The sequence below is a fragment of the Dipodomys spectabilis genome, unplaced genomic scaffold, assembly GCF_019054845.1.
Source record: "Dipodomys spectabilis isolate Male_0828 unplaced genomic scaffold, ASM1905484v1 ptg000061l, whole genome shotgun sequence".
NCBI classification, from domain to species: domain Eukaryota; kingdom Metazoa; phylum Chordata; class Mammalia; order Rodentia; family Heteromyidae; genus Dipodomys; species Dipodomys spectabilis.
Genome location: NW_024870738.1, coordinates 4,357,599 through 4,463,818, shown reverse-complemented (window position 1 = coordinate 4,463,818; position 106,220 = coordinate 4,357,599). Strand labels below are relative to the sequence as shown.

At 39.1% G+C, this 106,220-nt stretch overlaps 2 protein-coding genes across 3 annotated transcripts; both read left to right on the top strand.

Annotated features, from left to right (window-relative positions):
- The first annotated feature begins 3,241 nt into the window (after positions 1 to 3,241).
- On the top strand, positions 3,242 to 74,628 carry Pir (pirin). Of its 2 annotated transcripts, none has more exons than XM_042680472.1 (10): positions 3,242 to 3,318; positions 5,532 to 5,643; positions 9,395 to 9,487; positions 22,967 to 23,050; positions 25,928 to 26,134; positions 45,401 to 45,485; positions 54,552 to 54,596; positions 62,449 to 62,531; positions 71,765 to 71,831; positions 74,313 to 74,628. In XM_042680472.1, the coding sequence occupies exons 2-10, from the start codon at positions 5,548 to 5,550 to the stop codon at positions 74,423 to 74,425; spliced, it is 873 nt and encodes a 290-aa protein (XP_042536406.1). In that variant the 5' UTR covers positions 3,242 to 3,318; positions 5,532 to 5,547; the 3' UTR covers positions 74,426 to 74,628. The 2 variants fall into 2 exon arrangements, with proteins under 2 accessions (XP_042536406.1, XP_042536408.1); XM_042680474.1 differs by having other exon boundaries at positions 3,262 to 3,322.
- Positions 74,629 to 75,374: 746 nt separating this feature from the next.
- Positions 75,375 to 101,888, top strand: Vegfd (vascular endothelial growth factor D). The gene is made up of 7 exons (XM_042680471.1): positions 75,375 to 75,623; positions 85,034 to 85,244; positions 88,692 to 88,882; positions 92,916 to 93,064; positions 94,757 to 94,857; positions 100,239 to 100,434; positions 101,236 to 101,888. Exons 1-7 carry the CDS (start codon positions 75,513 to 75,515, stop codon positions 101,360 to 101,362), a joined length of 1,086 nt encoding a protein of 361 aa, XP_042536405.1. The 5' UTR covers positions 75,375 to 75,512; the 3' UTR covers positions 101,363 to 101,888.
- Positions 101,889 to 106,220: the final 4,332 nt, after the last annotated feature.

Sequence of the window (106,220 nt, the reverse complement as noted above, 5' to 3'; positions counted from 1 at the left end):
TGGCCCAAAACAATCTCCCATTAACCCTCCTATAACTCTCCTCTTTGCAGCTAATAGCAACTCCATCCTTGTTCAGGTCAAACAAGGTGAATGGTAGACTACTAACCCTTTGAACTCAGGGCCTTAGACTCACTCAGTTTTTCCACTCATGGCTGGCATTCTCCCACTTGAGACAAGTCTCCAGTACAGATTTTATTGTTTGGTTAAGTGAAGAAGAACAGTCTCACCAACTTTCCTGCCCAGACTGATTTTGAACTTAGATCTTCAGATCTCAGCTACTTGATTAAAGTGTTCAGTCCTTTATAGTTCTATTTTCAAAAGATGTGTCACCAAATGTGGCCAATTTTCACTACCTCTACTTCTACCTACTGGTCTAAATGATCACAAACCCTCTCCCAGAGTTTTGCACTAAACCACTTGACTCTTTCCCTTCATTCTGTCCTGATCCTCCTCAGTCTATTTCTACTGAGTGGCCAGAGTGGTTCTTTTCAATGAAGTCAAGCTGGGCATGGTGGCACAGACCTAAAACCCCAGCACTTGAAAGTCTGAGGCCGAAAGCTCTCAAAAAATCCAAGGACTAGACTGGTAGTATGCTCAATGGTCTGTCCAAATCCCCTTGGTTCCATTCCTAACACTGGAAAATGAAGGAAGGAAGGGAGGGTGGGAGGGAGGAAGGAAGAGAGGGAGGGAGGGAGGGAGGAAGGGAGGGAGGGAGGGAGGGAAGAAAATATGTAAGTTAAATCTGACCAATTCTGCACTCTGAATTCTCCAGTGGTCTCTCCTGATTCCCTAGTCCAGTAGGAAAATTTTCTCATGATCACTTCATATTATCACTCCTAAAACTGGATTCTTGCTATGTCTTCAATATTCTGAGGGCCTTTGCACTGGTAACATCCTTGTTTTAACTGTGCCAGAAATCTGCCTAGCTCATTTACTGATCTCCAGGCTTCAAATAGACTACCCAGACCATTTGATTAAGTACTACAACCTCACCCCTAGCCAGTACACCCAATCTTCCTTCCCCCTCTACTTTATCTTTTTACCATAGTAACTATCATCTTATAACACAATGGGTGCTATACTTACTTTTTATTGCCTACGTCTTCTTGCTAAAGAGCCTACAAGAGCTCCAATAGCTTCTCTACAGCCGGAGCCTTTTGTTTTCTGTAGGGTTCTCTTCTTTGGGGGTGTTGGTCTATCGCCTCCTGTACTCACACTCCTTCTGGTGCTAAAATCATCTGCTTGAAGGTTAGGATCTGATGTGAATCATGCACACTTACTGGTTAATGTATCAACTGTCCTGAGTATGCTTGCTTATCAAACCTTAGGTTCAGCAGTGGCCTTCATCTTAGGAAGAGAAAGTGGTAAGCAGGGATGGGGTGGTGGAAGTGTACCCCAAAAGGTTTGTTGGTTCATTTTGTTCTGACCTTCCCTGACATCTATAAAATCTCTGCATAGACTGTTGACATTTAGTAAGTCCTACTCCCAGATTTTAGTGGGAGGTAAAGATTTAGGGTCTAGAAGGGATTGGAAAACTGTTATCAACTGTTTTTTAAATTAAAGTTATTGGAATGGATCCACCATTTGTTTATGCATTATCTGGCTGTCTTCATTCTACAGTGGCAGAATTGAGGAGCTATGATAGAGACTGTATGCCTGTGAAGACTCAAATATTTACTGTCTGATCTTAACAGAAAAAAATAGCTGCTAATTGGCAGTTAAGGGGGATGGAAAGTATCTGTCTGGGCTGTGAGCCATATAAGGTTCACAAAATCACTCAGTACATGATGAAACAGATATTTATGTCTTGTTAGCTTCCCACAGCCTATCTTCCTGTATTGACTATGTTGACTGGGTTGTGAATTACGTTATAGTATTCAAATGGCCCATGGCAGAAAAAGAATGCCCCAGGGCAAGAATTCTCCCAGCTGTGGAAGTGACCTAGTAACTTGGAATTTAGTTCAACAGTTGAATTCCATAGGCATTCATTGAATTGTACTGTGTACAACGTACCAGAATTGGAAGCAAAAACATAGCAAAGTACTATCTGTATAGATGTTTTCTAGCCCTGATCCCTACTTGATTTAAATTATTTTTCACTTAATTTTAATGTGGAAACTCAGCATATAGAAAAACTAAAAAGAAGTTGGACTCATATACCACTATGTAAATTATATGATTAACATTTTACTGTATTTTGTTTGTCATATACCTATTTATCAGTTCACTTAACTGGGAAGAAATCTTCATGCTGCTATGATAATGAATCAAGTCTTTCTTTAAAGATTCTCAATAACACCATTATATTCTTTAAAGCTACCTACATAGTTAATCAACTGCCAAAAAGATTAGCTTAGGGGCCCAGTGGTAGATGTAAGGCTAGCAAGTATGAAGCCTTCAGTTGAAACTCCAGTACTGCCCAAATCAATAAAAATTGAAAACAATGCTATCAATAATAGTAACAGTTAAGTGAGGTAGAGTTGGGGCTCAAGTGGTAAATTGCCCACCTTGAGTGGAAAATGTCAAGGGACAAGGCCCTGAGTTCAATCCCTAGTACCACCATTAAAAAGAAGGGGTGTGGGGGGGTATTTATTATCTAATCCTTTAGAGACACCCTTTGCCTGCTTTGTTTTAGAGGCACGATTTTCTTTCCTTTCTTTAGACAATGAGCCTTCTACTGTTTATAAAGCTGGAACTACAGCCATGCCTGCCACTCTGATGTAGCTCTAACAATGAACCAGATAGCCTCAGTCACTGGCGGAAATTCTCCAATATCTGCTCACTGTATTGCATGTCAACAAAATCCAAGGTCTTACTTAACCAGTTGTCTCTCGTTGGCTTCAGCCAGGAACAAAGATGGCTTGGCTCTTGGCTCATACTCCTCCCTCATTCTGACTGGGAAGCAGGAGGGAACTGTTTTTTTAATGTAAGAAACCATTGTGTACAGCCTAGGACAAGCCAGGCTCCCTTAATTATCATTGCAACCCTAGGAGGTAGGTATTATTGTCCTCCCCATCCTCATTTCACCAGGTAGGAACAAGGAGACACCTGGAGCCCGAGTCACCTGCTTCAGATCCTCGTAGCCAAGCTCCTGGCGGGTGTGGGTGATAAAATTCCAGCAAAGGGCAGGTTTCTAACGAAGTAGACATGCGGACTTCGGAGCTCATCAGCACAGTCCCGGGGAACAGCGCGCCCCCAAGCGGCCGGGGCGCGCACCACTTCCGCGCGGTGAGGCCAGAGGTGCAAAGACCCAAAGGCAGCAAGAGCCGGTGCAGGAGAGGTGGAGGGCCCAGCAGGAGAATCCACGCGGCTCCAAGGGTAGGTAAGGGGAGGGTCGCTCCTGCCCAATCCCCTCTTCACCCCCTCGGGACTCCTGCCTCTCCGAGGCCACCGTAGTGAAGCGCTGAGTCACGGTGAGAAGCCCGCGCCTTCCTACCCCTCCCTTCCCGGCGCCTCGTGCGGCTCCCTGTGTCCCCCACCGCGGCTGAGGCTCTTGTGAGTGCTCTGATCCCTCACACAGGGCCTGGGGAGGGGGGGGGGGGCGTGCTGGAGAGAGGTTTGCAAGATCGTGCCTTCCTAGGGGAGATGACCCCCCAGTGGTTTAATTAGGATTGAGTGGTTTGGTGAAAGTGCTCGGATGGGTTGTTTTCTTTTTGCAAAGCACTGAGATCTGCACCTCCTCTGCGGTTCACAAGCATACACTTTAATTGTGGGAGTCCAGAAGCACCCCGAATCGTTTAGCTGCGGGAGCGAAGGTGGGGGGAGGTGTAAAAATACTTTCTAGTTGCTTCTTGCCTGTGAGTGATGACAGGTCCCTACGGTTTTGAGTTTATTAAGCCTGTTTTCCCTCCCCTGCAGTTCATTGCCAGGAGCTGTTGTTGATTATCTGCCAGAGAATGGGCATTAGTTTTAGGATGAGCCTTGAGTGACTGCAGGGTTTGGCTGGTTATGGCCCTTCGGATGAACAGCAGTCAAGTTTTCCTAGCACTATCTGTACCCCTTGAGGAAGGAACTCATTCCCATTTTACAGATGGGGAAACTGAGGCATAGAGAGTCTCAGGTGGAGCAGCTGGTATGTGGTGAAGCTGCAATAGAAACAGAGTATATTAGACTTTGCCTGAAAACCACACAGACATCCAGGTACAAGGAACAAAGAAAAGATTTATTGTCAGTAAAGGGAATGCAAGACCTCTTCTCACAGGAGAGGAGAAGCTGGCTTTTGTGTCTGATGATCAGGGCCAGGGGCTTCATCATGGCAGACTAGGATTTATGGCTGCTGCCCAAATAGTAGATAAGGCCCCTGCAGCTGCCCAGACCTGAAGGTCACTCTAATGGGTTCTTGCTGCCTTCTATGGTGGTAGCTGCCCCGGAGAAGTGCCATCCCAAGGTAAGGGGGGGGGCGAGGTGGGGGTTGGAGGCTGATTATTTACTGCCTTTACTACATGAGCCTAGTGTTGCCTAGGAAGGGAGCGTGCTAAGCTATGGGAAGGGAACTTGTTCGGCTAACATAAACACAGGGCATCTGGCTCCAGAATCTGCTTCTTGCTAGAGCACTTTCCTTGGAGTTGGTAGGAATCTTTGAAGGGTTGGTTATATTCTATTTGCAAAAGAAATCTGTTCTGTGATAGTATATTGCTTAGAACTTAGATCCTCTCAAAGATGAAGCATTTTTTGGAATAAACAACAATATATAGTGTTGCTCCTGAAACATGGGATACATTGTCAAGGGCATCTCATGCCAGGCTTAGCAGCCTTGTGCTTTATTTTGTTTTATTTTTTCAGTTGTGGGGCTTGAACTCAGGAACTGGATGCTGTCTCTGAGCTCTTTTGCTCAAGGCTAGGAATAATAATCTCATGGACTTAACTGCCTGGGCTGGCTTTAAACTTCAGTCCTCAGATCTCGACCTCCTGAGTAGCTAGGATTACAGGTGCGAGCCATCAGCACTCTGCAGAGCCTTGTGCTTTTCGAAAGGCTTCATGACAAGATTCAAAGCTCTCTTACCTAAGACATTGGTCCTGAACTTCAGAGATGGATGCATCTTGGAATTCCATGGTCCTTAAAGACTCTATTGAATGCCAGCATGTCACAGACCTCTCGATTTTTCTGTGTTCCTACTGTTGCCACAAACATCTCCCCTGCCATCTGTTACCCTACTTTATGAGTAGCACTGAGAGACTCTGTGGTATGGGATGGTTAAAAGAGGTCATTGACGTAAAAAGAAGCTAACGTGCTTGTTAAGAAATTCGTAGTAAGTGGCCAAGAGAGCCTTTGGACAAGATGACTATAGGTTTAGATGAGATCATTCTTAGTAACTAGTGAGGTCCTGTACACCTAGAAAGTATTTATGAACAGTCACCATCATGCCTGTTATTCTAAATCACCTAATCCAGGCCCTCCACATAGTAGATGCACACTAAATTACAGGTGTTACTATTTTAGCTAAGTCCAAAGTGACTCCCTTTGTTTTGTAGTGTTTGGGTATTCCCCCCGCCCCACCTTTATGGCTTCTTTTGCCCTCCATCTTCCACAGCTCAACATCCTGTGGCATGGGATCCTCCAAGAAGGTTACCCTGTCTGTGCTCAGTCGGGAGCAGTCGGAAGGGGTTGGAGCACGGGTCCGCAGAAGCATCGGCCGGCCGGAGGTAGGGTGGCTACCCCTTGCTTCCCCGCTCATTCCAAGTGAATGGAGGGGTTCTGGAGTGTGATTTGGGGATGAGCTTCCCTGTGGGGTGCGAAGTCTTATGCTTCAAAATGAGGACCCCCCCACATGCTTGACCCTTCAATGATATTCCCCCGTTCCATTGCAACTTTGCGTTCTCTGACAACCATGTCTCCATCCCTTCACCTGAGCCCAGTGGTATTCGCTGCTTCTCTGTGGAGGTGAGGCTGTGGGGGTTTATTTCACTGGGCACACTGTGCACTAGCCATGGAGACAGGAAAACTGTCCACCCAATGCCATCCGTTCCATCAAGCCGCCCTCAAGCCGCGCCTTCACCGTTTCCCCTTTCAACATTAACTTCCTGATGACTCACATTTCAACATTATTTTATTAAGGATTCAAACTTCAATGTATGCCCCAATTGATGGAAATGTTAACTCTTGAAAATTCGATTTTTATAAGTAAAAGCAATGGCAATTGATACAAAGAAGATAGTTTCCATCACTATGAAGAAAAATGGTAGAGTTAGAGCGAGAGGTTACGTATATCAAAGAAATGGATTGGTTTAAGGTACACTGTGCTGCTTTAGGACTCTGTATTCACAAAGCACCAAACACCCTATTTTCCTTCTAAAACAGCTTTACTGGCTCCTTAAATATCATTGAAATCTCTTTTTGAATATTATTAGATTTTTAAAAAGAATTAAAACTATTTTCTCCCTATTAGAGTTAGAAATGTACTCATTGCAAGATCTCCATCTGTAGTTCAGCTTCTGAAAGGAAAAATAAAGGACAGATAATGATGGGATTTCCGTCCTTCAGGAACACTGGCCATCTTGATGATCATCTCAGGGAAGTGAGAGGCAATGTCTGTCATTGATGGAAGGTCATCATCAAGGTCAACATTGAGCTTCACAGTTCTCATAGGCTTTCCTGTATTCAGTTAAATTAATCACACTGAGGTTAGCTGAGTTCAGTGGGGGCTTTTATCACAACAAAAGTGGTTTGTGTCTGAAGCTCTCTGCTTTACTCACAAAATTTTTGAGAACCCAAACAATACAGTGTGCCAAAGGAAACATGTTGGCTGAGTTTATTCATTGTCTTGTACAGAGGCAGATGGAGATGGTGTCATATTCTACCAAACTCCATTTTCAATAGAGCAATTGGAAAGAATTCTGAGACTACTCTAAAGACACCTGTCAGCAAACCATTATTGTTTGTTAAGGGTAGCTAATGCTTTAATTAGTCCATCTGTCAGAAGCATGTCTACTGAGGATTTTTAATTTATTCCCCTGTATACCTCTTTGATCAAACCTATCAATTCATTAGTAAATTAATTGCTTACCACATAAAGTAAAATATATAGGATTGCCAAAGAAAACATTTATACTTCAAGAGTGTTAAAAATTGAAAAAAATTGTTTTGCCTAGTAATTTTGCATTCACCAGCAAGATGTAGGGGCAGTTTTAATAACGCCCTAATGTCAAAGCCATGAAGAGTATAAACAAAATCTCACCACTGTTATATGATATGAAAATAGTTTTGTTTTCTATTGCTGTCAGAGTCACCACATTTATTGTAGTTGATTCATAATTTTTAAAAGCATTAAAATTCAATCTGGAGATGGTGGTAACAGTGAAACAACAATGTAAATGTACTTAATGCCAGTAAACTATATGCTTAAGTGATTTAATGCTCCATTTTATTTCATTTATATTTTACAATGAAATAAATCCAGGAGAAAACGAGGTTAGGTGAAAATAAGGTCACAATTCTTTCCTTTCCTTTTCTTTTTTCTTTTCTTGTCAGTTACGGGGCTTGAACTCAGGGCCTGAGTGCTGTCCCTGAGCCTCTTTGTGCTCAAGGCTATCACTCTACCACTTGAGCCACAGCACCACTTCTGGAACCATTCTTTTCTAATCCAAACTTACAGCATCATTGAATTCTATCCCAGACCCAGATAAGAATTCCTGTTAGAGAACCTAGATTTAAGAAATCCCCCAAATCTTTTATTTTGGGTCTCTTGTGTCCCAGTCATGTTTCTTCCCTAAGGAAAAAGCAAATGATAGGGGTAATTTCAAAGCTCACAGGTCTGGTTTAATCACAACTAAGAAGCTGCTTCATTTTGTTTCCATATAATTGTACATTCTCGGTCATTGGGATTGCATACAATAAGCAGTTTTGTATCCTGATTATTTTTATTTAACATGGTAGCATAAGGACTAATCATGTCATTACAAAAACTTCACTCAGATCATCTTAATAGCCATGAAATATTCCATTGTATGATCCTAATGTTATTCTCTAACTCATAACCCATGATTCCTTGACTAATCTTGGTCTTCATTGATTTAGTCTCTGTGCATTGTGCTCCCCGATATCAAAGTCTCAGTTAAGATATTGAGTCAAGGTACAGAGGATGAGTTATAGATTAAGAACATTCAAGGGTATGTGTCAGTCTCAATCTGGGATCCATGTTGCCAGCTAGTTTCCTTCTACTTTCTCCTTGCTACCTTCAAGACCCAGTATATAGACAGGCTGAGGAAGCCTAGTATGCAGCTGTTGGAGTCTTAAGGGCTTCTCTTCTCTTCTGCTGCCATATTGTGATGTAGGCTGGCCTACTTGGCTGGTACTATAGGCATAATTACCCCCCTGTGTTAGTTATGATTCAGTTCAACTATATGTAGCAGAGAGCATCTTCCAAAACCATTGGATACTATACATAAACGTATGTTTCTTTTTAGGTGAAGCCCAAAATAGGCAGTCTAGGGGGAACCTGAAAGCTTGCCTTTTATCAGAGACCTGAGCTCATTTTATCTTAGGTCCAAGACAACTAGTAGAACAGTAGTAACCATTTCCCTTCTGGCACAGAAAGGAGGAAGAAGAGAAAAGTAAAAAGACAAACACCAGCTGGCCATTCTCCTCTTATAAGGTATTTCCCTAACCGTCCCACCCTGTAATTTCCACATTGTAGAAATATGACTCTACCTAGCTTTACAAGAAAGGCTAAGGAATATAACAAAGGACCATTCCGAATGTCTGGAGGGTACCTTCTATATACACTGGATTACTTTAGGTTCCATAGACCACCATTTGAAAAGTAGAGCATTTATGATTACATTGTGGTAATTGATTTTTTTTTTCAGCTTCTTCCCACTTGATATCCCTAGTCTGGTTATGATACAAATTGATCTTGTTCATACCCGATTATTTGTATTTTAGATGATTATGAAGCAGTTCTCATTAAATATCAACTTGCTGACATAATTGGTCAATCTGTGTGTGTATGTGTGTGTGTGTGCGTCTGTGTGTGTATGTGTGTGTGTGTTATGAGGGGTTCTGCCTGAAAGCAATTTTTTGGTGTCTTTCTTGATGCTTGAACTCAGGGCCTCTGGGTGCTGTTGCTGAGCTTTTTGGTTTAAGTATAGCACTCTACTACTTGAGCCACCACACAGCTCCACTCCCTACTTTTTTGGTAGTCAGTCGGAGATAAGAGTCTCCCAGACATTTTTGCCCAGGCTGGCTTTAAATCACAATCAGATCTCAGACTACTGAGTAGCAAGGATTACAGGTATGAGCTACTGGTACCCGGCCTGAAAGCAATTTTTATTGCAAAAGATTTCTCATTGGCTATGGAGTTCTCAGTGACTTTTCCTAGGTCTGTTTATATACATAGCCACTGGTGATATGGCTTTCAAAAAGACTTGTCTAATCTGTTAAATTTTATTATTTCAGTTAAAAAATCTGGACCCATTTTTACTGTTTGATGAATTTAAAGGCGGGAGACCAGGTGGATTTCCTGATCACCCACATAGAGGTTTTGAAACAGTAAGTATAATGATTTCATTGTGAACGTGTGTGTTTTAACACTTGCTTCTTTTTGTTGTTGTTGTTGGCTGTGGGACCTGAACTCTGGGTCTGAACTTTGGGTCTGGGTGCTGTTCCTCAGCTCTTCAGCTCAAGGCTAGCGCTCTACCACTTGAGCCACAGTGTCACTTCCAGCTTTTTCTGCTTATGTGGTGCTGAGGAATCGAACCCAGGGCCTCATGCATGCAAGGCAAGCACTCTACCACTGAGCCACCTTCCCCACCCTGCTTCTTTTTCTAATAGAAAATTCAATTTTGAAAGCATTAGCTAATAAACTAACAGTAATTTATAAATTTCTAGTTAAAAGTCTCTACCGTCTATTTGATATGAAATATGCTCAAATTAAAATATTAACTGTTTTCAATAGCTCTTAATTTGTGCCACTGGTGTCACTCTAATTTGAGCAATTAAAAGAGCAAGACCTGGCTTTTTGAAATAATTTATAATTAAGATAGTTTATCAGAGATAAAAGAAACTAAAGTATGATTACATAATTGTATATAGAAAATCTTTTGTATGCAAGAATGTTTAGAAAAACTTAACCTTATATAATGTAATGATATGAACCCCCTAAAACAATCTTAAGCACTCAAAGAGCATTTATGCTGAGTTCTAATAAATCATAGAATCAAGGGGCCAAAATATAACATAACCTAAAACTGAGGACATACTTATGTATTTACAAGTTTAATTACAAAATGGGAAATTCTGTTGGACACTAATTTTTCTTTTCAGTAGACACAGAAATTCAAATGTGGAATATTATATTGTGACACTTCCAGTAGTTTCCACCGTTCATGTCTAGATTCTGGGAAAGCTCAGGAATGGTTGCTTTCTGATACAAATTTAATGAGAACAGCTTTGCATTCTTAGTAAACAAACCAGGACTTGTTAAATGTTGAGGGTGTTTGTAAAGCCAATTTGAGAATGAGTAAGTATTTACTCAAAGCTTGAAACATGCCAGCATTGGTGTAGGGGCAGATTTTATGTGGTAGGGTGTTGTTTTGTGTTGGGGACTATTGATGGAAGGCAGAAGAGGTGAGACTGGAGAAGTATGAGGCCTGTCCCATCACGTAGTCTAGTTAAGGAGATGAAAGATACACAGGAAAGGAGTTAATTACCATAATGTAAAGGCAGACTAAACCAAGAAGCTTCTAGAAACAGGTAATCTTTCTTCCTCATCTAGCTATTTGCCCTCCAGTCCTCTTCTCTGCTTCCATATTGGAGCCACTGTGTCTTACTCAGCACTACGGGAGCAATGCTTCTTATAAGTATACCTCCTGTATAGTTATGCTGAATTTGGACCCTCTTCCCAGAGCAAGTCTTTCCATAGCTCCACATGCTATCTTATTAATCCTTGAAGATATTTTTGGGTAGCATTATCTCCATCAACTTTTCCAAATAATCTCCAAGTAATTTCCAAGTAATCTCCAAAGGATACTTTTGTTCCTTTCATCTGCTTCCCATAACAGTATATTATTTTTTTATCAGTCTCCCATACATAATACCTTTGTGTTAACTTGACCATCTGTCTTGCATTAGACTTAGGAATTGCCTCAACTTCCCCTCACTACACTCAAGAAAACTACAAATTGCTTCATCTGACATCATGTTTCCCATGTGTGGCTACTCAGCAACTACTGGCTGAAAGTAATTGGATAATAGACATGTTTTCTTGTTCATGTCAATGAATATATTAAATAAAAGGAATGCTGACACATACTGCTTTCATTTCTGTTTTGCAAACTGCTGTCTAGGGGGATTGTTTTGTCAAGTTTAAGGGTCTCAACTTTAACTCTGTGGAGTTCAGTTGCAGAATATTGATATCTTGGCATTTCTTTTATTTATTTATTTATTTTTCAGTGTGGCCTGGGGCTTGAGCTCTGGGCCTGGGCCTGGGCACTGTCGCTGAGCTCTTTTTGCTCAAGGCTAGCACCCTACCACTTGAGCCACAGCGCCACTTCTGGGATTTTCTGTGATTAATTGGAGAGAAGAGTCTCATTGACTTGGCTGCCCAGGCTGGCTTCGAACCACAGTCCTCAAATCTCAGCCTCCTGCTTAGCTAGCATTACAGACAGGAGCCACTAGCATCCAGCTGGCCATTTCTTTTTGATGAGGGATTTTCCAAAAAATTGTAGCTGTAAATACAGTTGATTCTCTTCATGAATTTGCTTACTTGAAAAATGTATTGGCATTCCTCAAATCAATATTGGTGGAGGGCTGGGAAGTTGGTTCAGTGGTAGAGTGCTTGCCTTGCACGCATGAGGCCCTGGGTTTGATTCCTCAGCACCACATAAGCAGAAAAAAAAGCCGGCAGTGGCGCTATGGCTCAAGTGGTAGAGTGCTAGCCTTGAGCTGAAGAGCTGAGGGACAGTGCCCAGGCCCAGAGTTCAGGCCCCACGACCCGGACCAAAAAAAAAAAAAAAAATATATATATATATATATATATATATATATATATGTGGAGTTTTTGTGGTAACTCATGGATATGAACAGAGTGGTAAAAATTTTGAGTTGCCTGATGTATATGTTTCCAGCCAAAGCTAAATGAGGTGAGGCTCTGCTTTCTTGCTTCAACTCTTTTAATGTAAGCACGTGTCATTTTCACAGTCTTAGTGCCATGTTTCTTACATTATTATGCTTTTTGGTGGTAATTTCACTATTTTAAATGGTTCCCAAACATAGTACGGCAGTTCTGTTTGGTATTTCTTAGCCCAAAAAGGTTATGAATGTGCCTTTTCCACAGAGAAAGTATATATGGCAGCCTTCAGGTACCGGTTGTACTGCTACTGGTTCAGAGTTCAGTGGTAATTAATTAACAATATACCATTTTCTTTATTTTTTTTTAAATCTTTAAGTAGTTGAACAGAGGGGTTTCAATTCAGCTCATCACTTTGTGATGTCACCCCTTCCCTCATTCTCCCATAATTTAAGGTGTCTTTAAACAGAAACACACAGAAAAAAGAGTCATATGTTGGCTGATTGACAAAATTATGATGACCAGAGGCTGCAAGGAGCCAAATCATATTTGTCCTTTGGAATCAGTGGTTCACTGTTTGTTAATTTAGTTATATGGCAATTTTGTAGAGGATAACTATCTCAAATTACAAGAAATAACAGTTTTCTCCAGCAGTACAGGTAAGCCAGGAGTCAATTCTCTCTTTTTGCAATTTGTTCTAAATGTACACCTTAAAACTCTGCAGTTTAGAACCAAGATCACTTGTAGGCCCTTAATATCTATTCTCTGAAGCATTACCTGATGTATACAGGCTTCTAAATTTTCAACATGTAGACTAGTATAAAGAGCAAAATTAGTAAGATTATGCTAGTTTGCTATCCAGGAGTAGCCATTATAGTAGATGTATTTTCTTCTAGTACTTTTTCTGGTATTTTGCACCCTTTTTTATTGTGAAAATGCTGTACAGAGGGGTTACAATTACATGGGCAAGATAATTAGTACATTTCTTATCAAGCATTGTAGCCTCCTCCTTTGTTTTCCCTTCCCATCCCATCCTCCTCCCCCAACCCATCCCCCCCACCACCAAAGTTGTAAAGCTCATTTTCGATATAACGACTTGTACATCTCATTGTTGCAATGGGTCCACCTGTATCCCTATTTAAACCATTTGTTTTTTCCCTTCCCCTCCACAAATTATACCAACATCAAATACAGTGAAAGCAGGGGTTATACCGTGGGGGAGGGACATCCAAAGCAACAAAGAAATAATCTTATAAATGTGTTAGAAACAATCACATGAAAGAAAAAAAAACATTTGAATAAATATCTTAGGGTTCATTTCCCTAACATCAACTTATCTGACTTTTTCTGCTTGACTCAGACATATACTAGTTATTGCAAATAAGGGAAACCATGGGACCTATGTTTCTTTGGGCCTGGCTTACTTCACTTAATATAATTTTTTCCAAGTCTTTCCATTTCCTAACAAATGGGACACCCTTTTGAACTTGATTATTATACGGTTAGCATTTCCCCAGTGTTGTTCAAATAGCTCATTTTTAATGGCATTATTATGCATCTGCTATGACGATTGTATCAGTTGACATCACAGTGATGTATACAGGTACCTGTTTTTCTTCAACTTCATCAATATTTATGTAACATTAAATCATTGCTCTTTACAAGTGAAAAATAAAACTATTACAGTTTTAGTTTATTTCTCTTATATGATCAAGGGTTTTGTGTGTGTGTGTGTGTGTGTGTGTGTGTGTGTGTGCCTGTCAACATCACTGTTAAATGATAGCATCTAGGTTTTCCAAGTTCTAACACTAAGAGCCCTATATTGTTGGCCAGCCAAAATGGTTTACCTAAAGAGCTGTTAGGGTTCAACCCATCCTTCACAGACGCAGCTCATGATGGTCTCGTCCAGTGGGTTCTTAGTCAGGTTGAGAAGGAAGTTTCCAAGTTTTCTCTACAAGCCTCAGCAGGTTGTTTAGTTTTCATCAGCAGAACAAAAACGATGTTGTTTCCAAGGGTGTGCCAAGCAGAAAAGCCACACTCACAATTACTGGTTGGTAGCCAGCAGCATTTGCAGGCACTGCCTGAACAATGTCCTGGAGAGGAAGGGAATGGCCCTAGTGATTCACACCTCAAATGTTTGACCCAATTCAGACCTCCCATCTCCTACCCAGCCTGCTGCTTTTAGCTTCCTGTGCATCAAGGTTAGGTCAAAGCTGAAACAAGTAGTTTGATTCAATTCAGTGTGCCTATTCCTTTCCTTTCCTTTCCTTTCCTTTCCTTTCCTTTCCATTCCTTTTTTTTGTCAGTCTTAGGACCTGAACTCTGGGCCTGGGCACTGTCCCTGAGCTTCTTTTGCGCAAGGCTAGCACTCTACCACTTGGGCCACAGTGCCACTTGTGGCTTTTTCTGCTTCTGTGGTGCTGAGGAATGGAACCCAGGGTATCATGCATGAGCCACCTTCCCAGCCCCATGGTAGCTAATCTCTTGATGACTAGATCACAATCTACTCCTCAGGAAGTCCATAAGTACAGATATTGTGCAAATTCTAGAAAAAAATGGATTTACCAGTGGATCTATTCACATAGCATATACCTGGTTGGATGAAGCCAGATTGCAGAAAAAACAGCACACAACCTTTGGGTCAGCAGAGGGCTCTCTTAAGCAACAATCATTCTATCTACCTATTTTCTCCACTGAGTGCACACAACAGTATTGTATGTGGGAAATTTGTGTCATCATAGATATTGGTACATCATTCCTTTGAAGCCTCTTCACTATAACATGGAGGATAAAAGGATGGAAAGGAGCACTTTTTCCAGTTTCACAGGGAGTGGGTGGTGCCAGTTAAGCCAGAAGAACCAGCAGTAACTTGTTTAAGAAAAGATTCTCCTAAAGGTTGAATTCAGATCTGGGAAGATCATGCTAAACCCTAGGGTTCTAAAAGCCCATTGGAAGGTTCTCAGGGTGTTTGTAACTCAGTCTGTCTGAGTAGTCCGGTTTGTGAATACAGTTGTCACTGAAGCTTGTGTATGTATGTCAGAACTGTTGATCAGAATGAAAGGGAACCGGGTAAATTTTGGAGACTTTGGAGAACTGGAACAACAGAAAAATATGAAAGCAAAATAAGTCTGTTGTTCTTTTCATGGTAGCTAGATGTTAGTGTATAGAATTCACTCTTCAATATTTATGCCAATGAAGGGCCCCCATGAGCACTTCATTTCAGGAGCCTGTGGCTCTGGGTCTCCTCAGTGTATCTATTTCTTTCAGAAATTATGAGGTCTCTTTTCAGCTTCGTATCCAGCAACACTAGGGTTTTATTTGTGTGAGATAATCAATCCAGCCAAAGCTGTAGACATTGGCCAAATCTTTTGGTTATCTCTGTGAAACCCCTCCAGTCAAGGCCTTTGTAACTTCTGTGAGATTTCTCCTCTTCCGAGGCAGCCTCTGTGCTGTGTGGTATCAACATTTGTGAGGCAACATGGGAGGATGAGAAACTTCCTTTTTTTGTTTTGTTTTGTTTTGTTTTTGCTGGTCCTGGGCCTTGAATTCAGGGCCTGGTCGCTGTCCCTGGGCCTCTTTGTGATCAGTTATCACTCTACCACTTGAGCTACAGTGCCACTTCTGGCTTTTTGTGAGTAGTTTATTTAAGATAAATCTCACGGACTTTTCCTGCTCAGGCTGGCTTCAAACGTGATCCCCCGATCTCAGCCTCCTAAGTAGCTAGGATTACAGGCATGAGCCATTGGCACTGGCTGAAAATAGTTTTATTCTCACAGACAGAAAATATTGATTTAGGTCCTTGCTCTGCTATTATTTAGAATGTAATCTTAATCATATCGGGTCATAATGTCACCATCAATAATAGAATGCCATATATTCAGGATCAGATGCTTTGCAAATGCTGACAGGTTATGCGAATATAAGACTTATTTTTTTCATCCATTCATTCAACAAATCTCCAGTGCCTCTTGTGTGCTGATCATTTGGCATATGAGCCAAAAATTCCGTGCCTTCAGAGGTCATATATGATCTTACATATGATAGTCAATAAATCAATAACCAAATTATTGTATAATTTAGTGTGCCATGTTGAGAAAGCTAGAAAGAAGAACCCAGAGTAGGAAGATAGAGAATAATGCACTTGGACTTGTCCATTGGCTGAACACCTGACCTGTGTACCTTTTAGGTAGGTCATGGGGCTTGAACTCTGGGTCTGGGTGCTGTCCCTCAGCTCTTCAGCTCAAGGCTAGCACCCTACCACTTGAGCCACAGAGCCACTTCCTGTTTTCTGGTGGTTCATTGGAGATAAGAGTCCCATGGACTTTCCTGCCCAGGCTGGCTTTGAACCACAATCCTCAGATCTCAGCCTCCTGAGTAGCTAGGATTACAGGCATAAGGGCTCTCTGCTCTGTGTACTTTTTTTTTTTTAAGCTACCTTGTGGTACTTGTGAAGGTGCCTATGTGGGGTTAGGATCGAACAATTCAATTTAGTGGAGTGATTTTCAGGTTCCTAAGTGATTGCTTAAGTCATTAAAATGTTTTGGTAAAATAACGGGTCCTTGAGGACCTGTTACAGCTTCCATTATGCAATATGTTCCTTTCTGGCATCTCTCATCATCCATGAGCTCAACTCATGTTTCTGTTTTGTTTTTCTATTTTTTTTTTCTACTCAGCTACCAATAGGGGGAAAAAAGGTCACCATTTTAGGCAATTAAAGGCAAACATAGTTTCCCCTATAATATAAATGTTTTTCTTTAAAGGACAAGTGTATCTTATTACCAAACATTGGATGCGGTCCTCCATACTCTTCTTTCTGAACACCCAGACTAAAGGAAGACACCAAACTATATTTTCTCTTTTGTTGTTAGTTTTCAAGATTAATTTCTAGTTCCTTGAGGGACAACCGACCTAAATTTCACATAGCAAGTGACACTTTTCTCTCATTACTGCTGTGAGTTTACGTCTTTCTCCCTCCAAACAACAGCACACATGGAAATATGAACTGACAAGGAAGCAAAAATATTTAGTAAAGACTGATAGAGAGGACCAGAAGAGGAAAGAAGAAAGCAGAACCAAAAAGTAGATTGAAGTGTCTTGAGAAAACACCTGGTTTGGATTACAAATTTCTTCCTTAATTAGATACACAAGACTCTTGAGCATAAACATAACACTCACAATTCATCAACCACCCATGGCAATTCTCCAGGTGTTTGAGATTATGCAATGCCCTAAAAAAATCATCTGGATTGTGTCAACTCTCAGCAGTACTTACTGTGTTGAGTGCTTTTTGAAAGATCTTCCACAGACATGAATTCATACACAAGCTCTCAGTCTAGCATTTACAGCACTTAGTAAAAATATAAATAAAATAAACGATTATAGTGTCAGTGGTTCCCTTGGGTCCTGAGACTTCTACTTTGATTAATAAAAGGTAGGAATTATGCACTCAGTACAACTTCATTGACCAGACTTCTCTAATTGAGATTTTATAATGTTTAGGATGGGAGAAATGATGTTTACTTTTCTATTACTAGGAGGGAAAAAGGAGGTCCACACTGGGAAAGTATAGCAAAAGGGGGGGCTGTCTTCTTGATCTCTGGGAACAGTTTGAAATTTCTCTATAAAATCAGATTTGAGAGAAAACCTTCTTTGATTTCCACTTATTTTTTTTTATTTAAATGAGGCATGCTTGTCACCTTGTATTTCTTAAGTTGCCTGACATGTTTTTGATGACTAGCAACTTGAAAGCCCTTAGACTTGGATAATTGAAAATATTCAGAGATGGAAATGCATATAATTTGGAATGGACTCCTTTGAAAACCCAAAGGGGAACTCAGTCCCGACAGATTGGAAATTGCCTTTCTTACATAATTATTTTAATTAAAAATCCATGTGTAGCAGGAGCAGGAAAGCGATTCTAGACACTGCTCATTATAGTGTGGCTATTTTTTTTAAATTACACTTTCTATGTGCCCCTTTAAAGTTTTAAGCTTTGTATTGGATCCTAAGTGCTTTATTTCTATTCTGACCATAACTACCCTCAATAAAATTACTTCTTTTTTACTACCTGTCTTTCCCAAGAGATTATAAGCTTTATGAAGACTTTTTTTTTTGTCAGTCATGGGGCTTGAACTCTGGGCTTGATCACTGTCACTCAGCTCTTCAGCTCAAGGCAAGTGCGCTACCGCTTGAACCACAGCGCCACTCCAGTTTTCTGGTGGTTTATTGGAGATAAGAGTCTCACGGACTTTGCTGCCCTGGCTGGCTTTGAACCATGATCCTCAGATCTCAGCCTCCTGAGTAGCTAAGACTATAGGCGTGAGTTACCAGCGCCCGGCTATAAAGACTTTTTTATTTTTAATCACCAAGTGTGGTACTTAGGACATTGTAGGACCTTGATGAATATTTGTTCAGCAATTTTATAAGATGATATTATTGATGCAACTATCTTCTAATTATTTGACATTATTATAATAGGGTTTATATCTTTGAATTGATTAGTTATTGTTTATTTGTTTATTTATCATTATTATTTGATTATTATGATTATTTTCCCCAAACACTAATACATAGAAAAATAAGACACATTGCCATTTAATTAGTTATAAGATAACCTTTTGAATTCTCATATAAAGACTAGTTCTATTTTTTCCCCAATACTAGGGGTTGAATTCAGGACCTTGGACTGGCTAAGCAAGCACTCTACCATTTGAGCCACTTCACTAGCCTTTTTGTGTTGATTGCTTTTGAGATAGAGTGTTGCTTTATTCTTGGGCTGGCCAAAACTGCAGTCCTTTTATTTGTGCTTTTCTGTGTTGTTGGGATAATAGGCACATGCTACTGCATCCAGCCATTGGTTGAGATGGAGTCTCACAAAATCTTTTTGCTCAGATTGGCCTCTAATCGAGAGTCTGTAATCTCTGCCTCCCAAGTACCTTGAATTACAGGCTTGGGTCACCACACTTGGCTAATTCTAACTTTTTTTAATTTGTTAAATTTTTTAATAAGTTTTTTATTGTAAAAATACTATACAGAGGGGTTACAATTACATGGGCAAGATAATGAGTACATTTCTTATCAAGCATTGTTGCCTCCTCCTTTGATTTTCCCCTACCATTCCTTCCCTTCCACAATTACACTCCCCCCCCCCCCCCCCGGTCTAAGTTGTAAAGTTCATTGTTCAACAGTGTCTTGTACAACTCATTGTTACAATGGGTCAGCCTATATCCCTATTTAAACATTTTGTTTTTTTCCCTTCCCCTCCCCAAATTAGACTAACATCAAATACAGTGAAAACAGGGGTTATACAATGGGGGAGGAACATAAAAAGCAACTTCAGGATAAAGCAAAAGCAGGTACAATCTGGCCTGGATATAGTTGAAGGATTCTTCTGTAGAGGAGAAAATGATTATGGGTGCAAAATAGTATCTAATATATATGCTAAGAACTTCATATTTTCTCTTATATCTGGGACATACTTTTTTTCCTTTTTAATTAAAAAAATTATCGTAAAGGTGCTATATAGAGTGGTTACAGTTATGTAAGACAGGTAATGAGTACATTTCCTTTTGAACAGTGTCATCCACTCCTTCATTCTCTCCCAATCCCCCTTCACCCCAAGTTGTATAGTTCATTTCCAACATAGTGTCTAGTGTATATCGCTGCTTAATTGGTTCACCCTGGCCACACCTTTTCTGTCTTCCTCTCCTGTCCCCAAATCTGATAGACTGATGTACAAGACAAAGGGTACAGAAATCTTACTCTTTTATGGTTTAGACAGTTGTGATTTAGGGAATTTGAAAAAGTTGTTAGCTTAGGAAGCTGATAAAAAGCATTGTACATTCTTTTAAAATAATTACTGATTTAAAATGTTACATTTAATTTAATGTATTTTAGTGAAAATTAAGCTTGGCTGCCTAATAATAGATGCTGGGATCTTAATCATAGATTGTATTTTCTGGTTCACTCATTTAATGTTGCATTAAATTCTGAAGTAGAAGCTCTTAAGATTAAGAAAGATAGGCACATTCAACTTTAAAGAAAACATTGTGATAGCCGAAGTATGCAAAAAATTCATGCAATAATGAAAACATTAGAAATTGGCACCCTTAAGCATAAGGTGAAGAGCCACACGTGGTTTGGAGATAAACATCGTTTTGTATATGCCTCTCAGAACTGTTTAGGCTGATTGATAATTCTTGTAGAGGTAACAGATGAATTTTGCAAATTTATACAAAACTGAAAGAAACCTGAATAGATTGAATAAAGAAAGGTTCTTATCCTGATGCACAAGCATTTTAAGCTTCTAGTGGCAAATTACATATTTCACATAATAAGCTTATGAGCTCAATGAGGTAATTAAACTTTCTGTGATTTGGTATTTCTTTCTTCTTTCTTTTCTTCCTTTTTTTTTTTTTTTTTTTTTTTTTGTCGGACTTGGCGCTTCAACTCAAGGCTTAGGTGCTGTCCTAAGGTTTTTTGTTCAGAGCTACCACTCTACCACTTCCAGTTTTCTGGTGGTTAATTGGAAATGAATCTTGTGCACTTTCCTGCCCTGGCTGGCTTCAGACCCCGATTCTCAGATCTCAGCCTCTTGAGTAGCTAGGATTACAGGTGCAAGCCATCACTGCCTGGCTCAGATTTGATGTTTCTTTTATTCTTGTCTTCTATGATAATCATAATAGTCTTAAATGTTGAGTCACTTGATTTTTTCTCTGAGAGGATGGATTTTTCCTCTGCATTTTAAAGTTTTCTACTCATTTCTACCATCACTAACTGCCCACTTTCAGTTTCATTTATGCAGACCACACTGTCAAAAAGCAGTTTCTCTAAAGAAAGAAAATTTTCTATAATCTGTGCTCTCCATTATGGTAGTCATTATTTACATGGGGCTACTGAATCCCCTAAATATGCTTGATGTGTGGCTGGGGACTACTGGTGTCGCTCATGCCTATAATCCTGGCTTCTCAGGAGGCTGAGATTCAAGGATTGTGGTTTAAAGCTACTGTGGGCAGGAAAGTCTGTGAGACTCTTATCTCCAATTAACAACCAAAACTCAAAAGTGGAGCTATGGCTCAAGTGGTACAGTGTTAGCCTTGAGCAAAAAAAAAAAAAACACTCAGGGACAGTGCCCAGGCCATGAGTTCAAACCCCAAGACTGACATAAAAAAATGTGGTTGATGCACCTGAGAAGCTGAAGTTAACTTCTATTTAATTGTAATTAAAAGTTGAGCAGCTTCATATGGCTAGTGTCAAGTGGATTGGACAGCATGAAACTTCATTCAGTTTTAGATTTAGTATGGACATACATTTGGAAAAGTTAACTTTAATTTCTATGAATTCATCTGCCATATATCATCAACATGCCTCCAGCCTAGCATTTTACTGATTACTTTGGAGTCTTGAGAATATTTTCTGCCTCTTCTGGCTTTGTATCATGATCCTATGGACCTCAGTTTCCTAAGTAGTTTGAGCCACCAGCATCAAGTTGTATTTGTCTTTTTGTTGTTGCATTATTTCATTTAACACGTGTCCTCTAGCTTTATTCATACTCATAACAATGGCAAGATATACTGCTTTTAATTTCTTTTTTTTTTTTTTTTGTCGGTCGTGGGGCTTGAACTCTGGGCCTGGGCGCTGTCCCTCAGCTCTTCAGCTCAAGGCGAGCGCTCTACCACTTGAGCTACAGCGCCACTTCCGATATACTGCTTTTAAAAAAAAAAGACATCTAAGCCAGGTACTGGTGGCTCATGCCTATAATCCTAGCTACTCAGGAGACTGGGATATGTTTGATGCCAGCCCAGGCAGGAAAATCCGTAAGAGTCATCTCCAATAGACTACTTAGAAAAAGCCAGAAATGGTTCTGCATCTCAAATGGTAGAGTGCTAGTCTTGAGCACAATGAGGATCAGGAACAGCACCCAGGTTCTGAGTTCAAGCCCTAGGACTGGCAAATAAAAGACATAGTGTAGCTTTTGTTACTAGCACATCTATAAATGTGTGTGAAGGCTGGGAAGGTGGCTCAGTGGTAGAGCGCTTGCCTTGCACGCATGAGGCCCTGGGTTCAATTCCTCAGAACCACATAAGCAGAAAAAGCCGGAAGTGGCGCTGTGGCTCAAGAGGTAGAGCGCTAGCCTTGAGCTGAAGAGCTGAGGGACAGCGCCCAGGCCCAGAGTTCAGGCCCCACAGCCGATAAAAAGAAAAAATATGTGTGTACAGGTATCTCTGTTGTATGTTGACTTTTAGGTGTTTGTTTTTTTTTGAGAAAACTCCATACTAATTTCCATGGTGGCTATATTAATTTACATTCCCACCATGGTGTATAAGGATTCTTTTTCCTCTATGTCCTCATAAATATTTGTTGTATTTGACTTTTTGATAAGATTCATCCTAACAAGAGTGAGGGGATTATTACATTACTTTTTTTTGCAGGGGGGGGGTGGGGGGGTTGGGAGGGGGAGGTCGGTCATGGGGCTTGACCTCAAGGCTGTCTCTGAGCTCTTTTGCTCAAGGCTAGCACTCTACCACTTTGAACCACAGCTCCAGTCACAGTTTTCTGGTGGTTCATTGGAGATGAGTTTTACAGGACTTTCCTGCTAGGGCTGGCTTTGAACTGCGATCCTCAGATGTCAGTTTCCTAAGTAGCTAGGATTACAGCTGTGAGCTGCCAGCACTCAGCTACAGTGTCGTTTTGATTTGCATTTATCTGAGATTAGTGAGGTTAGCATTTATTCCTGCAACCATTGGTCATTTGTTTGTCTGTTTTTCGGGAAAAAAATGTCTGTTTCTGTCTTTTGCCTATTTTGGCAAAGCAACCTGAAATGAAAGAAAATATGTCACAAACCATGAAAAGAGGTCATACTCAAATTCGAAGAAATACATATAAATCTTCAGTTTAAAAATCCTAAATAATCTGAGTCTATGGACAAAGGGCCAACTTTTTCTTTGGTTTGTTTTGTAAAGGTATCTTACCTTCTGGAAGGAGGGAGTATGGCCCACGAAGACTTCTGTGGACATGTTGGTAAAATGAACCCAGGAGACCTACAGGTATGGCCTTGGACAGGGAAAGGTTGATGAGTTAATAGTCTTTGGGTGTGTGTGTGCTTGACCCCATCCATTTCTAGTGCATTCACCCTTTCCCCCTCTCTATATTATATCTTCGACTTCTCCTTTCTGTGGAATTTTGTACTCAGCCTGGAAATTGGTTCAGGCCAGGTGTACTCCTTATCTTTCTTGCTTTCTATGACATTTCTATCATTTCTTAGCTTCCACCTATTTTTTTCCTATCTTTCTTAAAACAATGATCACAAATGACTGTCTCACCTCTTTTTTTCTATTTTTTTTTCTACTCAGTCCCTTAGCATGCCTCCTTCTCTTCTTCTTTCTTTTTTTTTTTTTTTTTTTTTTGTGTGTGTGTGTGCTGGTCCTGGGGCTTGAACTCAGGGTCTGAGTGCTGACCCTGGTGCTGTTCCTCCCGGGTACTCAAGGATAGTGCTCTACCACTTGAGTCACAGCTCCACATCTGGCTTTTTGGTAGTCAATTGGAGATAAGAATCTTGTGGTCTCTCCTGCCCAGGCTGGCTTTGAACCTCCATCCTCAAATCTCAGCTTCCTGAGTCACTAGGATTAGAGTCATGAGCCACTGGTACTCAACTAGCACTCTTCCTCTAAACCTTTCCTGAAACTGTCCAGGTAATGACCATTTTTGATTTCCCAATTGCCAAATTCAGGGACTATTTCAGTCTTAATCTTTCTAGCCCTCTCAGCTACATTTAAGCTAATTAACTACTTATTATCTTGCACCCAGGAGGCTGAGGCAGGAGGATTTTGAGTTAGAGGCCGTCCTGGCTGCATAACAAACCCTATTTCAAAACACACAACAAACAAAAATTCACTCACATTTGATTAGGACAATGAAGGTTTAATATTGTTCAGTTTTTGTAGCATTATATGTGATGTTTTTGAGGTAACTATTATTTTTACATCATTTTTAAAATGAAGAGATAGTGATTTAAAAAAATAAAAAGATACCCATGACTTCGGAATTCGTAAATGGTAAGGATGAAAAGATAACCCTACTACCACCCCCAAATTAAATTTATAGGTCATTTTAAGACAGGCATTCACAAACTGTATTGTATCTACAAGGTTAACTAGACATTGACAATACAGAGTGATGAACTGTTAATGAAACCAAACAATGCTTTAAAATGTCAGAATGTGTTTGAGGAACACAGGACAGAAAAACCATAGACCCAGACTTCGACATTTGAAGGTTTAATCAACCTTATTGAATGAAATGAGCCATCGATTTATATTTCATGAAGGAAAGAAACCTCTAAAAATCTGTACTAGTTTTCTTTTAGGTTCTTGACTCCTTTTTCGCATGCTGCTGCAGCCTTTGGGTGGATCCTTTCCCCTTTCCTCTTCTCCTAGTCAGTTCTTACTCTCTCTGGGTCTCAACTTTAGATCACCTCATGCAAGGTGACTTGGTCCCTTCAGTGCCATCATAGAATCCTTTGCAGCCTTCACAGCACCAAGCACAATGGAATGCCAGTAACTCAATGGTACAATTTTTCCATTCGCAAGTTTTCTCTCCACAAGGGCAGGCTAGAAGATGATGTGGATAGCTTGCTTCCTAGCCCCTTTGCCAACTTCTGAGTTCAGATGGTGACAGGTTCCATGTGCGTACAGGATCCCCATCTCCAGATCTGCTCCCCTCCCTGACAATGCTCTTTCTCCAGCCCAAGTACTAAGCACCTGGATGTGCCCGGCATTTAACATCTCTATGGGAACTTTTTGAATTGGAATCAAAAATGCGTTCTCTTCTGTGCGATCATTTCCAAATGTATCTCCAGGGTTCCCAGTGGGACTAGACCTCAGGTGTCCACAGATGTAAACTGCTCATTAACACAGCAGTCTTTGGCTTTCTTCCTTGCCTATCTCATTTTCCCCACTCACTCACTTTTGCTTTCTGAATCCCATTCCAAACAAAGTACCATCAATAGGTCTTTACTTGAGGATCTTCTGTGGGCGAACTCAAGCTAAGTCGGAAATGTGTCTACCATATCCGACCCTTCATCCCCAGATTTGGAGGTTAGTATCTGGAGCTAGCCCCTAATATGCTCAAAAATTTAAAAAAAAAAAAAAGATAAACACTTGAAAGCTCGTCTTAACAGTGAAGGCAGCAACTATGTCTCTAAGCTGAGAAGGCTTCATTACTGGAATTAAGCAACCAGAGGCCTAAGTCATTCAGGTACAGTGTGGCGGATGCTGAGAGCTTCCACATGTGTATTTAGATCCACACATGTATGCTCCAGCTGTTGGGCAAACTGGATGGTGCTGGCTCACTGCTGCATCCATAGGGAACTGCTCCCTTTGTCAGAAAATAATTTTTCCCAAAGTGTGGTTCAGGGGTGGCCTGTGGTTAATATCTTGCTGATGTCAGGATATAAAAACTCAGCCACCTTGCTTCAACTCTGGAAATTCTGAGAAGTTCATCCCAATTCTAAAGCTCCCTGTTGGATTGACTTAGGCCTATATTGTAACTACATTATCAGTTAGCTTCTTTCTTCCCCAGTTCTGCTTTCTTTCACTTCAATACTATCTCTAAAGAGCACCCTGCAACATACCATCTACTTGCAACTGCCCATCTTGGAGCTCCATCTGAGACAGGAATATCACAGAGAAGAGTTCTGCACTTGTATGAATATCAGTTGTGATGCATTGATTCCAAATGAAGAAGTATTTGGGAAACTGGGAAGGGCCCCAGTTATTGTCAGTGATGTTTACCATTTCTTACAATGTCTGACAGGAGCACACGCCCAGAAGATGCCTTATTTAGTGATGGTGTTGTAATTGTTCCAGCACAGGCTTGGTAGGGGCGAGGCTGCATTGTTCTTCATGTTGGTTTGGTGTTTTTAGTGGATGACTGCAGGCCGGGGCATTCTCCATGCAGAAATGCCTTGTTCAGAGGAGCCAGCCCATGGCTTACAACTGTGGGTTAATTTGAGAAGCTCAGAGAAGATGGTGGCACCTCAGTACCAGGAATTGAAGAGTGAAGAAATCCCTAAACCTAGTAAGGATGGGGTAACAATTGCTGTCATTTCTGGAGAAGCACTGGGAATAAAGGTAAGTCATGCTCTCATGTGTCTGTGAATAGTGAATTGGGCTGGGACGTAAGGCTGGTCCCATTTGCCTAGTTAGTTCTTACTGAGTTTATCATATTTTGTGTCTAAAGGATAGACACAGAGTAAGGCCATCCTAAGAGAAGCTAGAATTTGTTTGCTACACAAAATAGGACAATTAGAAGAAATCATACTTCTATAAAGAGTCAGCTTGAAAAGCAGTTTTTAGGGTATCTTAATATATATGCCTTCATTTAGCCCTCATTTCTTTCACTTACAGTTTGTTTGCTTGCTTGCTACTGCACTACCTTTAAGAAGCAAACACAAGACAAAGATGAATTCTGTTCCATAAATATTTATGCCCCAGTTAGTAAGGAAAGCACACAACTACATTAGAGAAAAGTATCTTTTAAAAAATATTAACTGGATCACTGGGTATTGGCAGTTCATGCCTATGATCCTAGCTGCTTGGAAGCTGAGAATGGGAGGATCATAGTTTGAGGCTAATGCAGGCAGGAAAACTTATGAGTATGTGTAGCTACTTTGCTGTTTTCCCAGTGGACTGCCAGCCCTTGAAACTACTTTAAATACTGCCAAGTAAAGTTTTATTTTTAATGCACACTCCTAAGTATAATGACCTCTCAATTCATTGCATGGTTAAAAGATTAGTTATGAGTATTGGTTTGAATTAAGCAGTTTTTTCTTTTTTAAATATTTATTTATTTGTTTATTTTTGTTAGTTGTGGGGCTTGAACTCTGGGCCTCAATTCTTTGGCTCAAGGCTAGCACTCTACCACTTCATCCACAGCGCCACCTCCAGTTTTCTGGTGGTTCATTGGAGATAAGAATCTCACAGTTTTCTAACTGGGCTATCTTTGAACCATGACCCTCGGATCTCAGCCTCCTGAGTAGCTAGGATTCCAAGAGTGAGCCACAAGTACCCAGCTAAGTAGTTTTTCTTTACCCTACGTTATTACCACAATTTTTTACCACACATAGGTGTGTGTATGTGTTATTTTGCTTTCTTTCTAGTATGCACAGAAATAAGAAAAAAAGTCAGTTTACTCCCTCTTAACATGTCTGATGGTAGTGTACCTCTCAACAGTGCTTTTTCAATTGGAAATGACATTGTTGTGTGTTTGTGTGACCTTTTTTATTTTGTCAAGCCTTGAACATGCCCTTTCCAGCTGTTTGTGAAGTTTCCTCCCCTTCCGCCTGCAGAATACAGTTTTAAGATCCCATGATGCCAATCTTTCCGTGTAAGACCAAAAGACATCATTGGCTGTGCTATCAGGCAAAGAGGTGTAAGGGACACCGAATTAATGCAGATGCCAAGCTGCCCCTCCTTACCTAATGCTTTTTTCATTACATTCCTAGGACTTTAGGGTTCTAGAGACATGTCTTCTGGGTATGAAATACAGAGGTGGGTGGTAGAGGGCAAGAAGTTCTCCTGTCAATCAAAGCACAGACTTCATCCAGTTGTATAGATTGGAATTGTCTATAAGATTTCATTTAGAAAAAGAATTTCTCTGACTACAGCAGAAAAAAAAAAGAAATCAGACCAGTGATTTAATCATAGATAAGCATAGCAAGCTCTCTCACAAATCTTTTAGAGTTTACAACCGCTTTCCATTTCTAGAAAACACAAGGCATTTTTAAGGCTTAAGCAATTCCACTTATAGGCAGAAGGATATTTTAAAGGACTTTTTTTTATGTCAATCATGGCGCCTGAATCCTGGGCCTGGGCGCTGTCCTTGAGCTCTTCAGCTCAAGGCTAGCGCTCTACCACTTGAGCCACAGCACCACTTCCGGCTTTTTTCTTTTTGCTTATGTGGTGCTGAGGAATCGAACTCAGGGCCTCAGGCATGCAAGGCAAGCGCTCTACCACTGAGCCACCTTCCCAGCCCTGGTTGTTTTTGTTTTTTTTGTTTTTGTTTTTTTTTTTAAATCAGGATGATCATTTTAAGTTACATTATGAAATGTAGTCTAGGGACCACTCTTTGTAAATAGGCATGACTTCCAAGACAAAGAGATGTATCCATCTTGAGGAAGTTCATCTGGGCGTGTATAGAAGATGTTAAGTGGTGGCTTTTGACCAATCTTATTTGATATCTTTAGGCTTCAGTTCCTTCTTCCACAAAAACAATGAGGGGTTTTGGTGTAAGTTGCTATAGGCTTTACTCATAGCAATTAAAAAAAATGTATTTCTAAAGATGGATGTATCCCTACTTTCCAGGTTGCCTATGTCTATGCATTTTATTTAGCCCTTGCAAAGCCTTAAGTAACATTCTTCCAGGACAACATAGTCTAAAAGTGAAGGCTGGAAGGGGAGAAGAGAAAAATGGGATAGTTCAAATAGTTGCTGTCACTATTAGAAGGTCATGATCACATGTTTATTTCATGAGAGTATGCAATTCTCCAAACCCCATTCCATCCTTATCAGTCAGCCAATCAGCTATATTTATTGCGAGTTTTCTGGAACACAATTCCTTTCCCCTTCCCAAAAAATCATCCCTCTACTTGCCTCCCACTGCTCTAAATTCTATTATGTCAGAAGCAAAGGTTGAGGAGGCTTCAGCCCCATTGGGGTCAGAGAAAGGCAATGTGGAGCCAGATGGCCTGGGTTCAAGGCCAGCTCTACTACTGACTCATCTTGGAGAGCTCACTTTCACTAGCCAGGCTTCACAGTTTTTGATTCTGCAAAGTGGAGATGACTCCAGAGACCTAACTTGGAGAGTATTTGGGCAGATTACATTGATTAATATATGTAAACTACTTGCAACAGTGCTTGGCTCAGAGTAAGCCCTGTATAAGTGGGCGCCATTATTTTTTCCTTTCCAAAGCTTTAGGCAGTGTTCATGTGGCCTACAGAAATAGCATAAAGAATCTTCCTTTTAGTTAGATGTAAAATGCCTTGGAATATGACAAATTATATAGGATTCTAGATATACCCAGAGATTGAAAGGAGACAAACACAGGGGTGCAATGCCTAAGTGCCTCTTCATATTTATATAAAATAGTATACATACTGAAATGAACTCCAAAACATGGAAACAAAAGAATTTTTTATTTTTTATTTTATTAATTTTTGATGGTTCTGTCTTCTTTACCTTATATACGGTGTATTCACGTGTATATCTTCGGGGGGGGGGAGGACACAGAACTCAAGGGAAAAAAGAGTGAAAAAGTGCAGTAGTGGAGCTCACTGGACACTGATGGAAGTGAACTCTGTAACTCGTGGGTGGAGACAGGAGGGAGGGACTGGGAGAGAGTGAGGGAACAGAAGACACTGTACGAAAGGGAATGTACTCATTACCTGACTCATGCAATTGTAACCCCTCTCTACATCACCTCTACAATAACAATGAAGTAAATTAATTAAAAAAGAATCTTCTTGTTGGGTAGAGTAGGTATTCATATATTGAATGATGACTACATTTTTTTAACACGGTTTCCAAAGGAGATTGCTAAGCATCTCATGTAATTGACTCAGATCATTTTTTCATTCTATCTATTTCTCCATATTGTGGGGAACATGACTTGTGGGATTCTATCCTGTGCACTTTAAATGGAGCTCATGCTCTCTCTTCTGCCTTCCTGACTTCCTTTGTTCCCTTGATGATATGCCTCCTCCTTAAAGAGCTCTCTCTTTCCCAAGCTCTGAAACAATAGTTTTCCAAAATAGCACTTTAAAAAAAACCTATTACAAGGAAAAATGTAGATGGAAGGAGGGAGAATCAGGGAGGGGTGACTGGTCAATATGTTCTGTACTCATTTTAAAATGGCATGTTAATTTTTACCCCCACTTGAAGATTTAATAATTATATCTAAAAACCAGTGGCATAATCTGACATGGTGGCTCATGCCTGTAATTCTAGTTACTCAGGAGGCTAAGATTTGAGGATCATGATTCAAAGCCAGTCCAGGCCAGAAATTCCATGAAACACTTTTTTTTCTCCTTCCAGTCCTGGAGCTTCAACTCTAGGTGGGCATGCTGTTCCTGAGAGTCTTTGTGCTCAAGGCTAGTGCTCTGCCACTTGAGCCACAGTACCACTTCAACCTTTTTCTGAGGAGTTTATGGGAGATAAGAGTGCCATGGACTTCCCAGACTGGGCTAGCTTTGAACTGTGATTCTCAGATGTCAGCCTCCTGAGGAGTTAAGATGAGAGGCCTGAGCCACCAGCTCCCAGCCCATGAGACTCATCTCCAATTAACCCCCAGAAAACTGGAACTGGAGCTGTGGTTCAAAGTGGTAGAGTGCTAGCTAGCCTTGAGGAACAGTGCCCAGGCCTTGAGTTCAAGCCCCATGACTGACCAAAAAAAAACAAAACCAGTGGAATATGCTTTTTTTTTTTTTTTTGCCATTTCAGTAGTCCTACAAGTTCATGGTTGAGCTAAAAAAATATGACAAATATTCTTTTGATGCAGAAGCTGATTGGAGCAGTTGGCCTCTGACAAAGAGTCAAGAGACAGCCTCCAGCTGTCCCAGAGAACAAACAAAGGCACAATAAAGATTGCTCAGGAAGGAATCCTCCCTTCCAAAGGCCTCTCTCTGTTCATTCATTTTATTTATAAATCAGTGTTCCATAATAGATTAGCAAATATATGGCTAGAGATCTGTAGATATTTAACAAACATTCCTTTTCAGAAAGTTTGAGATGTTTCCATATTTAAGTTCAACCAGACAAGGGGAACAATCCAACTAAATATTACAATAAAAATAAATAGAAACAAATGAAGAACCTAAAATTAGTGTATAAAGATATAAACAATATAACTAAATGTAGAAAACATTTATTTTAAGAGATTCAAGTTATAGTTCTCTGGTTATACATATATATATGCATTTTTAGTGAGTTATAGTCTAAAGACTAAAAATGGCACCACTTTAGACCTCACCGTAATTTTATTGTTAGTGTGATGTAATAATTTGATGACATTATTATGTATATTTTGAAGTAAAAGGAATGAGAAAATGTATTGCTATTTTAAGCATTAGGATTTTCAGTGTAAAAAATAGGTTATAAATATAACAGATGTAAAAGTTAAGCACTAAGTAGGTATTAAAAATGTGCAGTATCTCTGTAAGGAAGTTTCTGGAACCCTTATGTAAATTGTTAATTTTGTGAATCTAAAACATAGTTTTGTTTAGAGACAAAGTCTCAATATGTAGTCCAGGCTGGCCTCAAATTCAGCCCTCCTGCCTCTGTTTCTAAATGATTCTGATTGTGTGGATGGAGGGAAGGAAAGAAAGAAAATAGGAAAAGGATCATGTCTTACAGTGGCTAGTAGTCTGAGTGAAACTGCAAACCACTTGGGGGTGATGATGGAGGACTTGTCCAAGTGTAATTTTTGTCTTTTACCATCCATTGTGTTAACTTGAAGCATTCATTAGTGAGACCAAAGGAGGATATTCTTAGGAGAGGATCACAAAGGCTCAATAGCTGTGTGCATATGTTCATATAAAATGATGCTTATCAAAATGAACTCCAAGAAAGAGAAACTATATTTTATGTTATTTTGCTTTGTTTTTTTTTTAGTTTTTCCCTCCTTTGTTGCTGTTTTTGATTTCTGTACCTTTTGTCTTGTATATACGTTTATCTGTTTGGGGGGAATCTAAGGGAGAGCACAGTAATGGAGGGACAAGGGATGAATAAATGCAACAGTGATACACTCTAGATACTGTGTTGAAAATGAACTATACAGTTTGTGGGAAAAGGGGTTTGGAAGGGAAAACATGGGGAGAAAATGAGAGAAGTGACACTGTTGAAAAAGAAATGCACTCATTACCTGACATGTATAACTATAACCCCTCTGTACATCACCTTTACAATAAAAATAACTAAGGAAGGAAATAGTGACAAAATATTGGAAGGGAGGGAGGTTCAAAACCAAGTTTGTTTATGCCTAGATTTTTTCTTATGGCTTACATGAATGTATATTCCTGCATCTCTGTCTCAGGGTTTCAAATTTAGGTTGTGAGGTTCAGGGGGGATGGTCCCCAGCATACTGTGTGCAGTCTTGAGCTGCATGGAGTACCTGCTATAAGATCTTTCCCAAATAAGCCAGATGGCCACAGCAGATGATCCACATCATTCCCTGGACAAGTGCAAACTCTGGCTTGGATTCACTGTTCAGGGTAGGTACAAGGAAGTTATTTTTAGCAAATGAGAGGACCCCAAAGAAATGCACCCAAGCACTTCAAAGCATTTGCCATAGTTGGCACTTCATTTGCAGCTAGGAATGTTCAAATAAACAGTGGTAAAGATCAATTCAGCTGTACAAAAGGTTGCTTTTGCTCAGGGCAGCTCACTCACCCCAGAAATACCATTCTTGGTGAGCACAAAGGGTGCCAGATGTTCTTATTCCTTCAAGATGTCCTTGCTGACCTGATCACCTAGGAAGTGCATTCCATTGGTATCAGCAAGTCCTCTTCTGCTAGTAAATGAAGAATGGACAGGTACATTTTCCTAAGCCCGAAGGTACATTCTGTACCATTCATATGTTCTTGGCCTTAGTGATAAGTATTACATATTTACAGGGAAATGTGGACTAAGAGCATAATGAAAGTTATGAAAAATAACCTAAGATGTGGCTTTAAGTAAAGGCAAGTGGACCCTGTAGCCTACCATTGTAATCATTCATGTCTTTCAAGACTTGCATTTTTAGGATATAATTTGTCTTTCCCTAAAAACAGATTACATTTGTTTCTAATCACAGCAAAAAACAAAGAACAGTTTCAAAGTCCTTTCATTACACTCTTGCATGTTGCACTAAAAGCTGAAGTGGATATTCAGGAGACTGAGACCTGGAGAATCATGGTTTGAAGCCAGCCTGATCTCCAATTAACCAGCAAAATACTGGATTGGAGGTATGGTTCAAGTGGTAGAGCACTATGAGAAAAAATGCTGTGCCAGGACCATGAAGTCCTGAGTTCAAGGCCCAATGCTAGCACACACATACTCAAAGGAAAAAAAAACTGAATTGGATGCCACTATTTAATTTTTTTATAAGTGTATGTAAAGCCATGTTAATAGTTACAAATATAGTATCTTATTTTGACCAGAGACAAAATACTTGAGCAAATATAGCTTTTGAATAGTTTCACTAGACTTACACTAACTCTGATAAAGTCAGTGTCAGATACAATTCTGATTATCTGAGGCATAAGAAGTTTATGGTATGTAACAATTTTATCTCAACAATTCTACTTTTTAAGCAAGAATTCTGTTGGCAAGCTATAGATACTCCAATATAGAGGGGGTTAATGCAATTATAATACATGTTCACATAAAATACAGTGGCAAACTCCCTTATGTAATTAATACACATTAAATAAACGAATGACAGGAAAGTAAAACAAGTATTGCTAGGAGTGGGTACCTCTTAATGGTGGTAGGGCAAACCAAGGTTGAATGAGGGCAAATATAACAAAAATACTTTACCTGCATGTATGAAAATAGAACAATGAAACTAGCTGAAATTGTTTCAAGAAAGGAGAAGGGGATGGAGAGTGAAAAGGGATAAGGTTAATGGGGGTACATTGCATATATGTATATATATATATATATATATATATATATATGTATATATATATATATATATATATATATTACAATGAACCCCCCCTTGTAAAACTAATGCATGCTATTGAAATGCAAAAAGGAAGAGAAATTTGGAAAAACTAAGAAAAAGAAAAACAGGCCTCAGGCTCACATAGAGAAATGACTTGAGAGAAGGGGTAGGTGAATACAGGTGTTGCTACCCAGAAGTAGAGAAAATTTTGAGAGTCTCCTCCCTCAGACTTCTAAGTGCTGGGATTCGAAATGTTCATTGCCATACCTAGTAGGGAAATTATTTTAAATCCTTGGTGTTTTCATCTGTATATAATGCACAGTCATTGAGTTGTTTTAGCGGTATATAGTGTGCCTAGCAACACAGAGGTATGGAATAAATAGTGCTTCCTTTCCCCCTTATTTGGTTCTCTTCCTACTTCCATATTCTGTTTATCATAAGGGTTTACAGACATGCTTTATGGATAGCAAGTCTCTAGAACTTTTGGGGAAGTGAAAATGTCTATCATCCTTTAGGGGATTAATGGAATACAAGATTTTAGATCAGAGCTGCGTAATAAAAATTTAATGAAAACAAGATGTAATATTTCCTGGTAATTTTTAAAAAAGTAAACAGAAGCAGATACATTTTAATTTTAATTGTAATGCATTCATTTGATCTAGAAATTAAGAAAAACTCAACTTGATTTCATTGAAGAAACACTAAGTGTATGTTTCAATCATCATATGTTTGTATATTTTCCATAGTTTCTTTTGCTATCAAGTTCGGGTTTTATGATATGATAGTCTTATAGAATACAAGCAGTTATTTAAATTTTATTATATTTGTTAAGACTTACTTTATGTTTTAAAATATAATCTGTTTTGATTAAAGTTCCGTGGACTTCTAAGGAAAATATATATTCTGCAGCTGTTGAGTGGAATATTCTGTAGATGTCTGTTAAATGCATCTGATTGGTGGTATCACTTAATTTTTGTTGGCTTTTTTATGTTTAATCTCTGCTGTTAAGAATAAGAATTGAAATGACCCACTGTTGCTGTGTTTTGGTGTGTCTGAGGTTTTATATTCAGGAGTATTTGTTTTATGAAATTGGGTGTGCCAACGTTCAGGGTGTTTGTGTATAATTGTTATCTCCTCTTGATAGAGTGTTCCCTTTATCAATATGAAATGACCTTATTTGCCTTTCTAATTTTGGTTAGAATTCTGCTTTTTCATAGATGACTGCAGCTATTATTACTTGCTTTCAAGCACCATTTTCTCTGAATATCTGCAATCATTTTTCACCTTTTTGCATGTGATGAATTTTTTTTTTGTCATGGGACCTGAACTCTGGGCCTGGGCACTGTCCCTGAGCTCTTCCGCTCAAGGTTAGCACTCTACCACTTGAGCCACAGTGCCATTTCCAGCCTTTTCTGCTTATGTGGTGTTGAGGAATCAAAACCAGGTCCTCATGCATGCAAGGCAAGCACTCTACCACTGAGCCACCTTCCCAGCCCTCCCTGAGCTTTTTCACTCAAGACTAGTGCTCTACCTCATTTTGATCCACAGCTCCACTTCCATTTTCTGGTGGTGAATTGGATATAAGAAGCTCACAGACTTTCCTGCCCGGGCTGGCTTCATACTGTGATCCTCAGATCTCAGCTTCTTGAAGCTAGAATTACAGGCATGAGCCACCAGCACCCGGCTTCTTAAAGGATTTCTTTAAAGTATCTTCTGTCGTACTGGCCTGTGCTCACAAATTCCTTTAGTTTATTATTATTATCATGGAATATTTTTATTTCTTCTTCAGTTATGAATGATAACTTTGTTGGACACAGTAATCAAGGTTGGCAAGTGATTTTGTTTCAGGGATCAAAGTATCACTGCATGACTTTTAGAGTTTCTGTTAACAAATTTGCTGTTATGCTAATGCTTTGTCTTTATCTCTGACTTCTTGTCATTTCCAATAGTCTGTCTTTTTCTGTACTCTTAATGTTTTAGTTATAACATGGTATATGGAGGTTCTTTCCTGGTCCTAAAAGCATTCTAAAAAGATCTTGTAGGCCTATTTTCATCTCTTTCCTAAGATTTGGGAAATTTACCGCTATTATTTTATTGAATATATTTTCTATGGCTTTAGCTTGTATCGTATTTTCTTCTTCTATGCCCATGATTAATGAGTTTCCTATCTTAAGCATGTCTTAGCCATTTTGTTAGTTTTGTTTATACTTTTGTCAGTAATGTCTGAGTGTTCTAAATCATCTATCTTGTCTTCAAACTTCAGCGTTCTATCTTCCACTTGTTTCAGTCTATTGTGAGATTGTCTACCTAATTTCTATTTGCCTTATTAAACTTTTATTTCAAAAATTTTAACTTGAGATTAAAAAACTTCTCTATTGAATTTCATTTTTGTATCTTGCATTATGTTCTGTGTTATATTTAGTTGTTTATTTGTATTCTTTTAAAATTCTTTTTTCATATCATTAATTTTAAACCAGTATGTTTTAGTGTCATCTTTGATTTAATTGATCATTCATAACCATTCTTTTGGATTCTTTTTCTGGAATTTCGTTAACTTCTCTGTTAATTACTGAGGTCCATTACTGTGGAATGGATAACTCCTGGAGGAGTTATGTTGTTTTGTTTTGTTTTTTCTATTTCTTGTCTTTGTGCACTGAGGTTTGTAATTTTGGAGGGTTTTGTTTTGTTTTGTTTTTTTGGGGGGGGTTGTCAGTCATGGGACTTGAACTCTGGGCCTGGGCGCTATCCCTCAGCTCTTCAGCTCAAAGCAAGTGCTCTACCAGTTGAGCCACAGTGCCACTTCTGGTTTTCTGGTGGTTAGTTGGAGATAAGAGTCTCATGGACTTCCTTGACCAGGTTGGCTCTGAACTGTGATCCTTAGATATTAGCCTCTTGAGTAGCGAGGATTATAGGCGTGAGCCACCGGCAACAGGCTTGATTGGAGGTTTTATTCTCCCATATTCTTTGAATTGAAGTTGTCACAGTGTGCAGGAAGGACTAAGTTGTGCAGGATTTAAGTAGAACTTCTCACCAATGGTCTTGAGGCATGCTCAAGTGGTCTTTCTCCCCCCTTTTTCCCTTTTGAAAGTGTCCTCCTTTAAAAATAATATAGTTCTGTCTCATTGCTATGGAAACCTCAGTGCCTTCTTACCTCAACAAATAGCTAACTTTAGCTCTATGTACTCTATCCCCCAATGATTGGTGTGTGCACAAAGTTTCCATTTCCTCAGTATTATAATTTGAGTGATTTTTATTATGGCAGCAAGAATGTAGAATGCCTGGTCCCATTAGATGCTTCTGAAAACCAACAATTTCTATTGTTCTATTTTCTTCTGGGCCCTCCACTTTAGTCAGAATATCAGCCCTGATTCAGATCTAAGAGAACCACTATCCACTCCCACTGTTGTAGGTGACAAAGCTGAAATCTGACCAAGCACAACATCTTTCCCAGGTTATATAGCTCATTAAGAAGGAGTCAGGGGACTTAAACTATACTCAGGAGTCCTGAATTGCGCCTCATTTTCTTAGGGTATTACCCTTTCCTTATCAAACCATTCAGCCATTTTACATAAATTCGGTACACATATCTCTCCAGTTTTGGAATGCTTTAATTCACTTCCATGGAATGAATCCTCCAAATGGTTATCCTTCTCTCTATATCAGGAGAGTATATTTAAACAAATGTTTGTACATACACATACCCTGCTGGTGTCAGAATGTCCTACAAATGATTACATATAAGAAACCTTGCATCATAGTTAAATTCCTCTGTATCATGATGTGGAAGTCTCTTGTCTGTACAACGTATCAGACCTCACAGTTTCACGAAATCTTATCTTGGCTAAATATTTTCTCATGTGAGATCTTGATGCACTTTTCTTATAAGAACTTGCAAAAATATCTTAGTAAATACCAAATGTGGCTAAGAGGTTAAACATGTTGCAGAACTCTGCAAGGAATATAATAGCATCAGTTATGCTTGCTGACTCAATTTTGGAACACACTGCCCATGAATTTTTGATAAGGAGAGGAAGGCTACTTGTTGGCATATTTAGGGGCCATTGTGGTTCATATACTGGTACCATTACAGGGATCTGAATGGATTATATACACAAGAGATGGATATTTTGATTTCACTGGCTCTAATTTCCCAAGAAATTAGAACATCCGTTAACTTTGGACAAGAATCCTGATTCAAAGGGAGAAGAAATCAAAGTCAGTTTCACAATGAACATGGGTCTGGTTAAATTTCATGACTGTGAGTCTTGTTAGCATCTTTCTTCTTTCCTTCCTTTTCCCTCACCTCCTATGAATGAAAGATGAGAAAGAAGGGGAATACTGTTACTATTGATTAAACAGATGCTTGAAAAATGATATTTTAGGATAAGTTGGTTGTATCCAAAATTTCTGGTCAGCTAAGCCTGATGCTCAAGTCTGTCCACACTTCCTTATGGTTTATTCAAGTTAAAAATGTTTTCTGGCTAACTCCTACCCTACACAGAGGCAATGGCATTCTGCCCAAGAGTTCCTTGTCTTCTTTTTATGCAGCACTTCATGTATATGTCAATGTATGATTACAAGATTTATGTCCTTCCCACAGTACCTTTGGCACTGAAGATGGAAACTAATCTCTTCCACCCCTTATCAGAATTGTTTAAAGTAATCAAGAATTCAAAACTCAGAGTGCTTTGGATTGGGCACAGAAGATATTTTGTCGAGGAGGATAAGCTTCTTGTAAACAGTGAGAGTTGAAAGTTTGCTTCAAATAAGGTGGCAAATCTAATTTATATTTCCTCAATTGTAAAATCTTTAAGAGAAAGTAAACAGTATGGTTGTCCTTTGAGGGGTGGTAGAATCTAGCCGTGAATTTCTTATGCCCATGGTGTTTGTATTTTTCTCCCCAAGGCACAGGCCATCATGCCCTAAGAGAAGAATGTGGTGAAAGGAAAGTGAGAATGGCCAGCCATATGACATACATTAAATGATTACACAAATACCTTGTAGAGTAGATATTTTCCTATTAGCTGGGGCTCCTGAGCTAGTTGGATATTTGGTTTGCTCATTGAGGTTCTTGTAATTAACAAAGAAAGAAATACCTGAAATTGAGGTTCTTATAATTAACAAAGAATGAAATACCTGAAATAGAGGTTCTTGTAATTAACAGAGAAAGAAATACCTGAAATAGATCTAACTATGTATAGAAACTTCATGTCAGTAAGGAAGATTACAGTTTGTCAATGTGTGTGTGTGTGTGTGTGTGTGTGTGTGTGTGTGTGTGTGTGTGTGTGTGTGTGTGTGTGTGTGTGTTGGTCCTGAGGCTTGAACTCAGGGTTTCATTGCTATCGCTAAACCTCTTTTGCTCAAAGCTAGGGCCCTACCACTTGAGCTAGAGTTTCCCAGATTTTTTTGGTTAATTGGAGATAAGAGTGTCACTGATTTTCCTGCCTGGGTTGGTTTTGTACCATGATTCTCAGATCTCAGCCTCCTGAGTAGCTAGGATTACAGGTGAGCCACCAATGCCCAGATCCAATTAATGTCCTTTAAATGCAGGAATTAATAAATGAACGAAAAGTTAATTAGCTTAATGAAATATAAGTAATCTAACTGATACACATAAAGATCCTTAAAATAGTGCCTGATACATACTAAGCCCTTAATATAGCTAACAATTATTATTCTCATATTAATAATTCTTAATATTGTTTGTTATATTAATAAATCACCCAAACAAATCATCAAAAGATTTTATGACTATAATTTATGATTTTTCTATTAACTAATATTTAAAAAATAAGATAATAGATATTTTTAATAGGTCGATACCAAGTGATCTACCTGGAATCAATTTGAATAAAAACATGCCACTTAGTGTAAGAAGTGGTCAAACTAACCAAGCTCATGCCTAAATGGCTCAGGCTGAGATCTGAGGATCATGGTTCAAACAGGCCTGGCAGGAAGGCCCATGCGATTCTCATATCCTATTAACCACCAAAAAAGGCTGAAAATGGAGGCATGGCTCAAGTGGTTGAGCACAAGCCTTGAGCAAAAATGCTCAGAGACAGCATCCAGGTCTTAAGTTCAAGACACGAAAAAAGTGATCAAACTAATGATTTGTTCAAAAATAAATACTCTTAGATACTGATGGTTGAACTATTGGCATTTGTACTCTGGGAGGTAGTGGCTTTGAACTTTTCATTTCAGGTTAATTTCTTTTCTTCCTCTCCCCCCACTTTACAAAAGGTGTTAGGTGTTTTTCCCCCTTTTTCACTTTTTTCTTGTCAGCATTTAATTCTTCCTTCTATGTTTAAGACAAAGAGATTAAGTGAAAAGGAAAAATATAAGGAGTTGCTAAAATGCCCTGTGGTGTAACAAAATGATAAAGACTAGGAAAAGCAGTGACTAGCAACAGACATTTTCAGCAAAACTGTTGTTTTGATTATGTATACAAATGTGCTTTGGGCTACATTGTCTAGGCCTTTAGACCCATAATTTCACTGTAAAGAAAATGACTAGAAATGTGGTCAGAGATTTACATGTAATACTTGTCATCACATTAGCAATGATGCACCCCATGAAACCCATAGAACATAATGTGTGACGTTAGAAGGATGGCCTGACAGAAGGGTCAGGGGCTAGGAACAGGTAGAAATGGTTTCTGTGTTTATAGGATGTTGAGGATGGTACTCCTGGTACAGTTATTAGTAATTTGCTTAAGCACATATTATACTATGATTGAAAATGAGTGCATTTCCTGAAAACTCACTAACTCAGTTTGTGAAATCATTCCTCCCCACACCCACATGTGAGAAAATATGTATTACACTCTGACATGTGACACTAAATCACTGCCACTTGTTTTCAGGGAAGAATGAGCTTGGCGCTAAAAGCTGGTGTATGCAGGGATAGATGGGGAGCGGTGGCAAAATGAAAGCTAGTCTCTTTCGCACACTTGTGTATACCCGTGTATACCAGAATACTCATGTATTCTCTTTTCTCGAGAAGATGTTTTGTAGCCATATGGCTTCCATGTGGAAGTAATTTCATCTCCTAATTAATATCACTTTTATGAATAAAAGCAGAGGAAGGAAGCCAGTTTGACAAGGGTATCGTACCAAAAGCCAGGGTATGTGGGAAGGCTTTGAAGGACCTCAGATGAAGGTAGTTGGGATATGGAAGGAAGTGGTTTTATAGACCTTCTTTTGTCTTGGATATTTTGTGGTCATTATTGGAGTGGTGTCTGAGACTCATTATGTTTTGACATGTTTATAGAAGAGAGACAATGTTCCTCTGCGTTTGGCAGCCCCCTAGGAAAATTTACCCTTAACCTCTTAGGAAGAGTTATATTACCTAAGTTCTAGAAGCTTCTTTTGTGTGATACTTGGACCATAAGACTTAAGCCATCGGGCTTTTCAAATGTAGGCTATTCCCTTTAAAGGAAAGTTTCACAGATATTTCGAATTGAATTGTGCAATGGGGAAGAGAGAGGAGATGAGTAGCTTTGGATTTTAGTAGCTCTGTAAGCATTATTAATCAGGATCAAAACAGAGCAAAGGATAATGAAAACAATTTCATGGATGGAATTTAAATACATTAGTACTGTCTGTGTGGAAACATATTTACGAAGGAATGTTTTATTACATGGGCAATTTATTGTAGTTCTTTGGATTACAATAGCTAACTTTTAACTAAAAAAGATGTTTGGTTAAGTTCTGATTACAACTTGAATATCAATCAATAGTTTAATATCATATATAACAATAAGCAAAACAGAACACAGGAAAAAAAATAGGCCTAGTGGTGATTTTCTTCTTGCTAGAAAATCAGCAGTGTGTGATAGAAAAATTAATCTAGCTTTGCTCAAAGTGCATCTGAGTGTTATCATCTTTGACTTAAATGAGTATAATTTACATTAACCATTTCATCAGAGTTGGCATGGAAAATCAAAATTAGTAGAAACAAATCCTAGCTGCTTTTCAAAAACTAATCCGTATAGACGTATACACACATTCACCTACATACACTCATGAGAACAGCTTCCAGTTGAATTTTATCTCATTATACAATAATTGAAGTGCAGTACTATATATTAAGAGTTGGTTATCCAAGATACATTATGTTGAAAGCCTTTGAAACACAAAAAGATCACTTGTTAATCAGAATTGTTGGATACTAGACTTGTCAGAACACAGCTCAAAATGAGTTAAAATTTTTCTCAGCCCTCTTTATACTGTAAGGATGCATTTGACACTTTCTAACGTCTCTCATTATTTTCTGTTCAAGTTTTTCAAATGAATTCGTAAAATGGGTACAGAATTCTCTGTGTGTTTGCCTGCGTGTAGGTGTGTACAGATGCATGTGTGTCCATGTCATTATAGTCTTAGAGGGGTAGATGATCATTTTTTGGATAACAGTGATTAAGTTACAAGCTAAAAGCAGGAAGAGCAGTAGAAAAGGAAGAGGACAAGATTGGTGAGTGGAATTGAGGACAAGAATAGAATCAGTCAGACATTGGCTGCCTGCTAATTCCCCACAGCTCTAGAAGCCCACGCTTCCTCCAGCCACGTGCTCCCTTCTCTAGAGCTCTAGGCTGAGAAACCAGAAGAGAATTTTAAAAATTAGAGTTATAGATGAACACATTAATTTTATGAGTCAGAACTTCAAACCAAACATAGACAAAAATATCCACAAGTCTCCCCACAAGAGTCTCAGATGTGTGAACTAAACCCAGAAGAAGGAAGATAAGGGCCAGCCAGTCACCAGAAGGAGAATTTAGGAGATCAAATAGTCCTGGTTTCTACTTCAAGATTATTTTTTATGTCCACATTCTGGGAGACTACTAATAAAAATGAAGCTGAGCACTTTCTTGTGATTAATGTCTTTGCTATAGGCAGAGCTACTGAATCTGCCACAGAGGTAAGAGGTTGGGAAAGATGTAAGCCAAACAGGAATCGTTTATCTGCAAGAGCTCAATATTTGCCAAACAGCAAAGTCATCTGATACTATGGGAAGTTTACCCTTGATCTTTTTCAGAGGTAACATTAGAAGTTTTCATCAGATGAAAGCAATCTCTTTCTAGATGGTGCTTTAAACACACCTAATGATCCTAGAGAATCAGATCCTGTGTCCCTCATGTGCTGCCCTTGGTTCATGTATGCTTCAAATCCTTGAGATTGATTGTGAATCTTTGGCCTCAGGTTGAATTGATGGTACAGGTTCTTCTGGTTTCATTTATGTATTCACAGGAGGATTGGTTTTTCTAGTCTTTGAAGCTGTAGCTTGACATTCTATGCCATGTAAACCCATCTACCAGAACATCTTATTACCAAAATCTTCCATAGGAAGAGTTCCTTTGAGAGTCAACATTATTTATAATTCTAATTTAACATACAGACACACACTTGGACCATACCAGGTTTACTTATTCTGAAGACAAATATTTTGATCATATATGTGAATATGTTGATGAATATCTTATACAGCTAGTCAATATATGCATGATTCGACACAAGATTTTCCATGATTCGACATAATTCAGTAAAAAAAAAATTGGAACTTGTCACTGGGTGCCAGTGGCTCATACCTGTAATCTTAACTAGTCAGGAGGATGAGATATGAGGATTGTGGTTCAAAGCCAGCCTGGGCAGGAAAAGTCCATGAGACTTTTATCTCTAGTTAACCACAAAAAGCTGGAAGTATAGCTGTGGATCACGTAATAGAGCACTAGCTTTGAGCAACAGAAGCTCAGGGACAGCGCCCAGACCCTGAGTTCAAGCCCGAGGACCAGAAAAAAAAAAAGGATCTTCTACTCTGTGATTGACACTTTAGGTTGGCTCAGGGACTCAATGACAAAAAGAGGTAGAAATGTCCCTGTCTTCATGGTGTTTACATAATAGTGTTTCTGTACAAAATCATGTCCTTATCAAGGATAATGAACAACTCTTGTCTCTGGATATTTTTTGTCTATTTATGTTTCTGATGTAAGGCTTTTATTAAAATATGGTATAAATACGGAAAAATGCACAAATCGTTTGTACCGCTCAGAGAGTTTTCACCAAGTGTATACACACATGAAACCAGCAGCCTGACCAAGCAACAGAATGTTACCAGATTCCCTCAAAACAACTTTATAATTAATTTCATGTTCCCAAGGTAACTGCTTTTCTGACTTCTGGTATCCTAGCTCAATTTTGTCCTGCTCTGAATTTTGTAGAAAATAAAATTGCCTTTATTGCTCAGTATAATGCTTATGAGATTCCTCTGAGTTGTTAACGTAATTGGTTTACTTTCCTTGCCATATACTATTCATCTGGAAATGTGTATTACATTTCATTTGTCTCTTCTACTGTTTTAGACAATTAGGACATTTTCAATTCATGGCTATTATCCACAAGTTCTACTACTCAAATTCTTGTATATGTCTTTAGGCAAGCATGCTGTTGGGAATACACTTAACAGTTGGATTATTGGGTCAAAGGTTAAGCATATATTCATTTGCAGTACATACCACCAAAGTTTTTCTAATTATTTACACCAATTTAGAGTCTCACCAGCAGTGTATGAAAGTTCTTGCTACTCTATATTCTTGCAAGCCCAATGTTCCATGCTTCCATTTTCATAGTCAATTTTTTTGTTTTATTTTTAAATACTTTTATTATCTTCAAGTATTTGTACAAGGAGTTGCCATTTAACAACTAGTTTATGAATACAATGCATCTTGATCAGAGTCACCCCTGTCAACATTGTCATCCATCCATCCCTCCCCTACTTCCCCCCTTCCCTCACTCTTCTTAATTTTGTAAGAGACCCACTGGGGCTTTGTGATAAACAATGAGACATAGAGTTTATAGCAACAGTGTTAATCCCTTGGATTTTGATCGGGATGACATTATATTGAATTACAAGCTCTGCTTAACTGTGGCTGGAATCAAAGCCACTGTTTACAGTGGAAAATCCTGCAGAGGCTGTCTTTGTTCTGTTTGGAGTTGGGGCTTTTGCAAGCCAGCAATGACAGACCACGTTTGGTTTTTTTGGTTTTGTGGGTTTTGTATTTGTTTTCCAAGAGGGTCAAGTGAGAAGTAGATACAGACAGGTCACTTTTTTGAGTTTCAAAATGAAAATGGGCTTTATGAGTGCTGGGAAAAGAAATAGCCATTTGGATGTGAGATAACCTACAAGGTCAAGTGTAAGAGCCACTTACATGTCAAGTGTGAGGTGAAGCAGCTGCTGGCCAATAGAATATTAACCTTGGGCCCATCTAAAGAAATGGCTATAGGAAACTCACTGCCATCCTGAAATTGCCTTGTTCAACCATTTTGTAAAGCTAAGGGGAACTTCAAATATCCAGGATCCACACCCAGGAACTTCAACTATCCAGACCTGAGGCTATTGCAGAAGGGCCCAGCTGAAGTAAAGAAACCTTATCCTGGCAGGGTACCAGTGGATTGGTGGCTCACACCTATAATTCTAGCTGCTCAAGAGGCTGAGATCTGAGGATTGTGGTTCAAAGCCAACTCTGGCATTTTCAATTAGCCACCAAAAAGCCAGAAGTGGAGCTGTGGCTCAAGGACAGCACCTAGGCCCTGAGTTTAAGCCACAGTATCAGCACCAAAATACCCCACAAAAACAAAAACACCACAACAAAAAGCCCAACCCTATTCTTACAAAAATGCTGATGGTTTTCTTTTTCTGTTTTCAGTCTAAGGTTTACACTCGCACACCAACCTTATATTTGGACTTCAAATTGGACCAAGGAGCAAAGCATTCTCAACCCATTCCTAAAGGTATGACAGATTCCGGAATGTAGTAATCATGTAATGGGGAAAAGATGAAAACAAACCAACAAAAATGCCACACACACACAAAAAAAGAAGGGACCACTATCTTGGGCATGTGATTGTTTCCAAACAGCACAAATTTCTAGTAACTTTATGTTTGAGTATGTTTAAATTAGTAAATATAGCTGGGGTCTGTCAAGAAAATCAGGAATTCATAGAACACAGAGCCTGACTTTTGGGGCCATATTTCTATTTACTAGTGTAAACGCTAAGGTCCAAAAGATTTCTTTCTGGCTAAAGGCCACCTCACCTGATGAGGTACAATAAGTAAAATGCCCCTTGTTTTCTGACTTTCTGGCTCAGTTAATTCCTTTTTTTTTCTTGCTTACTTTAGAAAAATTTATACTTGAGTGAGATACAACTGGGCAGAAAAGTCTGTGAGACTTTGATCTCCAGTTAAACAGCAAAAAGCCACAAGTAAAAAGTAGTGCTGTGGTTCAAGTTGTAGAGTGCTTGCCTTGAGCTGAAGAGCTGAGGGAAAGCGCCCAGGCCCAGAGCTTAAGACTCGTGACTGACAAAAAAAAGTAGAGAGAGCTGTGACTCAAGTGGTAGAGTACCATCCACGAGTGGAAAAGCTCAGTGCCCCAGCTGAGTTTAATTCCCAGCATCAGCACAAAAACAAAAAGAAAATGGATGACATATGGTTGAAATGATAGCATAATTGTGTGGCAATCACTGGGCCCTGGTTTTAATCTTCAATCCTATAAAAATAAAGTAAATAAAAGTAAAAATATATAGAGGAGCTGCAATCCAAGAGGCAGTTACACTTTCTATCAACAATGTATAAAAGAACAGTTTTTCTATGACCCCACCAACAGGAAGTGTGTGATCAGGTTGATGTTTGCTCTACTCTTAGACATTACCATATTATCTCATAGGAGAATGTGTATGTGTCCGTTTGCAAACCTGTGATGGCATTTTATTTTGTCATTATAAATATGTTTTTTGTGGTATTAGAGTTTGGACTCAGGACCTCAACCTTGCTAGGTAGGCACTCTACCACTTGAGACATATCCCCAACCCCTTTTTTGCTATAGTTATTTTTCAGATAGTCTTAACGCTTAATTCTTGGCCATTCCCAGACCATGATCCTCCTACCTAGGGCCTTCCAAGTAGATAGGATCACAGGTATATGTGCCATCATATCTTGCTTAGTTGTTGAGAAGGAGGGTGTCACTATTTTCCTCACTCCATTGGCCTTGAACCTTGATCCTTCTGATCTCTACCTCCTAACTAGTTGAGATTAAAGGCTTGCGCCTCTGCACCCAGTTTTGCTACTGATTTCAAGCCTGTTTGTTTTCGAACATTTAGATGTGCATGTTTAATATTGAGTAAAAGCACTGTGTATATGTCTGTCAAATACCCAGCTATGCAGCTGTGTAAGAACTTTGTTACATTGAGTTCTTGCTTTAGTCTCTCAAATCCTTCTTCTCTCTCACTCTCTCTCTCTCTCTCTCTCTCTCTCTCTCTCATGTTCAACCCCTCAATCCCCCACCTCTATGCTTCCATTGAGCTAAGTGGCCCATTCAGAATTTAAGATGTCCCTGTTTAATGCATGACAAGCAATGAAGTATTAAAGAGCTCTTATTATTTGAAGATTCCACAATCTTGGCCACCTATATTCAGATGTAGTAGATGTAACTTATGCTGTACAATATGAAGTCATTGAAATGAAGGTCATCACTTACCTTTATTTTAGACTGCTTTTTAGGTCAAATTCCAACACAGACTCCAAGGACTAGATTCATTTGACTTGGATGCTTTATTGCATCAGTATTTCTTGAAATGTGCAGACCACTGGCTGGGTCCTGGAGATCATTTGTGTATAATATTTTAATGTTTTTGTTATTCATGGTAAAGGGACTTGACATAGATATCTGGGTATTGTTTGTCTTTTGGCATAAACTTTGCAGTCTAATTCAATGTTGACTGGGTTATATTATTACCAGACTAATGAACTACACATAGAGGCATACACTACTTCTATCCTACCTGTGATACCAAGAAAATGCCTATGTCCTAGGGGAAATCCAATTAGGGGAGGCTGAAAACATTCTTCATGAATCAGAATAGGTTTTATCTGAATTCTTTCCTATAAATAGTATTAGAATCGATTTTTACCATTTCCTTCTTTCCTGAGGGCTAGGCACGTTTCCGCTGGGTTGTACAAATCTTGCAGAGAACAGATGTTTCATGCTGTGGTGATTTGGAAGTTAGTTGATACCAGGAATTGAGCTGGACAGTGCATCATTTACAAAGAATCCAATTTGTCGAGTTTCTGACAGTACCGGATTCCTTTCACATTGGCCAACACGTTTTTCATATTAGCTCTTGGCTAAAATAAGAGTACAATTTGTTGCTTTATTTTTTGCAGTGACCTTTGCCATCTATTGCAGTGCAATCTGATTTTTCTTGGTGTAAATTGATGTAAATTGATGTACAGATTACACTGTTATCATTCATTGTGAAGGCCATAAATCTGTATTTCTAAGAAATTAGCGACCCTTTCCAAGAAACTTTTGCCTTCTAGTCCTTGTGTCCCCTTTTTCTTCTGACTGGCTACATCAAACTTTGTTCTTCCATGGCCACTTGGTTCATTTTCTCCATCTTATCCCTAAGAACATCTGTTTCTGGGTAATTTAAACCATGATTTGGAATGTTAAAAATTGAGAACTGTTAGCCAGGTACTAGTGGCTCATGCCTGTAATCCTGGCTACTCAGGAGGCTGAGATCTGAGAAATGTGGTTCAATGACAGCCTGGGCAGAAAAGTTGATGAGACTTTTAACTCCAATAAACCACAAAACAAAACGGAAGTAGAACAATGGCTCAAGTGATAGAGTGCTAGCTTTGAGCCAAAGAAGTTCAGAAGCAGTGCCAGAGCTGAGTTCAAGCCCCAGGACCAGCATAAAAAATGGAGAACTGTTACAACATGGAAAAAGTTTGATTCTGTGAGCCTTTGGGTTCACTTTCCTTATAAATTTCCTTATAGTATATGTAAATCAATAACAAAATTTCTTTAGAGAATATATAATCTACCCCTCTTTGGTAGGTAGAGTAAAAGATGTTCATGTCTTAATCCCCAGCGCCTTCTAATATGTTATATAGTAGAAGGGATTTGGGGGCTATATTTAAGTTAGGGCTCTTGAGATAGAGAGAGTGAGGATTTGGATCATGGATGTCACCCGCAGGTCCTTGTCTTACAAGATTGCTCACCAGCTTGTGGTGCTCTGGGAAACTGTTAGAAACGAGGTAGAGGTACAGCCCTCCAGGGGATAGCAGAGTTTGGCTGTTCACTTTTTCCTGTTGTTTTCCTTTCCAGCTACCATAAGATGAACAGCTTTCTTGGCCATGTGCTCCCCTATGATGTAGTAACTCACCATAACCCCAAAGGCAACATGGCAAATTGGCCCTTCCCTTTTGTAGCTTGACTATCTCAGGTATTATGTTACAGTGGCTGAAAACAAATAACAAGAGAGTAGCCTGGATTATTGAGGTGGCATAATGTCATCATGAGTATGCACGAGAAAGGGGGTAGAGTCATAGTGGGAGAAGGACATATGACAATAGATGTAGAACAATGTGAGTGTGGTTTATTGTCACAGTAATAGGAAACTAATATATCCTCTTATGTATGGTCAATTTATGTTTGCTTCAACTATAATTTGAAAATATGTTTCATTTTGTTACAAAATAAAAAAGAGCCATGTCTTCCTCATTTGATTTTCAAAGTAGATTTTTAATATTGCACAGCAGCTAATATTGCACAGGAGCTACTTGGTAAATCACCTTAGGATATATTTACACAAATCTTATTGTGCTAGGTAGCTGTTTGGCTCTATAACAAATTACCCCTAGAACTTAGTCTCTTTTAATACCAGATGTATTATCTCACAGTGTCTTATAACCTAGCTGTGTCCTCTGGCTCAGATATAATTACCAGGTTATAGTCAAAGTGTCACAGTCATCCTAACCCTGATCTGACAAGGATGCTCACTGAGATTGGAGAAAATGTCTAAGACCCAATTGAGAAAAGTATCTGCCAGGGTCAGGAGTTGTAGTTTGCATGGGAGATCAGGAAGCCATTGAAAGATATAAGAGTGCTATGTTTCTTAAAGCAAGTGTTCTAGTAAGTCAATATAGAAAATCATTTCAGGATAAGATGCATCCTGTTTGCAAGTTACTCTAAAATATTTCAGTAAGAACAATGGCATATTTATAGAGAAAAATTACAAATGTAGTAGTGCTTCAAGGGAATCTGGGTGGATGGTGTATAGGAATTTTCTGTAGGATATTTAAGGTTTTCCTTACATCAGATTTTTTTTTTTCAAAATAAAATAGCTGGGTGCTGGTGGCTCACACCTGTAATCCTAGCTACTTTAAGAGGCTGAGATCTGAGGATCACAGATAGAAGCCAGCTTAGGCAGGACAGTTTTTGAGACTCTTTAATTAGCTACCAAAAAGCCAGGAGTGAACTTTGGCTCAAGTGATAGAGTACAAGACTTGATCAAAAGAAGCTTAAGGACAGTGCCTAGGCCCTGAGTTCAACCCTCAAGACTGGAACAAATTTTTAAAAAATAAAGAAAAATAATTTGATGTAAGGAGAAGGGGAAAAAGAGGACCGAGAAGCCACACATTAGGTACATAGTGAGTCCAGATGCAAGGACCTCCAAGCAGGCCATTAGGAACCTGGCTTGCTTTAAGATCTGGAAGCCAATGTAATCCAGAATTTGGAGAGAGGTACATTCCTTTCTTAGCTCTATTGCCCTTTCTCCTTTCCTCCCCAAAGCTGAAGTGTTATATATCTGGTGTGTCACCAGGTCATGTGTTTCTATTACTTCCTGTCCATACACATGTATAAAGGATACATGAAAAATTCATTGAAGCAATCAACTCTAAGATTGAGATAGGAAGAAAATTCTTTGGATTAGGCCAAGGAATGTAGGCTGAAGTAAACTGTCCCTAGGGATGTTTGAAAGAGTTAGGAACCTCCTTGGAAATGTGTGCAGATGCCACAGAAAATGATTTACGTATTTAAAAGGAGCATGTGTTCTTTTTTTTTTTTTTTAAAGGAATCTGACATCTCTGGGTAACTTAACTGTCCTAGAGGAAAGAGCAGAAGAAATGAATGCCATTCAACGCAACTCTTGTATTTGTTATTGCCCAAGGGAATAGGAGAGCTTCTGAGATGCAAAAAAACAGTAGCTTGACAATCATATATGTAGAAAGCAAATGTAGAGCATGTGACCTCTAACAAAGCAATAGACATTGCAGAATGGGCCGCGTGCCTATGGCTCACGCCTGTCATCCTAGCTATTCAGGAGGCTGAGATCTGAGGATCACAGTTCAAAGCCAGCCCAGGTAGGAAAGTCCTTGAGACTCTTATTTCCAATGAACCACCAGAAAACCAGAAGTGGTGCTGTGGCTCAAGTGGTAGAGCACTTGCCTTAAACTGAAGAGTTCAGGGGCAGTGCCCAGGCCCAGAGTTCAAGTTCCATGACTGACAAAAAATAAATAAAAATTAAAAAAATAAAAATTGCATAATGGCATTATTTTATGGTGTAGGTCATGTAAGGGAGAGGAAAAGATCCTTTGGCTGACATAGTCCTACTTTTAACAGAACTGCTTGTGCTTAAGCACATAATATATATTCACAGAGGTTGGCATTTTTTGAAATCCTTAAGAAACAATGCCTAATGGAATTCAAACAAGGCTCATAGAAGCAAGTGCAGATGAGCATCATGCTAAAAGGAGGATTAAAAGGAAATTTTTCCATTACTTCTAATATTGTGCTTTTCAATCAGTAACATAAATTGGTTGTAACTAACAGTTACATAAAATACTTTAAGAAGGAATGGAAATAGATCAATGCACTTAAGAAACTAACTTGGTTGCATCTTTAAGCAAATGTCTGGTCCTTCGGGATATTGTAAAAAATATTTTTTTTTTTTTTTCTGTTTTTTTTTTTTTTTTCCTTTTTTTTTTTTTTTTTATTGTAAAGCTACTATACAGAGGGTCACAGTTACATGAGTGAGGTTATGAGTACACTTCCTCTTGAACATTTTTACCCCCTCCATTGTTTTCCCCCTACCATCCCCTGTAAAAAATATTTTTAAAGAGAAAGAAAACAGACTTAAGCAACATTCCCATATCTTCTTAATTTATGGTAAAGTAGGAGGCAAAGAAGGTACAGGAAAAAAAGAAGGTACAGGAGCGATGAGATTAGAACACTTAGCATGATACAAAGTAAAAACTCACCCAAGCAACTTAACGCTTTGAGGTTTTGTCAGATGGGAAATAATTTTTAGTAGCTTGAATCTATGAAGAGGGGATTAGTTGTATGAAGAATAACTCACCCTTACAATGGATTGCCATGCAGTCTTTCCTAAGGAGGAATTACTGCTCCACAGAAAATTCAGAACACTGAGTTTATTCTGGGTTTTAAACAAATATTGTATAGTATATAAAAGAAAAGACTCATAGGGATATAGGTTGACCCATTGTAAAAATGAGATGTACAAGACACTATGTTGAAAATGGACTTTACAATTTGTGGAGGAGAGGGAGGGAAGAGTTGGGGAGGTTGGGAGGGAGGGGATGGTAAGGGAAAACCAAAGGAGGAGGTAACAATGATCAATAGGAAATGTACTCATTACCTTATTCAGGTAACTGTAACCCCTCTGTACACTATTTTTACAATAAAAAACATACTTTAAATAAATAAATAAATAAAAAGAAAGACTCTAAACCCATAGATACCAGATTGCTAACAATGTGTATATCAGAGTAAGTAGAAGACTGCTGAAATATTTTCAGTTTCCATGTGTCATGGTTTCCTGTGTCCTTAATATCAAGTGCAACTTTTCTATAATCAGAAATTACTAAAGCCATTTGCACTTTGAAAAAGAGTAGAGCTACAAAGCATGCTATATAGGCAGAAGAAAACATAGACACGGGCTGGGAAGGTGGCTCAGTGGTAGAGTGCTTGCCTTGCATGCATGAGGCCCTGGGTTCGATTCCTCAGCACCACATAAGCAGGAAAAAAAAGCCGGAAGTGGTACTGTGGCTCAAGTGGTAGAGTGCTAGCCTTGAGCTGAAGGGCTGAGGGACAGCGCCCAGGCCCAGAGTTCAGGCCCCATGATCGGACCAAAAAAAAAAAAAAAAGAAAAGAAAACATAGACATTAGAAAACAGAGAAAGAAGTGAACTAACAGCGACAACCCATCCAGGCAAGACTTGTGAAATAGACGATTACATTGTTGCTGTATGTTTTCAGCATCTGCCATGACTCTCCTTCCCCAAAGCTGTACAACATGAACACTCTTGTCTTGAACACCCTTGTCTATGCCTTATCTATCTTCCTATCTCCCCACACAAAATCTGTTTATCCTAGAGGTTCGATAAATTGTCCCATGCTAAGCTTAGAAGACTTAGATGAGCTAAGAAAAGTGAGTATGCTGTAAATAAATAAATAAATAAGAAGGCTTACTGAGTAAAATCTCAGAGCATAAAATCCATGGAATAAGGGGATGAAGAAAGATCCTTAGTGGTGGGGGGGAGGGGGGAGGCTGGGAAGGGAGGTGAAGGGTAAACAAAGGAGGAGGCTGCAATGTTTGGTAAGAAAAGTATGCATTATCCTGCCCATGTAATTGTAACCCCTCTGTACAGTATGTTCTCAAATAAAATAAAATAAAATTAAAAAAAAAAGAATATCAAACTGACAAAGGTACAGAGTGTAACAATAAAGACCTTTTGGAAATCTCAAAAAAAAAAAAAAAAGAAAGATCCTTAGGCAAACACCCAAGTGTATTTCTTGAGCCATCCTTCTAGATCTTCTTCACAAGACTCCACAATTAATGATCAATTTTTCAATGATAACTTTTCTTTTGTGCCATTCATGTGTTTCAACCCACCCACGGTCACAACCCCATCCATAGAGTGCATTTTTGGGCTCTTCGTTCCTGCCCGGATGACTTTGGTTTACTTTTCATCATGCCATGGATGCTCATGCCGATTCTGTCTAGGGCCTGACCTCCAGCCATGATGTATGTCCTGCACTCCCTTTCCATACCCTTTCCACTCTAGCACATGGAGTGATCAGTCTCATTCTGCGTTGAGCTTGCCATTTCTAGGTTAATGCTTCTCAAGGGAAACAGACCATCTCTTAAACAGACCATCTACCTAAACATTCATGAAATTCAGAGAGCTGGTATTAAGGGTAGGGTAAATGGTATATTGTCACTGGCTCTGAGCTCTTGACCCTATGACCCACAGGAATCAGCTGAATAATGTATACCCCTTTCCTTGAAAAATTGTGCAAGCAATTCCAGAAAGTTCATAGGCCATCTGAAGCCAATTAATCCCCCAACGATTTTGCATTCTTGCATCTGTAGAATTGATGCATGCTTTACTTTTAGGGTAGGTAAAAAGGAATAAGTTCACTGGGAACTAGAATTTAACTATGTATACAAAAGCATGTTTGTAACATTACTCACACATCCGATTACCTGCGTGTACAACACACTGAAGATAAAGCCAGACTGGAATGCTACAGATAACAATATGATATGAGAACTAGAAGAAATAATTTGTTAATATATTTTTGGTATATAGGTTTGAGGCCAAAGGCAGTAGCTCTTAAATGTTGGGGCCCAAGCTATTTAGGTTTAGGAGAGTATTTGTATCTGTGTCTGTGTCTGTCTGTGTCTATGTTATGTCAGAAGGAGTGGGAGAGAGGATAGGGAGGGAGAGAGAGTGTGCGTGTGATTAGGAGGGTATTTGTGTCTGTGTGTCAGAGAGAGAGAGACAAAGATAGGAAGATAATATGTAAGTATACATTGTAAATAACTCATAGAACTGGAACATTAAATATGTATATAATGGGAAATAAAAGATTTAATCTCTAAATATTCCTTTTGCTTTTGTTATACATAAATCAGTGTGTATGCATATATGCGTGTGTTCATTTTTGGCATGATAGACACTAACCTTTTAATATTGCATGTCACTTTCCAGGGTGGACAAGTTTCATTTATACCATATCAGGAGATGTGTATATTGGTAAGTTCACGGTTTATCATTTTTGGGTTCAATTGCAGTTTAATTGAAATTACCAAAGAATAAAAGATGTATTGAAAGCACTTTAAACAATTAAATAGTAGGCCTCCAGCCCTTCCCTTTTATTTGTTTTTGTTTTGTGTTTTGGTACCAGTCGTGGAGCTTGAACTCAAAAGCCTTGTGTTTTTACTTGGCTTTTTCCACACAAGGTTGGTTCTCTACCACTTGAGCCACGTTTCCTAATCAGCCCTCTCTTCATCCCAGGAACATAGCACACCAGGGCAGGGTGCCTTAGAGCTCTGAGGATGTTCAGTGAGGAGGCATGAGGAAAGTACACAGACAAAAGACTCAGGCTTCCTGATGTATGCTGACACCTCATTAAGAGGCCAGCAACTCTGTCCTGATAAAAGGACAGAGCTTCAGTGTGCTCTAGTTAGAGTAGGAAGTGAGGTAGATAACCTCTGCTCAAGGTTAGAAGCCTGGCAGAACTATGTCTTTAAACCAAATATTCTCCCAAATAGTTGGAGAGTATTTGAATGGTTATTGATTTAAACCATTGTACATATTAGCCAATAATTTCCTGAGACTTTTCTTCTGGATTTAACAGTTTGAATTTACTCTTAATATGGTTTAAATGGACTTGATTCCTCTTTCTTGGAATAGCATTTCAATTATAGGTCAAAAGCAACAAGTATTTATGTTAACATTCAAGAAAGTATCAAAAAGACCTCGCAGTAGGACTTTAAGTCCCCATGCACACAACATTAAAATGTTAACTATCTGGAAGAGATAATGTTATCGCTTATTTTTTATGATCTTCTGAAAAGCCTGAAACTCACATAGAATTTTATAAAAACAGGAAAAAATTACGTAAGCAACACCCCTAATTTATGATTTCAAGAGCAATAAAATAATCTGCATGAATGGAAAGTAATGAAAAAACACATAAAATCTAAGGTGGTAAGGGTTTCAGAAATGTTTATGTAGAATTAGAAAATGTGTGGGGCTTCTGGGCATTTACCCAAATGACCACAAACAAGGCTATACTAAAGCTACCAGCACAACTATGTTTATCGCAGCATTATTCACCATAGCTAAGATATAGAACCAATCCAGATGCCCCTCAGTAGATGAATGGATTAAGAAAATGTGGTACAGATGTGTGTGTGTGTGTGTGTGTGTGTGTGTGTGTGTGTGTGTGTGTGTGTGTGTGTGATGGAATTCCATGCTTCCATCAGAAAGAATGGCACCTCCCCATTTGTAAGGAAATGGAAAGACTTGGAAAAAATCATATTAAGTAAAGTAAGCCAGACCCAAAGAAACACAGGTCCATGGTTTCCCTTATTTGCAATAATTAGTATACATTTAGGATAATCTTAGCAGATGAGCAGAGTAGCTCAATAGCTATGACCATATAAATGAGGCTAAGCAAAATGAACTCCAAGCCATAGATATAAGAGGTTTTTCTTTGTTGTTGTTTTTAATGTACTGTGTGATTTCTTGTTTCTTTTGTGTGTTCTTCCCCCTATGGGTTATGCCCTGTTATCACTGTATTTGGGTATTGTATATACATGTATCTGAATTAGGGAAGGGAAGGGGAACAGCAGAATGGTGAGACAAAGGGCAAGTGGAACCAATGCATAAGACTCATAAGACAATATGTTGGAAATGATCTGTTCAACTTGCGGGGCGGGGGATTGGGTGGGGAGGGAAAGTGGGAGAAAAATGAGGGAGGGAGTAACAAGTTTGACCAGAAATGTACTTATTACCTTACTTATGTAACTGTAACCCCTCTGTACATCACCTTGACAATTTAAAAAATGTGTGCAGGAGAGTAGCAAACATTGTATAAAGGTCCAGATAATGAATATTTCCATCTCTGTGGACCATGCAGTGTCGATTGCCATCACTTGCCTTTCCTATGTAACCCCAAAGCAGCTACAAACAAACATAAATAAGTAGCCAAGCTATTCCAATAAAACGTTTTGTGAGTTTGATGTATTTTTCATGTCTCATGAAATACTATTTAAAATTTTTTCAACCACTTCAACAAAGTAAAGACTTTCTTAGTCTGAGCTCTCTACAAAAATCTCACAACTAGTTTTGACCTCAATGACATTGAGTAGAGGATAGAGGGGAGAAAGTACAATAAGTAATCATCATCCAAACCTGTATCACTTTATTTTCTAACAGACTTTTAGTCCCAGAAGTTAATAAGTGCAAAGTGGGACAATTTTTATTGTAAGAGAGACTTATCCATCCACTTGTGTTTTTTTTTTTTGAAAATCAAACTGTCATGATTTATTCAACCTTTATTCCACACAGCAAGTATGTAATGTAAACACTGATGCATGAAATAAAACCCACGGGTTAAGAAAACAAATGAATTGAACAACACCATGGCTTCACTGTTGCTTCCTGATTTCATTTGTAGCATGAATCACGTAGTTAAATAGATTGGAATAACTGAGGGCAACATTCAGACTTACAGACACACCAGCAAGTTTCTGCTATCCAACAATGCGATTCAGAACATCTCTCTGTTGCAAAATGAACATTAAAGTTGAGCACATGTCCATTTACTCAAAGCATTTCATGTAGAAGCAGAAGAATAGATGAACACGTGATCTTTGCTTGCCTATGGAGGTAAAGGTTTAACTGTGCCTCGTTTAACCAGATTAAAACCATCTGGGACAGGCCAGAAGACCATGCAATCACAATGATTTCTTAATTCAATAGATCCCAGGGAAATACAAAACACAACAGGGGATTGCTTCTGGTATCTCATGCTGCAGAATCACACTGGGGTTTCAGAGCTGTTTCCCAGAACTCCAGACCAGGAAAAATGACTTAAATAAATGGTTCTGATCCAGAACCACCTTGATTTAAAACCCAAGAGTCTGCCTCTGACATTCAATTTGGTAATAAACAGTTTGGCCTGCATTTTTCCTTGATTATCCCAAGAAATTAAAAGTACCCATGTTTGATTTTTTTTTAATCAGAGGACATTGAAAATAGATGCCTACCACATTGTCCCAGCCACTTGTTTTTCTTGAAGTGAGACTGGATTTTCTTGAGTCATCTCTGGTCACAGGCCTCGTCCTCCCTTGTGATCATAGCTCTAAGTGCAAAAAACATCTGGCAGGAGATATGGTTGCAGCCTGTAGCCTTGGAGCAAAGTTAAATCCGTTCAACACAAACTGGACCATGGAGCAAATTCAGCTCAGAAAACTGGTCTCTTAGGACTCTAACTAATGAGCAACAAGCCAAATGACCTCATTTGAATTTTATCTCCTTCCTTTCCAACCCACCTGCTAATAGGGGTATTGATGAGAATAAGAAAAGGGAAAGAACTAAGCCCCAGAAGTAAAGAAATGACAAAACAGCGATTGAACATGTACTGACTTCACATGTCTAGAGAGAATTGGGAAAACACTTGCTGAGTTTACTGTGTCATTTTAATTTTGCTTATAAAACTAGAATGACAGGAGCTGATAAACAAGTAATTATCTTTTTAAAAATGTCCAGCAACCTCTGTTCTATTAAAAGTTGATGACATATAATTAGTGAGTTGGACTGGAATAAATAGACTGCAAACTTGGTTGAAAAAAATTTCTGGACAGGCTGAATAAAATGGAAATCGATGAGAGTCATTGAAAAGATTGACACAGGAAGTAAGTGAAACTTTGCATGATAGACAATGCCAGTCAGCTAACTGCTTGCAAGGGCATTCGAATACTTTCAATTCAAGGTAACTATACTGGGACCATGTAACTGTCTTGTAATAATATCATGAAGAAAAGAAGTTAACAGAGCAGAAGCGAGTAAATTCAACATTTTCTTACTGAAAATAATACTCATTTGAGATTCATTTGAAAGTACTTATTTTATGCCTTTCCAATGTCTTTGTTGATTTTTATACACTTGCTTTTTTCAGCAATGGAGAACCTGCTAAGTTGGTGGTTCAATGACAGAATCCATTCATAGACATCTTATATGGAGGCAGAAAGTTCTTTGACCATCCCTCACCTGGAGTGTGTGCAGCATATGTTAAAAAAAATAAAGAGGGGCTGGGAAGGTGGCTCAGTGGTAGAGTGCTTGCCTTGAATGCATGAGAACCTGGGTTCCATTACTCAGCAAAACATAAGCAGAAAAAGCCAGATGTGGCACTGAGGCTCAAGTGGTAGAGCGCTAGCCTTGAGCTGAAATGCTGAGGAACAGTGGCCAGGCCCAGAGTTCAAGCTCCACTACCAGCAAAAAAAAAAAAAAAAAAGCCAAGTGCCAGTGACTCACACATGTAATCCTAGCTACTCAGGAGGCTGAGTTCTGAGGATCACAGTTCAAGCCCAGACCAGGCAGGAAAGTCCATCAGACCCTTATCTCCAGTTAACCAGCAAAAAGCCTGAAGTAGAGCTGTGACTCAAATGGTAGAATGCCAGCCTTGAGTAAAAAAGCAAAAGGCCCAAAGTTCAAGCTCCAGTACTGTCACAAAAAATTAAAATGCAAAGAAAAACAATGTAATCATGAAGCTAATATATCCTATGGATACTAATTACTTAATCCATTCCATGAAGTTAAGAAAATAACGCTACACATCAACACTACACATCAATGCAAAGAGCAAAAGAATATAGCTTGTCAGTTTGAATGCCAGTCTCCTTAAAGGACCAATACCAATATATGGTTGGTACTTAAAAATGTATTTAACAATCTGAAAATATAATCTGTTATGATTGAAATGAAAGGTAACTGGCTTACAATGGCAGTACATTGTTCACACTTACTAAAATCAGTAGTTATTCATGTTTAGTTTACACTCAACTTTTATATTTGTGATTCCGAGTTTGACACAGTCATTAGATCTTACAGGTAGCATCCTTCCTGTAACACACATAGGCTTACCAAAAAGTCCTTTTTAATTCCTTCCCACCTGCTAAACCCACCAGATTGACTGATACTCTTCGTTCTGTGGTGAATATCTTGCAACGGGTGCCCGGACACCCAGAATGGTCAGCTGCTCCCATCAGCTGAGCTGTAGCAAATTCACAGGTAGTTGTGTTTCTTTTCCATCTGTTTGTACCAGTTGTAGCAATACTTGCAATTATGTAATTTCATTAGATAACATATAAATTAATAGAGAGAAAGGTAGGTAGACAGATGTTATTTTCAGAACAAGAGAAATATTTAATGAAAGTGAATTTTTACAGAAATGCCTTCAATTAGCCAATGAGGGAGATGATAGTGAATTTAGTGAACACAAATATCTAGAAGGATATTTAGATGGTACATTGTAGGTAAACTTTAAAAAGAAAGACAATGCTTTTTTCAATCCAGCTAGCCCATCCATCTGAACTATAAGATTCTCAGACAAATGAATGTTTACACTTCAAAGTCTGAGCCTATCTTTTTCAGTTAACAGTCTTCTATCAGATAAAAGCATTTCAAGTACATACATAAAATTGAGAATGTCATCTGTATCATGAAACTACCATGAGGCAGAGAATAATTGGGACAGTAGTTCTTATAAAGAGAAGAAAAAGAGTAAGAAAGGTCAAAGTGTAGCTAATCACACACTGAAGACAGAGCATTAACTTAAAAACAGGTTTTAAAATGTTTTGAGGAAGTAGAGCTCTGGCATAAGTGCTAGAGTGCCAGCTTGGAATGAAAAGCTAAGAGTGCCCAGGCCCTGAGTTCAAGCTCCAGTACCACAGTACCACCACACACACACACACACACACACACACACACACACACACACACACTGGGAAGATTGATGAAAGGGGTCGTATTGATCAAGATGCATTGTACTTATAAATGTTGAATGTTGAAATGTTCACTGATAATCCCTTTGTACAATTACATTAAAAATAAGTATTTTGACCTTTTATAACTTTTTAGGCAAAAATTGCAATTACATTGTCTTTGGTTCAATTTTCCGTAGCTGTGTTATTAGATTTAACATTCCTGGCAAAGCTTCCCAAATGGAAACTATTTATTATCTGATTTGGCTCTACTTAAATTTGAAAGTAGTTAGAAACAATAGGATATATTTTCTTCAAGACTTATTTTAGGTGCAGGAGAAAACCAGATGGGTAAAATATCACAGGAATGGCCTAGAATTGGAGCTGGAGTCAGGCTTAACTTTCTGTGACCCTGTTTTAAAAGATTTCCTACAGTGGGTTTAACTCAGGCGGTAGGGAACTTGCCTAGCAAGCAAAGGCCCTAAATTCAATCCCTAAAACCTCAAAAAAGAAAATTGAATATAATACCCAGAAGGTGAAGGTACATATAAAAGCATGAACCTAGAAATCTGACTCTAGTTTCTACAAAGAAGGTCTATCTTATGATTGGACATTTCAAATGGCTCCTTCAGGATCAGCCCCATGATCCCTCTCATGTATGAGCAGAGAGGATGGGCAGAAGCTGCATTCCATATAAAATTAGAATAAGAACTCTTTGGACAAGCTGACTTCTTTGTTTCTAACCAATGAACATTGTAGTCAAGAAAGCTATTCTGATGGTGATACCAAAAAAAAAAATACCAATTCTCCTCCTCTTCCTCCTCCTCCTCCTCCTCCTTCTTCATCATCACTGTTGTTATTATTGTTTGGGGTGTGAGCCAATACTGGGGCTTGAACTCAGATTTCTCTTAGTTGGCTTTTTCACTAGTTCACTTTTTCACAAGTGATACACAGTCATTGGCTCTTACAGGTAACAACCTTCCTGTAACACGCGTAGGCTTACCAAAAAGTCCTTTTTAATTCCTTCCCGCCTGCTAAACCCACGTGATTGACTGATACTCTTCATTCTATGGTGAATATCTTGCAACGGGTGCCCGGACACCCAGAATGGTAAGCTGCTCCCATCAGCTATCACTTGGCCCATACCTCCACTTCCAGGCATTTGCTGGTTGATTGAAGATACATTTCATGAACTTTCCTACCTGGCCTGGCTTTGAGATACTGTCCTCAGCTCTCCTGAGTAGCTAGGATTACAGGCATGAGCCACCAATGCCTGACTCAATTCAGTATTATTTTTTGAGTGCTACCTTTTGTCACTGCATTAAAGCAGTATCATGAATTCAAGATGCATGAAACCAGCTGCCTTGTATGTATGCAATTTGGTTAATATTTCATCTGTGAACTTTAGTATGAAAGAGCTGAAATCATATCCATCCTGAAGACACGCTCCCATAACATGTAGGGTATGTATTCATTGTCTTATACCTGTTGTTCAATAGCTATCCAACTTATTTTCCAGTTGAATTATTCCCTGGTTTATTGTGTTGGCCTCTCATAAGACTATGGATTATTTGTATGCAAGGAATTTGTTTTTACATGTTTATGTGTTTCCCCTAGCAATAGGACATTTTAGAAGCTCAATAAATATGTCTTGGTGTGAATTATTGATGGCATTTGATAATTTTCTATGTATATTTTTTCTTTGTTTCTCTTTTTGTTTTTTTGGTGGTACTGGGGTTTGAATTCAGAGCCTTGTACTCGGTATGGATGCACTCTACCACTTGAGCCATGCCTTCAGCCTCTAAATATGCTTCTTTCTTATGGACATGTAATATCAAAGACTTTGCATATCAATTGAACAATTTGAGCATGACAATAAAAAATTATCTGAAAGCAAAATGCAGGATTTACCTCCCTATTCTTCCCTTCACTGAAAAGCAACAAGTTTTGTTAATGGTAACAAATAGAGTCAACAAGAGATTTAAGGAGATCCTGAAGTTTGTTATTTCTAAAATTGAAACCAATATTATGATGCTAAGTAGTTGGCCAAACGTGTGGTCATAGGAAAAATATATAGTAATAAGTACTGAAGTTAGTGGGTCATATTTTTGTAGGGCCTGATGATGCACAACAAAAAATAGAACCTCATCACACAGCAGTGCTTGGAGAAGGTGACAATGTCCAGGTAGAGAACAAGGTAAGTATGGAAAACATTCCATTTTCTTTTTTCTTTTCTTTTCTTTTTTTTTGGTCGGTAATGGGGCTTGAACTCTGGGCCTGAGCACTGTCTCTCAGCTCCTCAGCTCCAGGTTAGCGCTCTACCACTTGAACCACAGCACTACCTCCAGTTTTCTGGTGGTTTATTGGAGATAAGAGTTTCACAACCTTTCCTGTCCAGGCCAGCTTTGAACTGCATCATCAGATCTCAGCCTCCTGAGTAGCTAAGATTACAGGTGGGAGCCACCGGCACCTGGCTAAAAGTTCTGTCTCCTTTTTTTCCGTTTTCTTAAATTATATATTCTGTCTTCTTCTGAGAACATATGTAATGATGATATAAAGCTAGAAAATTTGTCTTCTTTGGGGAATAAATTATGCAACAGATTTTCTGACCCCATTCAATACTTTTTCCTATTTCTGTTTGTTTCTTTTTTTAATTTTTTAAATAAGTTTTTATTGTGAAAATACCATACAGAGGGGTTACAATTACATGAGCAAGGGAATGAGGACATTTCTTATCAGACATTGTTGCCTCCTCCTTTGTTTTGCCCCTCCCATCCCTGCCCTCACATCTCCAGGACTACATTCTCCCTTTCCCCTACCAACGTTGTAAAGTTCGTTTTTCGACATAGCATCTTGTATATCTCATTGTTGCAATGAGTCCACCTGTATCCCTATTTAAACAATTTGTTTTTTCCCTTCCCCTCCCCAAATTATACCAGCATCAAATGCAGTGAAAAAAAGGGGTTATACTGTGGGGGAGGGACATAAAAAGCAACAATCACCTTATAAATATGTTAGAAACAATAGCAAGAAAGAAAAAACCACTTGTGTCCTTGTGTCCTTATCTTGGGGCTCATTAATGTTCTACCTATATCAAAGTAATTCCTAATATTTAGGAATCATATAAAGAACACATGGTTTAGTCCTACAAACTTGAATCTGGAGGCAATACTTCTTCATTGTAAAACTGATTTATTTTGCTTTTAGCATAAGTAAAAGTAGGCACACACTGTGACAGTATCAATAAGATCTGCATGCTCACCTAGAGCCCTCTGAAAAGAATCCCCATTGTGAACTGAGACTAGTATGTCATGTGTTTTAAAGTTCTTTTTGACAGACCTCTGCTTTTTAAGTAACATTTCTAATATTTAAGGAGGCTTGAGAGGTATTTTTTAAAAATAAATTTCCAGTTTCCTTTTATGTCTGTTTCATTCTGTTGAGCAGTTCACTGACCTTCACTACAGTCTATTTATTAAGTCATCTCAGTGCTTTGTGTCACTCTGTTAAGGAGAATTGAGATCATTTTGCAAAAGCTCCTGAAAAGATAAATTTTGAAACGTAGGGATAAGAACTATTTCAGTGTACAGGTGACTGATGGAGAGACAGTCTGACCTTCTCCCAGCCCTCTGACCCCGGAATGATCTAATATAGAGGGATTTTTCAGGAATTATTGTACCTTAGCTCACTTTCCTGACAGCTCACCTTCCAATACTTTAATCATCTACAGCACCTCTATGAACTCTAAAGGAAAAGGAAAAAAGAAATCCTATGAACACCAGATCTCAGAATCTGTGCCCTCTAATATTAAGTTGAACCATATCAAGTCATCACTTTTGACCTATATAAATGGTAGTTTCACATATTTCAACCCAATACAGAAAGGAGGCATGGGAGTTATACACAGAGCAGAATCTGCAGACATCAGCTTAGTATATAACAGTATGCGGTTTGACTCAACAACCTCCATTCTTCCTAGACATTATCTGTCTAACACATTACAGATAATTAAGATGTCGGAGGTAAAACAAAACACCAAAAAGAAAGTGATGAGGATGGGGCTGGGAAGGTGGCTCAGTGGTAGAGTGCTTGCCTTGCAAGCCTGAGGCCCTGGGTTCGATTCCTCAGCACCATATAAGCAAAAAGAAAAAAGCCGGAAGTGGCACTGTGGCTCAAGTGGTAGAGCGCTAGCCTTGAGCTGAAGAGCTGAGGGACAGCGCCCAGGCCCAGAGTTCAGGCCCCACAGCCGGACCCCCCCCCCCAAAAAAAAGAAAGTGATGAGGAGAACCAGAAGGACAGGGAGACAGCCAGAACAGAAAAGTATACAGCCAGAAGTCAGCAATCCCCTAACAAACAGCACACGCCGCCAAAGGGACATGTGCAATTCACATAAAGAAGTATAGCCTGCACTCTCAAAACCTTAAAAAGATCTTGTGGGGAAAGTGCTATTTAAAAGCCAGGCACCAGTGGCTCACACCTGTAATCCTGGCTTCAATTAACCACCAGAAAACCAGAGTTGAAGCGGTGGCTCAGAGTTGTAAAGCCCTAGTCTTGGGAAAAAGAGTTCAGGGATAAAGCCCAGGCCCTGAGTTCAAGCCCCATAGCCAACAACAACAACACAAAAAAAACCTATTTAAAATAATTCACATTTACCTGAGTACAGGTGGCTCACATCTGTAATCCTATCTATTCCGGAGGCTGAGATCTGAGGCTTGCTCTTTGAAGCCAGCCTAGGCAAGAAAGTCCATAAGATCCTTTTCTCCATTTGACCATCAAAAATCCAGAAGTGAATCTGTGACTCAAATGTAGAGTGCTAGTCTTAAGAGGAAAAGCTAAAGGACAGCACGTGGAGGCCCTGAATTCAAGCCTCAGTACTAGCACAAAAATTCTTATTTAAATAGAACGTGTCTCTTATACCCATAGTAAGTAGAAACTCCCCCTTAGATTACAATAGGAAAGAGGCTGTAAAAATTTAAATCTTGGCTTTGTCACATTGTCAGCTGAGTCTTTGGACATGTCTCTAAACCTTTCTGAGCTTCACAAGCTTTGTCTTTGAAATTGAAATAATTGAAGCCAAGTGCACGAGATTTTTTTTAAGAATATTTGAGATTACTTACATTAAAAGTCTATTCCAAATCTAGCATAGAGGAGAATAAGTGATATTCAATAGGCCAAATCCAAATGTGTTTTTCTAAATAAAGTGTTACTAAACTATAGCCATTACCCATTCACTTGCTATTTTCTACCTATTGTTTCCTACCATAAAGGGAAAATTGAGTTGTGACAGAGATTGAATGAGCCACAAAATCTAAAATTCTCCTGACAAGGAAAGTTTACCAGTCCCTGGCATAGTACATTGGAAAATAGTAGTAACTGGAAAGTTTGCACATCCAAAGGCCTAATTTGACAGACAGTCATCCCACATACATGTTATTAGGTTAGGTTTAAACCTCAGGCCCAACCAAAGGGTACTTAACAGCTTCTACAGTCCTATTCAGTCAGGCTCTAGGCTAGAGTTATCCTCATGTGGAACCAGCCTTAGCCTGAAGATTCAATCAGGAGCCAAGATGTGACTTCCTAGTATAGCACTAAATTGTGATCAAGAATAAGAATAAGAATAAGATAACCCCTGACTTCCTTCACACTGTTTTCCTGCAATTTTACTGTATCATCAATCATCACACTCATCTCCATCATCCATCAGCAATGTAGGCAATTTCCTCTAGAGTGGCCAGTCTCTAGGACAGGAAAAGAATGCAAGAATAGGACGATATAGGAAGTCATGCTTTCTCTCTTTCCCCAGGTTTCTTTTCTCCATCTTAGCATGTCTTTGAGTTATCTTCAGTTAGCTCAGACTTGAGCGACCCTTCCTTACTCAGGGGTACATCACCTTCTGTCATTATTCCAAAGTTGGCTACAGCAGATAGCAAAGTCATGGGGTCTTGGTTTGTGTTACCTTTAAATATCTTTGGGTCAGAACTTTTGATTTTTTAGAGGAAATCTGAGCCACATGGCTTCAAAACAGACTTAAATTTTAACCAGTTTCATAGATTAGTATGAACCCCAGGCTACTCTGGCCATTAATCCTGGACTGATACCAGTCACCCTGGTACAGCCTCTATTTCAAGGGCTCAGGCTCTCTTTGCTACTTTGGTCCTTAGTTGGTGTTTTGGACTTTTTCCTGAATGATAGTTGCTCCCTGTGGCACCATGATTAGGAACACATGAGCTTGCTATGAAACGCTCCATCTCATGTTTAGCACAGTATTTATACTAGTGTCCTGTTAGATGAGCAAACTAAGTACACAATCAGTTCCTCATTGTTAATCATTCAAACCATACCCGAGAGTAGCCATGCTCTTAAATTGACACCATTTATGGATAATTGATTAAAACAACAATGATTAAAGTTGGATTAAACATAACATTTAATGGCAATAGCCATTTAGAGAAATAAAGCAAAACACTCCTTTAAAACAAGGTACAACTTTCTTGCTTATAAATATAGACGTTCATAATATAAGAAACCACTCCAAAGGGCTGACATTGACAAAGAAATGGCAACTCCTCTGAACAACTACAGAAAGATTTTTTTTGAAAAAAAAAAGGAAACTACCCATTTTGCAGAACTGGTAACAGTTAATTGTTTTGTGCATATCTTTCCATTGGCCCAAGAAGTACAATGAAGTTTAGTAAGAACAGTTAGATGTAGTTAAACCATGCTTAAGTTCAGTTTCTTTCTGGTAATTTCAGGTAACATATCACTACAATAAATGCAATTGCATACACTTCACTTCATTTTCAAAGTTCCACTATTACCTCAAGCTATATATTTAAATCAAATATACTGGGTTTGGAAGTCATACTTTGAAATTATTAAGTGAATCATAGGACATTTATCTGGGCTTTGATCATTCATTATTGGTATCAGTGGATGGAACCTCAAGATACATTTTGGCAAAAGTGAGCTTTTAGGTAAGTTATAAGGGACATGATTCTGAATTAGGACTGTGAGAAGGTATAACAAAGTAAAAGATATGATCTGGCCTCTCAAAGAGCATTCGTTTTAGTTGGAGTAATTCAACAGGAAGAAGCAGACCCCTGTTACTGTGTAATGAGTGTTTTCCCCTATCAAATCAGGCATTGACTTAGAACCACATGAGATCTCATGTCTGAAATTGGTCTTTCATTCTCTACATCTTTGTATGATTTTCATCATTTGACACTATGGGCAAGGTCACCATGAGGATTTTCAAGATAACAGCAGCTGGGACTTTAAGTCCTATTGGCACTCTATTGAATATCCAGAGAGATTATCAGATTTTAAGAAAGACCAACTAAGGAAAATTAAAAAGAAAAAGAAAAAGACACAACAGAGATCTGGTTTAGATTAAAGTAAATGAGAACATTAAAAAGTTAAATTTGTGCAAAACTCATTGAAAGAAACTTGGAACACCCTCCATATTTCTGTAATGATGGAGAACCAAACTTTGTAACTCCCAAAGTATTATAGTTTCTTATTTTAGACCAAATGCTTGTGTCCTTTCATCGTACTGTCCAAATAATAGTTGGGAATCCATCATTTTATTTGAGTAATATAAAAATAGTAAAGCCTTTCATATTTAGGACTTTATCATTTCAAAATGTGTAAACTGTACAGTATGTTCATCTCTCCCAAAAGACTCATCTTTCGATTAAGGAACGTACATGCTGAGCAGTCAGCACCCACATGATATAAGCTTTCTTTGCTTCTCTTTTAACCTTTCTCCTCTGCTTCTTGAACTTTAAACTCCAAGTATACCTCCTTTCCCCTGGCTAAAAAAACAAAACAAAAAACAAAGAAACCATCTTAAAACACTATTAAATGGGGCTAGGAAGGTGGCTCAGAGGCTGAGTGCTTGCCTTGCATGCATGAGGCCCTGCATTTGATTCCTCAGCACCACATAAGCAGAAAAATCCAGAAGTGGCACTGTGGCTCAAGTGGTAGAGCACTTGCCTTGAGCTGAAGAGCTGAGGGACAGCGCCCAGACCCAGAGTTCAGGCCCCACGACTGGCAAAAACCAAACAAAAACACTATTAAATGTCATCCTTTATCAGATCAACTTATAAATTATGACTCTTGTTTCATACTAAAATTGATTCTTTCCATAGAAAATAAATATTTTTTGAAAATAAATATTTTGTAGTGAGTATTTAAAATTGTTACATGTATACTCATTTAAACATCACCGTGTATGTGGAGGGGGGGGGGGGGAGGATTGTGGAGCCTGAACTCTGGACCTGGGCACTGTCCCTCAGCTCTTCAGTTCAAGGCTAGCACTCTACCACCTGAGCCACAGTGCCACTTCCGGCTTTTTCTGCTTATCTGGTGCTGAGAAAGTGAACCCAGGGCCTCATGCATGTAAGAAAAGCACTCTACCACTGAGCCACCTTCCCAGCCCTAAACATCACAGTTTTAGAAGGCACAATTTCTCATAGAGTCCTTTCCCCAGCTTCTTTCCCTAATAGTAGTTCTTTGATTGCTCTTGCTAGCAATCATGGTCCAAGTTCCTAAAACCTGGTGGGCACTCAGTAAGAAATGTGGCAAGCTCCGTCCTCACCTAGTGGCATAATACAACATACTTCATGTATATTTTTTTCTTTCTCTACCTTAGCACTAATTTGAGCTATCTTAGGTTAGATCAGCCTCCAGAGATACTGCCTCACTCAAAGTATGCATTATCTTCTACCATTGTTCTGAAGTCCCTAACACATATGGAGCCTCTTTACTAAGTTGTGAGATCACAAAAGTCTCTCTCTTTCCAGATAGATAGATAGATAGACAGACAGACAGATAGATAGGTAGGTAGATATTTCACCTCCAACAGTATCTTAATTCTCCTTAATTTCAAATCAAAGCACCAGTTTTCAACAATAATGTTTATCAAAAAGTTATATATTTATGATATAAGCACGATTTAGGAAAAATAGGTACTGACAGTTATATGACATATCAATTATTTAAAATGTATGAATAATTTTTTTGGGGTCCGGTCGTGGGGCCTGAACTCTAGGCCTGGGCGCTGTCCCTCAGCTCTTCAGCTCAAGGCTAGCCCTCTACCACTTGAGCCACAGCACCACTTCCGGCTTTTTTGCTTTCTGCTTATGTGGTGCTGAGGAATCGAACCCAGGGCCTCATGCATGCAAGGCAAGTGCTCTACCACTGAGCCACCTTCTCAGCCCCATAAAATGTATGAATAATTATATGAGGAAATCGTCCTATTTTTAATCAGAAATTATTTATTATGTGGTTCCCTTAACACAAATTTAATTTGCCTGGCACTGGAGGCTCATGCCTATACTCCTAACTACTTGGGAAGTTGAGATCTGATGATGATGATTCAAAGCCAGCTCAAGCAGGAAAGTCTATGAGATTCTTATCTCCAATTAACTACTAAAAAGCTGGAAGTGGAGCTTTGGCTCAAGTGGTAGAGTGCCAGCCTTGAGAGAAAAAGCACAAAGACAGTGTCTAGGCCCCAAGTTCAAGCCCTAAGACCAGCACAAAACAATACACATAGAGAATGTATCTTTTTTGGGAGCTGGGTGGGTGGGATGAGAAATTGAATCCCAGGGTTTATGCATGCTAAGCATGTGCTATACTAATAAGCTATACTTCCAGACCATCTTATTAATTTTTAAAATGAACACATGGTAGCAAGAATTTTTTTTTATTACTGTGAAAATACCCTACAGAGGGGTTACAGTTACATGAGCAAGGTAATGAGTACATTTCTTATCAAGCATTGTTGCCTCCTCCTTTATTTTCCCCTTACCATCCTGGTAGCAAGTTTTAAAAGGACAAAAAAGCTGTAAAAAATATAAACTTGCCAGGCGCTGGTGGCTCACACCTGTAATCCTAGCTACTCAGGAGGCTGAGATCTGAAGATCAAGGTTCAAAGCCAGCCTGGGCACAAAAGTCCATGAAACTCTTCTCTCCAATAAACCACCAGAAAACCGGAAGTGGCACTGTAGCTCAACTAGTAGAGCACTAACCTGAGCTGAAGAGCTGAGGGACAGCTCTCAGGCTCAGAGTTAAAATCTTTCATCACTGATGCTCCAATTTAGTGTTTCTTTTCCTAATCTCTTAATAGCTGATTCCTTGATTTTTCTAAATATGAAAAATCATAATGTACACTATTTTTTGATAGCTTAAAAACTTGCCATGTACCTTTCGACATTTGCAATTTAAACATGTATTAACAAAATGAATTTCAATAGCCAACTACCATTTCATCATCATAGTCATTTAACCATTTATTTATTATTGGAGAAGTGTTTCCAATTTTTTGTGCCAGCCCTGGGACTTGAACTCAGGGCCCGGGCTCTGTCTCAAGCTACTTTTGCTCAAGGCTAAAGCTCTGCCACTTGAGCCACAGCTCCACTTGTGGCTTTTTGGTGGTTAACTGGAGATAAGCATCTCACAGGTTTTCCTTTCTGGGCTGGCTTTTGAATCATGATCCTCAGATCTTAGTCTCCTGAGTGGCTAGTATTACAGGCATGATCCATCAACACCTGGCTGTTTCCAATTTTTTTTATTCTTTTTAAATAGTTGTACAAAGAGGTCTCAGTTCAACATGTCTATTTATGAGTACAGTGCATCTTGATCAAGGTCATCCTGATTATTAGTGCTATACTAAAGAAACTGGAACTGAGTAACCTCTTACACTCTGTTTTCCACACTGGTCTTCCTGGATCAGGAAACATCAGTAATAATTGGAGGCCTTCAACAATATTTTCACATTGCTCTCTGGGGAGATTACTGCCCAAATTTCAACCCTCCCCCAAATGTATAAAATTATATATTTCCCTGAATCCACATGAGCCCTGAATATTATAAATTAATATCTTTTCCAGCTTGGAAAAAGCCATTCCTTAATTCTATAGAAAAACTTCAGTGACAATAATATCTAAGACCATTTCAGAAAAAAAAAACTGTCCCATAGACGCTGTTTTCACAAGGCTCTTTTAGTGCAACATTTCAGGGGCATATCTGAAACTAATTATAATGTCAAAAGTAATAAAATTTTATTTGGGGTTTATATAAGTAATATTCCCTTTAAAATTATTGTTGCTGAGAAACCATAATTCTTATAGTAATCCAGTTCAATTATATAATTTGTCATAAAGATTTTAACATTTAAAGAAGATCTTAATTTACATTACCCTGTTTTAATTAAAGAATGTTAATATTTTGGCAAACTGGACTTATTTTTGAGTTCCAGTTGTTTCTACATATCCTAAGGAGTAAATATGTCCACCTTGAGTATTCTACCCAACATATTTTTGGAATTTGTACTCAAAATTAAGAATATCATGCATACACTGGCATGTCAACTAGAAATTGTTCCTAATTTGGCATTTGTTGATTGGGTCTTGATTTTGTTCCTCAATTTAGGATCCAGAGAGATGCCACTTTGTCCTAATTGCTGGGGAGCCATTAAGAGAACCAGTTGTCCAACATGGTAAGCTCAAAATGATCCTGATTTTCCTCAGCAACTTTGTTTTTTAGATGAATGTGTATATTTAGCACCACTGGGAAAAGTGGCTTTTTTGACTTGTCTCCCCATCAGCAAATTTAAGGATATCATTTCATCTCTGCTATTGTCAGAGGAAATGCATGACGTGGTGATTTATTTTTAATTTCTCTCTCTTTTCTTTTTTTTTTAATTGTGAGAATACCGTACAGAGGAGTTACAATTACATGGGCAAGATAACGAGTACATTTCTTATAAAGCATTGTTGCCTCCTCTTTGTTTCCCCTTCCCATCCCTTCCCATACTTCCCCTACCTCCCCCCATTTGATCCTCCCCCCCACCAAAGTTGTAGAGTTCGTTTTTTGACATAATGACTCATACATCTCATTGTTTCAATGGGTCCACCTGTATCCCTAGTTAAACGATTTGTTTTTTCCCTTCCCCTCCACAAATTACAGCAACATCAAATACAGTGAAAGCAGGGGTTATACCGTGGGGGAGGGACATACAAAGCAACATAGAAATCATAAATATGTTAGAAACAATTGCATGAAAGAAAAAAAAACATTTGAATACTTATCTTGGGGTTCATTCCCCTAACATCAATTTATCTGACCTTTTCTGCTTGACTCAGACATATACCAGTTATTGCAAAGAAGGGAAACCATGGGACCTATGTTTCTTTGGGCCTGGCTTACTTCACTTAAACAGACCTCAGGACCAATGGAATAGAATTGAAAACCCAGAAATGAACCTAAAGACCTATAGCCATCCTTCTCTTTTCTTTTCCCTTTTTCAGTTTAGTAATTTCATTAGTGAATATTGTAATGTGGGTATTGAGGAAAGAAAATAAAATATTTACCCATTGTAGTTGAAACTGATGCAAAGCATTGGCTTGTGAGGGTTAGTCCAACATATTTAAACATGGTAAGAGGTATATAGAAAGTCTGTGTTTCCTAGAAAACCAATATTGAATATATATAAATAGAAACATAATGTGCAGAGAGTGGTGGATGCAGACAATTGAGAAAGATGGAAATGGGAGGCGAACTTTCTTAGTGTGTTAGATTTATAGGGGCAATTGTGGACTCTGGTTCGGTCTTTATGTTGTCTTTGGCTGGCTGGTTGATTGTTTTTGACAGAGACTCGCTGTACTATTCTTTAGTTTGTTCAATTAAGAAAAGAACTATTCTAGCCAGATAAGGTAGAAGTCTAGTTTTGTTATCCTTTAAGTAGTTGTACAAATGGGTTACCATTCATCATGTCAGCTTGTAAGTACAATGTGTCTTGATCAATATCACCCCTTTGCTCATTTTCTTCCATCTCTACCAACCTTACCCATCCCCTCAATTTACCTGGTTCTGTTTTCATCTGTGTGCATTGAATAATATGAGTCTATTCACCAACTCTTCCTCTCTTCATTCATCTGTCCCTTTCTCCTTGACCTCACTCCCTCCTAACATCCCAAGTCCCACCTTTCTGGTATTCATTTTGTTAGATTGTAAGTTTCTTTTTCAAAGAAGTTTCACTATTAGAATTCTCCACTCTCTTAAAAAAAAGATACACTTCTTAAGTACTTATTTGGTTAGACAGTGATCTTGGAACTATGAGGGAAAACATAGCAGTTTTGTATTGGGTCATAAGGTATATTTTTTCTCTGCTTTTCTTCCTTCCTTCCTTCCTTCCTTCTCTGCCTCTTTCCTCCTTTCCCTCCCTTCCTCCCTCCCTCCCTCCTTCCCTCTCTCCCTCCCTCCTTCCTTCCTTCCTTCCTTCCTTCCTTGATGCTGGGAGTCAGTCAAGAGGCTTGAACTCAGTGCTTGGGCACTGTCCCTGAGCTTTTTTGCTCAAGGCAACTTTGAGCCACTTCCGGTTTCCTGATGGTTACGTTGAAATAAGTGTCTCATGGGCTTTCCTGCCCAGGCTGGCTTTGAACTACAATATTCAGATCTCAGCCTCCTATGTAGCTAGGATTACAGGTGTGAGCCACCAGCACCCGCCTACATTAACTATCTTTGACCTTCTTTCTCATCTTCTGCCTTGCTCTGTATGTGTTGTATTGTTTTTGTTTTTGTTTTGTTTTAGAGGTGAGAGAAGGAAAGTGATAAATATACTATAAACAGAAAAAAAATCCTCCTCCAAAAAAAAGCTCAAATTGAAGTCATTAATTTTTTTTTCTCTCTAAGAATGTTTTGAATAAAGGAATTGTCATTACCTGCAATGGATGGGTGAGATGTGATCACATTGTTTATCTCAAGTTCAGTCTTTATGGGCATCTATGATCAAACATAGTCTTAACCAAGAAACTAAAATTGCAATCCTGTAGAATTGAATAGTGTGAAAGAAAACTCTACTATCTCAGATGGCCTTGATTTCATTTCAAATTAGAAGCTTATAGAAATATGTATCATTTCTAGTGGTAGATGATAATACTGTCACCTAGAACTTGGTGAATGTGTCTTTCTGCCCTAGGTCCATTTGTGATGAACACCAATGAAGAAATTTCGGAAGCCATACTTGACTTCAGAAATGCAAAAAATGGGTTTGAAAAGGCCAAAACTTGGAAGTCAAAGATTGGAAACTAGTGAAGAGCACAAAACCAGAATCTGATGCTTCCTAAAATTTGGACATTCATGGTGTTAAACCATACAAAGCATTCCATTTCAAAAGCTCACTTAAGCTGATGTTTCTAAAGAATTCCACATGAAAGTGATATGATTTTTATAGCAATTTATATGTTGGCTATTTCCTGGCACATGCAAATAAACCATCATTGCTTCTTTAAAAATCAGTGTCTTTTGTTGTGACTGATGTTATTAAGCTTCTATTATGTGAAAAAAAGAAGAGGGGCAGTTGTTCTCGGTATGTTTGCCTTTTGTATATGTGTACAGATGCCTTTGTTATTTTTTGTGCATTTGTGAGTTTGTATGAAGCATATTTGATTGCTTCCTTTGTTACTGGTAGCAGATCTGTGAGCACTTGCGGTCCCTTTCCATGCACTCCCATTGCAATACAATCATCAAGACAGTGAGTATGCTGGGGTTTCATGTTACAGGTTATCTGCTTTAAAATAACAGCAGCCCTGAGCATTGGAGTCCGTTTTAAAAATTGCCCTGCTATTGGTGGAGATACAGCAGGATTACAGCCAAAACTTCCCTGCATTTCCTGCCAAAATCTGTGTCAGATTTAAGACACATGCTTCTGCAAGCTTCCATGAAGGTTGTTAAAAGAAGTTTTAATCTAGAGTTGGGTTCTAGCCTTCTGTAACTGCTAGCATTGGTAGCCGTACCACTTCTTTATAAAGTAGCTAGAACCTGGACATAGAGGGAAGAGATTTTTTTTTAATTTGTTGCACATGAATTGAATGTAGAGTTCTTTCTTTAAATGGAAGACTTATCCACCTCTTGATTATTTTTGGAGCATGAGAGTGAGAGTATTTTCATTTTTTTTCTTGTTTCTCTCTCTCTCTCCCCACCCCTACCTAAGATTGTGCAAAAAAGTACCTTGTCTAATTGAAGTCATTTCATTGGATTTTGATCACAACTGATTTTTTTTATTGTGAAAATACTGACAACTGATTTTTTATGTGAAGTTTTCCTTGAACTTTCCTTCTGGAGAATGCCTTTTGAAATAATTTTCTGTGGCTGACTTTTTTCAACTGTGTAGTTATCAATGGATATTGAAGTATTCAAAATGTACAGAAAGTGGGCAGTGGTGAATATTTTCATGGTGTCTTGTGTGCAGCTGGTGCAAGGCTTCAGTAATCAACATGAACCAGTGAAGGTAGGTGAGCTCAGTTTATAATGTGGTAAACTGGCCTCTATGCAAGGTTTTCTTTCTTTGCCCCCACAATTTTGGAAGCATTGTGAAAATGAAGAGCACTATTAGTAGTGAGCAGAGCACTATTAATAATGGACAAGATGTATCCTGCATTTGTAACTGACAGCTCTGTTTCTTAGGACTAATAAGTTTCTTGCCATGAGCATTTTAAAATGTTGGAATTTCTTGGTGATTGTTTCTTGGATTATTGGGTGGATGGTAGTATAGCATGAGCATTCTGAAATCCTTACAGATGGAAAACTTTCTCTCAATTGTATATACTAATGACACATGGTTTTCTAATGAAGCACTGATTTTATTTTTAAATTGCATTAGTATTCTCTATTCAGTATCTTTAAGTAGTTGTAAAAAGGGGTTTCAATTTGACATGGCAATTTATGAGTACAAGGTATCTTGATCAATATCATCCCTTCTGAATTTTTTATGACACGAATAATTTTGTGGGTCATTTATTTTCAGATAATTTGTGAGCAGCAAAAGTTAGTCTATTTCTTTAGTAAATTGAAAATGTTAATGCTTTCTATGCATATTTTTTATCAGTTTTTTTAAAATCAAGGACCACCACTGTCTAGAAAAATGCATTCTCAGAGTTTGTTTTGGCTCTTTGCTTTTTGAAATGTGTATGAAATTCAATAATAAATCTAGCAATCAGCTCTTTGGTTCTAAGAGCAAACATCAAGGAAAACCTAACACATTGAGAGGAATTCAAAAAAATTTTAAATGGGGTTTACTGATGTAGGAACAGTATTTTATCCAATTTTATACATTTCAAAAGATGCGACATTTTAAAACATTTCATTTTTCCTAGTGTTTCAGATATAATTATTTTGTCAGAAGTGATGCTAAATCATTATTGGTTTAGGAATTTCTGGTTATGATCAGACAATAAAATATGTCACGAGTTTTTGTAGCTGTTGTTTTGCAACACGCGTTTCATCAGGGACCATATTGACCCCAAAAGAGGAGAATTCCTTCCTGGTGGGAGTGTGATGTTTTTGATATGTAAAGTGAAGATACACATGCGGCCCATAAACAGATATGCAGAATCTCTGTATTAAAATTATTAGGGAAAAATATCTGAAAGGCTTTGCCTGGCATGAGATTTTTGTCATTTTGTCTGATAGCCTTCACCTTACTATCTTTTCTACTTTGAAATACACACCAGCCATCATGTTGGATCTCTGTGCCAAATGGAAGGTGAAAAGAAATCCTATTCTCAGCATAGGTAAGAGGAGTAAGCATTCGGGCTGTGTAAAGCAAATACAACTTTTCAAAATGCCCAGCTTCTTTGTCTGAAAACAGGAATCCTTTAAATGCGCTGGGCTCGATGAATTTTACAATTATGCCAGTATACTTTAAAAAATCATCAGTTTATTTGGTAGTATGAGAGAAGAGACCGAATTATTGCAGATGTATGATTTTTTAAGTTGTTCAGCTCTCTTAAAGAGCTTAGACTCTATGACTCTCTAGCTGTCTTGGGCATAGCCAAGTTTGAAATGTTTTAGCTTTACTCCTGCCATATCCATTTGTTTAACAGGGCAGTGGAGAAAAGCAGCTGCATTTTCATGTGCCAAGAATGTACTTTTATGCATGGAGATGTGGCTGTGCATGCTTTGGAATACAGCTAGCAGTTTTTCTCTTAAATGTCAGAATTGCATTTTAGAAAGGGAAGCACCCTATAATGACCTTATATCCAACCAATTCCTAGTTAACTTAAATTGTGTCTGATATGTAGGAAAGAGTTGCCTATAGCTAAATGGAAGTAGATGTGGCTGGGTGATAAGACATAATGATGTGGATCATTTGGTTATAGTATTCCCTTAACAGAGAAAAATATAAGTAATACATTTGTGTGGGTATGTGCCAGTACCAGGGTTTGAACTCAGGGTCTGGGCACTACTTCTTAACTTTTTGCTCAAGGCTGGTGTTCTACCACATGTCATAGCTCCACTTCTGGCTTTTTGCTGGTTAATTGGAGATAAAAACAACAACAACAACAACTACAACTCAGAGACCCGGGTCCCAGTGGCTCACACCTATCATCCTAGCTACTGAAGAGGCTGAGATCTGAGGGTTGTGATTCAAAGCTAGCCCAGGCAAGAATGTCCATGAAACTCTTATCCCCAATAAACTACTCAGAAAAAGCCAGAAGTGGCACTGTGTCTAAAGTGGCAGAGTGCTAGTTCAGAGTGCAGAGAGGCTCGGAGACAGAGCCCAGGCCCTGAGATCAAGCCCCAGGGCCAGCAAAAGAAAAAAATCTCACAGCCTTTTCTGCCTGAGTTGGCTTCAAACTGAAATCTTAAATATCAGCCTCCTGAGGAGCTAGGATTACAGGTATGAGCCACCAGCACCCAGCACTGGTGTCTGGAAGCAATGTATTTCTTAGGCTAGCTCTCACAGCATGCTCCTTTTCTTTAGCCTATTTGAACTAACAAAGTCATACTCAAGAAAGTTCATTGTCATTATTCCTACTCAAATGACCCAATGAGCTCTTATCCACTTTTCTATCAGGCATAGACATCAGCAATTCTTTCACTGATACTGTCATTTATAACCTTATAGTTAAATATATTGAATTCTAAGCTTTGGCACAGACATCTCTTCTAACCTTCTTAGTTATAACTGATTATTGGTGGTTGAAACATTTACGCTACTATAAAATATTATTGGTACTAAAGATACAATATATCTTATATCTTGAGAATGCTATTTCTTTTATAGAAATTTTTGTCAGTGTGGGACTTTAACTCTGGGCCTGGGTGCTGTCCCTGAGCTCTTCAGCTCAAGGCAAGCATTCTACCACTTGAGCCACAGCACCACTTCTGGTTTTCTGGTGGCCTATTGGAGACTCACAGACTTTCCTGCCGGGGCTGGTATTAAACCACAACCCTCAGATCTCAGCCTCCTGAGTAGCTAGGATTATAGGCATGAGCCACCAGCACCCAGTTTATATTTTTAATTTAAAAATCCTGACTTAGACCTATGGATAACCCTTTTGTATAAACCCACTACTAAGAAAATTTCTAGAATGAGACTAGGGTATTTATATCCACAGATGATTTTATGAACAATCTGAAAATGAGAGCATCTGAAGCTCTTAAGCACATTTATTACCACAATAGATAAAGATGCTAGAGAAATATGGGTAAAATGACAGTAAAATTGTTTCTGAGAAATTTCCAGGCCCAACTTATTCTTAGCACGTGATATGAACAGAGGTTGTGAATTTACTGTAATTGGGAATGGAAGTTGAGATGAAATGAAATGAGGCAGAGATGAGATACACATTTTTTCTCAGATTGCTTTTATGGTAGTGAGAGTATTTTTCTCTTTTCCTAGTTTCTAAGTCTTAGACTCCTTACCAACAGACTAGGACATTTTAAACCAAAGAGACTCCGTAATCCTCACCTCCCTGACATGAAAGGCTTGGCTGTTTGATATACTAATTTTCACAAAGAATAACCCTTTTTTCTCATTAGAACGTTCCAGTATTCAGTAATTCATCCAAAATTTTTCCCAATAAATTTTTATTGATTGCCTCCTGCTCCTATTCACTGAGCTAGAAAGATGCAGCAGGAAATCAGACATGTCATTTCTTATCAATATCACTAGGCCTCCAACCCTATCTAGTCACAAAAGACTAGAAAGTGCAATCTTAACTTTTACTTGGAAGATAGAAATCTGGAAATAATGGTAAACCCTATTAATAACTATCACATATGGTCTCTCTTTAATGCTTCTGAGCATACCTTATCTCTAAAATGATGAAAATATTCCCAGTCTTACAACAACATCAGGGCATGAATTATATTGAGACACCTTGGGCAGGGCAAGAGGAGAAAAAGTTTATGGATTTCCATCATGTCTCTTTTAAGGGAACGGAAGAGCCTAGACTTTGCTCTCATACTTAAAAAACAACTTCAGAGAAGATAAGAAACAGCTATGACCAATCACTGAGATAAAGTATGTTGAAGGAAAACAGGTTTGTTTATTTTGGTCAGGAGGATTCTTCTCCCTGGAAAAAAGGAAAACTCTAGATTCAGCTCAGTAAACATTTGTAGCATGTACTAATACATGCCAAGGATATGAGTAGAAATCATTTGTGTGTGTGTGTGTGTGTGTGTGTGTGTGTGTGTGTGTGTGTGTGTGTGTGTGCACGCACGCACATGCACGCATGCATGTGTGTACACATATTGGCCATACAGCTTTAACTAAAAAGGGCCTGCGTGCTGTCCCTGAGCTTTTGTTGCTCAAGGCTAGCACTCTACCACTTGAGGCACAGCACCACTTCCATCTTTTTGCTGGTTAATTGGAGATAACAGTCTCATGGACTTGCCTGCCCAGGCTGGCTTTGAACTGTGATCCTCAAGATCTCAGCCTTCTGAGTAGCTAGGATTACAGGTGTGAAACACCGGCACCCAGCTGACATGATCTTTTGATCAGTGGGCTCACAGAAGCATGAGCTTGAAGGGATGACAGAAATGCTAGATAGCAAAGCAATCATAAGTAAGTTCCAAGCCTGCGTGCATCATATCTTAACTGTGTCTTGTGTGTCTCATTGGTCAAAGCAGGTCACATGGATAGAGCTAGGAAACAGATTCCTCCCTTGGCAGGTGGAGAGAGGGAGTGGAATTTTTTGTTGTTGGTGGTGGTCCTTTGGCCTGAACTCTGGGCCTGGGCACTGTTCCTCAGCTCTTCAACTCAAGGCTAGCACTCTACCACTTGAGCCACAGCGCCACATCCGGCTTTTTTTTTTCTACTTATGTGGTGCTGAGGAATCTAACCCAGGGCCTCATGCATGCAAGGCAAGCACTCTATCACTGAGCCACCTTCCCAGCCCATGGGAATGGAATTTTTTTGACCATAGTTTATAGCTTTGAGTTGTTCCCTAGGCACTTGTCACACAGTTGTTTCTGGCAACTACAGATAAGTTTTTCATCATTATCATTTTGGTAGTTTGAGAATATCTAACCTTTTGAGATTGGCTTCTTCCACTACTAATGCCTTTGAGACCTATGCAAGTTGCTATGCTTACCAGTAGTTCTTTTACTGTTGAATAGTATTACTTGGGTTTCTTACCTATTCACCTCCTGAATGATGCACGTGGATGAAGTTTTTATCTATGACAAACAAAGCTAATACAAGTCCACATGTACAATTTTTTCTGGCTCAATCTGTTTTAGGATTTAAAAAAATAAATTTATTATTATAATCATTGTATAGTTGTACAAAGTTGTTTCAATTCACCAAGCCAACTATGAACACAATGCACCTTGGTTGGTGTCACCTTTTCTATCATGTACAAACTTGGGTGTGAACATAGACTTCCTCTCTCAAGGTACGTTCCTAGGAAGACTTCTGGGTCATATACTTTAGCATGTTTTTTTAAAATAGCAAGTTGTGTACACATTTTCCCAAATGTTGTACCATTCAGAGCTACTTTGGAACAATTTAAATCTATTCTCTCTCTGCTCAGATAATCTGTCTAATGGGACTTAAGCAGATTCCTTGATAGGTGAATGAGGAGGAACACCTAGGAGGAGAGTGGGAAGCAGAGCATGATGGGTACAACAGAACCAGAAAAAGGTAGTGGAGTTAGCTGAGCCTTTACCCTCCAGGTAAAGATGACACGCAAAATGCTCCTTCAGCGAAACTCAAAAAGTTGCTAAGACGAGGAGGGGACATGGGGCATGGGAGGACGAGGAGAAAGAAAGTAATCAGTCTAATTAATGTTCAATAGGTATATCATTTATACTTTTCCATTGAATCCCAGTACGTTAAAGCAGTACCTATGTTTTTAAAACTTCGCTTCGAGGAATGGGCTGTTTGAGATTTGGAGGAATTTGAAGGGTGATTTTGTCTGCCATTTAGGATTGTTTCTTAAAGCAACCAATCTCATCATGCTGCTTCACTAAAAAATTAATTTTGGGGGGCTGGGAATGTGGCTTAGTGGTAGAGTGCTTGCCTAGCATACATGACACCCTGGGTTCGATTACTCAGTACCACATAAACAGAAAAAGCTAGAAGTGGTTCTGTGGCTCAAGTGGTAGAGTGCTAGCCTTGAGCAAAAGAAGCTCAGGAACAGTGCTCAGGTCTTGAGTTCCAGCCCCAAGACTGGCAAAAAAAAAAAAATGTATCTTTGGTCTCCAATCTTGGAAAAAGTCACACAGGCTGGGAAATGCTCTGCAATCAGCTGATATGAGATTTAAAAATCTGTTTTAAGAAGATATTCATACTAAGGCTGGACACAGAGTCTCAAGCCTATAATTCCAGTATATTGGGAAGTAGAGATTGCGGGAGGGGGGGCGGTGTAGAAATCCTGCTTCAAGGCCAGCTCAGGTATAAGAATTCTTGAGGCTCTGTCTCAATCAGTGTTTGGGAGCAGTGGTACATACCTGTCATCACAGTGACAAGGGGAAGCACAAATAAGAGGATCACAATCCAGGCTGGCCTGGGCTTAAAGTGAGACACTATCTTGAAAATAGCCAATATAGAAAGGGACTGCAGGCGTACCTAAAATGGTATATTATCTGCTTAGCAAGCATCAGGCCTGCAATCCAAACCCCATCATGTACTTCCCAATAACCATAAAATATTTTAAACCCCAAGTGTATAAGTCAATGGAATTTAAAGAATAACACTTTCTCATTATGAAAGCCATTTATTTCCTACTAAAGATTAGTAGACTTGTACAGAGTTCAGGCTCTAACCAGGTCTTTGAAATGAAAATTACTATCAGCATGCCCTAAATTAGGAGTTCTCATTCAAATTAGTTGGATGTATTTTTTAAAAAACCTTTCATGTTGGCATAATTTTAGATAGACAGTTTGCACAGATTTCAGAGGGCTGCTCTAAATCCCTTACCTAGCTTCTACTAAAAATCCTGATGACAAAGCTGCAGCCCACAACTTGAAATGAGACTGAAGAGGAGCCTCAAGGTTCAGTATTTTTTGGAAGCTTCTTTCCAGGTAGATTCAAAGTGAAGCCAAGGTTGAGAAGCTCAGCAACAAACTGCACAGTGTGTAGCCAGCCAACCAGCAGTATAGCTATTGCTGGGAAGGTGACTCAGTGGAAGAGTGCTTGCCTTGCATGCATGAGGCCCTGGGTTCAATTCCTCAGCACCACATAAGCAGAAAAAGCCAGAAGTGGTGCTGTGGCTCAAGTGGTACACTCACCTTGAGCTGAAGAGCTGAGGGACAGTGCCCAGGCCCAGAGTTCATACTCCATGACCAGCAAACAAACAAATAAAAAAATGTGGAATTGCAAAGACTTTAAGTCTCATATTTTAGAAACTGACTTGTGGCAGCAAAGAAACCAGAAAATGATTTGCTCTTTAGGAGCGAAATTGCTAACCATCTTGCATTGGCAAAAATAATCTATTATAATAAAAAAAAGATCTGATTATCTCTTTCACTTCCTCTTGCTGACTGCTTTTTAGTTATTGTAGCTTTGATTAGTAGCACTGGATCAGATAGTAGAGATGAATCTCAAGTGAGTGATCTGGCAAAATTTAACTGTTAAAACCACTGAAATCAATGACTTACGAATGTATTGGTGACTATATTCACACTTTTTCATGCTTATTTTTGTATTGCCCATGCAAGTAATATAAAGTTGATTGTATAAAAATCAATCAATGCTAGAAATCTATTGGAAACAATGGGTAGTTGTTCTTGACCTTTTGTAAATGAATGTTCTAGATGAATTAGTTATTAGTTTTCTATGTTGTTGAAGTGTTACCATTTCCATTTATAATTGTGAAATAACTGGGTGTCATTTCTAAGTTCTTCCAAACTAGATTTTAAATTATGAGAAAACATATGCTTAAATGATTTTGAGTGCTTGGGTAAATATTGCAATTTTTCATGACAAAGCAAACCATGAACCATAAGTTCAATTCAGTCTGGAGAATTGAATTTATTTTTCACCCGAGTTTCCATGATTGAATAGTTCAAAAGTATTTTTGAAATAGAACTGAAACCTGTAAGAACTATGAAGTCATACATTGGCCTATATTTATGGATGGCATTAGATGAAAATTCACCACAATAAATAAAAATCTTTTCAACACAGTGAAATTTAATCTTTAAAGAGCTATTTAGTTGATTTCATCACTTTCTTGTGGAAGTAGTATTCACAATATTTTAGCTGAAAAACATTAATTTAGAAGATTAACTTGGATATGAAGTGGTTTTATTGTCTAACTAGAAGAGGAAGTGAGTAATCAAAAGAGAGACTATTGACCAATGAGCCTTGATGTAGAATAATTGAGTTTCAGAGTTGCTTAGTAGGACCTAACAATTTTTCTGTTTCATCCTTAGAGTTCTTAGATAAAGAAGCTGTGACAAGCACATTAACCCAATAGCAATTCCACAAACCCTGTTTGTGTCCCTCAAGCTTCTCCCTACCTTCATTCTCATTAAATTTCCTTCATTCATATCTCACAGAAAAAAAATTTTAAAACCCACATATCTAAGAAAGTAAATTTTTTTAAAAGGCTAGGAGTGCATTTTATAAGAAAAAAGCATATTTCTGAAATTCAAAACATGTTTTAAAATTAAAAACTGACACAAAAGATTAGATGTTAGGAGATTCAAGGTTTCAAAATAGTTCCTTCTTTTTTGGATTGTAGTCTCCAGGCCTTTACGGCCTAGGTTCTCAAATGAATAGTAGATATGAAAGCAATTTTTCATTGGTGAGAAAATTAGTATGATAAAAATCTGTGCTACTTTCCCATGGTTACTGTAACAAGTTACCATGAATGTAATGACTTAAAACAACAGAAAAGATATTTGAAGTCAAGATGTCAAATGCACAGAGAAAATCCTTCTCTTTCTCGTAGGTCTTCCAGCTTCTGGTGATTCCAGACAACTCCTTGTTTATGGCCACACTCCTTCAGTCCCTGCCAGTCTTCACATGGCCTGTCCTTTGTATTTACTCCTTTTCCTCTTCTCTTGTAAGACCACTGGTTATTGTATTTAGGGTTTACATGGATAATACATCATCTTAAGACCCTTAATTCTGTGACATCTACATATATCCCTTCCCCAAGAAAGGTAAAACTTACAGATTGCAGGCACTAGGATGTGAACATATCATTTTTTAACTCCACAGTCAATCCAGCATAATATTTATTGTGAGAGTATTGACCACCCAGGAGAAGAAGTAAATCTGTGATTCAATCATACATAGGTAAAATGTAGATCAAAGGTAGGAGATATCATTTTACCTAGGCATTGATATACATTTGAATAATCTCTAATTTAAACAGATCTGTTTATATGTGTGTCAGCAATGAAAGTTAAAAAAAAAACTTAAGTGATTTTCTCTTCCACTGATATTTTTGTCTCAAGCAATCCTCTCTGTCAGTGTTAGAGCGGTCTGAGCAGCAGATGAGAGCTGCTTCTAGTTTGGAAGAACTGCTTCAAATCACCCACTCTGAGGACTGGAAGCTGTGGCGATGCCGGCTGAAGCTGAAAAGTTTTAGTAATATGGACTCCCGCTCAGCATCCCATCGGTCCACCAGATTTGCAGCATCTTTCTATGACATTGAAACACTCAAAGGTAGGTGTGTGAGTGGCCAATTCTTACTCTATTAGATAGTGACTGATACACCAACTTTCTCCAAAAGTTTGAGTAGAGCAAGGGTGTGTCAGAGTGAGAACCAGTGCTTAGGCCCTGAGTTCAAGCTGCACGACCAACCCCCCCCCCCAAAAAAAAAAGGTCCATCAAGTTTACATTAAAAATGAACCTGGATATTCCTTAACAAAGCGCATTCTAATACCATGCATACATAGATTTCAAAAAGAAAAACATAAACTATCGCTATTTTACTTCTTCCAAATCCTATGATTTTGGGTAAAAGTGAAAAGCAGAATGTAGAAGCTGGGTTGTCATAATGGGAACTGGTATTATTTTTTAAATTTTATGTTATTGTAAAGATGCTATACAGAGGGGTTACAATTACATGAGTAAGGTAATGAGTACCTTTTTTTTTTTCTGGTGGGTCATGGGGCTTAAAATCTGGGCCTGAGCGCTGTCCCTCAGCTCTTCAGCTCAAGGCGAACACTCTACCACTTGAGCTACAGTGCCACTTCTGGCTTTCCGGTGGTTTATTGGAGATAAGAATTTCATGGACTTTCCTGCCCGGGCTAGCTTTGAACCAGGATCCTCAGATCTCAGCCTCCTGAGTAGCTAGGATTACAGGCATGAGCCACCTGTGCCCAGCATGAGTACCTTTCTTGAGTACCTCCTTTTTTTTCCCCTACTATCCCTCCCCTTCTCTCGCCTCCCCCTGGATACTGGTATTACTAAGAGCATAATGGAGAAAATTCTCCACACAAAATAGACTCTGGGCTAAAACATAACGTCAAATTGGTCCTCCATGTCTGCAGGCTTCTACACCAGGGGTTTGACCAATGATGGATGGAAAATATTTGAAAAACAGTTGCATCCATACTGAACATATGAAGACTTCATTTTCTTATCATCAGTCTCTAAATAATGATAGTGTATTAGTCATCTAGAGAGGATTTAAAGTACATGAAGGAATGGCATGGGCTACATGTAATACTACCCAAGTTTATATAGAGAGCTTGGGCACCCAAGGATTTTGTTCTCTGGGGGAAGGGTACATAGAGCCAATCTCCTGCAAATATAAGGTGACCACCACACTTCCTATTGCCTTCTTGGAGAAGACTCTAATGTCTTCTTGCCCCACTTCCAGTGATTTACGCACTGAGATACAGACCAAGGAAATCACTGTATGTGTGAACTGTGCCATAATGAAGGAAATGCTTGCCAAATGAACTTGTATGGCCTTTAATAGGCGCTTAACTTTTTTGATGACATGTCAGAAACAGCCCAAGAAATCATTGTGGCACCATGGATCTAACATTGTACATTTGAATAATATGATCATCTGTTACATGATTATATTGACTAAATATTTTAAATTGGCCATTAAATAAAACGTATTGTTTTCTTTTCTGCCCAGAGTTGTCTTTTTTCCCTCCATTTATTAATATATGATGCTGCACAAGACTTGGCTGTGAGGAAGGCTATGTATAGATGGAGACAAATCCCTCAGCAGCAGAGTGGACACAAGTGTGAAGAAGACTGTGTGTTCCTGTGTAGGACTCTGTGTGTGTGTGTGTGTGTGTGTGTGTGTGTGTGTGTGAGAGAGAGAGAGAGAGAGAGAGAGAGAGAGAGAGAGAGAGAGAGAGAGAGGGAGAGAGAGAGAGAGAGAGATGGTAGAAAATATGGCCAAGGGGTGAACATCCAATTATGGCTTTATGGCAAATAATGACAGAGATTTCATGAAGCAGAGTAATGGCATCTCATTAGGATATCAAAGGCCTTAACCAGATTACCTGAAGGTCCGAGGTGAGCATGGAGATGCTTTGAGGCAGCAAGAGTTATCACAAAACCCAAAGTAAGTGATTTGAGGGCTAGAGTCATGCATCTGTGGTAAAGTGCTGCCTAGCAAATGTAAGACCTTGAGTTCAAACGCTATTACTGCCCCCCCAAAGTAATTTGGAATAGTCAGTGAAGTTGACATTTTCTAAGGAGGAAACCATTAAAAATAGGGAATTTGCAGACTCTACAGCAGTAAGTAATCAAATCATTATGCTACATCAGCTACACTTGGTTATCAGATCCCTCACGTGTATATTTCAGGGTAATTGGCAATAGTAAAAAAATAGAGTTATAAAGCTTTTAGTTAGTGGCATTGCTCATAACTGCATGAAATTTTGATTAAAATCTTCTCCAACTTTCAATACTTTGTTTTGAAAAAGAAAAAATAAAAATCAAACTCTAAGTAGAATTTTAGACAAGGACTGTTTTTATAGCTGATTACTTGTTTGTTTTCCCAAAGATTCATGATGAATATTAGTGAATCAAATAGTACCATATTAATGCTTAATTGATCAATTTCTCTCTCCTATTAGCCACTTAAAACTCTTTATATAAATATTCATAATGAGGAATTTTAAAAAGCTTTCTCAATACTGAAGACTGATATTATGAACAAATATTTACATAAATTACATAGTCACATACATGGTGTTATTTTGTATTTTTGGTAATTGAAGAAACAACATAAGAAGAAAATTAGGGTAAAGGAATAGAAAAGGAAAAAGCAGATAGAAAAGATATTAAACTGAGTGGGCTTATTTCATTTTTTATATACAAATATTTGGAAGTATTGAATATTTCCAAAAGTGAGTACACTGTTCTGAGGAAAGATTAATTCCACTTAAATGCCCATTCATGTGCTTGTCAGGGTTAAGTCTCACAATAAATTATTTTAGCAACCACCAGAAACGTATTTCTTGATGGTGCTAGAATATATTCACACTTGACTTTAAGTAGAAAAAAATGCTATCCAGCTGTGTCTCTAAATTTTGCTTGATAAATACTATTTACATGTTACTTCTTTATATGCTTCCATTGACTTCTTCAGTAGTCAGCTTCTCCAGATAGATCAAACATGGTTGTACACAGACATAATGTTCTTTCCCAAGGGGAACCCCTTCCCCATGAAAGTACGGTAAAAATAGAATGGAGCACTTATTTGGGGTTTAATTTTTTTTTTTTGTACGACATGGGCCTTGAACACAGAGCCTGGGCACTGTCCCTGAGCTTTTTGCTCAAGGCTAGCACTCTATCACTTGGAGCCACAGCACCACTTCCAGTTTTCTGGTGGTTCATTGGAGGTAAGAGTCTCACAGACTTTTCCTGCCCAGGCTGGCTTTGAACCATGATCCTCAGATCTCAACTTCCTGAGCAGCTAGGATTACAGGTGTGAGCTAGTAGTGCCCAGCTGGGGTTTCCTTTTTTGTAGGCAAACTTTTCTTAAAGGACTGACAAGAATAGCCTTCTAGCAAAAGAAACACACAGTAAAAATGTGAACACAGCTCTCTAGATTCAGCACCCTGGCACAAGCTGGCACATTCTGGCACAGCAGGACCATTTTGTTTATTGTCCCTATGAGCTTGTTTTCTGCAGTTATAGATGAAGAGTGGCAAAGAACCCAGTGCAGCCCTAGAGAGACATGCGTGGAAGTTGCCAGCGAGCTGGGGAAGAGTACCAACACGTTCTTCAAGCCCCCATGTGTCCTTGTGTTCCGGTGTGGTGGCTGCTGTAATGAAGAGAGCGTCATGTGTATGAACACAAGCACTTCCTATGTTTCCAAACAGGTATGAGGGTGGTCCATCATCAGGCCTGGCCTCTTCAGCGCTTTAATGATGATGGAATTGTCAGTTGCCACTGGCTTTGTTGTCAGCCCCTGTGCTTACTGCTTTACCTGCATAGTCTCATTAAATCCCTAAAGACTAAACAAGCTGAAAAATTATCTGATCCTTCTCAACAGATGAGGAAACCGAGGCTCAGAGAAGTAACTTACACATAGGTAGACAGCTGGCCAATGACAGAGCTGGGATCTTAACCTGGTATCTAGGACTCCAGAGTCTGAACACTTACCAGTCACTATCTCTCTAATGGTAGTAAGGTCAAGAATCAGAAAATATACAGAAGTGACTAGAACAGGTTGATCTCAGAAATGAAGGCAGTCACACTGTCTTGTGCATCTGCTAGGTTCTGTGTTGCCCAACTGAAATGTCTGGTGAGAGTTTAATGAAAAGTGTGGATGGGAATGGAAGAAGAGAGACAGAAGAGTAAAGTACCTAGGACTATCACAAGAAGGGAGAGTGGTTCTGAGTGTTAAACTGAAGAGACCAGAGGGACTGTGGAAGCCAGAGCAGCTGGACTGGCTGCTGCCACCACCAACCCTTAGCCTGGCAGGAAATGGGGACCGGTGCTGGGAGAGCTGACGGGCACCAGTTATGCCAGCCATGGGGGCCGGTGACCTGGGAACAGAGCCTGGTGGAGAAGGAAGGAGAAAAGACGGTATCTCTGAAGAGGCAAAGAGAGAATATCCAGCACAAAAGACCTTGGAAAAGAGGTTGGGAAGGTTGCTCAGTGGTAGAGCGCTTGCCTTGCATGCATGAGGCCCTGGGTCCAATTCCTCAGCACCACATAAGCAGAAAAAGCCAGAAGTGGCGCTGTGGCTCAAGTGGTAGAGCGCTAGCCTTGAGCTGAAGAGCTGAGGGACAGCGCCACATGACCATGACCTCATGACCATGAAAAGAAGTACTACAAGAAATCATATATGCACTAAAGTTATCCATGGTAGCCAATTTTTTAATGTCAATTTGTTTGGTTAACAGGTTAACTTATTCTTTTTTTTCCTATAAAAATATTTTTTAAGCTGGATGCTGGTGGCTCATACCTGTAATCCTCAGGAAGCTGAGATCTGAGGATCATGGTTTAAAATCAGCCCAGGCATGAAAGTCTGTGAGACTCTTACCTCCAATTAATCACAAAAAAAGCTAAAAGTGGTACGTGGCTCAAGTGGTAGAGTGCTAGTCTTGAGCAAAAGGAGCTTAGGGACAGGGCCCAGGCCCAGAGTTCAAGGCCCCAGATCAGAAAAGAAAAAAATAAGGAAAAATATATCCTTTAAAGTTCAGGGTTTCTTTTTCTTTTCTCTATTTTTGGAGAGGCTGGGTGGGCGTGGTATCAAGGAGCCTTGTGATTTCACCCAGCGTTTTTGCTCATGGCTGGTGCTCTACCACTTGAGCCATGCTTCCTTTCTAGCCATTTTGATGATAAATTGGAGATAGATTCTCACAGACTTTTCTGCCCCAGCAGGTCAACTTTGAATTGGTGATTCTCAGAGGTCAGCCTCCTAAGTAGCAAGGATTATGAGTGGTAGCCTCCAGCACCCAGTTCCTGATTTCTTTTTTGAATGCCTTTTAAATAATCTGGGATTTTGTGAAAACTCTGACCTCTAATATCTGAAAATCAGAAGTAGATAACATAAATATGGCCAAGCATCAACTGTTAGCAAAACAAAGTTTGCATAATGTATGATGATTTAGTTGATGATTGTGTGATATCCTAGAGAAAGCTGAAGAATTGTGCAAGAAGATGAAGTTTAGGCAAAGCAAACACTAAAACACTTACTTATTCTCATGGAAGTTCCATTACATGTTGAAAGGTCAGAAAAAAACACAATATTAATGGATTGTTTCCACTTAGTAGATAGTTGATTATTTTGTTTTGACTGCTGTACTCAACAATTGATTCATCTTACAGAATGTGCGCAAGTAAAAATGTACAGTAGTTTTTCTTTCCAAATATGCATATGTGAACATTTTAATAGAGAATATCAAAACACTCATCTCAAAGTTATAGATCACATGGTGAACTCCCTATTCAAAAGAAAATAAGTAAATGAATATATAGTAAACATTACATGGAATGGGGACTGATGGACAGCTCATTAAAATCAAGTTCAAAATTCTGTACACATCATAGAACAACACTTGATAAATATATAATCTCTTTGTTTATCTCTTTCTTAATCTGGAGGATAAGAATAATAATTTAAAAAATCTCACCCCATACTGTTTCATGAGGGGTAAATTATTAATAAAGTATTGTCAGGCATGAGTGGCTCACATCTGTATTGAGGAGGCTATGATCAGAGGATCACAGTTAGTTAGGTTAGTCCAAGCAGAAAAGTCTCCCGTTAACTAGCAAAAAACTAGACATGGAGATGTGGTTCTAAGTGGTATTGTGCCAGCCTTGAGCAAAAAAAGGACAAATGAGAGCTCAAAAGTCTGAATTCAAGCCTAATACCAGTACACACCTCCCACCAGCACACACATATGCACACACACTAATCACAAAGTGCCTGTTGTAACAGGCTGAGGATATAGAAACATAGAATGGCATAAGTTTTCATTTGGACATGATCTTATGTCAGCTACTCAATGCTGTGGGGGAAAAAACACCCTAAACCTCTGTGGCTTCAAAGAACAACAAATGATCATCACGGATGTGATGATCAATTAGTTTAAGGGGCTCAGCTGTGCTTGGCTCAAGCCTGTAGTGTGAGCCTGAATCTTTTCTCCTGTGCCTCTCATTCATTAAACAACAACCCTGTCAGATTATATTCTTTTTTTATTTTTTTTTCAGTCGTGGGGCTTGAACTCTGGGCCTGGGCGCTGTCCCTGAGCCCTTCAGCTCAAGGTGAGTGCTCTATCACTTGAGCCACAACTCCACTTCTGGTTTTCTGGTGGCTCACTGGAGAAAAGAGTCTCACAGACTTTCCTCCCTGGCCTGGCTTTGAACCTCGATCCTCAGCTCTCAGCTTCCTAAGTAGCTAGAATTACAGGTGTGAGCCACTAGCACCCAGCTTATTCTTCTATGGTTACAGATAAGCAAGAGAAAAATAAAGTCTTACAAAGCATACGAGTTCCAGTTTGTACTTGTGTTGTGCCTGCTAAAGTTCTGCTGGCCAAAACTAGTGACATAGCTGCATCCAAAGTCAAGAGTCAGGAAATTATAATGGAAGGGATAAGTAAATAGTTGGTATAATGATCACATCCAGCAAGTACTCACAGAACCTCCATAGCTCATTGAATCCCTACAATTTATTCTCATATTTAAAGTAAGAGCAGAGGCCAGTGTCATTTTACACAGATATAAATGACACCAAAAAGTTAGGACATTTGAAAAATCATGAGCTGGGCGCCATTGTCTCAAGCCTGTCATCCTAGCTACACAGGAGGCTGAGATCTGAGGATCACAGTTCAAAGCCAGCCCAGGCAGGAAAATCCCTGTGAGACTCTTATCTTCCATTGACCATCAAAACCTAGAAGTGGAGCGGTGTCTCAAAGTGGTAGAGTGCTAGCCTTAAGCAAAAGAGATCAGGGACAGCAACCCGGCCCTGAGTTCAAGCCCCAAGACAAAAGAAAGAAAGAAAGAAAGTGAGCGAGAAGGGAGGGGGAGGAGGGAAAGAAAGCAAGGAAGGAAGAAAGAAAGGAAGGAAGGAAGGAAGGAAGGAAGGAAGGAAGGAAGGAAGGAAGGAAGGAAGGAAGGAAGGAAGGGAGGGAGGGAGGGAGGGAGGGAGGGAGGAAGGGAGGGAGGGAGGGAGGGAGGGAGGGAGGAAGGAAGGAAAGAAGAAGGAAGGAGAAAAATCACGAGCTACTTCATAAAGGTGAATAGCCCCTCATTCCATCATTCTTCATCATTAAAAGTTTCATTCTTATTGGCCAACTTTGCTAAGGTCACTACCATAAATACAGAGGCAAAAATGCAGATTGTGAATTTTTTAAAGAAAATAATAAAGTAAAATACAATTATGGCTATCTTTCTCTGTTATAGCTCTTTGAGATATCAGTGCCTTTGACCTCAGTACCTGAGTTAGTGCCTGTGAAGGTTGCTAACCACACAGGTTGTAAGTGCTTGCCAACGGCCCCTCCCCATCCATACTCAATTATCAGAAGATCCATCCAGATTCCAGAAGAAGATCGGTAAGCATTTAACATACTAGATTGTGTTTGTCCTAGCCTAGAAAAGACCTCATGAATTATGGTCATAATTTTTTTGTTGCTCATTCATCTTTTAGCTTCAATGTCTGCTGTTAGTAACGGTTTGGCAAAAAGATTTTTATTAGGGTTTGAAACCCAAAAGCTTGGTGGTTAGGATCCACCAAGTATAGACACTTTGGTTATTGTAAGTGCTTGTCCTTAATATGCATGGTCATATGTAGTTGTAAAACTGCACCAATGATTCATTGGAAATGGCATAACAATTAGTATACAAGTTTCTCAGTGTTCTATTTTAAAATAGCGTAAGCTAAGAAGCACTGGCAGCTCAGGCCTGTATTCCTAGCTGCTCAAGAGACTGAGATCTGAGAATAGAGGCTCAAAGTCAGCCAGGGAAGAAAAGTTCAAGAGGCTCCTATCTCCAGTTAACCAGCTAAAAGCCAGAGTAGAAGTGTGGCTCACATAGTAGAGCACCATCCCTAAGTAGAAAAAGCCAGGTGAGAATGCACGGCCTTGATTCAAGCACCAGTACTGTATGGGGTTTGAAAAATGACTTAAAATTCATTTGACTTTCACATTTTATTGAGACTCCTTTTTGTGATTCTTTATATAAGACAAAAGTGCTCTAATGTGCTCTGAAAACAAGGGTAAGGATCATTGATTGGGAGGGGGGAAAATTTAATATAGGGAAACCATTAAGGGCAAATTGGAAATACTGAGTAGAAAGATTAAAGTAGCTAAGTTAAACACTTGGATTTTGTAATAAAAGTATTATGTGTCAAGTGAAAGGCAGCTTGTGATTATATGCTAGTTAACACTGAGCCAAGAAAACACTTCTTTTTCCCTCAAGCAAAGATTAAGTGTATGGGAGAGGAACATACATCTACTTTTGAGATCTTCCTGCTGCCTTAGCTAACATCTTTATTTCCATCCTAAAGAAAATAATCTCAGAAACTATGTTAGAGCACTATTTACTCTGGGTAAATAAACTGTTAACAGCTGTAATTTGCCTAGTTTTTTTGTTTTGTTTTGCTTTGTTTTTGTCAGTCATGGGGGGGCTTGAACTCTGGGCCTGGGCGCTGTCCTCAGCTCTTCAGCTCAAGGCTAGCACCCTACCACTTGAGCCACAGCGCCACTTCCAGTTTTCTAGTGGTTTATTGGAGATCAGAGTCTCACGGATTTTCCTGGGCTGGCTTTGAACCATGATCCTCAGATCTCAGCCTCCTGAGAAGTTAGGATTACAGGCATGAGCCATCAATGCCCAGCTTAATTTGCCTAGTTTTAACAACTATCTTTTGTAGGAGATAAAATAACTTTTCTGAATTACAGCCTGGTTTCTAAAAATCACCCAATGGAATATTCATAATTACAGAATTACTATCTAATAAGACACAGTTTGCAAATATGAGTTCAAGTCTCATAACTGTCATTTCTTGAAGTGAGAGCTTTTGAATGTTGTCCCTGAGAATTTGGGAATACACAATGCATTTATTAACTACAATCACTGCATTATACAATACAGTATATAATAAACTTGTATTCCTCCTGTGTGACTGAAATAGAAAATAAACGCATTAGAACTGTGACTGCTGATACACTTGGAAATTTGTTTAATGCTTCAAAATTTTGATTAGTTTGGAAAGCTTTTAAATCTAATCTCTTGATTTCTTTTCCTAGATGCCCCCATTCCAAGAAACTCTGTCCTATTGATATGCTATGGGACAGTACCAACTGTAAATGTGTTGCACAGGACGGGAATCCACTTGCCGGAACAGAAGGTAATGATAGCAGCAATGAAATTATAATAGTCATAATAGCAATAATACGTCCAATTAATGTTATTGAATACTTATCTTAGCCAAATTATGCTACAATCTGTTTTTGTTTTTATTTTTAAATTTTGCTGGTACTTGAACTCAGGGCCTGGGCACTGTCCCTGAACCTCTTTGTACTCAGGGCTAGTGCTCTACCACTTGAGCCACAGTGCCACTTCCAGCTTTTTTTTTTTTTTTTTTTTTGAGTAGTTTATTGGCGATCAGTGTCTCACGGGGACTTTTCTGCCTCAGGCTGGCTTTGAACCGCTTAGATACTCAGCCTCATGAGTAGTTAGGATTACAGGTGTGAGCTGCTGTCACCTGGCTGCTTTTATACATATTTAGTCTTCACAACATTTTTTACAATTACAGTTGAGATGTCCAGTAATGTCCTCAAGGTATACAGCTACCACTAATAGAAGCAGCCAGATCCTAGAGCCCTCGGCTGTGATCATATAAGCCTACCGGTGGCATCAATCTCCTCTTTAATCTCAAAGAAAAGTCAAAAGTAATTAAGAATGTCCCAAAGCATTGCATTCAAAAAGAGATTTAAACTTTAATGAAAACTACTTCTGAACTAAACACTACTCAACCACAGTTTACCAACTCATTTGTATAAAGGTCTCACAGGAACATAAAGTAATTTTGGACTCAGGTTCTTTCAAATACATCATGTCAAAACATGCCAATAAAATTGAAAAAAAATGAGGAATAAGGGAAATCTTTTTTTGGAACGGGAGTAAAATAAAAACAAAAAAAAGTTATTGGTTCAAGATGGATTGGGAAAAAAGTAGGTTAGCATCCTTGTTCCTAATCTACAATTTTGTGGTTCTTAGTGAAAAAGAAGGCATTTTAAATTTTATTTCCCAGAAGTTCGACAGAGTTCCACTGAAAACAATTCCAAGGAGTCATGCAATTTACATCTTGCTTGTTTTAAGCTATAATCAACAAACAAAAACAATAGAGATTCAGTATTAAGAAATCTGCTTTAGAAATGACAAATAACAGCCTACTTTTGATTGTCCTCTCAGCTTCCATGTAAATGTTTTCATGAAATCCTAGTCCAGGGTGTGAGGTAAGCCTACAGTTCATCTACTTTAATTGCCCAAGTAAACATGGACGATCCTCTACACCCTTCTCTCTGAGTATTCAGATACCCTCTGCCAGAATAGAAATCAAGGCAGCAAGGAGAAGTACTATATTGAACTTCAATTTTTTTTCCTCTCCAGAACTATTGTCCAATGGTATATAATGTACATTTTAATAGGATAAAAAGATTAAATCAATGTTAACATATTTTATTTATTCCTTTAGAAAATAGTATCATTTCAACATGCAACCAATACAAAATGTATTAATAAGATACTCTTTCTCTGTGCTAAGCTTTCTGAATCTAGTATGAACTTCATACTTTTAGCACATCTCAATTTGTATTCCCAGTTCATGCTCAACAGACATGTGAGGCCCAGAGCTATCTTAGTGGACAGTCCAGTTCCAAAACATCAATTCATTGGCTCAGTTCTCATCTGATAGAGCCTTGTAAGACTGATTCTAACTCCTTCTTCACGTGATTCATTTTTAAATAGTGTTAGAAACTTACTGTGGGCCAGGCGCCAGTGGCTCATGCCTTTAATCCTAGTTACTTAGGAGGCTGAGATCTGAGGATCTCAGTTCAAAGCCAGCCCAGGCAAGGAAAGTCCGTTAGACTCTTATCTCCAATGAATCACCAGAAAACCAGAAGTGATGCTGTGGCTCAAGTGGTAGAGCACTTGCCTTGAGCTGAAGAGCTGGGGGAAAACTCCCAGGCCCAGAGTTCAAGCCCCATAACTGACAAAAAAAAAAAAAAAAAGGAAGTTACTGTGGGAAGCAATAGCCATAGAACTTAAATTCTATTCTAGTTGAAGTTTCCGGGTCACATAGGTTCTGAGGCAGAAGGATTGCATGCAAGGACAATGCATTAAAGGGTGAAGAGAGAAGCAGTACATTGTGATGCAGTTGCTAAAAGGCATCAGCCCATTCTATGGGGAGTGGAAGCTGGGCCCTCTCTTGGGGCACATCTTCAATAACCAGGTGAAGGGGCTGGGCCTGCACACTAGTACAGACTTCCTCAGCAAGGGACTTCCCATTAGATGAGGAGGCAGTTACTGGGGAGGAACTCATTCAGTCCACACATGTATCACGGTGGAAAGACTGAAGTGGTCTGACCCGGAGAATAGGAGGGCTTAGGAGTGGAGAGGAGAGAACTCAGCACGTTTGGGGTGCTGGAAGATATTCAGCGGAGTGGGGACGTCTATGGGGTGGGGGGTTCTGGGTAGATGGGGGAATGGAAGCTAGGAAGGAGCTAAATTGAACACCTTGTGAGCCTTGTGCTGGAGACGCTGGGATGTGATGCTAAGGCCAAAGAGAAACCACTCAAATAATTCAAGCCGCAGAGGGATAGCACCCCCTGAGAATCTTTAGCCAAGTCAAGCTAGCACAGTATGGGAGAAAATGAGTTGATCCAGGCAGCAAAGGAAGCTGGGAGATTTGGGGAAATGGTAGGCATGATGGAAATGAGATAAGCAAGTAGTCTCCATCACAGTCCTTGCTAATTTTCATCTCCCATAATTGCTTAGTGTGCCCAAATTCAAGTTAATTTCTCCAGTAATCCTACCAAACTGCTGGCATATACTGAGCTTTCTGTTCACTATTCATCTTCCCCACGAATGTGGCTGTTAAGCCAATTGCTTTTTCCACAGTGACTTTTCTTCCCTCCAGTGAGTGCATTTGGATTAACAAATGCCAGCCTGATTTATTTTTCTATGGTTACAGTGAAGTCATTATTCAAAGCTGTTAAAACAACCAAGTAAAACAAAAAGAAACCATTGGGGGCGTCTCTATTTTGTAATGTGGAGGATTTAGGACATTCCTTTCCTTCTCAAGAGAGTCATAATTTCAAGGATGTATTCCCCCAAATTTCACCTATGTATTCTTAAAATTATAAATGAAACAAGGATGAAGGCAGAGCACACTGATAGCGCATCACGCAGGATGTCTGAACTCAGTCTTCCCTTTGCCTGTAAGGAATGTAAGGGCTGCCTCTCGACTACAATCTGCTGAAGTGAATTCAACACCTTGGGGATTGTGTTTTTCTAAACCTCCCTGTCCAACAATGGAGGTAGTCCTGTATGAAATGCTCCGAGTGGATCTCTGCTGCCATCTAGTGGTCCATATGAAATGTTAAGCACTTCCTCTTCCAACGAAACAGTCTTGTCTTACCCTAAAGAGACAGCTACTTCACTGCCTTATGGTATACACCGCTCACCATTTTCCTTTTCCTGTAAATCAGAACGGGGTTTCCGGGGCATCTATTCCATATAGTTTCTAAAACACTCACCATTTAAAAATCAGTCAAAACCATGAGATTGCATGTTGTGAAATTACCATTTGAGTTAAAGGTAAGAGAGAGAGGACAGGGTGAGGAAGAAGAGGGGGGGAGAGGGAGCAAAGAAGAGAAGGTGGGAGGGAACGAGAGACAGAGACAGAGAGAAACAAATACAGAGGCAGAGAGAGACTTAGAAGTTGTTGTGGTGAGAAAATTCACTTTTATGATAGGGAGGGAACTTTCAAAACATTTGGAGTAGTGGAGTAAGATGACTAGGTTTGAGTTTGATAATCATGTGAAGAAGAGATGTGAGGAATAAAACGTGGTGGTGAGATGTCTGAGAGGCCACCTTCACAAGGAATACAAGGAGCTGATCAAATGTGTGGCCATTGCAGTGGTGATGGAAAAAGGAAGAATAACCTGGGGGTGGGGGAGGGTACTGGCCAGGGATGGGAGTTCCAATGGAGAGACTTCAGGAGGGTGTATATGGTTGAACTACTTTATGTACATGTGTGAAAATCGACTAGTACAACCTATTGGAATTGTTTTAAGAACAGGAATGTGGTCAAGGAAAGAGAAGAAGGGGCTGAGTTTGATTGAAACACATTTGATATATTTATGCTAATATTGCCGTGCACTCTACTTGTATAACTAATATGTGCTAATGAAACATCTTTCAAAAAATGAAAGAAGCAGAGGGCCAGTGGCTCATGCCTGTAATCCTAGCTACACAGGAGGCTAAGATCTGAGGATCTCGGTTCAAAGCCAGCCCTGGCAGGAAAGTCCATGAGACTCTTATCTCCAATAAACCACTAGAAAACTGGAAGTAGCGTTGTGGCTCAAGTGGTAGAGCGCTTGCCTTGAGCTGAAGAGCGCAGGGACAGCTCCCAAGCACAGAGTTCAAGCCCCACGACCAACAGAAAAAAAAAAAAAGAAAGAAAAGTCCCCATGAGGCTCTTATCTCCAATGAACCACTGAAAAACTGAAAGTGGAGCTGTGGCTCAAAGTGGTAGAGTACTAGCTTTGAGCAAAAGAGTTCAGGGTCAGTCCCTAGGCCCTGAGTTCAAGCCCCATTACCAACCAAAAAATAACCTCCCCCCTAAAAAAAACCCAAAAAACAAAAATGAAAGAACGAGCTGAGGGCTTCAGGACTGACTAGATATTGTGTCCAAACGTAATACATTGTTTGCATCCAGAGTAATGGTTCCATTCCTTAAAAGAGGCAAACTGGGAGAGAAGCCTGTCTAAGGGAAGAAGCCCCTACCTTTTCCTCTCAAAGCTTCAAGAAATGCAAAGTGACTAAGTTCAAATTCTTCCAAAGTTTCTACCTCTTCTATTCTTTTTGCAATGGATTTCAATTTACTAATTAGGATTGGACAAAAAGAACCACCTATCCAATTATTTGGAACATTTTCTAGAAGTATCCATGGGCTAAACTTATCAAAAGTATCTCAAAGGATCTTCAGTAAAATGTATCTTCCAGTAAATAACTATGGAATCACAGTTCATTGCCTCCGTTTTGTCTTTCATACCATTGTATTCATCTGAGTTGTAGACTGTATCACCATTGCTATTGTCAGTCTGGTTCTGAAATGTATTGCTGCAACACAAATTACTTCCATTCTGCTCTCCTTTTAATCTCCTAAAAAAATTGGTAGCAGGGCACTTATAACTCATAGACACCCTATACATAACTGCAAATGCTTAATTGTCACCTATCTGATAATGTCTAAAATACCTTAAAACCATTCAGCAAATGGTAATTTCTCACAAATTATACAACACGTGGGTTTTGTGTTTCTGCTAGAAAGTTAGAGGTGAATCTCCTTAATCTGGTGACTAAATTAAAGGCAAAAACCTATAGGAAAGGAAATTGAGTGAATCCAACTTGTATCAGGCTAATGTAGACTCAACAACGAATGAGTGTTCATAGTATAGAGAGCTCCAGCTCTCCAACCAACATTTGTCTGTTTCTGTTTAGACTACACTCATCCCCAAGAACCGGCTTTCTGTGGGCCACACATGAAGTTGGACGAAGATCGTTGCGAGTGTGTCTGTAAAACCCCGTGTCCCAGGGATCTTATTCAGCACCCAGAAAACTGCAGTTGCTTTGAATGCAAAGAAAGTCTGGAGAGTTGTTGCCAGAAGCACAAGATTTTCCACCCAGAGACCTGCAGGTCCATGGCTTTTTCACTTTTGCCTTAACTTAATTTATGTAAATTAAGTTAATGGAGATGCCATGTTGATTCGATGGGATTCCCTCTGAAGCTATTTTTCCCCCTCAGTGTTCACATCTCCCCCCTTTTTTTTGTTGGTCATGAGGCCTGAACTCTGGGCCTGAGCACTGTCCCTCAGCTCTTCAGCTCAAGGCTAGTGCTCTACCCGTTGAGCCACAGCACCACTTCCAGCTTTTTCTGCGTATGTGGTGCTGAGGAATTGAACCCAGGGCCTCATGCATGCAAGGCAAGCACTCTACCACTGAGCCACTTTCCCAGCCCCACATTCCTTTTTGATAAAAAAAAAAAAAAAAAAACCACATGTTTTGAAGCTAAATAATAAACAAGTGAGTACACTGATGACTTATTGAGACATGAAGAAACTCCTGCTTGCTATTATGAGTTTATAGGTCTTAAGCAAAAACCAAATTGATGGAATTTAAACTATTACTGAGCGGAGGGGAGAGAGCTATCAGCAGACTGTTTTGTTCCAGTTCTTTCTCACCGTATATGTGTTGAGTGTTTTTCTTTGATGAAGGGGATGCCACTAGATTTATATAAGCAAGAATTATTTTCCATGGCCAGAACATTTGGATGTTACTGTTTAGGCTTTAATCAGTTTTTTTGATCCACATCGAATAACCACTCGAGATTTCCTATTGACATTTTAAATACATGTCTAGCATGTATTGAAAACACAAGCAAATCAGAACAGTTTAGTTCTTGATGCTAAATTCTCATCTTCACTTTCTTTTGGGACAGCTGTGAGGGCCAATGCCCTTTCCACGCTAGAACATGTGCTAATGGAAAACCAGCATGTACAAAGCATGGTCGCTTTCCAAAGGACAAAAGGGCTTCCCAGGGGCTCCACAGCCAATGGAATCTTTGATTCACATTTGTTTCAAATTCCCTATCCCTGTCATTTAAAACAGCAGGTGGCTTTGCCAAGTTGTTATCACTGTTTTTCCCCATCAGGTGTTTGGAAAAAAAATCCGTTTAATATTGTATCACAGAGAATCAATCCAACCTTGAATTCAATGCCAGCTGAGTATCCCCTGGTTCACTGACAGATGACCTCTAGCTGATGTCTTTGCATACCGAGGAGTGGAGAGGAAGGGACCTGTGGAGCCTATAGCTGTTGATGATGAGAAAGGTTTGCTTGTCATTGAATGGCAGGTGCCATAAGTCTGATTATTCAGAGTGGACAGGGAAAATGACAGAATCTCCGAGTCCTCTGCTAAGTGCAACTCTTATGAATTAATCTGATTCTTGCTTATGCAGACTCTCTTTGTATGATCAACACTGACTTCTAACCACTGTTGAGCTTGTAGCTTTTGAATTTTAGTAAAAACTACTGTCTGATGTGTTATATTTAAGTGTATTTAAAGGAAATAAACACCACTATTCAAACTGTGGCATTTTGTGTTATCTGATCTATACAAATATATTATTAGACAGTTATGTAAATATTTCTTCTCATATTTCTTTCTCACTATGTTGGGGCTCTCTTGCGATGGAATTTGTCCTGATCAAATTTTTGTTTGTTGTTTTTAAGTTTTCATTTGCTTATTTTTATGTGGAATGTGGGGCTTGTAACTTGCTAGATAGGTGCTCTACCACTTTATATTGTATGCTAAGGAAAATGTATTTACATTTTCTTTGGTTTGTTTGTTTTGATGATACTTGAGCTTGAACTTAGAGCCTCCAGGCAATCATGACTTTTCTTCCAGCTTTTTGCTGGTAATTTGGTTATTTCCTATCTGGGCTGGCTCCAAACTGTGAATCACAAATCAGCCATGTGAATAGCTAGGATTAGGTATGAGATACTAGCTCCAAGCTAAGGAAAATATTTTAAAGAGAAAAATTAATTTAGAAATAGGGATGTTCCAAAAAAGGCATAATTGGAGAAAAGGTAAATATCGGAAACCACCCTAATATTTACTGTCTTGAGACAGCAATGACTTATTATTTATCCTAATTTTAGAGGTTAACCAGAATCAGATAATGAAGTTATTCCAGTGGTTACATTGGGGGGGGGGGTACTCACCTATAGCTGGCATCACCAAGATGAAGTCTTATTTTTCAAGGCCTCTCTCCATGTGGCTTTTCATCATTTAACATGTTACTTTCACAGAATGGCCATTGGCTTTCAAGAGGAATGGTTCCAATAGGACAAGACCCAATCCATAAACAAGTACCAAACCTTTGTGGTCTCTCATCCACTGAGGTCCCAATGGCCAAGCAAATTCACATTGTCACACCCCAGAGTCAATGTGGAAGGGGATTAGACAGGGATGTTCCTTGGCAAGTTGTTTAATGAAAGCCACCAATGTGACTATCTTTCACGACGCTACTTCCTGTCCCCAGCCACACAGAGTCCCATGAACCCTGTTTTATGCATTCCTACTACCATATATGGAATCTAGGATCTATGTGGCTTTGGTCCTGATCATCATTGTGCATTTTGGTTCTTTTTCTTCTTGGATCTTTTTTTTTTGGCCAGTCCTAGGGCTTGAACTCAGGGCCTGGGAACTGTCCCTGAGCTTCTTTTGCTCAGGGCTAGCACTCTACCACTTGAACCACAGCGTCATTCCCAGCCTTTTCTGTTTATGTGGTACTGAGGAATTGAACCTAGGGTTTCATGCATGCTAGGCAAGCACTCTACCACTAAGCTACATTCCCAACCATGGATTTTTTTTTTTTTGGTCGGTCATAGGGCTTGAACTCTGGGCTTGGGAGCTGTCCCTGCACTTTTCAGCTCAAGGCGAGCACTCTACTGCTTGAGCCAGAGCACAACTTCCAGTGTTCTAGTGGTTTATTGGAGATAAGAGTCTCATGGACTTTCCTGCCTGGGCTGGCTTTGAACCCCGGTCCTCAGATCTCAGCCTTCTGAGTAGGTAGGATTACAGGCGTGAGCCACTGGTGCCCAGCTTAGATCTTTTTTATTGTTTTGTTTTGTTTTGTTTTAGTCACAGCTCAAATTTTTATACTGTTTTTCTTATTTTTCTATTTGAAGCAGAATGTGAAGTGTTAAGACTTAAGAGCTATTAATTGAAAATGTCATATTGGCTAGAAATCAGGCTCAATAAACATCAAGCCAATTTTCTTTGGGGAGGATGTCTACCAGTTTGCTCTAACTTTTGCAGAACATGCTATTCTTCTTTCCACATGTCTTCCTTGTGTAAATGATTCTGAAGGATTACAACACCTAGACAGGTCCTTTGTCTTTATGGTCCCTAGACAAAGAGGGAGACAAAGAGGGACAAAGCAAAACAGCAAAGTTCTATTGAAGAAAAAAAAAAAAAAGACATGCAGAGCTCCTGCTAGACAGGAGGGTTCCCAGGGAAAGCATCACCTGGGTGCCTGTGCTTGGATTAGTAAGGTTAATTAAGGTTAGTTAAGCTAGTTAGGAGAGAGCTACGTGACTCTCAAGATCATTGGGCAGCCCTCAGGCCATATCAGTGTCCAGATACAATCAGAGGCTCTACGCACCCTGCACAGTTCTCCATGCATCGTTTAGCCCCACTGACAAGATGTTCTTTCTGTTCCTATATACACTTTCTGGGGCCAATCAACCCACTACTCCTATGCAAGTCTTCCAGGGCCCATCAGCCCACTACTCCTATGCAAGTCTTCCAGGCCCAATCAGCCCACTACTCCTATGCAAGTCTTTCAGGGCCAATGGGCTATGACATGATGTCTGGGGCCTGGCATGAACAACTGCTCAAGGCCATGGTGACGGATGCAGAACCTCCATGGGAGGAGGTCTTGGTCCTGAGTGCCCAACCAGGTTCTTTTTCTGCTCTTAGAATAATGCAACCATGATTGACAGTTACCCATCAGTCTGTGAACATCATTTATTTTGCTTTTGTGATGTCCTTGCTCCCAAGAGCTTTATAGACACACTTATTCTTCTACCTGGCAGACAGACGTACTCTTTGCCTCCAAACTTCCAGTATTTTTATTGTATTTCTATTATAACATTTACCACTCCCTCTTATCATAGACATTTACAAGTGCCTTCATCTTGTTTGGGGGGTGTGGCTGATTGGCAGATTTTATTTTCTTCATTGTGCTTTTCCTATAGACAGTAGACTCTTAATGCATGTCATTTACTTCCACTTTAGAATTATCAAAGGGATGTTATTTACATATGAATGCACAAAGAACTGAATTTCCCGGGAAGATGATACACTTGATTCAGATCTTTTCTATTTAGGTCATTTAATACCACACTTGGCACTGATTATTGTCATATCATTCTAGGTATAATCAGAAATCAGTGTATATAAGTATTTTTGTCTAATTTTAGTACATTTTAAGAAAATATTCTAAAGACATACTTTGAGGCCCACATTCAGGCACTACACTATTATTAGAATTACCTGGTAATCCTGTTACAACTATTGACTACTAGAAATTAGTCTCAAATAGATATTATTCCTTAAGATTTAACTATAAATGGAAGCATGTACCCCTATGAGATTGTGAACCTTTGATGGGCAGACTCCTAATTTATTTACTTTTTTAGTGCTTGGGCCAGAGGTTAGAATGAGAGTGGAAAAATGGCTTGGCTAAGCAATCAGGGAAAATGGCCCCTCCTATAGCGTTTCTGAATCCATCACCATGACCTTGAGCAGTTCTGGTTGCAGACCCCAGACATCACATCATCATGGTCTTGCTCAGTAGTGCATGGCAGCCACTGGGCATCACATCATGGACCATTGCTCCTGAAAGACTTGAGAAGTGAAGTGATTGGACCCCACAAGGATAGGCTAGAATAGGCACCCAGTCAGAGGGACTAAACCACACAGTGCAGGCTATGTGGAGCCTCTGATTGGGTCTGGGCCCACTGGCTATCCAATGATCTGGCCAGGCACATAGCTGTCCTATAACGCCTTATTAATCCCTGCACAATGCACCTCAGGTGGTACCCTCTCTTAGTACCCCTCCTATCTAGCAGGAGCTCTGCTTCTCATTTTTTGTCAATAAATCTTTGCTGTTGTACTTCTTCCTCTGTGTCCATGGACTCGTTCTTTGAGACCATAGAGACAGTACATTTGATTTAGGTGTTGCAGTCTTTCAATATCAGGAGCACCAATGTTTAATGCCATAGTGCTATCAAAATACAGACATGGAAGTATTTACCCATCTTTGGAGGCTTGAGGAGGGCATGAGAAAAAAGCTGAAGTCTTCAGGAATCAATAGGCATGCTTTACTTTGAAAAGGAATAACAATGGTCGCAGGGATGGTGCTCAGAAAGGAGTTTGTTCACGAAAGTGCATGGCAGAGTTGGAAAATTTCAAGTACTAACTTTAAAAAGTGGATATTCTTCAGACCACTCATGATTTTTTGGCCTGTTAGCCAAGCACCACCACAGCTACTTGAACCAGTTTGAATAGGAGTAGAGATTTCAAGTCAGATCTTAGATTTTTTTCTCCTCACTTCAGAACTTCAGATAAAATACAAGCCAGGCAGTCAAATTTGAATTTCAAAAGCACATTGTTTTTACAGAACTGAATATTGTTTTTTGGAAAGTCTTTAATATCAGGGGCATACTAATGTTAAAAAATGTTTTTCTGAAATTCATGCCTCACATTTTAATTTGTTTTGATTTGCTTTTACTTTTTATTTATTTTGTTTCATCTGACATTGCCAGAATGGTAAGAACCAGTACCATTCGGCTGAGGAACGAATCCTCTCAGATAAAACGCCACTCAACCTCTGGCTTCCTCTTGGCTTCCGTA

Bases quoted from the DNA above. Each gene is read 5' to 3' on its own strand.
- Vegfd (XM_042680471.1), top strand. From the start codon at position 75,513: ATGGATATTGAAGTATTCAAAATGTACAGAAAGTGGGCAGTGGTGAAT. The intron at 94,858-100,238 runs GTAATGATAGCA...GTTTCTGTTTAG, and splicing joins TCCACTTGCCGGAACAGAAG to ACTACACTCATCCCCAAGAA. The intron at 100,435-101,235 runs GTCCATGGCTTT...CTTTTGGGACAG, and splicing joins TTCCACCCAGAGACCTGCAG to CTGTGAGGGCCAATGCCCTT.
- Pir (XM_042680472.1), top strand. From the start codon at position 5,548: ATGGGATCCTCCAAGAAGGTTACCCTGTCTGTGCTCAGTCGGGAGCAG. The intron at 23,051-25,927 runs GTATGGCCTTGG...TGGTGTTTTTAG, and splicing joins TGAACCCAGGAGACCTACAG to TGGATGACTGCAGGCCGGGG. The intron at 71,832-74,312 runs GTAAGCTCAAAA...TTTCTGCCCTAG, and splicing joins AGAACCAGTTGTCCAACATG to GTCCATTTGTGATGAACACC.